The following is a 144,179-nucleotide window of genomic DNA, read 5'->3' as shown; positions in this document are numbered from 1 at the left end:
CAAGTGACTGCGTTGTGGCATACAGACTAGTTAAATACATTTATAAAACCATGGAAGACTTCATATAAAGACCAGAAAATGTAAACTTAGACTTTGCAAAGAAGTGACATTGTATTCTCTGTAGTCTCAGAGGGCACATGGAGTTTGTAAAGATAGCCCATAGGGTGTACTGCCAAGCTTCTTTGGCCATGGAGCTATGCACAACAAAACAAGAGACACCACAAAAAAAGCTTGGATCTGGAGCAAGGGTTAATTAGTTGTTTAAACTGTTGAAATTCTGAAAGTGGAAGTGAAATGTTCCAAAACACTTGTGCATGAAGCCATATGGACTTTCTGTGTCTGAATCCTTCCTGTGCTGTCAAATGTCACTTAGGGCATGAACGTGACTCCAACCTCCATTCTATTCTGAGCTGTTCTTTGTGCATGGGCAAGGGTGGGGGGCAGCCCAAGGACTTCAGCCCCAGGCAGGGATCCTGTAACCTGAGCCCCACCAAGTGCTTTCATTTGTGTGTGTGTGTGTGGGGGGGGAAATCACATAAATAAAAGAAGTTCAGACATTTGGGCTTTGCATGTGTTCCCTAAACATGCCTGTACTAATGACGAACTATTACCTACTGAATCATCAGCATGACACAATATCAGTAATGATCTGCCGAGCAAATGATACAGATATGATAAGATGTCAGACCTATGGTGGGCGCGGTGGGATACTATTCCTTATTTGCCCCTTATATTTCTGCCCTGGATTTGCTATGGTAGAATGGATTCAGCAAGCAGCAATGAAATGTTGTACTGCCCAGAGGATATAAAAATCCTAAAAAGTCACAACCACACTGTAGATAGTTTTTCTTTTTATAGACACTGCCCCGGGGTAAATTGGAATGAATACAAAACATGAGGAAACATATTGTAACCTGAGCTATTCCCTGAGGATTTACCTCTGCCTTCCACTAACAGCACTTGTCCCAGTTTTATCACGCTTTTTGACAATAGATCACTGTGGTGTACAACTTGCAAGGTGTCAAATACATTCTATCTAATGCTATGCATGGTATCCATTAGCTTTTGCCATGTTGTTGTTGATGTGCTGTACATAACTTAAATTATACACAGCAGTTCGAAAATTCTTCAACAAAAGTGCAGGTAGTTTGTAATAACATAATTATTCAACTCCAAAGATTCCAGAGAGCAGAGACATGAGCCTAAATTCATTGCAGGCCACTTCATGAGCAGTGGAAGTGACCCCTTATATCAAAGGCAGGAAACACACATTTGTCACCAGTAAACTTGTCCTTCATGTGGTTAAATAACTTTGTTCCTCACCTTGAACCATGCTGGACTATCTTATTCTTTTGGAGTGAAGTTCACCACCATGCACAGGGCCACCACAAAGCCAGTGTACCACTTACATCTCGTCCTTAAAAATCTAAAAAATAATCTAAATCCTTAAAATAGGGATTAAGTGGGACTGAAATTGTGAGTCGAGGGTGAAGTGGAACTGAAGTGTGCTGCTGCTGCTGACCCTCTGCAGAGGGGTGGATTTCACTTTTGAAGTATAATGTACAGGCCAATTAGGCTTGATTATTACCCAAATAGCAAGTTTTAACATTGCTTGTCATATTGTTATGAAAAGCAGAAAACACAAGTGTCTAACCTCCCTAACCATTCACAAAACATATTCATGGCTGCTAGCCATAGCAAGTGTTGAAATGCTCTCATTGATTTCTGAACACGAGCTGCACGATTTTTCCTTTCACTTCTACTGCGAGAAAGGTGCTACTTCTGATGACTCAGATGCCAGGCTTTGCGGTGGTGGTGATGAATGGTGTTGATGATGATGATGCCTGGAGGGGAACACCTGAAAAACTTGCTAATCAAGTCAGTGTTCCTCTTTGTGGTTTAAATGTTCTCACATTTGCTTAACATAGGCTCCAGGATCAAAACAGATTTGGGTTTATAATTGTTTTAAAGCTCAACCAAATGAGGAAAATGAAACAACAGGGATTAAGCTGGGAAATTAAAACAAAATTTTTACTTGAAATTTGCATTGCAATAAATGAGTTTGCACTAATTTGCATTAGTTATTGCAGAGCTCCTTTATAGTGGTATTTGTTTTAGATACATTAGTCCAAAATTTAGATATAAATATGAGACACCTGCAACATCCACTCCAGACTTATTATTTAACTATTGAAGTCTTTAGAATATACGTATCTTCCTCCAGGGAGATCCCAATGGACAGAATACACTTTTGAATAGCATCTGTCACACAAGTTGAATCCAAAAACTCTTTACAGAGTTAAATCAGACATTTACAGTAGATAGAAAAAGACATTGAAACATATAGAAAAGAGAGGAGGGATGTCTTGGGCTAAAACTTCAGCTGGTGCAAGCCAGCTTGGCGCCATTGTCAGCAATGTGCCCATTATTTTTAAGATTTGTAAAGAGTTGGAGAGCTGATATGATAGTGAGATCCAGGAAAGCGATTCCAGATCACAGAAAAAGCGAGGCAAAGGAGAAGGCTGTCACACTAACAATGGCCAGCCTGTAAGCAATGGGAAGAGAGGTAGATGGGGTTTAATGGGGACTTATTTGTGGGACAAAGGGAAGCTGTGTGTTCTGCTAGCTGTTTATTTTTTCCCATGGTCTTGTAATTTCTGACAGAGGCATTAGAACACTGGATAGGCCCCTTTTTATTTTTGAATACACAGCTATAGAAATAAAATAATATACCAAAAAAATGAAGACAGAGGGGAAGGTACTAGAAGGAGACACAGTTCTTGAAGCAGGCTGGGGAAAGTCCATAGATGTTTAAAAAAAATGAGGGCAAATTTGACCTGGATCTTGGAATGAATGGTGTACCAATATAGCTGTGTGAGGATGGGAGTATGCTTCAGTGTGGATATGAGATAGTAAGCATCAGCATTCTGTATGTGCTGGAGTTCGGACAGTTGAGCCTGTGGGAATCCATACAGAAGGAAGTTTTTATAGTCAAGGTGAGAAAAGATCAAATGCAGAAATGAGCATTTCAGATGAGTTAAAAAATGAGGCAGTGGTATACATGGGCAATGTCGTGTAAGTAGTTATAAGTAAAGCTGGGAAAATAAGTGATTTTTCTGTTTGCTGGCAGTTCCAAAACAAATGGAAAAAGAAATTTGGTTTGGGTCTAATAAAATGCATTTTTAAAAAATATTCAGTGAATTGAAAAACAACAACTTAATTTCGGGTCAAACAAAATATTTTGTCTGACCTGAAATATTTTGTTTGTGCACATTTTCTGGGCATTCACTACATGACCAGAGGTGGTAGTGCTACCATCACCCTTATATATGGCAAACCCAAGTTCAAATTCCTGTTCTGGAGCAGAGATTTGAATCCAGCACTCTCCCCGTTCAGGTGACTGCTTTAACCATCAGCTTATAAACCGTTTTGGAGTGGGTCTTTCTCAGTCTGTCCTGTTGAAGTCATTCCATTTTGTATAAATAATTATGTATTCATTGGAACAGGGACTGGAAACTGGGTCTTTCCCCATCTCAGGTGAGTTGCTCTTATCACTGAGCTGAAGCTTATAAGAGGGGTGGCACCTCTGCCACCTTCTCATCCGGCCATGTTTTGAATGGTATCTAAGTCATACAAAAAAATAGACCAAACTATTTGGCAAATTTGTCAAATCCATGAATAGTTCCAAATCGACCGTAATACCTTTTTCAGCAAATAAACTATTTGTCTGAAAATTTTTGCCCAGTTCTAGTTAGAAGCAGATTAAGGCCTGGTCTACACTAGGACTTTAATTCGAATTTAGCAGCGTTAATTCGAACTAACCGCTCAACCGTCCACACCAGGAAGCCATTTAATTCGAACTAGAGGGCTCTTTAGTTCGAATTTGGTACTCCACCCCGGCAGGTGGAGTAACGCTAAATTCGACATGGCTAGTTCGAATTAGGCTAGGTGTGGATGGAAATCGAACTTAGTAGCTCCGGGAGCTATCCCACACTGCACCACTCTGTTGACGCTCTGGACAGCAGCCCGAGCTTGGATTCTCTGCCCAGCCACACAGGAAATGACCCGCGAAAATTTGAATTCATTTTCCTGTCTGGGCGGTTTGAATCTGACGTTCTGGTTGCACATCGGGGCGAGCTCCGCAGCACCGGCAGCAATGCAGAGCTCTCCAGCAGAGGAGTTCATGTAATCTCTGAATAGAAAGAGGGACCCGGCATAGACTGACCGGGAACTCTTGGATCTGATCGGTGTGTGGGGCGAGGAGTCTGTGCTTTCGGAGCTGCGCTCCAACGAACGGAATGCAAAGACCTATGAGAAGGTCTCCAAAGCCATGATACAGACAGAGGATACAGCCGTCATGCAACGCATCGCCGCGTGTAAACCAAGGACCCCAGACAAGGCTACCAAAAAATCAAAGCGGCCAACGGACGCTACGGAGCCTGCCACCACTGCCCCACCAGTGACCATGGACTCTGATGATGGGACAGTGTCGACGGACAGTTCCTCGACGATGTTCACGGACGGGGAAGATGAGGAAGGGTTTGTGGAGGACGAGGCAGGCGAGAGCGCTTACAACGCTGGTTTCCCCGACAGCCAGGATCTATTCATCACCGTCACGGAGATCCCCTACCAACCCTCCCCGGCCAGGAACCCGGATCCTGAATCAGGGGTAGGAGCAGTCGGTAAGTGCTTTAACCATGTTAACTTTTATTCTTAATATAACAGGAATCTGAAGTGTGTGAAAAGGAGGTCTCTGTATATATGGTGATAGAACAGAAATCCTCCTGGGAGAACGCCATGAAGCTCTCCTGCCGTTAATCGATAAGCATCAGCAGGAGGTTCCTGGGGAGAGCTGCCTTATTGGGTGCTCCGTGATAGCACACTTTTCCGCGCGAGGCTTTCATGCGGTATTCAGGGAGCACTGCCTCCCAGAGCACGGCTGCATAGGTCCATGGTTCGTGCTAGATTTCACGCAGCATGCGCTCTCTATCTCCTTCAGTGCCCGTCCTCACGGTGATCTCGCTCGGAGACTCCTGCATCTAAGTAGGGGAAGAAATGTTACGTTACGCCTGGTCCAAAGTATTTTTAATAAATAAACGGACAGACGGCATAGCACAGACTCAGCACGCAGCTGCGTGACGAGCGTAACGGAAAGCCAAAGAATCAAATGGACGCTCATGGAGGGAGGGGGGAACGAGGACGCAAGGTATCCCACAGTTCCTGCTGTCTCCGAAAAGCATTTGCATTCTTGGCTGATCTCCAAATGCTTCTAGGGTCAAACACAGTGTCCGCGGTGGGTCGGGGCATAGCTCGGCAATTTACGCACCCCCCGACCCCCAGAAGTTAAAGGGAAAACAATCCTCTGTTGACTCTTTTACATGTCACTGTATCTGTACTGAATGCTGCAGATAGACGCGATGGTGCAGCACTCAACACCAACATCCTTGCTCCCCCCACGCTATGGATGGCTGATGATGAGGATGCATTTCCATCTTTTTGTACCATCAGCCTATTGGCACATGGGGCAGTGCAAAAGGGCTGGTAACCATGACAACCGTACCAACTTGCTTGGGACCGGTCGGTCAAGGCCGCCTGTTGCTAATTTTTCATGGTAGATGGTGCAGTATGGCTGGTAACCGTCCTCATCATTGTGTGGAAGCCAGTAAATAATTAACAAGGTTTTAAAGAGATCTTAATGAATGTTAGTTAGCATGAGTTAGGTTAACTGTGATCCTGGTGACGTGAGGAAGCAAGATAATGTAAGACAGAGGGAATTGTGTGAAAGTTATTACGACCTTGCAATATGCAGTCTTGCAGTCTTGTTTTTCTAGTGAGATAGCAGAGAAGCTTATGTATAAACAAAATGTATTTGTTGCTTTTTACTGTCTGTATTATTGTTAGAAATTGTCTGTAAAAGGTATAAAGGCTTGCTGTGATTGTTTACCAGTTGAGAGACCTGTCCAGGACTGGGGTGACCCTGTATCCTATGGCACTCTCTCCCTCCATGGTAATTACTGGAGAAATAATAAGTATTTGGTTTTGCTGCACCCAAACAAAAAGCAAGAACTGAGTTTTTCTTCGACAATTTGGGGGCTCGTCCGGGATGGCAACGCCCACGGACCCACAGACAACTACTACGGATCATTCCCCTTCGAACCCCATGGCGCCACATGAGAGGTATGAGACCTTTTGAAATCTCTATTGGGGTATCGGAGGAGGACTTTCCGTGAGGACGTCTGTCTCTGTTGGGCTCACGCCATCTGAACTTATTGACTGTGCAGCAGGATCAGATGCAAAGTGGTATTGGGGAGAGGCCCCAATAAGGTTAGTTTATAGCAGTACTGGGAACTGCTGAGTTGGCCAAGGTAAATGCATAAGGTAAATGCATAGGTAAATGCATTAGAATGCACCGGTGCTGAGGGGTTTTTACCGCCTCAAGAGGGGTTGTCATACCGCCTCATGGTATTGGTCCGGACCAGGTAAAGATGCATCATGGTTAAAATAAAAAAAAGAGATAAAAAGGTTAAAAAAAAAAAAAAAAAAGAAGGGGTTAAAAAAAAAAAGAAAAAGGAAGAAAAAGAGGCCTTGGTGTGTGTGTGTGTACACCAGTGTGAGTGGCTGTTACCGGGCTAGCCCAGTAACTAGTGGATCTTTAGGAGATCCGACCCACGGTGGGCTGACTCAGCCTGGCATAGTCCGGCGAGGAAGCTGCCTGGGTCTAGGGGTGTGTGAACCCATCTTCCCTCCCCTTTCCCTTCCGTGTGGGCTACTGACAGTCTAAATATTCCACCTTACCCCCTAAGGGTGCCCCAGCATATTACATGTACGTACATTATGGTCCTAAAACCTTCAGGTATTTAAATGATTGGAATCTGTACACGCGTGAAAATTCATTTAAACAATGCCCATTAGAAGGTTGAAGGTACCTTCTATCTAGATAAGATCATATATCTCAGAGGAGCTTTTAATCACCAAAGAAAAGCCTCTGACACGGTGTGAGCAATTTGTCTAGGAACGGGTTAATTTGAAATTCGGCTTCACCCAGAGATAGGAGAAGTTGTTTTGTGTTCAAGGTCGAAAATCAGTGCGGACTATGCTAAGTGCAAAGGAAAACTGCTTTGCACTTGTGGAACATAGAGACGGGCAAACCGAAGGCAGTACAGATTGCGGAATTGGAATTATATTTGCAAAGCTTAACTTCCCAGTGAGACATGTGTGAGTATTAAAGTGGTTTCAGGCTTGGGGCGTTCATGTTTTTCCTGTGTGAGGTGGGAGCATTTCCAATACTCTCCATTGTTGTTTTATTATTTTTAATGAAGCTTTAAAATTTGATTGTATGCTCTGTCAGTCTGATCACCTGACATGAGGGATAAATTAGTAACAGGAATTTTTCACAGTTTGGTGTGCAATTAATAATGGGGGGGCCCTGCAGAATTTACACCATCTCTCTGTTTACCCTTGTTATTTTGTGTTTGCTTTGTTTGGTATTGTTGGTTGCATGATTAAAGGTGAGCTCTAATAGAATAAGGAAACACTATTTAGCTTTGGCTCTGTTTTGTTTAACCGGTTACTGATGTTTTTCTGCTCTGTTCATTTGGGCGTTAGGTGTGTGAGCGGAACTGAACTTCTCGTTCGTAATTCCTCAGGGTGGAAGCCATGTGTGCGATGAAGCTCTGAGGTTGTCCTGAGATTTTTACAGTCCCGCCCCCCCGTAGCGGACAATATAATAGAAGTAGAAAAATTTGGCTTAGACTGTAATTTTTTGCTTTTTGTGTAATTTTCTTTTCTGTTTAAGTGTCAGCAGACAAATGGGTGGGTCTCTGGGTAGACCCCCAAAGGGGTTTGGATTATGTGTTAAGTGAATGGCCATGTATTTTTGCCCAGGTGGCAAGCCTTACTAGGGAGGACTCAGGTAGTCTTGTGAGTAGAAATGTTTTGGGGAAAAGACCAGTAGGGTGGGGCTAGTTGAGAAGCTCACCATCCTAGCTAAACTGGTTGTGGAACAAGCTAGTGTCCATGGAAGGGACGGCTCAGCAAGAAAAAGGATCGGGCCCAGGCGAGCAGGCAACAGACGGAGTGATTGGACAACAGGTTGGAAACTTTTGAGGGTGTAGTGGAATAAAGGAGTAAGTGAATATAAGCATGAGAATTTCAAATACTCAGAAGTATATTTGGAATGGTGATTTGAATTGGTAAAGTGGCTGTTGGAAGGGAAAAGCAAGTGAGGACAGTTTTTTGGTGTCTTTGAAATGTTTGTAAATAAATTCAGGCAAATAAATTTATTGGATTGTAATAATTTGGCTGTGACCAATTTTGTTAAATCAGTTGAAGACTGTATACAGTACTATGTAATGATAATTTTATTAGGCTCTACAGGCACTATAAGTGGTGATGTTTTCTTTCAGTGTTTAAAAGCAGGAGTTAACAATAGGAAAGCAAGCCGGAAAGCATCTGTGTTAATACAAATTAACTAACTGATAAGGTGGAGGCCGCTGAAACCAAGGCTGTCTAAGAAACACATACGAGAAACTATGGGGTAATTCCTCTGTTTTGCCTAGAATCAACAAGAGTATTTGTATATTTTAAGTATTTAATTGCCCAGACAGGGTGGACCTCTGTTTTTGTCTTTCAGATAATCAAAGAAAACTAATGCCAGCTGCACAGCATTCAACGTACCTTGATTTACTGGCACAGTAAAAAAATTATGTTGTGTGAGATGCAGATACTTGTTTTGTTCAATTTGGAATACAAAGTGTTTGGTTACATCAGAAAATGTGATATACTAAAGTCTAATACATTTTCTTCAGTAAGAGAAAGAAACTACATTGGCCAAATCTTTTAATTGAGAATTGTTGTTAAAATTTGCATACTGACAGTCTTTGGAAGCGAGGACATGAAAAGTTAACCCACTCCCCATATTGTACAAGGGATCCTTCTGGCTACCTCAGACTTTTAGCCAGAGGGCTGGGGATGGTGGATAGCTATTGGACTAGAAGTTATATTAAGTGAACTTCTCAAAGTGGGTGTGCTTGTCCTGGCTTGTTCTTCCAAAGTTCTGTAATAAGGTTATTTTAGTGAAAGGGTATATGTGGCATACATTGAATGATAATACTTCTGTACTGTATAACAGTACTGTTTATGTGTTCCTGGTATGAAAAAGGTGTATAATTGAAGAGTAAAAGTTTCCTTTGTAGGTTAAATGAAAAAAAAAAAAGCCAAGAAGAGAATGGCTAACATGCGCTGGCCCCAGTCAAGGACACCGCTTGGCTGCCTACCAAGAGAAGGGGGGGGGGGAATGCTTGCTGCAGTTACACGAGATTGGTGTGCACCGGCCAGCCCACTCTCCTCCTTGGGACCTTTTGTAAATATTCAGATTGATTTTATTTAAATGTCTAAATGTTGTGGTTATGAATATGTATTAGTTTTAATTGATGTATTTACCACTTGGGTTGAAGCTTTTCCCTGCAGGACAGTAGATGTCTTTGCTTACAGATTTTGTACCACGTTTTGGCATCCCTGTGACTATCAACAGTGGTCGTGGAACTCACTTTACTGGACAGATTGTAAAGGAGTTATGTGCAACTCACTGCCCTCACCACCCACAGTCTGCTGGGACAGTGGAACGCCGGAACGGGACTTACAAAAAAATAAACTGGCCAAGATTTGTGCTGAGACACACTTAAAGTGGCCAGATGCCCTTCCTTTGGCACTGATGTGTATGAGAGCCATTCCCAATCGAACGACTGGACTCAGCCCTCATGAAATTTGACAGGACACCCAATGCTGACTACCAACTGCACCCCCACTAACCCCAGCTCAGATGGACATTCATTTGCTGGATAACATAATGCTTAAATATTGTCAGGCACTAATGAAATGTGTTAAGTCTTTTTATACACAGGTGATGGAAGCACTACCAAAGGATCCTGTGCAACCTTGCCACTCGTTGGAACCAGGAGCCTGGGTCTACATAAAGATCCATCAGCGAAAGACTGCCTTGGCTCCATGCTGGAAAGACCCTTTCCAAGTCCTGCTGACTACCGACACCGCTGTGAAGTGCCACAGACTGACTGCTTGGACCCAGGATTCTCGCTGCAAAAAGACCCCTCCACATCAGAAGAATTTTCCTATTGATGATTAGCCTATTCTTTCTTCTAGTTCTACTGTGCTTCTGGACAGCTTCTGGACAACCTCTCCCTTGTCCACTGACAGACCAACTGTGCCTTTAGACTTTTCTAGAAAAAGCACAGCTATTACAGGGTGATATGTGCTGGAAACCTCTCCCCTGTAGGATGCTAAACCTTGATTGTTTTGGGAAGGCAGAAGAAGCACTCACTCCACTGACATTGCCAAAGTCCAGGAATTCCTGACTAAAAGGACATTGAGAACTGACCCTGGTGAAGAAACACAGAATTACATACTGGCAGGAAGAAATTTGTGGGACCCATGCTTGGGACTGTGGTATTAATTGGATTTTGGGGTTTATTCTACAGGCTGCGCCCTGTGTTCTGGATAAATCCTTCAGTATGTATTGCCCTCCCTAATTGGATTTTAACTGACATTGCCCTTATCCAGTTTTCTACATACCCAGATTGCTCACAAGGGGCTGCCATTAGATTAGCACAACAAAAGGCATGGGTTATTTCCTCTGGACAAAAGGGGAATTGACCAGATCCCTGTGGGCTGGAGCCAATAGTGTGGTAGCCATTTGGACTATTCTTAAAGGCCAAGAACATGATAAGGAATTGGGGCAACTAGAAAAGGCCGCTAGTCTTATTTTTGAAGCTCAGCTATCTTGAGTACAGGCTGAAGTTGGTGAGTTACATGTCGTTTCCACCCTTAGTTCTATGACCCAGAAGGAGACTGACAGAGATGGTATTGAATATCACTGAGGCTGGGAAGGCATTGCAGTGGGATCTGGACCAGACTTGGCCCACTGCCCTTACAGACACGTCAGGAGTACCATCTGATCTGTGGTCATGAAGACATACTTGGACACTTTCTGGATGGAAGTGTGGACATTCACAGTGCTCCTTCCAAGCATATGGACCAGTTAGGGGGTGTGGGCTCCCACATACCGAATCCTGCTGGGTCCATGGGGAGGATGCATGTGGAACTGAATTATTTACCGAGGCATCTGGGAAATTAGACCACCTGGTATACCTACCTGATTTATAGACAGTACCCCTAGAATAACGCCTGATGGGATATACATATTGATTTTACCACTGCTGCAGGCAATTATATCATTTACTGGCCTGCAGATAGAATGCAGATAGAATGTAGATAGAATGCAGATAAAATATTGCAAGTAGCTCTTAGATTTTAGGTATATTTTGATTGGACTAGAATAATGCCTGATCGGTTTCAAAATTTGCTTTCATTGTTACCAAAGGTTCTAAGAATCTCTGAATTGCAAGGGCAAATTCCCATGCTTTAGAATATATATCATGCTGGAAGGAATGCCTTTCATACAGCTTATAGAGTGTTTACTTTATGTACTAGGTATGATGTTTTGTGCTTTGTGTTCGCAATTGTACAACAGCCCCATTATATTATTCCTATGGGATTGTTATTGTTTGTAATGTTGTTAGTTAATTTAGGATTATATTATTGTTGTTGTAAATAACGTAAGAATAGCAATACCTTTCATGTTCATTCTAATCATGCATTGTCATTACGTCCCATGACGGTTGACATGTTTGCTGTAGAATCTGAAGTCCATGGTTTCATGCGAATTGAGAGTTGAAATTGTTTGTTGTACTAGAAGTACAAAAGGGGGGAGTGTGGAAGCCAGTAAATAATTAACAAGGTTTTAAAGAGATCTTAATGAATGTTAGTTAGCATGAGTTAGGTTAACTGTGATCCTGGTGACGTGAGGAAGCAAGATAATGTAAGACAGAGGGAATTGTGTGAAAGTTATTACGACCTTGCAATATGCAGTCTTGCAGTCTTGTTTTTCTAGTGAGATAGCAGAGAAGCTTATGTATAAACAAAATGTATTTGTTGCTTTTTACTGTCTGTATTATTGTTAGAAATTGTCTGTAAAAGGTATAAAGGCTTGCTGTGATTGTTTACCAGTTGAGAGACCTGTCCAGGACTGGGGTGACCCTGTATCCTATGGCACTCTCTCCCTCCATGGTAATTACTGGAGAAATAATAAGTATTTGGTTTTGCTGCACCCAAACAAAAAGCAAGAACTGAGTTTTTCTTCGACAATTGCAACAGGGGGCTGAGCTCCATCAGCCCCCACCCTTCATTGTAAAGAAAAGATTCAATTGCCCCTGGACTAGCAGAGGGATGAGTGGCTCCCTCCTCCACACCCCTTAATGTCATCTCTGGACTATCATTGCAGCTGGAGGCTTCCTTCCACTCATTTCTCACAAACGACTACCTGTGTCTTATTCATGCATTCTATATTACTTCATCACACAAGTGGGGGGACAATGGTATTGGAACCCAGGAAGGCTGGGGGAAGAACGGAATGAACAGCTGGGGTTGTTTCAGGAGCACACCCTGTGAATAGCGTTCAGCTCAAAATTTATGCAGGATTGGACAGAGAGCAGCTGTGGTCTCTGGTTGTATGATACAGTGGTTCTCTAGTACACTTGCCCATAATCTAGGCAGGACTGATTCTATTTTTAGATATCCAAAAAGGAGGGATTGACTCGGGGAGTCATTCCCAAATTTTGCTTTTGCGCCCCTGGCTGATCGACCAGGGGCACTTATGACAGCACCAAATGGCGCAGTGCAAAAGGACAGGTAACCATGACCATCTTATTACCGTCTTCTTACCAGTTCATGGTATGGTAGACGGTGCAGTATGCCTGGTAACCATCGCTGCTGTCATGCAAAAGCATAAGCATGCTGCTGTGTAGCGCTGCTGGTCCGCCTCTGTCAGCGGCATCCAGTACACATACGGTGACATACACAAAAGGCAAAATAGGGTCCATTGTTGCCACGCTATGGCTTGTGCCAGGGCATTTCATGGAAAACGTGCTCGAAATGATTGTCTGCCGTTGCTTTCCCGGAGGAAGGAATGACTGGCGACATTTACCCAGAATCCACCGCGCAAATGATTTGTGCAACAGCAGGCACAGAGGTCTCAACAAAAAATTCACAGAGACAGCCTAGACTCAGTTAATTGTTCGCAAAAAAGTATCATTGCAAGGAATTAACTAACTGTTTCCCATCTCACAGCTTCCACTGTCTCCAGACCTGCCACAGCATCCACCTCGCAGAGGCTGGCGAAGATTAGGCGGCGAAAGAAAAAGACAAGGGACACGATTTTCGATGAATGTGTGGGCTGCTACCTAGCCGAGGCGGACCAGCAGAGGCAGTGGAGGGAGAAAGTCTCTCTGTACCAGCGCTCACACAGCGAATGGGAGGAGAGGTGGCGTGAGGAACACAAGCAGGCGACTCAAGCAATGCTTGTACTACTGAGGGAGCAAACGGACACGCTCCGGCGACTTGTGTATGTTCTGCAGGACCGCTGCAGGACAGAGCCCCCGGCAGTATCTCTGCAACTGCCCTCCCCCGCCACAAAGTCACATACCCCCCTCACCCCAAATAACCAGGAGGATGCCCGCCCTGGGCCGTGAATACTGTCACTGCACCCCAGCAGAGTGCTCAAGTAACCAAAAGCTCTCATACCCTACGTTTGCATAAGTCCTTCCCTTCCGGACTCAAACAAGTCCCAATCCCAGTCCCATCCCATAACTGTGTACTTAAGTAATAAAAATACTTTGCTGTTAAGTACTGTTTCCATCATGTTTCTTCACTGAAGACTGTGTTTGAATGGGGTGCGTGGGGAAGTGCGTTGCTAATTGCATAGGACAGGCACCTTTCGCAGGGTACAGACACGGGGGCCGGATCAGCAGCGGGTAACACACACAGTGCAGTCAGCAGGCACCGTGGTCGGTATGGGAGGTGGTTTCCAGGTTCTGTGTGGGCGGTGGGGATGTGACTTTTTAGCGGGGGAGGGCGGGTACAGATCTTATACAGCGGTCCTTGTCGTGGACCGCTGAGTCACGCAGCAGAGGAATCTGTATCCGTCCTCCTCCGCCACAAGGCCACATAGCCCCCCGCACACAGAATCCCAAAAAGGAGGGATGGCAGGCTCCGTTGAAACAAGCAGTCCGGCAATGCGGACCGCTGTAGGAGCAGGAGCCTGTCATTCCTTGAGTTTAGAGGCGGTCTTTACATCAGCGCACACCCTACCCACCGCAGTCTGCGTTCCAGTTTCGACCCTTTAACGAAAAGTCATGAATAAAGAAACCTCTCCTCAGTAACAGTGTGACATGTATTTTATTTTTACACGTGTCTTGGAAGTGGAGGAAACGGGGAGAACGGGGTATTTAACCGAAGAGGAGAGTCAACAGTAACTGGGTAAAGAAACAGGGGCAGGTTCAGCTTCTCTGTAAAGAAACTGAACAGTCACAGGTCACGCTGCTCGCTGCTCGCTGGTATTTAAAGAGTTCCTTGTCGCTGTCCCAGGCGCCTGTATAGGGCTTCATGAGCAAGTGCATTCGCGGGCAGGCTGGGTCACCGAGGATCACTATAGGCAAATGCACATCCACAACAGTTATTTCGTGGTACGGGAAGAAACTACCTTCCAGCAGGCGTCTGAGCAGCCCACAGTTCCTGAGAACACACGCATCAGGAACCTTGCCCGGCCATACGACGTTCATGTTGGTAAAACGTCCCCTATGGTCCCCCAGTGCTTGCAGAACCATTGAAAAGTAGCCCAATTTCTCAGCAGCTGAATGTGGAAGAGGTGGACGATAAAGTGCGAGGAGGAGAAAACGGCGAGGATCGCAGCGGGCTCCATGCTTGCAGTGCTGTGGCATCCACGCTGTCACTGACCAGAAAAGTGCACGAACAGATTGCCCGCAGGCGCTTTCAGGGAGGGAGGGAGTGAGGGCGTGATTGACGGTTCAATGACGACAGTTACCCAAAACCACCCTCGACACATTTTTTCCCCCAGCAGGCATTGGGGGCTCTACCCAGCATTCCAATGGGCAGCGGGGACTGCGGGAACTGTGGGATAGCTTCCCACAGTGCACCGCTTCGAAAGTCGACGCCGGCCCCGTTAATGTGGACTCAGAAGTTCGAATTAGTGTATTTAGTATGGATACACAAATTCGACTTCATAAGGTCGAATCCACAAATTCGAATTAAGTAGATTCGAAATAGTCCTGTAGTGTAGGCCTTAGTTTCATCTTCAGAAGTCACTTTTGGGATTTACATTTCTTTTAATATTAACAATGCTACCTGAAGATGCACCGCACTAGTCAAGTAGTGTTTGATGAATGACTGAATGTCACTCATGACCACCACCACCAAAGATTTGTGTGTCAGACACAACTCCCACTTGACAGAGACTAATACTGAAGGTTTAGCATGCATATTGATCCCAGGAAAAGAATAAAAAATAACAACACATTGGGAAAACTGGTTAATTCATTCCATTCCATTAAGAATTAGAATTCATTAAAGAAGACAAATGTAACAGATGTTATTTTCCCTTCCAACTCAATTCAGAAAGTGAAATGGAAATTAAGAAAAAAGGAAGATGATGATGCAACAGTGTCTGAATGAATAATTGTGGGACGAAAGAAATCCAGACAAAAAAACCCATGACTTTAGATTTCTCAATTCATCCTTCATTTTCACACATATATCCTTAGTTGCTGTCAATCAGCCAGAATTGGAATCTGCCTCTCCATTTGGTCATGTAACACCTGAAAACAATCCTTTTTTCTCTGGAATTATAGAAATCCCTAGAGTTGGGCTGAAAGCTCGTTACTCTCCTTGCAAACAAAGCATCAGAGAAGACTGAAAGAACAACTAGAAGGCATTCTTCTGGTCATTGCTCAACAAGCAGTAAAGGACAGTGAGACAGCAGGGCTGAGGTTTCCCTCACTCCAATCCTTTTAAGAAATAGCTCAAAGCACTTGCTGCTGCTTGTCCTGCTTCCTTTATTTTGATCCTTGTATCATCCTCAATTTCATGTTGGAACTTTCTGCTGTTGCCACCAAAAATGAAATGTAATCACAAACATGCATTAGGAGGGGAAAAGAGGATAACTGGGCTTGTGTTTAAAGCACTGGATTTCTCAGTGTGGAGAACTGGGAAATATTTGGATTATTCTTTATAAATATCATATGCCTCTCATTGTATCTGTGTGATATGAGCCTGCCTGAACACACAATTATATCAAAAAGGGTTGTTAAAAGAAACCTGGCAGGGAAGGTAAAATTATGCCCTAGATAAGGACCATCTCCCTCAAACAATAACCAGGATTACAGTTCTGAAGAGGGACTCCTCAGCCTCAACCCTAGCAACATGGCTGCTTGGCCAAGCTGAGAAGAGAGAGATCAAAAGCTAGAGATATGTTAAAAGGTGCTGCTGGCAGAACAAGGAGTGAGCTCATCTGGAAGCTGACATGACAACATGATGCAGGCTGACCTAAGGACTGACTGGGGGTCATGGATCTGCAGTAAACAAACTACAACTTGGTGCCCAGTGAGAATGGGGGGCAGGGCACCAATGCTAAGTCATGTCTATCTATGGATCAAGGGAAATGCCAAGTTTGAGTAGGACAATAAGTGTGGGGGACCCTTTGTCATTTTAAATCTACTTCTCTAAACACTGTGAATCTTTTGGGGCAGAATAAATCAGACTTTGTTTTGGAGAAGTTGTTTCCATCTCACTGCATACTATTACTGACTACAGGTTCCCTGAAAGTCTTTCAGGTACCAAGTCCATTGGCCTTCTAAGTAACACGGTTGGTAACTAGGGAGGTTTAACCCAGAGACTCAGCTGGAGAGTGGTTGGCTTGTGGGATCCCACCCCAAATTGAAGTGGAAGTGTGGGCTTGTCACTTGGAAGGGGTGCACTCATGGGACTGGAAAAGGGTCTCAGGAGGGGCAGCCTACTCAGGGACTATGAAACTCAGGGTATCAGGATTCAAATTCCTGGCTCAGCCACATATGTCATGTGTGACCTTGGGAAGCATCTTAATATTTCTGTATCTCTGTTCCCCATTTGCACTATGAGATATATCTTTTAAGAGTTTTCATATGTTTATACACACACGTACTGTATTTTACATTACCCATAGCCATAGTATGATTTCCAACTTCATAACCCTTTCCTGAAATTTTCTTTTTCATTATAATTTTTATCATTAGGCCCTGATCTGTCACCAAGCTCCATACTAGTAGATCCCTATGTAAGCATGGACTTTATGTTGCAGGATTGGATCCTTGTTTCTATTTGATTTATAAAACTCCATCTTCTTTATCAACTATCTCACTATTGAAGCACTCATAAATTTAGTTTCTTCATCATGAGAAAAGGTGTGTATATATACACAAACATACAGTAAAACAAAACTGAACTGACTCCACACACCTCGTCATTTCTGCATTCATATTCAACAGCTGTGCCTACAGCATATCATAAAGCTAATGGCCTCCAGATGAATGGGACTGTCACTGGGGATACTTACTTTTCTGTAATATTAAAATAGATTTATTATGCTACTGTACCTTTCCAAAGAAAAGAAAAGAGGGTGAACTTTATTAACCATGACAAATTTGAGATTATAAACACGACACTACTACTTGCATGTCACACTGCATGCTTCCCATGTTATGTGTGAAAAATACCAGTGTTTTATTTGTATTCAAAAAGATACAAAACATAATTATTAGTGCTGTCAATTAATCGCAGTTAACTCACACGATTAACTCAAAAACATTAATCACAATTAAAAAAATTAATTGAGATTAATCGCACTGTTAAACAATAGAATACCAAATGAAATTTATTAAATAATTTTAGATGTTTTTCTACATTTTCAAATATATTGATTTCTATTACAACACAGAATACAGTATACAGTAGTCACTTTATATTATCTTTATTACAAATATTTTCACTGTAAAATGATAAAAGAAATAATATTTTCCAGTCACCTCATACTAGTACTGTAGTGCAATATCTTTCTTGTGAAAGTGAAACTTTAAAATGTAGATTTTTTTTGTTACGTAACTGCACTCAAAAACAAAACAATTTAAAACTTTAGAGCCTACAAGTCCACTCAGTCCTACTTCTTGTTCAGCCAATCACTCAGACAAACAAGTTTGTTTACATTTATGGGAGATAATGCTGCCTGCATCTTATTTACAATGTCACCTGAAAGTGAGAACAGGCGTTCACATGGCACGTTTGTAGCCGACGTTGCAAGGTATTTACGTTCCAGATATGCTAAACATTTTTATGCCCCTTCATGCTCCAGCCACCATTCCAGAGCTGATGATGCTTGTTAAAAAAAGAATTTGTTAATTAAATTTGTGACTGAACTCCTTAGGAGAGAATTGTATGTCTCCTGTTCTGTTTTACCCACATTCTGCCATATATTTCATATTTTAGCAGTCTTGGATGATGACCCAGCACATGTTCATTTTAAGAACACTTTCACAACAGATTTGACAAAATGTAAAGAAGGGACCAATGTGAGATTTCTAAAGATAACTACAGTACTCAACCCAAGGTTTAAGAATCTGAAGTGCCATCCAAACTCTGAGAAGGATGAGGTGTGGAGCATTCTTTCAGAAGTCTTAAAAGAGCAACACTCCGATGCAGAAACTACAGAACCTGAAACACCAAAAAAGGAAAATCAACCTTCTGCTGGTGGCATCTGACTCAGATGCTGAAAATGAACATGCATTGATTCGCACTGCTTTAGATCGTTATTGAGCAGAACCCATCATCAGCATGGACATATGTACTCTGGAATGGTGTTGAAGCATGAAGGGACATATGAATCTTCAGCGCATCTGGCATGTAAATATCTTGTGATGCCAGCTACAACAGTGCCATGTGAATGTCTGTTCTCACTTCCAGGTGACATTGCAAACAAGAAGCGGGCAGCATTATCTCCTGCAAATTGTAACCAAACTTTTTTGTTTGAGTGATGTGCTGAAGTAGGACTGAGTGGACTTGTAGTCTCTAAAGTTTTATATTGTTTTATTTTTGAATGCAGTTATTTTTTTGTACATAATTCTACATTTGTACATTCAACTTTCATGATAAAGAGATTGCACTACAGTACTTCTAATGGAGGAATTGAAAAATACTATTTCTTTTCGTTTTTACAGTGCAAGTATTTGTAATAATAAATAAATATAAAGTGAGCACTGTACACTTTGTATTCTGTGTTGTAATTGAAATCAATATATTTGAAAATGTAGAAAACATCCAAAAATATTTAAATAAATGGTTTTCTATTATTGTTTAACAGTGCGATTAATCGCAATTAATTTTTTTACTCACTTGACAGCCCTAATAATTATGTGAAATATATTTTAAAAACAACAGCTTCTTTCCTCATATTCTATTTTGTTGTTGACAATTTTAGAAAGCTCATAAAATGTTTTCCAGCCATGAAACTCTCATGAAATTAAAGAGGTGAAGAAAAGGGAGAACTAACTTTAATAAACAGGGGCCCTGTGGGGGTAAAATGTGATCATGTAATTAAAGACTGTATCATAATGGATATACATGAGGGGGCTGAATAGAGCTGGTCAGAATATTTGCGATTACATGAAATTTCTTCTAAGCCAAAACATTTTGTGGATATGTTTCAGTTTCAGTGAAGTTTTTGCCAGGAAGGTTTTTTGGATCCAGGGATCACTGATCAGAAGTGACCAGAGACAGATAAGCTTTCACACTCTCTAACTTGGTGGCTAGACACTGGTCTGGGCTATGGGAGACCCAAGTCAAAGTTCCCATTCTGTCTGATTCAGAGTGATCCAGTTGAAAAATTCTGGTGATTCAGTCAGAGCAGAGACTTTGGCCTGGATGTCTCCCATTCCAGGCCAATGCTCTAATTTCCAGGCTATACAGAGTGAGAGTCTCTCTCTCTCTCTCTAACTAGAGAGATTGAGCTCTGGGCTCAAAAAACCTTCCTGAACCGAATAGCTTAGGTTTCAATCCGAAAAAGGATTTTCATACAAATGTTTGAAAGGTTTTGTTTTCATTCCAATATGGAAGGAGAATAAATTGTGAAACCTTGAAAGCTGTCATAAAGTGGAATTGTTGTCATCCGTGCAGCTCTAAGGTTTACTTCAGGTTGTCTGGGCAACCTTAATGCTAGCAAATCATATCTTTTTAGTGTCTAATTTTGCAACCTGAATGTTCTTTTAATACAATGTTTTTTAATGTTATATTAATATCCATATCTGGATCTTCATTCCACATCATTTATAGGATAGGATCTGTGCTATTCTGGCCCTTGAGCTCATATTGTTGTCTTTCCTCGGACTGGTATCACTATATTCACTATACTAATGCACAGTAACACTGTATTGGATGCTCTGATAACATACTTCAAATATGTTCTGCAAAACAGAACCAAATGTGAGCAGGACTTATAGATTCCCTTATAAAACATGCTCTAGCATCTTATGGGCTAAATGCATTCTTGTAAGATATAGGGCAAAATTCTCATCTGGTGTAACTCTATTGAAGTCAGCAAAGTTACATCAGCAGATGGTTTGGCCCACATTGTTTTAGAGTATTAATGCAGAATACTGAAGTACATTTCTATAAAGCCTCCATAAGTTTAATGCAGGTTGATGCCCTCTTTGATAAGGTACAAATTAGCAGCAGCAGCAGAAACAGCTCAGCACTCCCGAGAGAAATTTTGTTGGAAACAAAACAAACTTTGGCTCCACCAGGCAAATGCATTACAATGGGAACCCTCAAGCATCTCAGCAATCACAGGGTTGGAAACCTTCTGGGCTTCTAGAGGCAATTAAAGAACTCATTGCTGGTAATCTTCAGAAAGCAACCATAAGATCATAGCACATGGCAAAAGGAGCTGTCCTAAACCTGTGAGCGACCTCAGCCACCCAGGGCAGAAGGAATGACCCACAGAACTGAAAATGTGTCACAGGCAGAACAGCCCACGGTTGCAAGAACTTCCTAAGTTCAGATACCAATCAAATGCTCTTGCATGAAGAGCATCTAAAGCTCTAAAATCCAAGGATTGGGCTGATGTGATTGTTAAAGTCCCCCAGCATAAAACAAAGTATGAAACAACCTATACTTGTCCTAACCAATGAGGAGTAGAGGTCAGTGAATGGGGAAAAAGTGCAATATCTCAAAAAGTGAAGACCTCAGATAAATTTCCTTAGAAAACAGTCCTGGAGAAAGTATCCCACACTTGAATGGTGGGAATTTATACAGTAAGCCTACTGGTCCCCAGAGAATATAGGTACCTCCCCCTGGGTATGATGTAGTGCTTGGAATAGAGCAGTATGACAAAATAAAAGGCTGTCCCACCTAGTGGAAAGGTAGCACAGGACTTACTTTTCCTGACTCATCAGAAAGTTCCCATTTTCCCCAGCAACTCCTTAATGAAGACAGACACCTGTACTTGTGGAAACAAATGTAGTCAAGTAAGGACGATCTGGCCACCCAATGCGCTGAGCATTTTGAGTGTTTTCTGCACTGTTTAAAGCCAGTATTTTCATCTTGGTCTATCTAATTAGCTAGCTAGCTTGTTAGGATCTTACACTGCATTTTACTGTGGTATCTGAATGTGTATGATGCCTCTCAAAAGGTGACATCATTGCAGCCCACAAGGAAGGAAAACAAAGAAGTCCAAGTGAGGTCCCATGTGTAACAGACAGTTGTTATAGAGCCCAACATGGCATGGATCACTTCCAAGGCACCAGGGACCCTGCACCAGAACTTAGACAGTCTTGCTGGAAGGACCTGGCACAGGCTATGCAACCCAGAACGTCCCAGTACCAGATATATAAAAGAGATACAGGCCTCAGGGCAGGTGTGCAACCTGGAAAGCAAGCCACAATAGTGGACTGGCCATTGATGCTCTGTCAAAGGGTCAGAAGGAGATGGAAAGCCCTGAGCACCAACAGGAATGGCACTTGCCCCAGAGATCATGAAGGCCAAATCCTATTTGATCTGATATTGATCTTGGGAAGGTGACCGTGTTGGCAGAAAGCCACCTGCGGAAATTAAAGGAATTGCTTTGCAGGGTAATTTGACAACTGGCCCAGTTCCTAGGGTTAAATATCAGATTATTATTTGTAACAGGGAGATCTGGTATTTTGGGATCTGTTAGGGGTGGTTTCTGTAGCTTATAAGACCTTTATGTTGCATGTGGTATGATTAAGTGGACACTGGACACCTCAGGCAGCCAGCCTGGCCCTCAGTGCTGGGGAAGCTAAAGAGCATGTGCGTGGAGGACTTCAGGCTGAAGATCCAAGCTGGGAAATCTGAATTTTGACTTTGGGGTTTACATTTGGACTGTTTTGTGCCTCCCAAAAGGGCTGTGATGGCTGGGGTGGGGTTGGAGATGGGAGATTATTAGAGTTTATTATTGAGAGAGGCATTTGCAAATTGGTGGACATTGAACTGTGTTCTGAAAATGGCCAGATTTGAGCTCAATGAGCTCTACTCTAGTCAGGAGTTCCATACCAGGGGACCCTCCACCAAGAAAGCTCACTCCCCGGCACCAGAGCTCCATGTCCCAGGAATCTCTCCTGGGTTCTGTCAGACACAGTGTCCCTGTGGAGGCGAATTTCTTGTTGGGTTGCAAATAGAGAGGCCATTTCTATTTTAAGGGATTTTTAGACTAGGACTGAGATGTTTAAGTGGATCGACAAATGAATGGTGTGTGCAGAGCTAATGGCATCTTCTCAAGCAACTCTGTTGCTTAATAGGCAGACAGATCCATGATGGAGTTTCTATGTGGCTTTCACTTTTCTTCCCCATGTAGAATAGGAGTGGCCTTCCCTTGCTTGTATATAATTAGGCTTGGAAGGATTAGATTTTTTTCGGTAAATGTCGGTAAATGTCAATTTTGCCTCACACGCACAAACTGACGAAAATATATTTCTATTGACAATAACAGAAATTTACAGCTAGGCAAAGTAAGAAAAATGTTGCTTGTGAATTTATTAGAGTTTGACTTAAAGATATTTACTTTGTATATTTTGTCATGTGATATTGACAATTTGTGTTTGGGTATAAACCTCTGCTGTCATTAAATAATTATTGGCTGACTGCCCTCCCAATAATTTCCCACAACTGTGAAAATTTAAATCAATAAAAATTCAAAAAATTCTTAAAACCCATAATTTTATGCAACTGGGAAAACTTAAAGCAGATTTTGCTTGGTTTTGATGGTTCACAGATTCTGCTGTGGCAGACCTACCTGATTTTTTTTTATTGATATATTTGAAAAAACAACAACCCTAGTCTGTTGTTCATTGTTGTAAAACAACTGCAGCTGAGTATGTACTAAACCTACAATATGTATTTAAAAATCCTTAAAACTAGGCTTTGAATGTAAATTTGCAAATACTATAATGTAAAAAAAATGGAAACAATTTCTTTTCAACCTGACATCTTACAGCTTGCCTACACTGGCACTTTACAGCGCTGCAACTTTCTCACTCAGGGGTGTGAAAAAACACACACACACTCCTAAGCGCTGCAAGTTTCAGTGCTGTAACGTGCCAGGGTAGACAGTACACTGGCGCTGGGAGCCATGCTCCCAGCATTGGTAGCCATGATCCCAGCACTGATAGCTACACCCCTCGTGGAGGTGGGTTTTTTGAGAGCGCTCCCAGCGCCGGTGCCGCGACTACACAAGCCACGTTAAAGCGCTGCCATGCCCTAAGACCCTATTTCTATGTTATATAGATTAATCTGCACACTGGGAGCATTACTCCAGGGTTCTGTTTGCAATGTTCTGTTATTAGACTGTACTGAGTATCCAGCAATAATAGCATATCATTTCTGTCTGAAAGCTTTGGGAATGTGCTGCTACATATTTAAGCAAGTAAAAGACAGAGATTGTACCTGGTTTTGCATGGGTGTGAAAGGGACAAGAATAGGGTGTGCACAGGCTAGTCACCGTCCCAGTGAACCAAAATAGGAAGGGAGGAGAGTGGCCATGATGGGGGTCACAACCCCTTTGCACCAAGACGGTAGGACAGGTCTACTGCATCCTACCATAGGATATAATACCATCTACACTCCCCCTGCACTCCTGGAGTTATTGTGTCTACCCCCACAATGTCCCCGACATGACCAATTGCTATATAACCACAACCTGATCCTAAATGCTGATAAAAATCAAAGGATAAAATTTAACCATGGAATATGTATGTGCAACTCCCATTAAGTCTTCCTGTTGGGGTTGTATATACTTTTAAATTATACCATTAAAACTTTGTGTTAGAACTGGTCAATTTTTTCCAAACTAAAACTTTTTTCATCAAAAACTGGCCACTTTTTAAAAAGGTACTTTTTTTTTTGCCAATGATTATTCACATTTCAAAAATGTTCATGCTTTGAAAATAAAAAGGTGCTTTTTCAATATATTTCGATTTTTAAAATCAAAGTATCATCGAAACATTTATTAGAAATTTCTGTTTACTGAAAAGTAACTCTTCTCTAATGTTTTGATTAAAATGGATTTTTTTTAAAAAATGTGAAAGGTTTTGAAAAAATGAAAAATGGGTACATTTTGAATATTGGGTTGTTGGGTTTAGTGTCGGGGGTGCGGAGGGGTGCTGGTGGCCAGGGATATACAGGAGGTCAGACTGGATGATCTGGTAGTCCCTTCTGCCCTTAAACTCTATGACTAGGAAATGTAAACACCCTCACATTTTAAATTTCTTAAAAAAATAGGATTTAATCTTTTGATCAGCTCTACTTCATGTTATCAGCATGTAGTCAATCACCATTGCTTTGATTATTGTTTTCCTTTTCTCTAGCCCTCTGCCTGTTATGTGTTTTAAGCGTGCAAAGTCTTCAAGGCAAGGACCATGCCTTATCTGTGTACTCTCTTTCCCCTGCTTCCTCCAGTACTGTGTTTGGCTCACTGAATCTAAAATTCTGATTTCCACTTTTCATACTGTATGTGGATAAAATATCATTGGTTGTGGAAAGATAGTCCTGTGTTCTGAAGCTCGCAACAACTCTTTAGTTCACAAAAAACAAGAAATTAACTATATCAAACTCTTCCTCTGGGTCTGCCTCTATATCCTGTCTTATCCACTTCAGTACTCAAACTGATCAAGACTTTTCAAATAAAAAAAAATTAAAATTAAAAAATTAAAGAACTGTTGACTTTTGCAAAAGTTTTCATTTTATGTGATTTTTTGGAACATTTTTAATTGAAATGCTGGCTTTTAGTAAACAAAAAACATCAATAACCATTTTGATAACATTTTCTATAAAAAGTGTGACTAAAAATGTCACCAAAAACTCATGAAAAATGGGTCTATTTTTAACCCCGCAACCAGGGCTCCTGGGATCTCTGGCTTTTGGGCTGCAACCAATGTGACTGCCCCGGAGCCCGAGGTTAAAGGAGAGCTAGGTGGAGAACAGTAATTCCATTTCATTGAAAAATTCAGTTTTTGTAGATTAAGTTCTGAATCTCAAGTAAACCAGATTTGAAAATCTTGAAATCCTGTGGGAAACGAAATTATTGTTCTCTACCCAGCTCTATTGTTAGTCTGTCTTTTAGATCTATATTCATGTGTCTGTTGTACAAACTTGTGTCTATTGTACTATCAATGCTTTACTTAATAGTAAATAAAATAAATAATACAATTCAGATGTCTGGTAACTAGTACATGCTGCACTACAAATATTTTAGCAAGCAGGCGATTGTAACTACAGTGATTTCCTGATGGGAGAAAAACATTTTGGGAAAAAGTAGTTTAATTTTGAGAGACTGATTTTTTTTTTGCAATCCTTTTTAGTTGCTTATTTCAGTCCTTCTGGTATCACTGCTTTTTTAATTTGTTGTTTTAAAAAAAAAAATCTTTTATGAATGTGGTTTCTTAATGAAAGAAAGTGTTTGCTGCAAGATTTTGCTGCACATTATCTAAGCTCCACAGCTAATTAAAAGCTGGTAGTTTCTAGATTAACTTGTGAGTACCTACAGTGATGGAAATTGCCTCCTTAACAATATTATTGACTGACAAAGCAGGCGATGACCTGCTTGTATCTCCGGAACAAGTTCATTAGTTTGTCCTAATGGCTATTGCAGGTAAACACTGATATTTCATTATCAGGCTGCCTACAGAAGAGCAAGCTAATAAAAAATCCCTTCAGCTAGCTGGGGACTCTAGCATGGCCAATCTGACTCATTCTTAGTCAATAGATGTATATCTGACAGCTGCCATTAATAACTATTAGAGCCCTATTTGAGCTCCAGGATCAGACATCTATATCCTTCATGTTCTAAAAATAAGATCTTATCCGTCTACAAGATTAACAGTTTTGGTAGTGATAATTTAAACCCTTTTGGTCTGCATCTGCCAATGGACATCACTTAATGTAAATGTTCTATCCTGACACCTCACTTTTTTGTATTCAATATGATGAAAGACTCTTGGAGTCTTAATACTAATGTTTCCATAGAGTGTTTTGGTCAGGTATACTTGGAAATGACTGTCTCATATAATACTGTCTGGTAGATCAAGCATAAATCTTAGGCAAGCAAGCGCATCAACACTTCTCATGTTAACAGAGGACAGGATGACTAATAACTCACTGAAAAGGGATTCAAATTCCATCACCAAATTGAAGGGAGTATTGCGATTATTTCCAAGCAGGAGATGGAATTTACCCCTCTCTGGATGCTGCTTCATCATGTGATAGACAGAGATTACTTTATACTGGGAGCTCATAAAAATATTTTTGAGGAGCATTTCTTTTAATTGGAATTCACAAATTTGGACTACATCTTAGATATTACATCATGCACCCTGCCCCCATTTCAAATTAACCTTTGCAATATATTTTCCAGTGATATGACTTTTTCTCTTTTGGTTATACTGGCTACAGCTCCATTGACCTCAATAAAGCTTTGTCTGCAGCCAAAGAGAATTTGGCTGTAAACATTTCCTTCTTACAAGTTTGTTTGACAAGTAGCATGGCCTATTTGCTTGGTTTTTGTTTATATTATTTTTATTAAATGGGAAAACAAATGAATAGATGCCCCACTTTCTCTCCCTTCCTTACTGCAAGCAAAGCATCCTTCCCAATCTCCTGGCATACAGATAGGTCAGGGGAAAACTTATGTGTGAGCCTCCATACTAAAATATTAACAGTTTACTAGTAGATGGCTTGGCAATGGGCAAATGAACTGTTTTGCACCTAGGTCAGAAGTTCAAATCCAGCACGTCAGTAGTGATCAAATGCTATTCAGTGATCTATATTGAATGAGCTCCTGGTTTCAGGCCAGTATCTAATGAACAGACAAATCACAAAACAGTTTGCACTTACTGGCAATTTTGCTGGCAATCCCATTAGCAAGGTCCTGGATAGAATAGGTTGTGGTGGGTATTTTCCAATCTGCTTAAATCCTAAACACTCCCATCTGGCATTGGAAACACACATAATCAACTTGACTTCTGCTTTTCTGCTAAACAATGTTTGTTTTATTGTTAACTCATCCTCCCAACTCTCTCTCACCTGTTAGTCTGTTTCATTTAGCTTGGGCCTGTCTGACATTTACCTCTCTGGGATGGGCCTGTCTTCTTAGTTACACTTGTGTGTACAGTGTCTCTCTGATCCTTCTTTGGGGCCTCTGGGTCTTGCTGTAATAAATAACAACAACAATAGTAATTCTGAAGAGAATTTGAAAGGCAGACTGTCAGGGGGCACCTCCTCTTCCAACACTCAATCCCCGCCCCCCACTCCTGAATGAAAAAAATAGTCCGTTCCGTGACCTCTGGAGGTTTTAGGACTATACTTTGAGAATCACTGGACCATGGAGATTGAACTATCCCTCTTACCTCTAGAGATGGTTCCTCCAATTAAAGGTGGAAGAATACTGGTAGAGCAGTGTGAGCAGCTAATGCTGTTTGTGCTGTAACTGTTCTTCACTCTGCAGTTTTCACTGGTGCCAATCTGCCATATTTCATAAACTCACTTTAAACATTTTAGCTGCCCTCTGTAAAAGTGTTAACATTTTCATTTAGTCCCCCACATTTTTTTGCAGTTGGAATACGTGCAACTTCCTTCCAAGTATAATTATTTGGAACTGATATTTAAAGACCATTGCTTCACAATATGGGGTGGATCTTCAGCTGGAGTAAATCAGTTGGGAGTAAAATCCACCCTTTAGCAATGAAGGACCTAGCCCTACCAGTGAATCTCACCATATTTCTTAGATAGCTCTTATCCTAGCATTTGAAAACTACAATCCCCAGAATCTCTCACTATACAGGACAGCTCATGAGGGAATTATGTAAGTTATAGTTTTATTATTTTTTGTGGTAATGTACAACATGAGACAAAAGGTGGACTGGTATGCTTTTCCCACTTGGAGGGGATGATATTGCGTTCTTTATTACTTTGGAACTTTGGGGATTATAACTATTTAGAATATATGGAGAAACAACAAGTGACTTTAATTAATCCCTGGTTAATACAATAGCTGATTGAAATTGAAAGAACATAATGTTCCTGTATAGGAACACAAAACAAAACAAAACTTCTTTTAATGTGATCATTCTTTTTTACCTTTGAGAAAAAATGCATATAAAAGTTAAAAAAAAATTACAAAGTGATGGTAGTGAAAGAATCAAACTTTCAAATGGTAAATTAAAAATCTTGGAGGCTTTGACACTATAAGAGGTACAAGATTGCAATTAAAACTTAAATTAACACTGAAAAATGCAAGTTAATATTTAATTAATTTAAAGACAGAGTGTTTTCTATATTTTTCTTAAACTGCTGCTGATCTCTTTGAAAACACTTTATAAAAACCTCACAACCTGCAAACTAGACAATGTGTCATCTGCACCCATCAGGGAGACAGAAACATAAGGTTCATCCACTTGCAGAAAAAAACAACAACATGATATAATGCTTCTGCAATGAGCTCTGTCAGGCAGAGCCTCATCAGTTTGACAGGGGCACAGGGGCTTGCCTGCATGGATTTCATTGCAGGATCAGAGCCATTAGAGAATTGAGCCCAGACCACAAGTCTGAATCCAGGTATGGATTTAAACTGCCTCATGACTTGGCCAGTTGTGACTGTACAATTGCAGGGTTCCACTTTAGGACCATCTCTGCTTTGAACAAACGCTGACTTAATCCAAATGGCTCAGCCAATAAAAAGACTTAATCCCATGGGGGGAAATAAATCAACAGCTGGTAAAACTATTTTTTCCCTTTGTATAGAGATTCTCCTCTATTTCAGAAATAATAATTTGAAACTAGCATATATATTACACAAAACGGCCAAGATTTCCTTGTCAGCAAGGGTCAAACAATATGACAATGACAGAGTACAAAAAGGCTTGCAGGGAGCCAGAAGGAGAAGAGAAATTCAATTTATTTGTATGGCGAGTATTCTAGAATAGGGCAGTCAGATGGACAGAAACATTCTGAAGCTTTCTCGACTTTAACAAGCTCAATTTTCAGCTATGTCTGGGGTGAGAAATTTGAACATTTTACTTTTAACTAAAATCCAAAGACAGCATCCTGGAGACATCATTAACAAGCTGGAAAACAAAAACAAAAACAAAATGAAACAGACACAACGCTACTCAGGAGCAATGCTGGGATGATATATTTAGCTTCTGCTGGAATGTGGAATCTGTTTTTAGTTCTGGTCTCACATAATTTAGCATTAAAAATAAAACTAATCAGAAATGTAGATTATCCTTTTGATCAGCACTGCTCAATAAAATAAATAAATAAATAAATAAGGCAGCCAGACAACAACATTTCCTAAGGCTCATTGATGTCAACTTTAACACACTTAATTTTAATGACAAAAACCGTGCCAAGATTTATAAGGTCCCCATATTCCAAGCTGAATTTGGCAAGATGAGCACAAAAGATGGGGTAATGAGGTAAAGACCTCAGAAAGAAAACTTTTCATCTCCAGTACTGAATGATTAAAAATGAGAAATGCACAGCTCATCATGTGAAAATAATGTCAATGGTATATAACAAGCACAAGCAAAAGAGAAGACAATTCACCCACTGAAAAATATTGATTTTTAAATGAGTGATAAACAAACATTGAATGAGCTCTATTGTTAATGACAGGTAGTTTACTTGGCTACTTCTTCTAGAATAATAAAATGTCCAACTCCATCAGAAAATTCAGTGCACTGTGACTCAGTGGTACTTTTAATATGTAAAAGTGTGCAATCCAAATTTGCTTATTTTTAATAGTCTGTCTTTTACCAGCTAGTTATGGTTCCTACGTATTCAAACAGGGCAAATTCTTGAGACACATTCTTTTCCCAGCCCCATATTCTCCCCATGCTGTTTTTTTAACATGGCAACTTTTCCTCCTTACCAAAAATGGAATGAATGATTTTTAACATCACTTATTTAATCAATGACTCAACAGGGGAACAAAAGAGCCATTCACCATCATATCCAGCAGAGACCAACGGTGTCAAATGATGCTGGAGCGTATGAGATGTCTTCTGAGTACATTAACTTCTAATCACCTCAGGGTAGTCAATGAAAATTCAGGGCATTCATCACCTTGCAGGATCCCTATTTATGGGCTTCCTAAGTATGAACACCTTGTGTAACTCATGCAGAAGGGCTGTGTCCACTATTAGAACCAGTGGCTGGAACAGCAGTCCGGGGGGTAGCATCACACTCTGGCCCTAACTTCCTCACCGACTCTGCACTCTGTCTGAATATACTCCAGACTAAATGCAGGTAGAATTAAATTCACCAAAATGGAACTGAAGATGCTCAGCACCTCATAGGATTAGCCAAACCGGAGAAGCAATAGGTTTGGCTTTCTGTTTGTTTTTTAACTGCTTGTAGATTACTCATAGAAATCTTTGTTGTTGCTGTTGTGTTTAAGACTCACACATCAATTTCAACACCACAATGTTATCCTTGGACTTTCTAAATTGGGTAGAACTCTTCACATTGATATGCAGCTCAATCATACTGGCAGCAACCAGGAATCAACAGGAGGCTAACCCTTAAGAAATTGTTGCAAAATATCAGTTCAAACATACAGTTGTGGCCAGATAGTGAAGTTTAAATGTTTTATTCACAATGCTATTTTACAGCAATTTTAAAAAACAGACATATGGGTTAAACAGGAGGTTACTAGCATGAAGAAATTTCAACTACTGATGTTTGCAAAATCTGTTGCCTCTTGACTGCTCTTGATTCTGCTCTTAGAAGTGATGAAAAAAATTCTAAAGATAAATTAATACTTACTTTTGTGTTTACATCTGACAGGGATTGGATTTTTAAAATAGTTACAGTAGGCACCACATGGATGAAATGATTCATTAGTAGAAATCGTTGGGTTTTTCCAGACCTAACGCAGATTTCAAAGTTTCAGAAACTGAAGAATCAGATTCTTAGCTGGTGTAAACTGGTGTAGTTCCTTTTATATTAATTAAAGTACATCTATGTACATCAGCTGAATATCTAGCTGATATATACTTAATACAAGTCTTGGCGGGTAGGGGCTGCATCTTCTGTATTTTGAAAGTTCCTAGCACATATTGGGAGTTACCATGAACTAAATCATAAGTTCTTTGGGACAGAGACCATCGTTTTGTTCTTTGTACAGCACTTTATACAATGGGGCCCTTATCCCTGATTGAGGCTCCCATGTTTCACCACTATAAAGATGATGCATAATTTTTAAAAAATAAGCAGTGAACAAAAAAATTTATTAGCAAATAGTTTAAGTTGAAAGTGTCGTCATGTCTATAGACAATTTCTCTACCTCAAAACTAAACAAGCAAACCAACCAACCTCAAAAGCATGAGAGTCTGGAAATGAACAATTAAGGGACAGAGCCACTTCACTCATACCATTCAGTCCTTTCTCCATTACAAACAAATTACAATGAGAGTATTGTAAGTGGATACCTTGAATAAGAAATGGATTTTATAATCTCCCTGAAATTTGTTATCTTGACCTTTCCATATTTTATTAGATGGCGATGTTAAGGCTGGGTGGGTTGTGTAAATCAAGCTGGGGGATAATGAGGCATGAAGGATTATATGTCAGCAAGGAGCAAGCTAGTCAGCTCCAGACTGTCTAACAGCTGGAACTGAGAAAAGGTGCAGCGGGACTTTTGTAAAGCTTCATACTGGTTTTGTGATGCAAGCTGGATTTCACTGAAACGCCCGAAGGCCTGGTCTACACTGGAGGAGGGGAATTAATCTAAGATATGCAACTTCAGCTATGAGAACAGCGTAGCTGAAGTTGACGTATCTTAGGTCGACTTACCTCGCATCCTCACGGTGCAGGGTCAACTGCTGCCTCTCCCCTGTCGACTCTGCTTCTGCCTCTGGCCACAGTAGAGTACAAGAGTTGCCAGCAGAGCGATCTGGGATCAAGTTTACACTAGACGTGATAAATCAATCCCTGATAGATCGATCGGCAGGTAGTGTAGGCGTACCCTTAGTCTTTTCATAGCAACGTGTTGGTTTCACAAATGTTCTTATTAAGAAACATACATGTAAGGGCCATATGCTGTGCTAGTGTAAATTGGTACAGCTCAATTGACTTTAGAAGCAAAGAAGTGATTCCCTTCACCCTCCTCCCTCCATACATCATGAATCTCCTGTGTTGCTCCTCCATTTATCACCTACCAGGGCCCACTGCCCATTCCAGGATCCATGTCACTCCTTTCGTGTGTCCCCAGCCCCTACCACCTACCTACATTCCCTCATCTCCATGTCCCCTTGCATCCATACTCCTTCCTGACTTCTGATCCATCATATGACCCTAGCTTCCTATTCTTCTCTTTTCTCACTGCTTCTCTCCCCAACCAACACACCATCTCTGCCTCAAACAGCAGGGCGAATCTGAAGAAAATCAGTTTATAATTATAAGTATTTACACTGTACAGGTCTTGGATCAGATCCTCCACTGAAGTTGGTGGAGCTATGATGATCTCCCCCTACTGAGGAGCAGACCTTTTGCCTGATTTGTCTAAATTTTCCAGAAAATCTTTACCCTGGGATGAAACAGGGGCATACAAGATTTCAGGAAAATTCATTTCTTTCAGGACTGAAAAAAAAATCAGGCATATAATGGAGAGCTAGTTGCATCCTTAGCTGTAAAATGACAGCTGCCACTCCATCATGAAATCAAAAATTCAGTTAATTAATGATGAAATGTAAGAGGTTTTGTCCATGTCAGTATCAAATTAACTATCAAAGTGATGGTTTTCATTTCTGTGACCCAGAGCAATTAGTGATGTTTTTGTTGGGTAAAAGAAATAAGTGCTATGGAGACTCTTCTTCTGGTGACTCAACATCAATGTTCAGTTTAACCAACCACCTAAAGTCTGAGGGAAAGAATTGTAATGATTCTGATGGTTCTATACAAATTTAGATTTGTATGTTAGATACAGGAACAACATTTTGCTTTGTTTCTTGCTAAGCACTATTTGCAATGAGGTTATTCGGGTTAGTGCTGAGGTTAATTGGGTTATGATGCTGAGGTTAATGCTGGCATGGTTTAATATTACTACTTATACTGAAGTTTGACTTTATAGTTCTTGTATTAATATTTGGAAAAATTGCCTTCTATTAATTTCCCCCTTCCTCTTTGTCTAAAAATAAACAACACCCTACATGCATAGCATGCATATTATCTAATGTAATAGCTGTCTTATGTAAGCACCTATGGGACCAGCAAAAATCATTTGCCTAGTAGAGATGATCTTTAACAAAATTGTGACAGACACTGAGCTAGCGAAAGTTACTTAACAGTTTAAGCAACCTTTCAGAACATATTAGAGAAATACTGAAATGGCTATCGGGGCCATTTCTTGTAGATAGTTATCAAAGCCGTGTTAGCTAGACCAGCGTGTTTGAAATGCAAGTTTGTATTGTCAGATAAATAGAAGTAAATAATAATTGTATTTGCCTGTGTTTACCTATATCTTGTTAGATGTTAACAATGTGATCTAATCAGCTTGTACACGCTAAATTTCTGTTCCTGTCTGTTATTATGTTCTATTGATTTAGAGATAAAAAGGGAATATTAGCAATTAGATGAAATGCATGGTGTAATAATATAATTGTCTTTAATTCTGTTCGAAGTTTTTAGTACACTTCCTGTGAACCTTTAAATAGCTAATGACCTTATGCTAATCAATGCAATTAATTACCTGTGTATACATAGGAAATAGGAATTGACTTCAAAACAACACTGTATATTACCTATTCTTCACCCAAGGAATGCCCGCTGTTTTATCTGTGTCAAGAGGCTATTGTAGCCTGCTGGAGATCTATAAAAGAACTCTAGGGCCATGATCGTGTCATCTCAAGTCTGCTTGAACTTTACCAGTGGAAATTTGAATGACAAGAGGTCTCCAACTCCACTATTACCCTGGATTACCCTGCTATTTTTCATGGAAGAACTTAAACAGACTCTGCACATGGACTGCCTACATGGACTATTACCTAATGAACTGATTCTGGAAGGATTTGTTACAACTCAGCAGCTCACCATCTCCACTTTGAAACTGACCTAAAAACTTTATTTGTATCTGTATGTATAATGATCTTTTAATCACAATACTCTCTTTTCTTTTTTTAATAAATCTTAGTTTAGTTTATAAGAATCAGCTGTAAATGTGTATTTTGGTAAAATCTGAAATATTCATTGACCTGGTGGGTAATGTGTACGATCTCTTGGGATTGGTAGAACTTTATATATAGTGAATAAAATTTTAAGTAATCCTCACCATATTTGACTTGACTGTCTTGGTGGAAGCCCAGGAAGCTTATGGGGAGTTGTTTGTTTAGCTTCTGGGTAATCAGTAAGCTATTGTAGAAGCTGTTTTGTTGCTGGCTTGGTGAATCTAAGTATTAGTATAACAACCAGTTTTCGGGATTGTCTGTCCCATTCTTTGCAGTTTGCCCTGATTGAGCAATCTCAGTATGCCCCTCCATCTCCCCAGTGACCACAGTCACAATTTAAAAAAAAATGTATTGGAAGCCTTGGGGTAGCTTGGAAGTGGCTGCTTAAGTCACTGAGTTCTCGTAACGCAGGTTTCACTTTCCACGAGAATCAAATTTTAAATTTACCAGGCTTCAGATTGGTTTAAGAAACTTGCCTTCTTTTAAAAGAGTTGTTGAACCTATACTTTAAAAGTCATTGGAATGAACCCTTTGATTACAGAGCAGTGAGTCTTATTTTACCAGGTAAATTAGTTGATATATATATAAAATAAGCATGTTATAAAAGGGGCAAACCAGCTTTAATATTATAAAGGAAAATCATGTCTCTCTAAACTATTAGGATTCTTTGAGGGAGTTGACAAAAGAGGATAAAGGAAAACTAGTGGATAACACTTATCTAGATTTTCCAAAGGCCTTTGATAAAGTGCAACACAAGAGGCTATCAAGGAAACTAAAATAATCATGTCTTGAGAGGTAAAGCTCTGTCATGGATAAGAAATTAATGAAGTGGAGGAAAGATGCAGGAATGACTGTGGACAGCTCAGTGAAATCATCTGCAACAAATTGAAGGATCTCTTGGCCTCTCTCAAAGCCAGATGTAGGATTGCATGAGCTCTTTATGCAACAATCACCTTGCATATTGGATCATTTGTGTTCTAATCTATAGGGCAGATGTGGAGGGAGGGCATGTTTAAGTGTCTAGTTCAGCAGTTGCTATGGATCAGAGGCATTCATAGTGTTTTATCAGCCCATCAGTACATTGTTCCCTTATGCTATGGTAACATTAAAAAGTTGATGGCCATACTGTTGTGTTTTTATTTCAGGAATTCATGTGTCATATCTGTATAAGCTCAAAAGTTTGTCTCTCTCCCCAACAGAAGTTGGTCCAATAAAAGATATTACCTTACCCACCTTGTCTCTCTAATATCTAGTGCATGTCATGCATCCAAGGAAAAAGAATCTGCTTTGTAGAAACTTTGCACAAGCTCAGGGGAAAGATCTGATAGGGGTGCAGTCACAGCTCCCCAGTTCTTCTCTGCCCAGCCCCAGTGCAAGTTAAAGCCACAGTGTGGTGACTCTAAGTTATGCTGAGAATCAGGCCTAGTGTGTCAGTCAACTGGGAGGAGGGTAACCTAGTCTAGTGGTCAGAGCAGGCATCAGGCACCAAGAACTAGGGTCAGAGCTGGAGTCAGTAGTTAGAAACCAGAGCCAAGTGTCAAACCAGAGTCAGTAGTCAGAAGCCAGAGGTCAAAAACTGGAGCAAGCAGGATAGCAGGCCAGGAGGGGGCCAAGGCAGAGGCAGGAGAGAGGCAAGGCTGGAGTAGCAGGAGCAAGGTAGCACAGGAGAAGACACAGTAGCAGGCATGAGCATTATGTACCCAACAAGCAGCTGCTGCCGGCTGCCTTAAGGCACAGCCTGCTGACCCCTCCAGCCAATCAGGTGGCATGGCGAGTCAGGCAGCCTGCTGCAGGTCAGCTCTACTGATGAGATTGCCTAGAGACAGGCTGTGCTGCAGACCCTGATTTCTGACATAGTGGAGCCTTCCTCTACCACGCACAATCCTGACCCTGACCCTGCTTACATTCATCCTGACCCCCCCTCCCCGCCCCTCAAACATGGGCCACTGCAGCTACACAGGAGGCAGTGGCACAAAGGACACAGTGTAAAGCCACCTCCACCAGCTTGACTTTGATCAGAAGGGCGAATTGGCTAGGGGGGTTCTCTGGCCAGTTCAGTTGGGTCTGCATTTCCATTCAAAGTTTTTTAGGTGTCCACAAATGAAAAAAGGTTGAAAACCACTGGACTAGAGGGGCTGGCTCCATATCTTTCACTCAGTGAAAAGGAGAGCACAATGTTCAATTGACAGCCATCTTTCTGGCCAATCTTTCAATATTTGTCAATTACGGACTAGAGATAGTTGTAACATTTTGGATCATTAAAAGCTAAAAAATGTATAATTAAATGTTCTTTTACTTTTGACATACTTCATACATAAGACATAAGGGGACTGATAGTGTGATTGAGATATAATCACAGCTAATGAAAACTAAATTCTGTGATACCATGCTCTAGATGAATCCAGCTATCAAATTAAGTGTAAGGAAGTTGTTACTGTACAGTTTAAATAATCTGAAATATTGGAATCAAATCTGAGTCATACTGTACAAATTCTTTATTGCAACTTTTAGGATTTTTTTTAAAACAGTTCCTAAAAATGCAAGGGAAATGAAATAGTTTTGGAAGACCCTCTTGATTTACAGCAGCTAATGGCATTTAAAACTTCAGCGTTTACTTGTATATCCTTTCATAACTTTTTAAAAATTCAATTTAATTTTCACCCTCTTCAATTTAATTTTCAGTACAATCTGTGCTAGAAACAGAGGGCAGAAAAATCTGATCATATTATTCAGTGCTGTCAAAAGGTACTAGTGCTAGTTTTTTAACATGATGGCAGAGAATGAATGTAGCATCTGCATAATGTGGAAAACTTTCCATTTGTTCAAGGAACAAACGAAGAACAAAGTCACATCTTAACCCAAAACTCTTACATCACGACAGACTTACTTATATACTACTGAAAGTGTACACAGTGCTATATACCACTTAAATTGTCACAAATGAATAACAAGTCTCTGCTTCAGACAGCTTATGGTCTAAAGGCATGAGTGGGTATTATACAGAACACACAAATGCAATACAGAATAGCTTACATCAGTGACACTCAGACTGAGGCTCGAGAGCCACAAATGGCTCTTTAATGTGTCTCCTGCGGCTCTTCACAGTGATATTAAAACACTGTGTGATTTAATTATTAACCAATTTGGATGCTTTTAGTATGTTATTAACCAATTGTAGATGATAAAATAATAATACGTGGTCAGAATAATGAAGAAAAAAATTCATTGTTTCATTTACTATATATATATATATATTTTCTCTCTCTATCTCTCGATACACCTCTAGCCCAATATAACGCAGTCCTCAGGAGACAAAAAATCTCACCACTTTATAGGTGAGACCGTGTTATATCGAACTTGCTTTGGCCCCACCCCGTTCCTTGTTCCCAGACTGCCCCCTCCAGAGACCCCTGTCCCTAATCACCCCCAGGACCCCACCCCTTACCCAACCCCTCCTGCTCCTTGACTGCTCCGACTCCTATCCATTCACCTGCAGCAGGAAGCGGAGTGACGCGGCCCCAGCCTGTTCCGCTTTCCTTGCCCCGACCCTAGCCGTGTCGCTGGGGGCAGGGGTTGGGGAAAGATCCCACACTCACCTGCGGCAGGAAGTGGAGTGCTGTGGCTGAGAGCTGGCAGAGTGGAGCTGGCTGGGACTGGGCTGCTCCGCTTCCCACTGCCGATGAGTGCGGGGAGGTTGGCGAAAGGATGACCTCTGCACTCACCTGCGGCGGGAAGTGGAGTGCCATGGCTGGGAGCTGGTGGAGTGGAGCGGGCTGGGGCCGGGCTGCTCCGCTTCCCGCCGCTGGTGAGTGTGGGGAGGTTGGGGAAAGGACACCTTCCGCACTCACCGGCGCTGGGAAGCAGAGCGATGCAGCCCCAGCCCGCTCTGCTTTCCTTACCCCAGCCCCAGCCATGGCACTGGGGGGTTTGGGAGGTTGGGGAAAGGTCCCGCACTCACCTGCGGTGGGAAGCGGAGCGCTGCGGCTGGGAGCTGGCAGAGTGGAGCGGGCTGGGGCCGGGCTGCTCCGCTTCCGCTGCTGCCAGTGAGTGCGGGGGGGGGAGGGGATCCCTTCTCTCAAGCCCCCTCCCCCAGCAACACATCTGGGGCCAGGGACGGGGCGAGGGAAGTGGAGTGGGCTGCTCCTGGCACCCCACTAATCCCCCGGGCCACTCTGGGACTGCAGGTCCCCAAAATTGCTCCCCCACAGCTCCTGCCTCCTAGATCTTGGGGGGAGGGAAGCCCCTGACTGCCCCCAAGACCCTCTGCCCCTTATCCAACCCCTTGGCCCCGGCCCGGCACCCTTAACACGCTGCTTAGAGCAGCATGTCAGAGCTTTACTGTGTTGTATGTGAACCCGCGTCATATCGGGTCACCTTATATTGGGGTAGAGGTGTATATAGTAAATGAAACAATGAATTCACACTACTGTGGCTCTTTTGGGGTAATGTTGATTGGTAATTTGGCTCCTGAATGACCAGGGGCGGCTCCAAGCCCCAGCACGCCAAGTGCGTGCTTGGGGTGGCATGCCGCGGGGGGCGCTCTGCCGGTCGCCGGGAGGGCGGCAGGTGGCTCCGGTGGACCTCCCGCAGGCGTCCCTGTGGAGGGTCTGCTGGTCCCGTGGCTTTGGTGGAGCATCTGCAGGCATGCCTGCGGGAGGTCCACCGGAGCCGCGGGACCAGCGGACCCTCCGCAGGCACGTCTGTGGGAGGTCCACCGGAGCCGTGGGACAGGCAACTGGCAGAGCATCCCCCATGGCATGCTGCCATGCTTGGGGCGGTGAAATGGCTAGAGCCGCCCCTGTGAATGACTGAGGTCTGAGTATCACTGGCTTACATTATTTATAATCCTTATTGCAGGAAAGCTTCTTAGAATAGATAAGTTTGAAAGCAGCTTCTTATGCATTAATTGGGAGGCTGTTTACAATGTGGACATATCAGTAGGGAGCTTAGCCAAAAGAGGCCCTGACTCTGACTGGAATCTTTCGGCGTTATCTTAATAACAATAATAAAATATTGATACTGCTAATGATGACAAATAATGCCATGAAAGTGCACAGATAGTATAGTGATGTGCATCATATAAGAAGGTGTATGTGTATATATATGAGAGAGAGGAAGGGGCTATATCTGTATTAAGTGCAAGTTATCCCCTTCTATCTAAGGTAATTATATGGCCTACCATACCACAGTCTCTGAGCATGTCACAATCTTTAATGTATTTCATTTTACAACACTTCTATCAGATAAGGAAGAGCTGTTATCCCCATTTTACAGGTATGAACTGAGACACAGAGAGGCTAAGACTCAGATCCTCCCTTGATTTCAATGGAAGTTAGGAGTCTACATAACTTTGAGGAGCTGGTCCCAAGTGACCTGATCAAGGTTACACAGGAAGTCTGTAGCAGAGCAGGAACTGAACCCAGGACTTCCAAGTCCCTAGCTAATGTCCTAAGGCAGTATCTGAGAAGGGAGAGGGGTTTGAATGGTGGAGATTGCAACAACAGAAGAAACTATTCTCAAATGCTTGTTCCCAAAAACAAGGAGTTGATTGAGAATGCTAGAATAAAAACGAAGTTTGGAAGAAGAGATCACAAGCTTTAAACTCATCACAGAAAGGAGCAGATTCACAGGATATGGTAATACAATTTGCATTTGATTACAGGTGAGCAAATATTGACGAACTAAGAAACTGAGGAAATTCAAGTGGCAGTATTAAACATTTCCCTACTACTACGTTAATAGAAATTTGTGGGGAATATATCCCAGAAATAACTTGCATACACTTTCTAACATTAGACCAGAAGCATTTCTATTTGTGATAATCACAGTAAATCTGATGTTGGTTTCCTATACAAAATCTGTACTATTTCATATCCTGGCTCCATTTAAATCAATGATAAATTCCCGCTGACTTAAATGGGGCCAGGATTTCAGCCTTGGCTCATTAGGGCTTGATTCCATCAGAGGCTGACAGTGGAAGCTGAGGGAATCAGCACTGCCAAGTGTGCTCAGAACCTCACAGGATCAAGCCCCAAAAGAGTAACTAGAATGGGCGTGGGATATTTTCTATTATTTTTTTGAGGTGAAAGCAGTGCATTTATAAGTACTGTGATATTGGCAGACCAGATGCCAGCTCATGCCAAGGCCCTAGGTATTAACTGAACACAGTCAAATACATAGAGTTATAAAAATGCATTTAGTGTTTAGACTAAATGAAATGCTTGTATGTTGCTACATGTATTAATCTTACTTATAATACCTGTATCCCATGTTCTAAGTAATATTTAAATGTTTGCTGTGTAACTGTAAATCAGGAGACAGGAGAGAAGCATTAACAACTGTGAAATACTAGTTTCCAACAGGACCTGTTATCTCTCGCCCAACAAAAGAAGGCCCATCGACACCAGACAAAGCATTGTGGAATATCAGAAGACAAAAGGCTTTGAGGATTGCTTCCCTCCCTCCACTATGTGAAGAGGAGATGTGTAACTGAATTCCTCCCAGCAGCTGGATTTGCAACTTGAAGCTGAAGGTAGAAAGGAATAGCACCAACAAAAGGGAACTGTATCTTTTCTGCTGCTGGGATTCTGAGGGGCAAGGATTACTAAGCATAAGCAAAAGATCCCTAGTGCTTAGCCTGGATTAGTCTTACAGGACATATAAAGCTTGCTTATTATAGAAGCTACTATTACTTTTTGAAATATAGGATTGAAACTCATGTGTGTGTGTACGTTTACCTGCTTTAACCTTGTAAATAACTTTCATTTCCTTTTCCTAATTAATAAATCTTTAGATAGTTTGCTTGTAGCCAATCCTATAGTATTGTCTTTGGTGTGAGATCAAAAGTTCAGTTGACCTCGGCTAAGTGACTGGTCTTTTGGGATTGGAAGTAACCCGAATATTGTTGTTATCTATGCTGTAACCAACGATCTATCACAAAGGCAAGCTTATGTGGACTGCAAGATAGATCAGAGTACCCAAGGGGGCTGTCTGTGACTCCATGTTAAGGATATTGTAGTGCTTGAGGAGATTATACTTGATAATTGGTTGGTAAAACCTAAGTATAGAACTCACATCCAATTTCGGGTTTGTGCCCTGCTTCTTAACAGTCTGCCCTGTGGTTGTTACCCATGCTCTTGAACCACTCCAGGACAGTTTGGCAAGTGGATGAAAAGAGTTTGGTCTAAAGTCCTTATTGAGGTGCACATTCAATGATAATAAATAGTTGTTATAATAATTGAATTGTTGTGTTAAAAGACAGAGACAATGGGAAATAATCAGAAGTAGCATTTCTTCTTGAAGGTGCTGAGTGAGGCAATCCCTATAAAACTTCAGCTCCATATTTAAGAATATGTTTAAGCTACCTTTGAGATGACAAATGCATTTGGAATTCCTTATATGTGTATATCTTCCATCTACAAAATATGTACATTTCTTAACCTGATTAGCTTTACATCATCACAGTTGGAGTACTATTCCTATAAAACCATGATGGTAAACAAAGCAAAAGCAAAACAAAAAACCTTAAAGCCAACCTGTCTCCACTCCCTTGTCCTCCAAAAATAACAGCTCTTCGGGCTGCCTCTTTTATGTCCAGACAGCTTAAATAGAACAAATAAAGAAACAATTCATAGATTCTAGGACTGGAAGGGACCTCGAGAGGTCATCGAGTCCAGTCCCCTACCCTCATGGCAGGTCCAAATACTGTCCAGACCATCCCTGATAGACATTTATTTAACCTACTCTTAAATATCTCCAGAGATGGAGATTCCACAACCTCTCTAGGCAGTTTATTCCAGTGTTTAACCACCCTGACAGTTAGGAACTTTTTCCTAATGTCCAACCTAAACCTCTCTTGCTGCAGTTTAAGCCCATTGCTTCTTGTTCTATCCTTAGAGGCTAAGGTGAACAAGTTTTCTCCCTCCTCCTTATGACACCCTTTTAGATACCTGAAAACTGCTATCATGTCCCCTCTCAGTCTTCTCTTTTCCAAACTAAACAAACCCAATTCTTTCAGCCTTCCTTCATAGGTTATGTTCTCTAGACCTTTAATCATTTTTGTTGCTCTTCTCTGGACCCTCTCCAATTTCTCCACATCTTTCTTGAAATGCGGTCCCCAGAACTAGACACAATACTCCAGTTGAGGTCTAACCAGTGCAGAGTAGAGCAGAAGAATGACTTCTCGTGTCTTGCTCACAACACACCTGTTAATGCATCCCAGAATCATATTTGCTTTTTTTGCAACAGCATCACACTGTTGACTCATATTTAGCTTGTGGTCCACTATAACCGCTAGATCCCTTTCTGCTGTACTCCTTCCTAAACAGTCTCTTTCCATGTGTGAAATTGATTGTTCCTTCCTAAATGAAGCACTTTGCAGTTGTCTTTATTAAACTTCATCCTGTTTACCTCAGACCATTTCTCCAATATGTCCAGATCATTTTGAATTATGACGCTGTCCTCCAAAGCAGTTGCAATCCCTCCCAGTTTGGTATCATCTGCAAACTTAATAAGCGTACTTTCTATGCCAATATGTAAGTCGTTGATGAAGATATTGAACAGAGCCGGTCCCAAAACAGACCCTTGCAGAACCCCACTTGTTATACCTTCCAGCAGGATTGGGAGCCATTAATAACTACTCTCTGAGTACAGTTATCCAGCCAGTTATGCACCCACCTTATAGTAGCCCCATCTAAGTTGTATTTGCCTAGTTTATTGATAAGAATATCATGTGAGACCGTATCAAATGCCTTACTAACATCTAGGTATACTACATCCACCGCTTCTCCCTTATCTACAAGACTCGTTATCCTATCAAAGAAAGCTATCAGATTGGTTTGACATGATTTGTTCTTTACAAATGCATGCTGGCTATTCCCTATCACCTTACCACCTTCTAAGTGTTTGCAGATGATTTCCTTAATTACTTGCTCCATTATCTTCCCTGGCACGACGTTAAACTAACTGGTCTGTAGTTCCCTGGGTTGTTTTTATTTCCCTTTTTATAGATGGACACTATATTTGCCCTTTTCCAGTCTTCTGGAATCTCTCCTGTCTCCCATGATTTTCCAAAGATAATAGCTAGAGACGCAGATACCTCCTCTATTAGCTCCTTGAGTATTCTAGGATGCATTTCATCAGGCCCTGGTGACTTGCAGGCATCTAACTTTTCTAAGTGATTTTTAACTTATTCTTTTTTTATTTTATCTTCTAAACCTATCCCCTTCCCATTAGCATTCATTATGTTAGGCATTCCTTCAGACTTCTCGGTGAAGACCAAAACAAAGAAGTCATTGAGCATCTCTGTCATTTTCACGTTTCCTGTTACTGTTTCTCCCTCCTCACTGAGCAGTGGGCCTACCCTGTCCTTAGTCTTCCTCTTGCTTCTAATGTATTGATAAAAAAATCTTCTTGTTTCCCTTTATTCCTGTAGCTACTTTGCGCTCATTTTGTGCCTTTGCCTTTCTAATCTTGCCCCTGCATTCCTGTGTTGTTTGCCTATATTCATACTTTGTAATTTGTCCTAGTTTCCATTTTTATATCACTCCTTTTTGTTTTTTAGATCATGCAAGATCTCATGGTTAAGCCAAGGTGGTCTTTTGCCACATTTTCTATCTTTCCTACCCAGCAGAATAGCTTGCTTTTGGGGCCTTAATAGTGTCCCTTTGAAATACTGCCAACTCTCCTTAGTTGTTTTTCCCCTCGGTCTTGATTCCCATGGGACCTTACCTACCAGCTCTCTGAGCTTACCAAAATCCGCCTTCTTGAAATCCATTGTCTCTATTTGCTGTACTCCCTTCTACCCTTCCTTAGAACTGTGAACTCTATGATTTCATGATCACTTTCACCCAAGCTCCCTTCCACTTTCAAGTTCCTCCCTATTTGTTAAAATCAAATCTAGAACAGCTTCCCCCTAGTAGCTTTTTCAACCTTCTGAAATAAAAAGTTGTCTGCAATGCAGTCCAAGAACTTATTGGATAGTCTGTGCCCCGCTGTGTTATTTTCCCAACATATATCTGGATGGTTGAAGTCCCCCATCACCACCAAATCTTGGGCTTTGGATGATTTTGTTAGTTGTTTAAAAAAAGCCTCATCCACATCTTCCACCTGGTTAGGTGGCCTGTAGTAGACTCCTAGCATGACATCGCCCTTGTTTTTTACCCCTTTTAGCCTAACCCAGAGACTCTCAACACTTCCGTCTCCTATGTCCATCTCCACCTCAGTCCAAGTGTGTACATTATTAATATATAAGGCAACACCTCCTCCCTTTTCCCCCTGTCTATCCTTCCTGAGCAAGCTGTACCCATCCATACCAACATTCCAATCATGTGTATTATCCCACCAAGTTTTGGTGATGCCAACAATGTCATAAGTTGTATTTATTTATTAACACTTCCAGTTCTTCCTGCTTATTACCCATACTTCTCACATTTGTATATAGGCATCTAAGATACTGATTTGATCTTGCCTCCCAGTTTTGCCCTGACCCTCCTTTCTCTCTGCCATTATAGCCCACGCTCCCTCCTATTTCCGACCCATCTCCCAGGTCTCCATGTTCTCCACTTACCTGTGGGCTTTGCTCACCTGTCCCCGTCGAACCTAGTTTAAAGCCGTCCTCATTAGATTAGCCAGTCTGTGTCCAAATAAGGTCTTTCCCCTTCTCGAAAAGTGAACGTCATCTCTGCCTAGCAGTCCTTGCTGGAATAGCATCCCGTGGTCGAGGAAGCCAAAGCCTTCCTGGTGACACCATCTTTGCAGCCAGGCATTCACCTTCACGATGCACCTGTCTCTGCCTGGGCCCCTACCTTTGACTGGAAGGATCGAAGAGAATACCACCTGCGCTCCAAACTCCTTCACCCATACTCCCAGAGCCCTGTAGTCACTCTTGATCCACTCAGTATCATATCTCACAGTATCATTTGTGCCCACATGGATGAGTAGAATGGGCTAGTAGTCAGAGGGCTGGATAATCCTTGACAATGCTTCCGTAACGTCTCGGATACGGGCCCCCGGCAGGCAGCATACCTCCCAAGATGAAATGTCAGGGCGACAGATGCGCGCCTCTGTCCCCTTCAGCAGAGAGTCTCCGACCACCACTACCGTACATTTCCTATTCACAGTGGTGGCAGCAGACCTCCCAGACTTAGGGGTATGAGGGTTCTCCTCCTCTGCTATAGGGGGTGATTCCTTCTCTCCTGTATCAAGAAGAGCATAACAGTTTCCTGTTACCACAGCGGAAGGGTTCAGAGCAGGGGTGGAGCACTGCCCGCTGCCAGAAGTAACCAGCTGCCAGTCTCCACCCTGAGCCATCTCCTCCTCCTCCACCAGTGGTGTGTCAGCAGTCCTGTGTACTGGGACAGCTACCTCAGCCGTCTCCACATAGACACTGTCCAGGAATTGCTCGTGGATTTGGATGCTCCTCAACCTAGCCACTTCCTCCTGTAGCTCTCCCACCTGCTGCCTGAGAGATTCCACCAGCAGGCACCTTTCACATTGGATAGTCCCCCCAGCCTGAATATCAGTAAGTGGCAATTGCAAGTCACAGTCCCTACGAAACCACACCAGGATCTGGGTAGAAGCATCCATGCTCAGGCTCTCTGTCTGGCTACAGGTGCAGGTGGAGGAGACAGAAGCAGTGCTGGCACAGGTGTTATGGGTCTTCTTAACAATCGTAGGCCTCCCTCTGTGAAACTCCCTCTCAAACTCCCGTCTGCAGCCCCCTGTCGCTGCTATTATCAGATCACCAAATAGCTCACCTTAATTAATTACCCTCGTTACAGTTGGTATGGCAACACCCATTTTTTCATGTTCTCTGTGTATATATATATATTTTCCTACTGTATCTTCCACTGCATGCATCTGATGAAGTGGATTTTAGCCCATGAAAGCTTATGGTCAAATAAATTTGTTAGTCTCCAAGGTGCCACAAATACTCCTGTTCTTTTAGTTGAGAGGAGTGGGTCACAATAGCAAGGTGTCTGGGATCCTCGGAGGAGCATGATGTTGAAGGCAGTTGGGGACTGGATTTTGGGACTCACCAGGTGCTAAAGCCATAGAGCTATAGGAAGTCAGGCATCTCAGCTATGATACAGGGCCAGTGGTTTCACAGCAAAGGGGTTTTCCTGCTTCCTGGTTCAGCCAATTACAGTGAACATACATCCTAATCATAGTCATTCTTGTACAGTTACTTTCATTTTGTTCCATATCATGGGTGACGTGTGTATATTAGGAAGAAACTGTATCAAGAGATTAAGATACAGATCTTTCTGGATGTTGCTCAGATAACACGGGCCCTGAGAAAAGAAAAACTTACATGCTGTTAAACAGAGATGGTTTCACTAGAGAATGATGCTAAATTAAATTTGATTATGAGTGGGGAAAAATGTTTTTAATTACTGCACTCGTGCCAAACATTTGTATTGGAACAGTCCAAGATACAGGAAGATCAAGAAAAGAGGAACTCATGGGACGCTGCCAAAATTATATTATTGAATCTGATTCTTCCTGATTTTGATTAGTAACTAAAATTAATATTCATGCTCTATCTGCTGTGGCACCTGTCTCTGTTTTGTACATTTAAAATGTTATATGCCAGCATTACTACGAGAAACAGTTTTGTAAACAGGCAACATTCTTCAATGATTCTGATCATGCAATGTGCAGTGCACCTTCCTGGAGCTCCTGAAAAACCCTCTCCCTGCTCATTGAAATCAGTGGGAGAGGAGCATGCTCAACACCTTGGAGGAGGAGTGTCAAAAAGCAGCTGCTATTTTTAAAACTACTGTCGCATTTAAAAATCAGGATTTTTCAGATGACATAATTCAGATAGCATGAGAGCAGTAAATCGCTAATGACGTGCATTTAAAAATAAAGTACTTGAGCCCACTTGTCAGGATGCATAATGCAGGATGTGCCTAGGGAATAAATTAACCTCAAATGTGATTTGAAAACAACCCCATTATTCTACATACATGTCACTGTGACTTGCAGTTTCACTCACTGTTATCTTGGAATAATAGGTGATCTGTTTGCATAGAAGATAATACTCAGACATTTGAAGCACAGGTTTTTAATATTGTAAAATTCACTGGGGCCTAAAATAAAGTAAGAGGGCATATTGAGAGAAGCATCCTATACCTGACATTGCCCAGGTATTTTGATATCTTACTTGAATGAAGACAGCTCTGGTTTTCTTCACATAAGCGGTGTTTTGAAATCATAATAGGCAAGTGACTTGAAATGATGAATCAAGAAATCATGTGATAGCTTGTAGAATTGCTGACATTTTTCTTAGATGTGTCAGAGCATGTTCACAGTTGGAAGACTCTGCTTCTGACATCTATACTTCTTGTGAAGGAAAAGAGGGAAAATATCACAAGCTGGATAACATTTCCTTTCTATTACTATGAAGTCCATTATTTGCAAGATGAAGCATATGGGCCATATTTTAACAAATCAGTATTTGAAACCTGCCAGGGTACCTCTCACTCACTTTATCTTGCTTTTGTTTCAGAAGGCAATGTTTGTCAAGTTCAGATGCACCAGCATGACACTACTAATACGATTTCTCACTTGAGGCAAACCACATCACTCTATGTTTAGAAAATATAAATCAAAACAAATAATTTTATACCTCTTAGATCAATTGTAAAGTTAAGTCCCAATCACGACAGCACTTCAGTCAAATGGCTTTTAGGGATGATAAATACAGGGGTTCAGCTTATTCACCAGTTTCTGAGGAGTAAGTAGGAACAAACAAAGGCCTCCCCTGGGGGGGAGGGGTTTTCGAACTAAGGTACGCAAGTTCAGCTACGCAAATAGCGTAGCTGAACTCGAAGTACCTTAGTTTGAAGTACTTACCCGTCCTCATGGCGTGGGATCGAAGTCCACGGCTCCCCCGTCGACTCCGCCACCGCCGTTCGTGGTGGTGGAGTTCCAGAGTCGACGGGAGCGCGTTCGGAGTTCGATATATCGCGTCTAGATGAGATGCGATATTTTGAACTCCAAGAAGTCGATCGCTACCCGCCGACCCGGGCGGGTAGTATGGACGTACCCAAAGAAATAAAATCACTTCAAAGGAAACACCTTGTAAAGCACTTTGAGATCTTTGGATGAAAGGCACTATCTAGGTGTAGTATAAAGATGGATTAGCATAACTATGATTACTATAATACACACTAACTTGGTCTAGAAAAGATCTGTTAGATCATCTTGTCTATTTTTCTGTCTCTCTAGGATTAGATTAGAGGCATTAAGATACATCCATATGAAGAGATATTAAACAGTTAGGACACTTAATTGAAAGAGGAACTGAATGAAAGAAAACATCAGAGAGATATAGAAAATAGAAGATGGTATACAGAGAGGAAGTATGATGAAGGTGAATGAGAGGGCCATCACAGATGTACACAAAACAAAGAATAGATGCTTTTGTTGTCCCTTTCTCATACTAAAGGAACCAGGGGACATTCAATGAGGTTGAAAGGCAACAAACAAACTTATAAAACAAAATTTATTTTGTTTTACATGCTGCATAACTAGCCTGTGGAACTCACTGACACACGATATCAATGAGGCCAGGAGCTTAATCATATTTGAAAAAGAAGTAGGCCTTTATGTGGATAATGAGAACATCTGTAGTTACAACCCATAGGATCATTTAAAAAATAAGAAATAGAACACCTGGGCTCAAACCAACTATAACTAATGGGGGAGAGGGGGAGCTAGAAAGGAACTTTCCTTGACATCAGATTATCCTATTATCGCTTACTGTAATGTTTTCTGTGCTTTCTTCTGAAGCAGTTGGTATTGGCCACTATCAGAGACAGGACAGTGGTGTAGCCCAGTGGTTCTCAAACTGGGGCTGCCGCTTGTTCAGGGAAAGCCCCTGGTGGGCCGGGCTGGTTTGTTTACCTGCTGCGTCCACAGGTCCGGCCGATCGCAGCTCCCACTGACCGCAGTTTGCCGCTCCAGGCCAATGGGGGCTGCAGGAAGTGGCGCGGGCCGAGGGACGTGCTGGCCGTTCTTCCTGCAGCCCCCACTGGCCTGGAGCGGTGAACTGCGGCCAGTGCGAGCTGCGATCACCTGAACCTGCGGACGCGGCAGGTAAACAAACCAGCCCGGCCCGCCAGGGGCTTTCCCGGAACAAGCAGCGGCCCTAGTTTGAGAACCACTGCTGTAGCCAATTACTTCATTGTACATTCATTTATTGTGTAATTAACATTTCATATCATATATAATCATTGTATGCTAAATAGATTTAAATTGTAGGATTAGCGCATATAAGACTAATCAGTAGTTAGAAGGGATAAGTATGCATTAGGTATCTAAATAAGTAGGGCTGAAATGCAAGGCCTACAGGCTGAGGACTGTAAGATGTCAGCTTAGCCATAGTAGGCCTTAGAGTTAAGAAATGCTTGACATAAGTAAGTGACCAGAGAAGAATCCAATGCCATAAGATTATGGGAAAAGATGTCCCAATGGGAGGTATTGCGAAAAAATATCTGCAAGATTAATTTTGGACTCCAAGGTACCCGGTAGTCACATTTTTTTTCTAATATGTGCCCTGACCAATGTGCTTAAATGCTATTGAGAATAAAATGAACTCTAAATAACCTATGACATATGGGGTACCCCATATTCTTGGGGAACACAATACAAATAAGGACAAAGAGGGTAGACACCTTCGCACACATACTCAGAGTGTTAGGAGTTGTCAGAATCACAAGTTAAAAGAGAGCTCCCAGAATGGGTAAAATGAGCTTCCTACAGGCAAATTCCAGCAGGAAACATCCCTCTATTGATGATCCTTTGGCAAGGCATCCGTCGGACCCTAAGAATATCATTGCGTGTATGACTATTTGTAACTTTTGAACAGGTCTTTATAGGATTTCTATATGCATAGGTAATCATAACCTTAATTGTAACTATAATAAAACTTGTAAAACAGACTAGACTTTGTACTTGTAAATGTATGTGTGGTCACTACCCTAGAGGCTCTAAATCTGAAGCAAGTAGCAGAGGTGACTTTTAACTCTGTTGAGCTTGAAACTGTAGCCACGAGAGCCAAACCCACAATGGTGTAATACCACATTACCAAATTCACTTTAAATAAAATACAATGTTACAGTGGGCTAGATGGATCACTGATCTTATCCAGCTTTTAGCAGGCTGGGCAAAAATGCTCTCCCCTCCCCACCCCGCAAGTGATTTCAGCTCTCATTTAAGGCCTTAAAACAGCAATGGCTCCTAATGAAGCCTATTTAGCTCTATCTTTGAACAGTGCGGAGGAACAGGTTCAACCAAACCAGGGACCCTTAGGGAGAATCCACACCTCCTGGGCTGGAACACCTGTTCCCTCCCCTTTTATTTTCACAGGGCTCTTGCATTTGAGCCCCTGCTTAACAAGGTTCTTTCAGCTGAGGATGACCCTCTCATTTGGAACAGGTTAAGCACAGTTCTGCTCCCCTTTATTCATACAATAAAGACAACAACATTGATAAAAGCATTTCACTACCCCTGCATTCAGCACTAAAGTGATTTGTAACCCAACACCAGCCAAAGTTGATCACTTTGAGCAACACCGCTCTATCTGCTGGATATCTAAGCAGAGTAGGTGTGTTCATGTAAATCCAGTTCACTTCTGAAGTCTCTCCCCTGACAGCTGTCAGGGGAGAAGTCATTCAGACCCTCCTTACATATGTTAACAAGAAGCAGGGGTATATAGAGATCCAATAGCAGAATTCAGCTCATGGCCATCTTAAAATATTCTAAGACCATCTTCAGCTCATTTGGAAGAGTGGCAAGCAAAAAGCCATAATAAATTGGTCCTTGAAATTACAATTGGTCGTTGTACCACTGCAGGTTTAGCACATTATATTAAATTCCTATTTCACAAGCATTTATAAGCATTCACAACATTTATATATCTAAATGTAAAAGGAACAAAACTAGCAAATAGCTTTTGTAGCATCAACCTTGGCTGACAATGTCAAATCAATACTGACCCACATTCCACAGGATATTGTAAAGGACAACCAACAAGCTAGACTTCTAAGTAAGCGGTGGGCAGTGAGGCATTAGGAAAGGTATTAACTACTCTAGTTCACCTTAAAGAAAAGAAGCATAGAGATGTTGAACCAGGTATGTCTACACTACCGACTGGATTGGCAGGTAGTGATCAATCTATCGGTGATCGAAGTATTGCTTCTCGTCTAGATGCGAAACATCGATCCCCGAACGCACTCCCCGTCGACTCCGGAACTCCACCGGGCAAGAGGTGGAAGCGGAGTCGACGGGGGAGCAGTGGCCGTCGATCCCGCGCCACGAGGATGTGAAGTAAGTCAATCTAAGTCGATCTAAGATACGCAACTTCAGCTACGAGAATAGCGTAGCTGAAGTCAACGTTTCTTGTAGCTGAAGTTGCGTATCTTAGATCAATCCCCCCTGTGTAGACCAGGCTGAAGAGATCCTTGAGGGAACCCTGTTACTAACTGGGAAAAAGTGTGCTGAACATTTACTAAAAGTGATTATTTTGGCCATTAAAACTCTGTGTTTTTCCATTTATAGTTTGAGGCACTTCTGTGTGAGCAGAAAGAAATAAACCCCCAAATATGTTTGTACTTGGTGATTGTACCAAATGTTTTTTTTTTTTGGTTAGAGATTTTACCCTATCAAAGTTTGCCAAGAGTGGGAAATAAGTAATTAATTTGTTTATAAAGAGCAGGAGAAGTGAAGTGGGAGGCCAGCAATGGGCCATAACAACTAGTACCTTTGTATGCCAAAATCCTTCTTGCTGCTGAGGACAATGGTTGACATTCCAGTACTGATTTGAATGAAAAAGGAGAGGTTGCTCTAGTGGATTATCTACTTCATTGGTTCTCAGCCTTTTTACACAAGGGTCACAAAACCCAATCATGGCTCCTTGCCGCAACCCACCAAAATTGCATATGCTTCTTTCCAGCCTTTCCCTGCATCTCACGGAGCCCTTGTCACCACGGATCTCCCCACTCAGCCAGGGAGGTACACTCCTCCAGGCAACTCTACCAACCCATCTGAACATAGTGCCCCACAGTGGAGAAATACTAATGTAGTCCACCCCTGCTCACCCATACATTTTTGTAGTGCTTAATACAGTTCTACCACATTCACTAGTTGCTCTAGTTTTAAATGATGAGGCAATGAGGTTTCTACCACTTCCTTTGGAAAAACTAAGAAGATATGCAAAATATTCCATACTGCTACCACTGTTCTAAAGCAGTAAACTTCAAATTAAAGTGGAGTTGATTCCACTCAGTTACTAAAAGGTGTATCCATTGCAGCTAACGTTTTGTATGGTGAATTCTGACTTCAGCATCAACAAATTAATTGGTCCCAGAAAAATCATCATTAGTTACTACAGTAACTGAAAACATTCAATACACAATATGTATTATTAAAATATCTTTGGATAAATATGGTATGACAGCACTATATGTTCCTCAGAAAGCAAATCAAGGAGCCTAAGTAGAACAGCAACCAACAGTAAAAAAGAACTCATTTATTCTTCATTCCCTAACATTCCTACAATAAAATTATAAGTAAAGATGATCAGACTACAGCTAACTGTTAGAGGAGTTACAGCAATGAACAGATGGATTCATTATCATTTCATTAGACATTATTTTCATGATATTTTCCTTCTCATTTTATTTCTTCTGTTTCCCTTTTCTCCTGTGCTCACATACTTGGTAGAGTCTATGTAATTTGAAATCCTGGATTTGCTACACCCAAATGTACTTGTCCATGGAAGTCATGGTGGATCCTCTTTTAAGACTAGTTAAAAATTTAGAAATCAAACTTTGTTTCTCTTTCTGCTACTGTGGAACTAGAAGTTTGCAGGATAAAGCTCAAAGACTCCTTCCCATGACTAGATTTGGGGCAGGATTCACTGGTCTGCTCTGTTTACCAGGAGAGTGTTGTGAGGGGATGTGGCAGAGCAGAACTCCACTATGCCTATCCTCTGCTGATGTAAGTTAAAACAGCATCTCTAATTTCTGCCATGATTGGTGGGGTGTGCATCAGGAAGAAATAGCCACCTTTGTGTGGGCCATTCCTTCCCTTGCATCTGAGCTAGGACAGCATGAAGAATCCAGCTCTTGATGACTAGTTCACATTTTCATTCTATGGCACCCTTTACTGGTGTCTTCTATTTCAGCTTCCTTGCTTCACTGGAATGTGGTAACATTCCTTTGAAGTCCTGATGTTCCATTAGACTATACACAGGGAGAGAAATGAAGGAGAAGTTGAGGGGGATTTCCCAATATTTGCTGAAGTTCACACCAGCGAAACTTGCCCTGAATCACATAGCCAGCCCTGAGGAACAAATCCTTTTTGTACTTTTGAATATATCCACTTAAACCTATTATTAATTTATTATGGACCGCTTTATGAACTCTTGCTTATTCACAGAAGTAGACCCATTAACTTCCATGCAACCGTTCATACAAGCAACGGCTCATGACTGGGAGTGAGGGCTTTATAATCAGGCCCTATCTAATTAGTATTTGTATTTATTATCTGCCAGTGTTTTCAAGACATTTCTCCATAGGCACATATCTCTGCAACTACCTCACAGCTGTTATCCCTGCTTCTGCTTCGATGAAATGCTATGGGCTTGATCCTGTTCCCATCTATGAGCCAAACTGTGTAACACTTACTCATATTGGTGAGCACTTACACATGCCAGAGGGGACTGATCTAAAGCCCACTGAAGTCAATGTGAGTCTTGCCATTGACTCAGTGGGCTTTGGACAAGTCATTAACCCCCATCGAAGGCTCTGTGGTAGTAAGGAGGGATGCTCCACTTGAAAAACATTTAGAAAATACATGCTATGCATTTGACCAGTAATATACAATAATGCACTAAACAATGAATAGGGTGGTGTAATCTAGTATTGGGATTCAAGGAGCTAGTCTTTATAGGAACAGTATAACGTGAACAAATCTTCCGTGGCAGTTGGAATTTGAAGCAGCAACAATATTTGTAGCTTTTCTTTTTATTTCATAGGAATGGATTTCTTCAGAGACCTCTTTGTTATTAGGACTTTGGTCTGTATCATAAAGTATCTTTAAAATGGGGCACCATGGTATAATACCAACCCTGATGTCAATGGGCTACTCCCAGAGTAAGATACTACTCAGTGGGAGTGAGTGGCAGAAGCTGGCCCACTCAGAGCAGGATTGGGTTCTTTCTGTATTAGTCTAATAGTTAACTTTCTCTGCACCCTGGGAAGAATAAAAGAGTATTAAAAAAAAGAAACATAGCCTCAATAATACTTTACGACAAGGGCCAGCCAAACTGACTCCAGACATGTCCAACCTTTATTTCTTTGCAAACATTTATAGTCTACATTGTGACTTGGACTGCACGTCAAGCAGGGTAATAAAGGCAAGGATGAATACCTCTTACCTCCCATGTGGGCTACCCAGATCATGGGTCTGGGTGCACAAGGTAAGTGGATGAGCATCTGTGAGAACTCCTGCTGCCTCAGGCAACAGAAGGAATGAGGGAGATAGTTGGGGAGGGGCTGGAGCTTTGCCCCGTCTCTCATGATGCATCAACCCAATGCAGTCTACCTGGTACAAGGCAGTTGTAATTTGTCCCTGGTATAGGCCAGCAGCAAATTACTACACCCCTCTCATAAGCCAAAGAGAAAGCAAGGAGGGAAGTTTGCCTCTGAAGTTTTAGGGTGGTACATATTTTACATCACTCTTTGCTCAGGGCTATGCATATAGGCACAATCTAGCCCAAATATTCAGGGCCAGATCTCAGCCCATTCAAAGCAGTGTAACTCAATTGATTTCATCAGCTGAGGATCTCCTTCCTTAAATTAACACTTTAAATCTAATTCATTCTCTGGGTCTAATAGCATTAATTCAAGCAAAACAATAATGGGGACCAGCTTGAACAGAACAAGTGTATAGAGGCAATATTTCAGTGTAAGGGCTTTAAAACACCGGCTCTTGGTCCTGCCTCAGTGCAGGTGACTAGACTTGACTTCTCATGGTCCCTTCCAGCCCTACAATTCTATGGAAGGCAGCACACTGGCAACAGATTTACCAAACAAAACCAGAAACATAAACTGGTTTCTTTTTATTTTATTTTAAAGTTTAAAATGGCAACCCTCTTTTAACATCTGCAGAGAAGTGACATAAGTCAGATGTATCACAGTATAAATAGACAACAAGCATTTTGATTCCTGAAGAAATAATATCAATAAATGTTTACTTCGTAAATGCACTTGTATCAGGTAAGCCAAGAGGGGTTCCATTGGAAGATATCAATCACATTGCAGCATTTGCCTTTTCCTCAGCTTATCTGTGATAGCCATGAAAACATGACAGTCTCTTTCAGCAGATGTTCCCATGGCAATAAAGAGTTGGGAAGGAAACATCAGTTCAGTAGCTCTCTGTAATTTTTCTAGCAGTAAATAGCAGAAAAATATTTGCTTAATGTGCCACCGGGACAGTGCACTCAGACAGAGAACCCCAAACAAGAAACAGGATCACGCTGGACATACGTCTTTAATATTCGATTTCTGGAGCTCCAAGGAAGCAGAACTCTTGGGCCGCCACCCACCCACCACCAGATGCCTGGGCTATGGTGGCCCCAACTCCCCTCCATCTCTTCCCTTCCCTGCTCCGCCTCTTCCCCGAGGCTGCCACCACCTGCCGCTGCCTGGTGAGTCCTTCCTCTCCTCCACCCCACAACCTGCCCACCATGTCCCTCCTCTCCTCCCTCGCAAAGCTGCCTGCCGCTTACCACGTCCCTCCTCACCTCCACCCCATGAGACCCCTGCTCCTGTCACTCACTGTGTCCCTTCTCTCCTTTACCCTCCTCCCCTGTGAGACTCCCCTGCCTGCTGCTCTTTGCATCCCTCCTCACCCCCCCACCCATGTGGCAGGTGGCCTCCTGGGTGGGAGGAGAGGAGGGACACAGTGAGCGGCAGAGGAGGCGGGGCCTGGGGCAGAGCAGGAATGGAGTGTGGGTGGAGCCACAGGCAGAAGAGGCAGGACAGGGAGCTAGCCTTCTCCAAGGGAAGCTTCACCCACTGCCTATGGCTCTCTCTAACCACATAAACTGTAAAGATTAGTAATATACCATGGAGCACCACTTAAAGCATATTTTATGGTATAAAATGAACTTCTGATGATAAAGAAGTCTCTGCTGACATCCATTCCTACTTTTTAAAAGAAAGTTGTGAGTATTGACCCAGGACCAAAGCCCACTAACATCTATGGAAAGGATCCCATTGACTTCAATGGTCTTTGGATCATGTCCATCATTGCTGGCCTAATTCCAGTTGTCAGGAAAGATTTTTTCTCCATTATACTACACCTTTAACACTTGGATCCTGACTTCCTAATATTCTGTTCTCTCCTCAGAGTGTGTCTTTTTAATGTGAGGTTTTTCTAATTACATTTTCTCTGCAGTGCTGTAGATAGAAAAGGGCATCACAGCTAGACAACATAGAAAGTCCCTGTTGATTCCAGATAGCTAACTGATTGCTGCTAGGTCAAAGAGTTTGTTGTATGAATCATTTCAGCCTAACCTGAGTACAGTGTATGAGACCTGTGCCCAGATGATATGTTCACACCCAGAAGCAGAAGTAAGAGCTAGCTAGTGCTTTGACTGGAGATGGCAGATTAGTGTCTACCTGCAAAATGCAGGTATGATCCAAAGACTACTGAAGGCAATTAAAAGAATCCCATTGGTTTTATTGGGCTTTAGATCAGGCCCTATATGTGATTTTATTAGCCACTGCATAACCTGGAAAAACTTTTTCTGGATTTGGGAAGTTCAGGCATAACTTTTTAGCTGACTACTATACTGGCAGCCAGGGCTTAAATTCAGCCGGAGCTGTCCAGAGCAGAGCTCCAGTAAATATTTTCAAACCTGCGGGAGCCCCAGCACCTCTGACCCGGGCTGAAGCCCAGAGCCCTTGGACTTCAGGAAATGCTTGGGGATAATTTAAGCCCTGCTCACAGCATAGCATTACAAGACACCATTTGTCCTGGATGACTTCTCTCTTACTCGAGAGAAGACAAAATAAAGAAAGAAAAAAAAAACTAGGGAAGAGATGGGAGGAATAGGGTGGCTTGGAGATTGACACTCTAGCTCAGTGGTTCTCAAACTTTAGTACTAGTGACCCCTTTCACACAGCAAGCCTCTGAGTGTGACTCCCCCACTTATAAATTAATTTTTTTTGTATATTTAACACCATTATAAATGCTGGAGGCAAAGCAGGGTTTGGGGTGGAGGCTGACAGCTCACAACCCCCCATGTAATAACCTCGCAACCCCCTGAGAGGTCCAGACCCCCAGTTTGAGAACTCCTGCTCTAGGTAGTGTATTGTAGGAACCATAGGTCAACAACTCAGGAGATGCTCAGGACATAGATAGGGAGCTGATGATTTCACCTGGTTCCCTCTGATCCATCTAATCTGATCTGATCAGATCAGAAGATAATTCAGGATCAAGAAAACAAGGGCCCGGTAGTGACGATGGCAAATCCTTGGACCCCAGTGTGGGTGGGTAATGGTGGTTGTGAGTAAAGTCTGCAAGATTTGCTCCTTTAGTTTCTAAAACAGCTGCAGCTGCTTAAGCATATCTCAAGAGATTGTTTCCCCTTGTTTTTAGCTCAGCCATTTTGTCTCAGGGAATTACGAAGATGGCAGAAGCCCCTCCATGGCCTTAAAACATAGATATCTGATACTATCTTGCAGTACAAAGAAAAGCCAGTTGAACTCTGGCATATTCAGGGATCCCTGGGGTTGCAAAGTGATGTTCCCTGTCAAAAAATCAATAGACTTGTTTACTGCCTAGTGTAACTAACTTGTTATCTAGCTGGGATTATCTGCAATGGTTTTAACTGTTGGGGCCCGGCCAAGGTTCCCAACTGACTAATTAATGACTATTCCCTTTTGGGGATGGGACACCACCAGATGTATTAGATAGATCTCCTCACTTACAGCTTCAGGGAGCTTTAAGTCAATGGAACATCTGTGCTAGGAGAAAAAGAAATTACCTCACCCCCTCCCCATCCAAGCACGGCCATACAAAACAACTCAGAATTTTGACCTATCCCTTCCTTTTACTGACAGTTGCTCTTGTTATTTTGTAATGGCTACAAGATTTCATCAGAACCATATTACAAAACTATGATGCGGCCACTGCTGCCTGCTACTATATGTTTGTGCTGCTTTTTTAAAAAAGAAAAAAAAGAAACGAAAGCATTTTGAGTTTAGATATTGATTGCTCATATATTCTCATCATTTAGGCATAAGTCACGAGAGTAAGCAACAGTTAGAGTGGAAACATCTAATGCAGTTTAATACAAGCATTTACATTCTCGAATGACTGAAAGTGTTTTGAAATCTATCACCTATATCATGGTTTACCAGCACTATGCTCTTAAGATCGGAATTGTGAAGTGGTGATTGCTTTGTATATGTATTCATTAGTTCTATGAACAAAGGATATTGACAGCTGGTAATGAAATAATTCATGATGTAGAACTGAGATTTTCATAGGAACCTTGTAGAAAAAAAAGTATGGATAGCAGGAGTCCCAATAGAGCCCCAAACCTCCGGAGGACCTCCAGGTACTATAATAAATGATAATAATGTTACCACTTTTTGACCCAAGTAGTTAGCCAAAGTTTTGGGCCCCACATGCTCTTTCCAAGAGGAGGAGAAATTGATGATGGAGTCAAGTATCTCTGATGCAATCCTGTTTACTTACAAACAATGCAAAAAGTTCTGTTTCCCTAAACACAGAAGACTGTTTCTTTGCTCATGTCTCCAAGCATCAGCCCAAAAGCACCCTTTCACAGCTTTTTCTTTTGTTTTCAAATCCATGCTACCAGTGCTGCTGTGTCTGTGTTTGGTGCTTCTTTGCTCCTTTCTCTCTCAGCTTCACGGATATTTCTGTTGCTTTTTTCAGACACACAAACCTTCAAAAAATAATAGCCAGCAAAATCCATGGGCCCACATGTGCCTTTGTTTTGGGCAGGGACATCCTTCTGTGTTTGGGGCAGAAGCTGTTGTTGTTTCAACAAGCAGATTACATAAAGATGCTTAATGGCTTCAGTCATCTTAAATGAAAGGCAGCGGTTACACCCCTCGGTTTCAAAGAGGCTTTACTCAGTCAAAAATAACTATGGCTGATATAAAAGAGGAATGTTGCATTAGTAGCTTGGTTTTGTAAATTTCACACCCTTTCCTATTCAATGTATTGTCCTGATGGTGGGGAGATATTTTGAGCCATTTTTTCAGTTAGTATTTAATAGCTTCTAATTAATAGATCTGGAAAAGGGGTTTGGGGGGTTTATTTTTGGTGCTACAAATCTAAATTACTGGCAGAGCTCAGGTAACTGAGCTGTCCAGAACTGAAGTATACAGAAGTGTGTCCTATTAGAGGCTATCAATCTGCTTAGTCTGCAAATGATGGCAGCCTTGATTGTCCATCTGTCTGCTCCTCTCTTAAACACCTCCATGTTTTCTCCCGTCCTATCTCGCATACATGGGAGAGTTCCCTGGAAAATATATAAAGCTGCCACCTTCTTTTATCTTTCCTTAAATACTATCTCTGCCATGATGCCTACAAATCACTCCTGTCTGGCATTGCTCAGGAAAGTGGTGAGCTGGGACTTTCATTGCTAAACTCGCTTTGCTACCTCATTTTTCAAATGAAACTTTTTCCAGCTGAGGTCCAGTTTGCTGTGCCACAGAGAAAGCATTTTAATGCATGGTAAAGCTCACATGGCATTTTTCAGAAGAGAGTCTGAGTTTATCTAGATGCCCTTGCCTAATGTACTGACCTAATAAATGTGATCATGTATCCTATAGGCTGGCCAAAGAGACTATAACACTGTGCTACTTTCCCAAAGCTATGTGTGGTCTCTGTTAGCAAAAGTGGTCGAGACCTGTGGTTTTGGTGTGTATAGATTCAATCCCCGCAGACCATCTGTGATGGGGTGTTCATTCCCCCTCCCACACACGTTAGCCTGGAAAGGGTTAATGTGGCTCAGAAGGGACCAAATAACCTGATAGGCAATCACGGATTGTGGATGGAACCCAGCAGGAGCAGGCAGGTGTGACGAGACCCCTAAGGTATAACCTGAACCTGTGGGACTGCTGTGCCCCTTTAACTCTCCATCCTGGGTTGTCTCACACAATGTGATGCCAGTGACAAACAGCAAAGCCCTCCAAGCGCTGTGATAACTCATCATGGGGAGACCTACATCCAGCTAAATTGCATGAAGGCTTTCCAAGCCACTCATGAATTATACAGAGAGGCACCAGGCAATCACTCCAGCCCCTCGCCTTGCACCAAAGAAATATATAGTCTTACACTGCTCAAGACACCCTTGGAGAGTGAAAGCTCATTAATTAGTTCACCACTCCAATAAAGGGTCATGGATGTGCAACAGCCCTTGTTAACCTGAACTGAGATTTACTAAGCACTTCCACAAAAAACACACTGTTTTAGGTAAAATATAAAACAGATTTATTAACTAAAGAAAGATAGATTTTAAGTGATTATAAGTAGGAGGCATAGAGATCAGAGTCAATTACATAAGAAATAAAAAAAAGTCATACTCTAGATTCTGCAGACTAAGCAAGATTTGAATCAAACGGTTTCTCACTCTAACAGATGTTATAGGCAGCTCACAGCTCTTAATTCACAGACTGAATTTCCTTTCAGCCTGGGACCAATCTCCTCAGTTCAAAGTCTTTGTCTTCCAAATGATCTTCCAGGTGTTGAGATGGGGGAGGAAAGAAGTCCAGTAGTGATGTCACTGTCCCACTTTTATACTTTCCTCCAGTTGCTAGAAAGATCCTCACTGTGTCACAGGGGTTAGGCCACCTCCATCAGGTACATGCCCTCTGAGGAGTCTCTGGGATAGTCACTGGGAGAGCCGATTCCCCTTAATGGGCCATCAACACATGTCTGGCTGGTCCTGATGTAAATCTGTCTCATTAGATGCTCCTTTGTTGGCACTGAAAGGCTGGTTGTGGGTGTCTCTCAACCTCCCAACATATTTCAGTAACACACATACTTCATAACTTCAGCTCCAACGGTAATGCACATAATTCAACAGGATAGTAATGTTCAATGGATCATGACTTTTCAAATGATATTTCACAAGGTATACTTTGTACAAAACATATCCTACCCATACCATGGTGGTGAATATGGGGGTTCCAGGGTGTGACTTTGAGATACAGTGAAGCTGGTATAAGGCCAGGATGTGAGGGCAGAAGGAGGCTGCATTGTGGATGCCTGCGGTCACTCTCTGGGCTTACAGAGGGAAAAGGAAGAAAACCTGGGAAGGAATAGAAGCCCTGGGATGCTAGCTCTGGAGGAACGGTTTACCCTGAGGGGTGGTAGAAAATGAAGCCTGAGAGATGTGGAACAGGAAGCAGCTGAGGGAAATAGCAGCAGAGTTTCGGGATGGAACAGATCTTCACTGCTGATTGAAGGGTCCCTGAGTTGGAACCCAGGAGTAGTGGGTGGGCCCAAGTTCCCCTATCAGCCACTGGGGAAGTAGCATAGCCTTGAATAGAGGAGTGCGGGGAGTGATATCTGGACAGCCATTATAATGAGACTCTGAGACCCCGGAAGGGGAAAACTGTAGTGACCTGGCTGGAGGGCCAGGCTATGAAGAGAGAATATCCCGAGCCACAAAAGAGGAAGCACTACAACTCCTGGAGCACAATGATGTTGCAATGTGAGATTGAAGGGAGCGTCAGACCGAGTGGAGCTGTTCCCCAGACGCATCCACAAGAAAAAGTGTCCCAGCAGTGAGTAGCGAACCTGTGACACCACAGTAGTGTCTGAGACTATGGCACAACAATTACACGTGGTCAAAATTTCTCCCCCTTCTGTTCTTATTCCATGTGTTGATTTATTCCTGCTCTCTACACTCTGGGATACATTTTCAACAGGTGGCCACCACTTGTGCTCATGAAAATGGCATATGCTCACTGGTAGTTGCAAACATCTGCACGTCTGCACTTTAAATAGTGTAGCAACAACATGCAGAACAGTGCTAGCATTTGCATCCACCACTTGTACTGTAATGAGTTTTGTGGGTACAAATGCTAATATTTACATGTGCTATTGAGAAAGAGTGCACCAATGTTTGAATTTTCAGCAGTCATTTGCACCCAGGAAATGCAGGCAGATGTGTGAACAGTTTTTAGTGCACACAACCAGAGACCTGCTAGAAGTCTTGCTGAAAATTTGCTCTGTATGCATGAAACTTGCTCCTGTGCAGAGGCCTACATACCACATAAGTTGAATAGGGCCTAAGTGATATTTAAGTTGTATATAGGCCTTGTGTAGAGCCGCTGCACAGGATAAATTTTGCCATGTGTGTGTGTGTGTATTATATCTAGCATCAAGCCTGTTTTCTATTTTAGTTTCTAAGTAAAGTTAAGTTACATTTTATTTTTGCTTTGCTATAGCTAGATTTTTAGTCAAAAATACAATACTACACATGACAAAGCAGGAGTTTTCATAACAACACGTGCTGGTAAGATACATCACTTTTAAAAAACATCAGTCATGATTTCTCTTCAGTCAGGTTTCCCATCCAGGTATGGTTTACATGAAGGAACACTAATTAATTGTTTTTTCTTTTTGTAAGGGTATTTTCCTTTTGATAACACATGTTCAAAATCCACCTTTCACCTCACTACAAAGATAGACAACTGTCTTATCTCTGGGAAAACACAAAGAAAAATATCTGGGTGGTAGGGGGAAACGCAGATGCTGCCAGCTTGATTTGGTATTCCACACAGAACCTTCATGTTATAATTATAGATGGAACAAAATAGCCATCTATAACCACTCCTTCTAGGGAGTTTTTATATTTTAAAATAAAGAAATACAGCCAAATTGATATGTATACAGTACATTTGCAGCTAGTAGATCAAACTATGAAAGCCATGATATGACAGTTTAGAGTGAAAGGAAATAGCACAGAACAGTGCATTTATTTATATACAGATGGTCTTACTCTAGTTGGCTGAAACCATGGTGACTTGGTAACAGAAGTGGAACTCTGAAAGCCTGAAGCCACCCCAGATGGCATAGCAAACATACCAGATAATATAATTTAATAATAATTTCTACAGTAAGTGTAACACTTGTGAAATTTGTCATTCAGCACCATCGCTGCGCCCCATTCCCTGGTGAGTAATTTAAGGACATACACTGTATCAGAGCTTTGAATTGGAATGGAGATAATTAGATTCTCTTTTTAAATCAGGTATATGCGGGGGAAAGTTAATCAACTCAAAAAGATAATCTAGTAGATTTGGATTCTCCAATGACACTCCTAATAAGAATTAGGACACAATTTGGGACACATAAAGAGTGGCTAATTATTATGAAAATATTTTCAAACACGCTACAGTGTAAAAGGTGAAGAAAGTTTATGCAAACCTGATGTAGAGAAGATCCATACTTGAACATGTATATCCACTGTACGCAGCTATGGACTTTGTCAGCCTTTCTGATCAGCAAAGTTTTAATTTGGACGTTCGGCTCCTAAACCAGATTGCAAATAGTCCATAGAACTGTGTGGAGCTGTCTGGCAGTGCATCCTGTTTCAATCCACTTATACACTTCCCTACTGATGTGCATAGTTTGCTAATGTGTAGACTCCACAGCACTTTGCTTCTCAATAAAAGTTTGTGCTGCTGTCTTAGAACAGCCAAAAATGTCCCTGACCCCCAATTCTGTGTAATGTGCTGTATACCAGTTGTCTAATTAGTTGCTGTCCTCCTACTCTATAGAAAGTGTCTGCATAACATTTCAGTGATCCCACTCTGAGAACCTTCCAGAGGAAGGACATAAATATAAGATAACTTATTTTTACTGCTCTTAAAGATCTGAATATTCACAAGCTGAAATACCACAGAATGCAGGCTGGGTTGGATAAAAGCATAGGCACTATCACCCACATCTAGAATCCCAACCCTTAAAGTCACAGGATGAGATTTAAATCTTAGCTTTCATGCTCAAAAATAATGTGTTTAGCTCTCATGGAGCAAAGAAAAGCTTAAAAACAATGAATCAAATCTACCAGATGGCCTGGCTGAGTCTGCAGACAGCCTGAAACAGTATTTCCAAGACAGCCCCATTCATATCAACTCTGAAATATGCTGCCACCTCAAAGAGGGGTGGAGCCACAGCACAGATGTGGAGTCTCATTAGGGAGAGACTATAGAGGTCCCCAATCAGATTTGTCTGGGGGCCCCAGATTACATTTTGCTAATAGCAGGGATGAATTAAGGCAAAGAGACTGATTGAGAGTAACTGGGAAAGAACTATTTTTGCTGGTATAAAGGGGCCTTTGTAGAAATGAGAATCAGGTCCCCAGTACACACAGTGACAGACCTTCATGTGTGTGTCACTCTCATACTTGCTTGTATGTTTTTGCACGTATCACCTGCTGGAAATACTTATCAGATTTGCTCAAATGTTTCTCTGTTCCTTTCAATCTATGACTCTGTGATTTACCGCATCTGTGGACCTGTCCTTTATTCTCTGCCATAATGAAAATTGATCATTATTTCATCCTACCCTTTTCCCTCCCCTAATCTCTTAGACAGTTTATAAACCATGCAAGACACTTACATCTCCCCCCAAAACTACTTAGTTTCCTTTTTAGCATCTTGTGGGGGATTTTGTCAGAATAAGTGTGAATAATCAGACGAGTGAAAGTAGATATGAAGTACTCCCTCCTGATACTTTTGGAGTTATAATTCTTACAATGCATTATATTGTACATCGGTGTTACATATAATTAGCATCACAGTCATTTCTGCTCAAACATTTTGAACAATGGAATTTATTTTTCACTAGTTCAGCAGAATCATCATTCAGACAATGTCTCAGAGTATGTAGATATTTACACATAACAAATTAGAGGTTTCTAATTGCATATGCAAGGTCACATACAGGCATCATGACTAACCTAACCTTTTTTTTATTATTATTTGGTTAGCTTCACTGAAGCAGAAGTCTCCTGGAAAGGTGGCTAATGCATGTACATAAATTGCCTTTGAAACAGCAAGACAGGTGCTTTTACTCTAGTTTATAGTGTTTGCAACACAAACAGGACTCTAGGTGGAATTTGCCCACGGCATACATGAACAACAGGTGGGCTTGACCTGCATGTATGGGGTTTGATTCTCCAGAGCATTTGGGCTGCTTTGCATCATGCCACTCCTGCAAAGCTGCTCTAAGTCCAGTGGATTTAGGCCCTGGAGGATTTCTTCTCAACAGGGAGATTTTCATACAGTGTAAGGTTGCCATACAGGTTAGTCTTTAACAATCTTTCCTTTCCTTTATGCACAGCCCATTAGAGACCCTGGTCTCCATGTACAGGTGTAATGGGAGGGAGGAAAGGAGGTTTTCTGCTTCTCATCCTCTCAACAGCCTTAGACCTGGGCTACTTGTGGCTTCCCCCCCACCACAGAAGGGCCTGACCAGCAGAAGCCATGTGCCATGCTGGTGAATCTCTTGGCTGGAATGGTATCACCAGCTCCCAAGGCTGATGCATCCACATATACCTGGTGCATTGAGCCAGCCAGCAAAGTGAGGGGCGGGGACAGGGTAGTGTTGGCCATTGCACTCTCATTTCTGGAGGATTTCTAGGCACCAGGTTCACAGCTAGGGTGACCAGATGTCCCGATTTTGTAGGGACAGTCCCGATTTTTGGGTCTTTTTCTTATATAAGCTCCTATTACCCCCGACCCCTGTCCTGATTTTCCACACTTGCTGTCTGGTCACCCTATTCACAGCTTTGGTTTGCCACAAGAATTTGAGGAGTGAGTCAGGCCCTGAAGTTTTATGGAAATGTGTGTTTCATACATATATAAAATAACATTTGATAAACATCACTGGTGAGATGACATAAGAGGACAATTTTGGAGACTGCATTTTAGGGTATTTTACATTCAGCATTTATAGATCAAAGCCCTTTGACAGTACTTAGGGCCTGCTCCTGCTCAAGTGAATAGCACACTTCTATGGACTTCAGCATGAGCAGGAGCAGTCCCGTAGAGTGCACGTTAATATATGAAAATAAAGCATGAGCACTTCAAATAGTTTCATATCTGACAAATAGAAAAAGTATACGTGCCTAGAACTCACCTCATGATTAGCCTTCCATTGTGCACTAGAAAGATATTTATTTAAACAAGAAGCTAAGCTGTTCAATGAAACCCTGCCTTTGCCTAATGCACAGCAGAAAGTATTTAAGGATAATTCTTGTTAATGTAAACCTTGTATACATCAATGATGTGCTGGTGGCAGAGGTTAATGGCCTCTTTTCCAATAAGTTATGTTTATGAATAAGTGTTCAGTTTATGGGTCAATAAGGTCTCCTCATACTCTATCCTCTTTTGGACTGGTACATTACTAACATGCACCAGAAGGGTGTCCCATTGTACAGCAAGTGAACTACAGTGAGAAAACAGGATTTCTTTCTTCTGCACTATAATTACACACACAAACTTTGTTGAAGTAAAGTTTTCAGGCACACAGCAGTAGGTTGATTACTGAAAAATATTCAATGACAGACTTAAAAAGAAATCCACATCCACACCTCCAGTGCTGGGAACCCATTTAGTGCAGCGTAAAAGTTGCACTTCTCAAACAAAGCACCCACATTAACTGAGTGGTGACTGGGTAGAGATGCCACCCTGCCATTCTCCCTTTTCTGCACGTAGCGTATCAAATGTGCAACACAGTTCAGTGGTTTTAGAATTTTTTTCCCCATCCATACACAGCTCCTCCAATATTAAGCATGCTCCTTTGCAAGCATGGATTCTTTTCTGTGTCACAGCCCTGCTTCCCCCCCCCCCCCAACGCCTCAATTCCTGGGGTTAGCACCAACCTGAAAATACATAGCTGGTTTGGGGAAGCTCCAAGACCCATCACTGGGTCCTTTAAGGGACCTATGCCTATGGAAGGTTGTAGTGATGGAGTGGGACCAAACTCAGCCATGCTTTCCCACCACAACCCTAACACACCTCCTCTGCCAAGAAAAGGGGATGGAGGGCATAATACCTGGAACTAACACACTTGTCCACCAGCAGGCAGAATTCCTCCTATACCAGCTGAAATTTTGTGTGGCTAATTTCATCCCCATTTGCACCCTCTGAGTAGAGTTGACTGAATAATGGATGTTGCAATTTGCTGGAAACTAAAAGAAAATAAAGAAACCCACACATTTTGGGTCAAACCAAAAAAATTTTTTGAAGTTTTTGTTAAAATGAAAAGTAAAAAAAAGTTGGTGGTCAACCAAAAAGTTTTATTTAGACAATCAAAATATTTAATTTTGACCATTTTCAAATATTTTTTAAAATAAAAGGAAAATTTGAAAAGTTCTTTCAAACTGAAAAAATCAATTTGACAATTTAAAAAAATTACTTTTAAAAAATTGGAAAAAATTGAAACAGCTTGAATTCCACATACATTTGCAAAAGGTTCTGGTCATCAAATCTGCATTTTTCACCAAAAAACAGATGAGAAAAAATTTCCCCCAGGTCTTCCGAAGCAGCATTGAGAGAACAAAGTTGGAGAGAATCCAGACCTATTTTTTTTTAAATTTTTCATGCAAGTGCTAGAATTTAATTTGAGCACATGAAATTTGTACATGAAGATATACTAGCTTGTGTTAAATACGCTCACAGAACTGGTTGCCACTTGGAATCAAATAGACCAATTTTTGTGCAGTGCTGTTGATAGAATCGTGCAGTACTGAGCTCTCAAAGAGTGGGTAATGATTGACTTTATTATACTATTTGTTTAATTTGGAATTGGTAAAGATACAATAAATAGAAGTATATCACTGTGAAACAGTACAGATACTATGCCATTAAGGTAAAGATTTTCAAAGCCTTGATTGTCTGCTCGAGTTCAGTTCTGCTTTTTGTATTTGAATGCTACAAATAATGGATGTTTGTCTGAGTGATGAAAGTTACACAGATAATTATTTAAGAGTTGAAAATAATCAAAATAAAATCAAAGTATTTTTTTTAATTTTAGAGGCTTAACAGCTATTCACTTCTGCTAATTCATCATTAAAGTGAGATTAGAATAGGAATATTGGAATAATTCGCTCTTATCACATCTTTTTGTCTTGTTCATCTCTCAATGTAGAAAACAAATTTCATCTCAAGGCTTCTGTTCCTAATTAAATAAACCGGATAGATGATAGTCAATTAACTATGCAACATCATAAAATTTCAGACATCTCCATGGTTATTTACAGGAAAACTACAGAAAATTGACTTACAGCTGGTTTCAAATATCCATTTTGTAAATCAAACTGTAAAGTACAAATTTTGGAGACACAAAAAAGTAATTAATACATTTTCTTATTAAATCGAATTACTATTAAATCCCCCCAGACAGCATGCCAATGTTTCCTTGAGACCTTAAGGCTCTTATGAAAAGTAATTTGTTACTATAGTTATATTTGTGTCTGAAAACACTGAAAAAACAACCCTGTTTTTCAGACAATGTATATTTTGGGGACACAAATGGTACTAAAGAATGTGAAGTTTAAAAACCCCTTAGCTCTATACTTAAATGATGCAAGTCAGGGAACAACTCATTTTCATCCATTGGAGCAAGTGTTAATTTAACCATTCCTATAGAACTTGATTGCTGGGTACTGGATTTATTTCTGGATACTATTCAGTTAAATCATATAGGAGTCCTTTCCCCCTTTTCTATATTGGAAGATTAGTTTGTTCTAAGGAACAAGTTGGTTCCTATCACTGCCAAGTTTTCCTTTTTGTAATATGTTAGAATGTTGTTCTTCACTGACTTTTTTTTTGCACTCAATCTATGACCTATCAGTATAATTGGCCTCTTTAATTGCTGCCTTGATCAATGACAGTTATGCGTCGTTACTGTTTAGCAATGGACAGTTACAAGTTGTGGTTGGACGTTTCATGCTTGGGATGTTGCTGCAGGCAGCTGAAGAATGAAACTAGTATTAAAATACACTCATCTTGGGCACAGAAAGAAGCCTGATGTCACTGACTTATGCTAGGTGTTGCTAAAGAAATGTATAGTACCATTGACTGAATAAATTGACCAAGATAATGTTTAGAAACCTCATGGCCATCTCTGCAGAGTGATCTGCTCTAGGAACACAAAATTGACACACAAACCAACAACAATGCCAGGGAATGAGAATGGGGAGTTAGAGGGATTTATTTATAATCTTTAAAGAGGTTAGAAAGACCAGGTGGGTGAGGTAACATCTTTGATTGGACCAACTTCCGTTGGTGAGAGACAAGCTTTGGAGCTACACAGAGCTCTTTGTCAGATCTGGGAAAGGTATTTAGCTGTAACACACTTAGTACAAGATCAAACAGATAGTTTAGCATAGCTCACCAACAGAATTTGGTCCAATCAAAGATATTACCTCACCCATCTTTTCTCTCTAATATCCTGGGACTAACACAGTTACAACAACAACGCTGCATACTTTAAAGAGGTTCTCAGTTACAGCTGTTGAAAGCTATGACATATTCACATCCAGATGCCTCTTCTCTTCCACTCATGGGGAAAAGAAGGAGATGCCTGAGTGGGAAGTAGTTCAGGGAACTATCTTCTGATTACAATGTTCTTGATGAGCTAGGGCATCCTGGGGTATCTATTTAATTAGGTACATTACCAGAACGGGGGGGTGGGAGGATGCACTGCCTCAATAAGCAGAGATTTATAGACACACTTAAGTAATAGCACAGTTTTCCTGACATATTTCTCACTTATGCACTGAGACAAATTCTCTAGCCCTAACTTAGGCAAAACTGTCATTGAAATAATTGGGAGTAAGGGGAATTACCAGCTACTCAGGGCTTGGAGCATATCTACTACACTCTCGGTAGAGCCCCTAGCATAATGCCCCCCGTCACAATTGTGATCCAGGCCTCTAGGCATTCACTGCCCTTCCTCTTGCTAGCTCTGGTCTCTTAGGTTCTGTTGATCACCTTTGACACTGAAGCATATTACAACCTTATTTATATTATGGTGCTAACATATTCTAGTGATAGAAGCCATATAAATAGACAGATTTTGGGATGAATTAATCCCAATCCCATAATATATCTGATTGAGGCATGTTTGCATCATATTTATTTGGAAAGTAGGAGGCTCCCAAACTCAAAGTTCACTTTGAAGAACTTTGCTCATTTGAATATGGGGAGGGAGAAATTCCTACCACAGTGCTATTAAATATTTATGTACACCATCAAAGCCTCACAATTTTTACTTGAGGTGTTCACATGACTCATCCTCTTGAGTTAATTCTTCCTTTTCTTTATGCTCGCTTGCATAAAGATATAGAAATTGAAGTTACCAGTTAGTACAAAATTTCATTGACAACTATTACGAACATAGGAATTAATACATTATGGACAGATGTGTCATCATATGGCAACATTTATTTGTTGTTACTCCTTTATGGGAGTTTATTTGAGCTTCTTTTTAGATCATTAGGACACTACTTACATTTTTGGAACCAAATGGCTGCAAGGTCCCTTTCTTCATGCATCTTCCTGGGTGCAATTGGCTGATGGCTAGTGTATGTCACCAAGAACCATCACAAAACTTAACAACAAATGGCCCACTGGAATTTTAAGTGCTCTTTATTTTAGTTTCTTTAAAAGCATAGATTTTCAATGCAGAAAATAATCCACACAAAATGTCATAATACACTCAATACTTCCAACTCTATACAACCTTATTTTTATGTCTCTTATGATGAGCTTGTCTTGTTTCCCCAGTGTGGTCAAGCCAATTCTAGTCACTAGTTTTGTAGGGTGTGATAGCGTTACTTTATAAATGACTCATTTCTCCTCTTTAGAGAGGACAATTAAAAAAAAATCGATCAATTTAGGACTAGTTTGCCTATGGCAGTTTTGCCAGTTTCTGATTAATAAATTCATTAAATTATCACCATTTTGGGTTGCATAATTTATTGTTCCCTTTTTCAGTCTGGAGTGTGAATGGCTCAAGGCACAACTCCCTCTTCCCCCGCCCGACCTCCAACACACACCACTCCCTTTCTTTTTTCCAAAATAGACCAATAGCCAATAAGAGTAGAACTATTACAATTTTCACTGACGACCTATAAACATTAAAATATACACTTAATTTTCTTACATGCACACTTATAAGCCCATATAGGGCCAGATCCTCAGGTCCTGCACATCTGTCTTCAGAATTGCTCTGAGTTGTACCAGCAGCCTCTGCATGGCTATTATAATTATTGGATATAGTTATTGGTTTCCCAGATGAGAAGATCAGGATGCTAAACGAAATCACCCAACTACTCTGACTTGCTCAGTCCACTGGAACACTTCTTAGCATGGCAGAATCAGGCGCATAATATCTTTAATGATTTTAAACTATTAAAAAAACTCCTTAAAGAAGGAATTTTTAAGACAGCATTAGTACATTTACTCACTTTTTGGACGTCAGACTCCTTTTATTCAGGTTGAACACACCTCTGAGTCACTTAGCTTCTCAAGCACTTGCACAGCTGTACGTGTTTCGAGTACTATTAAAACAACAAACTGCTTTGTGCATCAGAACATAAGCGCTTTACTTTCCTCAGGTCTCTCTGTAGTTAGGCTATATTTGGGAAAGCCACTATGTTTGGTTGCCCTCAAGAGCATGCTTCCCTCCAGATGGTGTGATGGTACCAAGTATAGTAGCAAGGCTATAAAATGCAACACTTATAAGCAGAATAGTTACCTTGATGCCTCCTAAAGATCAGTTTTGTGCATCTCAGTGCTATATGTTCCCAGCTGGGTGGCTCTCTTTTTTCCCCCATTTGTATTTAACACATTAAAAGAGAGGTTTTATCTGTAAGTGGGAAGGCAGGATAGCTAAGCACTCTGGAGTCATTAAAGGAGTGAGAATTCATAAAAACCGTCATCATGAAGGAGGAAAGTTACATAGAACATGACTCTCTACAGCGATTGCATTTATATAGGCAATCAAGTCAAGCGTGTTAGTATCATAACCATTCATAGCTGAGGGAAGGGCATTATGCAAGAGCATGAGGGAACTTTTTAGATGGGTGTCCTATAAGTAAGTGTCCTATATTTAACTGGCCACAGATGCAAAGTGTGGAGTCAGGAAGGCCCCACTTAAAGTCATTAGCAGCACACTCCCCAGCTGATTTGAGCTTTACTCATAGATGGCATGAAAGGTCAAAACCAGGCACCTGGATTGTTGGACCTGCCATGAAATAGGTATTGGCTATGTTTGAAGCTTGTTTTTGCCACCCAGTAGTTACTGGAGGTGACATCGGGTTCCTTAGGGGAATTGTTCAAACAGGGCACTTCCAGCAGAGATGGTGGCTTGGTGGAATTAACACATCCTTTAAACAGGAGTAGACATGGCATGTCTTGTGCCTTAAGGAGCAAATTCTGCAAGTTGACTTGCAGATGTCAGGAGGGGCAATTCCAGTCTTCTCATGGTACCTCTTACTACACACATAGTTTCATTCAGCTGAGCATCCACTACTCCTGTGTGAAAAGAGCTGAGCCACATCAGGGAGCTCTACTGCAGACTAGCACAAGACAAACCCAGTGTTTCTCAGCGTCTGCTCATTGGCTCCCAAGGTAGATCCGGCTCCTTTATTGATCAGGTTATTTCTTGTCTTTATGTTCAGTATAATACAGCTATGATCTCATGATATGCCCCCTAGGTTTCCTGCTTCAGCAAGGAGAGACAAAGGTGCAACTAGCAGGCCAAAACGGTCAGATCCTGGCCAGCATGGATTTTCAAGAGATCTTCCACACCATAACCAGCTATGCTACCTACTTGTGAACTAAAGTGCCAATCATCATAAAGCTGGGGCATCAGGTCCCTAATTATCTACCACAATTGTGAAGAGCTAAGTTGTACCTATTGGGCATAGCCAGTGATAATGAGGGGCGTGGAATTACACTGCCCAAAGGGAAGCAATAAGAGGCATTCTCCTCCATAGGTCTTGTCCTGATGGGCAAAGAGGGTTTATTTTTCAGTTGTGTGAGTAGCATAACACTATTGAAGAGCCCTGTTAAGAAGCAGTCTAACTCATCTGAAGGCATAATAGCTGGCTGCATAGTAACTTCTGGGAGAGTCTAGGCTGCAGCACAGCCAACCTAAATGGCTCCAAAATATGCATTTTAAGGAGGCTTTTCACTCATGATTAGCTAACTCAGTGGAGTTAACCTGATTGGGGAAAAAAAAACAACCTCACCCTTTTTGCTGTTCAAGTCAGCGCCAGAGACCATTCTGGCTGCACTGTGGATGGCGTCCTTTGCAACACCCCATTAATGCTGGTTGCATGTTCTGACATAGGCAACTGGCTAACTCCACTGTCCAGTGTGTTAGTGGAGCCAACTCCTGCTTCTCCCTGCCACCTTTCCAGCAAGTAGCTCCCTGGGGGAGCATTTGGTAGCAGCTCCTTAATTCACCCAAGTGAAGTGGCTGTGATTCCAGGCAGCCCTTACACAGACCGGACAAAGGTGGAAGGGATTCCTTAGTCCCTCCCTGAAAGTCACAACAGTTTAAGGGAGAGGGGGATTTGAAACTGGATTAAAGTTAGAATGCTTATTCAGAGTACTGCATCTGAAGCACTTGGGCCAGATCCTCAGTCCTGCATAACTTGTCTTTATTATATTCACTGCCTTGTCTTCATTATATTCTGCCTTTATTATATTCAGCAGTAATGCAAGGAATTTACAGGCTTCTATCCTGTCAGACATTTGCTTCAGTGGTTAGCATAAGGCTTGAGGCAGGAAATATATCAAACGCAAGCTAGCCCTATGGACTACACCTGCTGCATCTACTTTGAGCTACACCAGCTTAAACTGGTTTAACAGACTTCCTGAGGACTCCCTGGCTGTAGTACATCCTCTCCTAGCCTGTCAGCTTGTGGGGCATGGTGAAGGAAAAAGGGGCAGACGCAGTGATGGAACACTAGCTATGCATGCCATCTAACCCGTTAGCCCCAAATGTAAGTGATTTGCTTTACCTGGCACCAGTTGCACACACTCAGGGTATGTCTACACTATGGGATTATTCCGATTTTACAGAAACCGGTTTTTTAAAACAGATTGTATAATGTCGAGTGCACGCGACCACACTAAGCACATTAATTCGGCGGTGTGCGTCCATATACCGAGGCTAGCGTCGATTTCCGGAGCGTTGCACTGTGGGTAGCTATCCCATAGTTCCCGCAGTCTCCCCCGCCCATTGGAATTCTGGGTTCAGATCCCAATGCATGATGGGGCAAAAACAGTGTTGCGGGTGATTCTGGGTAAATGTCGTCACTCAATCCTTCCTCCGTGAAAGCAACGGCAGACAATCATTTCTCACCCTTTTTCCCTGGATTGCCCTGGCAGACGCTATAGCATGGCAACCATGAAGCCTGTTTTGCCTTTTGTCACTGTCACCGTATGTATACTGGATGCTGCTGACAGACACAGTACTGCAGTGCTACACAGCAGCATTCATTTGCTTTTGCAAGGTAGCAGAGAGCGTTACTATTCCTATTGCACCGTCTGCTATTGTAAATTGGCGATGAGATGATGGTTATCACTCATTTTGCACCGTTTGCAATTGGAAATTGGCGATGACGGTTATCAATCCTTTTGTACCGTCTGCTGCTGTCATGGGTGCTCCTGGCTGGCCTCGCTGAGGTGGGCTGAGGACACATGGACAAAAATGGGAATGACTCCCTGGGTCATTCCCTTCTTTATGTTTTGTCTAAAAATAGAGTCAGTCCTGCCTAGAATATGGGGCAAGTGTACTAGAGAACCAGAAAGTACAGCTGCTCTGGGTCAGAGCCCCAGAGATCCCGCAGAAATGATGAGCTGCATGCCATCCTAGGGGGTGCCCCTGCAACAACCCCACCCGTTGCTTCCCTCCTCCCCCAACCGTCCTGGGCTACCGTGGCAGTGTCCCCCCATTTGTGTGATGAAGTAAAAGAATGCAGGAATAAGAAACACTGAGTTTTTAGTGAGCTAAAATGATGGGGAGGCAGCCTCCAGCTGCTATAATAGTCCAGGCAGGACATTAAAGGGTGGGGAGGAGAGGAACGCAGCCTCCTGCTGCTATGATAGTCCAGGAAGTACAGAATCTTCTTTAGACATGAAAGGGGCGGGGGGCTGATGGAGCTCAGCCTCCAGCTGCTATGATGAGGATGGTTACCAGCCATTCTGTACCATCTGCCGGGAATGACCGGGAGTCATTCCCATTTTTACCCAAGCGCCCCCTGCCGACCTCACCGAGGCCAGTCAGGAGCACTCACGGGCTGATGATGATGATGATGGCTACCAGTCATTTTGCACCATCTGCCACCGGGAAGGGGATGCTGGTGTTCAGTGCTGCAGCACCCCGTCTACAAGCAGCATGCAGTAGACATAGGGTGACAATGAAAAAAGGCGAGAAACGATTTTTTCCCTTTTCTTTTGGGGGGGGGGAAAGAAGGGTGTAAATTGACGACATACACCCTGAAACACCCGGAAAAATGTTTTTGACCCTTCAGGCATTGGGAGCTCAGCCAAGAATGCAAATGCTTTTCGAAGACTGCGGGGACTGTGGGATAGCTGGAGTCCTCAGTACCCCCTCCCTCCCTCCATGAGCGTCCATTTGATTCTTTGGCTTTCCGTTACGCTTGTCACGCAGCACTGTGCTGAGTCCCTGCTGTGGCCTCTGTCTATCATAGCCTGGAGATTTTTTCAAATGCTTTGTCATTTCATCTTCTGTAATGGAGCTCTGATACAACAGATTTGTCTCCCCATACAGTGATCAGATCCAGTATCTCCCGTACGGTCCATGCTGGAGCTCTTTTTGGATTTAGGACTGCATCGCCATCTGTGCTGATCAGAGCTCCACGCTGGGCAAACAGGAAATGAAATTCAAAAGTTCACAGGGCTTTTCCTGTCTACCTGGCCAGTGCATCCGAGTTCAGATTGCTTTCCAGAGCGGTCACAATGGTGCACTGTGAGATACTGCCCGGAGGCCAATACCGTCGAATTGCGGCCACACTAACCCTAATCCGACATGGCAATACCGATTTCAGCGCTACTCCCCTTGTCAGGGAGGAGTACAGAAATTGATTTAAAGAGCCCTTTATATCAATATAAAGGGCTTCGTTGTGTGGATGGGTGCAGGGTTAATTCAGTTTAACGCTGCTAAATTCAGTTTAAATGCATAGCGTAGACCAGGCCTCAGGGTTAGTGAATCACGTTTCTCTTTTGCCTGCTTAGATTACCGGAAAGAGGTTTGAGAGGTTAGGAGGGGGGAAGCACTGTGAAAGAAATTGCATTAGAAGAATTTCGTCTGTATCCATGTTGAAACTATTCCAATACAGCAGACAATACTTCTAGTTTCTAGTGCCACAGTTACAAAGTAATTGAATAAACTGCAATATTAAAGAAATTCCAACTGACAATTGTCTTATTCAGATGCAACCAGGTCACTTCTGGGTTCAGGACAAACCACCACCAAGTTCACAGTTTGGTGTAAGGAAACAATTTTATTTAGCTGTTGCCTCTTTCAGGCAGGGCACCACCTGCAGCAGACCCACTCAGCACCAGCAGACAAGTAACTGGTCACAAATCAAACAGTAGTCCTACATCAGGCCTACCTTCCCTCAGGGAGTCCCTGGCACACAACAGCCTCTCAAGCAAATCCAGGCCACAGCCAAGCCTGGCTCACAGAGTGTAAGCTCTCCTTTCCCCACCTGAGCTGTGCCTGACCCTTTTAACTTTCTTCAGGCCTGACACTGCTGGTTTAGTAGGATAGGGCTGATTGAGCCCACTGCAAATTGTTAAGCCTTTCCTGGCTAGTGTGGGGTTTGTATGCACCATCCTTGCAGGTTATCATAATCATTGTGGTGTAGCTTGTTCAAAAGCAGAGAAATGAATTTCCTCTGTGGCACAGAAAGGGGAAAAGAATTTGGATTAGAGAGGAGGAAATTGTGTATATATGAAATGTTTTGCTTACTGTATTTACCACTTTTATAACCAACATATTTAACTCCAGTTAAATCTATTTACCGGTTTAATCTTTGTCAATTGGTCTAATTGTAAGTTCCAATTTAAATTGAGCCCCCATTTTCATACCTGGGCTATTCAGATCAATGCTGCCAAAGAACAGTAGCATTTTGCACCACTTTGCACTGGTATAGGGGACTACACAATGTGCAAAGCAACAAAGAATCTGCTCCATAGAGCTAGTAAATCTGTAGTTTAAAAAACTTGTGTTTGGCTCGTAGTGTTCATGTTTTAATTGCTCAGATTTCATCAGCACTTCCATTATTAATTTAACAAGGTTATATAATTAATCCAGTGAGGAGTGAAATTTGGTTCTAGCCAGGAAATAGTATCTTTTCTTAATCAAGTTTTTTTTTTAAAATCACTTATGTATTTAAGTGATATAAAAGGTAGAATCTTTTACTATAATTTATGAGGTTTGGACATTTTTTCAGACTTCTAATGCCTTTAATCTAAAAAAATATTATGTGACAAGTGATTACTCAATTATTATATTGAAAATTAAAATAGTCAAGACAATGAAGCTAAAAAATTAATTACTTAACATGAATACATTTATATGCAATATTCATAGTCTTTAAAATTCTGGATAGCAATGTAATCACACAGAATCTGGGCTCCAAAGGAGCCATTTCTGTCTGATGAATAAATTGCCTTTTAAAAAGAATTGAGGAGTTCTGTGCATAAGCCAGAATGGCCTGGCTAGGCTGATAAAATATTTCTGGAAAAAGTGACCTTAAAAAAAATGTACTAATCAGAGTACAAATCCAGTGATCCTCTCTTTCCAGCCAACTGAAGGTTGGCCACATCGCCAGATAGCAGTGCATAGGGTAACATGCATTGCTTCCCCACCTAGTAAGACCCATTTACTAAGAAATTCAGTAAAATAATTGGGACATGAAGTGTTAGTTTTTTATAACAGTAGAAATCCAGGAACTGGCACTTGAACAACTTATTGAAATTTCAAAGTGGATGAATAAAATAAAAATTACATTTTGTATTTTAAAATTGAAAACCGCAAATTCCTGTCTGAGTGAGACCTGACAATGAATTGAGTCCTTCCTTTCCTATTCATTCACCTATGTCAGTAAAGTAGACGTACTCCTTAGCTCTTCTGTCAGTCATTTGGCAGGATAGTGCTAATAGCCAAAGCCAGGTGACCCCCCCCCCAAATACTCCTTTTGTCTTATTGTATGGATATTTCCTAAATAAATAAAATGGTGCAAATCTCCATGTGGAGACAATTACCCAAAAGCGTTGGGCTCTGGGAAAAGAAAATAAGGAGACAAGTTTACCAATGTGAAGTCTCCCTCCTGTCAGTAAGCAATTAATCCTGAGTCAACAGTGGTTTGGAATTAAGTCAGAAGATGGCACCACTGTGTGTTGGAAAAACCCAAAGAAACAGGTGACCCTGCATACAAGTGCACACGCACACACACACACACACACACACACACACACACACACACACACACGCACTTTAAAATGGCAACAAAGTAAAGAATATATTAAGCAGAAACTCTGCAGCCTTCCACCAGTCACATGTTAAAACTGTATGGATCAATCATTTGTGGCAGTTCCAGGCACAGTTGAAGACAGTATGTCACACACAGCAGTCCATATGCCTTTAGACTGATCATTATCAGTAAGGTTGAAAGTCTTTGTCCAGCTGGAATGGAGTTGCAAGCTACAAATTGCTGAAAACACTCAAGATACACCACCTGTGATTCACGATTGTCATCAACATTACCCACAAAAGTTGCCATTTCTTTGCTCGCCTATTGGACTTCATGACTCCTGGATATCTTCTTTTCCATAGGGAAACTGTCGTTTGTCTTTGTTCACTATCCGATTGCCCTCTGCTGGCTGTGTGTCTACACTGAAGAGAGCAGAATTTTTCCTTTCAGCTTCCTCTGCTGGTTGAAGACCCTCAGTGAAGGCTAAAGAGCTCTCTCTGCTTGCTTGCACAGGGTTAGCCAAGATAGCCGCTTGCTTCCCCCTCACTGCTTTGTTTGAATAGGTCTGGCAGTAATTGAAGACCCTTCTCCTCTGTTCTCCCTTTATTTGCCCACTTCCTCCTCTCTAGCTAGCTGGCTCACTCTGTGCCAGCAGCAATCTGTCACCTTGTGCCTCTAGGTGAACTTTCCCCCCTTTTGTTTTTATCCGCTTGCTTTTTCTTGTTCAGGCAGTGGGAGCACTGGACACTTGTGCAATAGAGGGATGCAGTAGAGAAGGAAATAGAAACACAACTATCTAATGTGGAGACTTTATTGTTCTGGCAGCAAAACTGAAACCAATACAAAATTGAGGCACTTTGCACTGGGGCGGAGGGTGGGATGGGGAGGAGGGGAGTATTCAAACATTTAAAGGCAAAGGACATCACAAGATTAGCCGTACTAGATAAGAGCAATGGTCCATCTAGCCCAGTATCCTGTCTTCTGAGAGAAGCCAAAGCCAGATTCTTCAGAGGGAGTGAACAGAACAGGGCAATTATCGAGTGATCCATCCCTTGTCAGCCAGTCCTGGCTTCTGGCATATGGAGGTTTAGAGACACCCAGAGCATGCATGGGGTTGCATCCCTGATCATCTTGGCTAATAGTCATTGATGGACATACACTCCATGAACTTATCTAAGTCTTTTATTTAACCCAGTTGTACTTTGCACAGTTGACATGGTGTTTGCTGTCAGACAAATACAAGAGAAGTGCATTGAACAGAACATGCACCTGTATGCTGTTTTCATAGATCTGACAAAGGTGTTTGATACCATCAACAGGGAAGCCCTTTGGACCATTCTAACACAACTTGGCTGCCCAAGAAAATTTGTCCAGATTATACGCCTTTTTCATGACAGCATGACAGGCGAAGTATTGTCTGATGTAGCCACATCAGCCCCCTTCAACATCACCAATGGCGTGAAACAAGGATGTGTTCTCGCTCCTGTCCTATTTAACCTGTTCTTTGCATGTGTCCTTAACCATGCAATGAAAGATCTGGACCAAGGTATATATTTGAAATACCGGCATGATAGTTCACTTTTTGACCTCCGTCGCCTGAATGCAAAGACTAGGACAGTGCAGAAACTCCTTTTTGAGGCACTCTTTGCTGACGACTGTGCCCTCATGGCTCACACTGAAAATGATCTTCAGCACATTGTCAACAAGTTTGCTGAGGCCTCGCAACTTTTCGGACTAACTATCAGCCTCGGAAAAACAGAAGTTCTCCATCAACGTGCACCTGGATCAAATGCTTCTGTCCCGAGTATCTCCATTGACGGCACTCAGCTGAAAGTAGTGGAGAACTTTAAATACCTGGATAGTGTCATATCCAGTGATAGCAGCAAAGAATCCTGTGGCACCTTATAGACTAACAGACGTTTTGGAGCATGAGCTTTCGTGGGTGAATACCCACTTCGTCGGATGCAAGTAGTGGAAATTTCCAGGGGCAGGTATATATGCAAGCAAGAAGCAAGCTAGAGATAACGAGGTTAGTTCAATCAGGGAGGATGAGGCCCTGTTCTAGCAGTTGAGGTGTGAAAACCAAGGGAGGAGAAACTGGTTTTGTAGTTGGCAAGCCATTCTCAGTCTTTGTTTAATCCTGAGCTGATGGTGTCAAATTTGCAGATGAACTGAAGCTCAGCAGTTTCTCTTTGAAGTCTGGTCCTGAAGTTTTTTTGCTGCAGCATGGCCACCTTAAGATCTGCTATGGTGTGGCCAGGGAGGTTGAAGTGTTCTCCTACACGTTTTTGTATATTGCCATTCCTAATATCTGATTTGTGTCCATTTATCCTTTTCCTTAGAGACTGTCCAGTTTGGCCGATGTACATAGCAGAGGGGCATTGCTGGCATATGATGGTGTATATTACATTGGTGGACGTGCAGGTGAATGAACCGGTGATGGTGTGGCTGATCTGGTTAGGTCCTGTGATGGTGTCGCTGGTGTAGATATGTGGGCAGAGTTGGCATCGAGGTTTATTGCATGGATTGGTTCCTGAGCTAGAGTTACTATGGTGCGGTGTGCAGTTACTGGTGAGAATATGCTTCAGGTTGGCAGGTTGTCTGTGGGCGAAGACTGGCCTGCCACCCAAGGCTTGTGAAAGTGTGGGATCATTGGCCAGAATGGGTTGTAGATCCCTGATGATGTGTTGGAGGGGTTTTAGCTGGGGACTGTATGTGATGGCCAGTGGAGTCCTGTTGGTTTCTTTCTTGGGTTTGTCTTGCAGTAGGAGGCTTCTGGGTACACGTCTGGCTCTGTTGATCTGTTTCCTTATTTCTTCGTGCAGGTACTGTAGTTTTGAGAATGCTTGGTGGAGATTTTGTAGGTGTTGGTCTCTGTCTGAGGGGTTAGAGCAGATGCGGTTGTACCTCAGTGCTTGGCTGTAGACAATGGATCGTGTGGTATGCCCGGGATGGAAGCTGGAGGCATGAAGGTAGGCATAGCGGTTGGTAGGTTTTCGGTATAGGGTGGTGGTAATGTGACCATCACTTATTTGCACCGTGGTGTCTAGGAAGTGGACCTCCCGTGTAGATTGGTCCAGGCTGAGGTTGATGGTGGGCTGGAAGCTGTTGAAATCATGGTGGAATTTTTCCAGAGTCTCCTTCCCATGGGTCCAGATGATGAAGATGTCATCAATGTAGTGTAGGTAGAGAAGGGGCGTGAATGGACGAGAGCTGAGGAAACGTTGTTCCAGGTCGGCCATAAAAATATTGGCATATTGTGAGGCCATGCGGGTGCCCATAGCGGTGCCACTGATCTGGAGATATATATTGTCATCAAATTTGAAATAGTTGTGTGTGAGGATAAAGGCACAGAGCTCAGCAACTAGTTGTGCTGTGGCATCATCAGGGATACTGTTCTTGACAGCTTGTATTCCATCTGTGTGTGGGATGTTTGTGTAGAGAGCCTCTACATCCATGGTGGCTAGGATGGTGTTTTCTGGAAGGCCACCAATGCTGTAGTAAGAGGAGGCCCTAAGATATAAACCTTGGTATCAGAAGCCTGGTATGAGGCCTGAGGCCTAAACTAAAGTAATGGTCAAGACTTTGCTAACATAAAGCAAAGTTAAGCTGTGAGCCAGAGGCAGGCCCTGCTCACAGAAGCTGGCAAGGAAAGGGCTGATGCTGCAAGAAGATACGTTCCTAAAAGATACTTAACACTAGATATCAGAACATTCACATACTTGCACATTCCACACAGATAACAAAGAACAGGCTGGCCCATCCCAATGACAGGGGCAAAAGGGTAATATGATGGATAGAGTTGTTTTGATCGAACCAACATGTACAAGGTGAGAGGCGGCACCTTACTACGTAGAGGGGTTGTACCTTGCTGTGTAGAGGGGTTGCACCTCATACATCAGGTGTGATGTGTAACTTGTTTGTACCTGTGTATAAGAATGCATCCCTGGGGCGGTGTCTTTGTCCAGCCGAGGGGGCAGTGGAAACTCCCGCCACTGACTGAGCTGAGTCCATTGCCAAGAGGCACTTTCTCGTAGTATGCCCTGAGTTAGGCTAAGAAACCTACAGGGAACTGCCATTGTGTCCGAGGTCGCAATAAACCTAGTCAACGTGACTTTGCATCTTACTAGACTCGGGGGTTCTCGTCGGGTCTCCTGTGTCAGCTATCTGCGCAGAGCTGGGACAGCACACAGAGGGAACACACGCACGCAGCCGAGTGATATATCAACATTGGAGAAAGCAGAGCACCACACCGGTAGCACTCTGACAACACTTCTGACAACAAATGCGTTGTAGTTTCCTCAGGAAATCAGTGGTGTCACGGAGATAGCTGGGAGTGCTGGTGGCATAGGGTCTGAGTTACACATACATAAATGGTGTTACTCCACATTTATGTATGTGTAACTCAGTGGGGACTTAGGCTGTCTATCTCTGTCCTCCTGATCTGAGGATCCCACTCGGGGTTTGGCATGAGATAAGTACCAGTTATCAGAATTGAGGCCTTGTGCACATGTGCAGGTGCAAAAACCTAGGTACTTTGGGAGCTTTAATCATGGACATTTAGGCATTAAGAGATTTTAGGCTCTAGTTAAAGATCTCAGTGGCCCCTAGATTTTGGACTTAAGGCCTAAAGTGGAAGTTAGGTATCTAAGTCCTCTTGTGGATCTGGGCCAAAGACTGTGTCACTCAGAGGTGACTGGGCTGCTTACAGTCTAGGCTGGGTAGAAAAGATGTTTTGCTCTGGTCCTGTAGCTAAGCTGAATAGCTTTCCTGGCTGTGGGTGGCCTTACTGCAACTTAAAATGTGATCTGGGCTCAAGGGGCAAAGAGCATGATTGATTTAGGCCCTCTCATGTGTGTTATAGAAATGATGCCATATTTCTCCTGTATTTCTAAAGTAGGGTATGAAAATTTAGCCATACATCTCAAATTAAACTGAATAGATTCATGACTATCATCCCAACCTGATCACCTGTCCCTCTGAGTCATTCAAACAACCTTACAAAGCATTCTGTATTGGGATCCACCTTTTAAAACTCCCCTGGTATAATGGAGTTTAATTTATCACTCTACTACTTATATACTTATCACTGGCTCATTCAAGTATGTACTTGTGTTTTATATCATATATTATCATTGATAAATATTTATAGACATTTGGAAAAAAGTGTATGCTTAAGCTGCCATATTTCTCAGCATATTAAAAATACAAATCTCACTGTCTTACAAATACATTACCATATGTTTCATTTCCATAAGTATCCAGATGCTCCCTTCCTGGAGACTAGCAAGTAGATTCATTATAAAACTCTTCCCCTTAAGAACGCCTTTCCTTTCAGTTATCTAATTCTTTACACCTGCCATCCTTCACTCTTCCTGACTGACTTGATGTGGTAATTAAAGCTTTCAAAAGGCCTAACCTGTGTAGGAAGTATATGCAGCATTTTCCTGAATATAAAATCCTAGAACCTACATGTCTGACACCAACCAATATGTGTAGACAACTGTAAACCTGGGTCATTATTATGATAGTGGTTGTGCCTGTAATGACTTATATTGCAAATCAGTTTCCATTATAACTCCTATGTCTTCATTCTCCCAAAACCTAAAACTTTTTTCTCTTGGTTCACATTTTCCATGTAAATTTTTCCAGTAAATTTTTCTGTGACACTTAGTCCAAGAATTTACATATTAATAGAACTTAGTTGTCAAGACTCCAAATATATTTTAGATGGGTCCAAGCCTCCTATGCCCCCGTTAATTGGCATTCTGAATTCACCCATAATGGAAGATCCCGGTCTCATTGATAGGTGTTACTAAATTATAGACTATTTGGCAATTAGCAAAAATGTATGCAGGTTTGATCTTTAGCATGTAATTGCTCCACTGAAGCTTAAGATTGATGGTACTAGTATATGAAGTAAGTAAGCTTGTCAGAAACAATGAGGAGTCCAGCAGCACCTTAAAGACTAACAGATTTATTTGGGCATAAGCTTTCGTGGGTAAAAAATCTACTTATTCAGATACCCATGAAATCTTATGCCCAAATAAATCTGCTAGTCTTTAAGATGCCACCGGACTCCTCATTGTTTTTGTGGATACAGACTAACACAGCTACCCCCGATACTAAGTTAGGCAGCTGGAGCAAGTAATCAAGATATAAAACTATAATTTGTGCCACCCGCAAGACTGAGATTTAGCAGATCCCAGCATGTGAGATGGCAAGGTTTGCTCTGGATAAGTAAACTAAGATTTCCCTAGATCATATTTTGCAGATCAGAGTTCAGTTTATTCCATAGTAATTCATTTTTTTTTCAGTTTAAGTTCCAGGTGCTGAATAATGTTGGGCCAATCATTTGGACTAATGTAACCTTTATTCTTGGGATCTGACTTGAAACATCATCAAGTATCCTGACATTCTGAAACTGAGCAGGAGATGCAGGAGAATGACAACATGAACTCATGAATGAAGACACAGCAGTGGAAAATTATATATATATAAAGATATTTCCAATGGATAGAGATATACAGCCTGAGTCCCCACTGAGTTATACCCACATAAAAGCAGAGTAACACTACGGTGATTCAGGCCCTGTTAGGCTAGTGTGACCTGAGACCTCTTTCTTGCTGAAACTCTTCATTTTGTTACCTCAGCTTCTTACTTTCCCCCTCCTTGTTTGTCTTTCTCTCCCCCTCCCCGGACTCATTCTGTCTGACACCTATATTGTAAACCCTCTGGGGCAGAGACTCTTTTCTGTTATGTGTTTGCCCAACACAATGGGACCTTGGTCTTGGGATGGGGTTCCTGGGCCTTACCATGATAAGTAATAATAGTAGTAATATTGCTCTATCCATGGTGTGATGCAGCAGTGGCTCATTTTAAAATAATAATTCTCTGGCACATATTCACCAGGACATTGACCACTCTGTAGTGCTTTATAGCTTTTCCATCCTGTAATGTTTTGCAAGACTATTTGTATTTTCTTCTTATCATTTTAGTACCTTAATATTAGAGACGGATAATTCCAGCATACTTTCACTAAACTAAGAGTTAGATTTGTGCACTTCCATATAAAAGACTCCAAAGGTTTCATTTACTGAGCTGGGAGTAAAGCTAAGCACTTGAATACTTGTTTCTGAATTTTGTGCCTTCTTTAACTTCCATGCTAGGACTTTGAAATTCTTGTTGCCATCTACATACAAATTTTGCTTTGTTCAAAATAAGGCATACTCTTTCTTCTTACATATTTTATTACAATCATATTTCTCCTTTCAAAGTTTGCTCAGCCCCTCTTTTGTGACAATCCTCTTCAAGTTGTTTTATAATCTCCAAGTTTTCAGTTTTTAATGATATTTTTTAAATCCAAGTTTCTCAGGTTACCACAGTTATCTATGTGTTCAGTTGAGCTTCCCACTGCTTATGCTTATCGTAAAAATGACACTGGCTCATTATCTGTTGCATGTGGAAATATTTGATCTTTAAGCAAAGAAGAATTTGTTCTTCATCTACTTCATTTCATGTGATTGATACTCAGATCTACAGATGCAGGATCTCTTACTGCTTTATGCATGATCTCTTACTGCTCTATTTCCTATCAGGCATGAAACTGATCCATGAAATAATGAACCTGATGTTAGGAAGAAATCTGTTCTTGGGATAACATTGCATGGAACCAGGCTGAAAGTAAAGTCTCTAATGGAATTACGTCTTCTCTAAACATCACTGAGTAAATTATCTAAGCAAAGTTGTTTAAATATCTTTAAATATCTTTAAATGATGCTTTGCATAGTGATGGTTTTAGTCAACCTTTCTTTTCTTTCTTTCTTTAGCCCAGTGCCTATTTAAGTATTTATCCATAGAGGAACAATTACTGGGCCAGAGAAAGAAAGAACGACTCTGTAGTTCAGTGTTTAGGGCACCCACTTGGGAGATGGGAGACCCAGGTCCTGTCACCCTGCTCGAATATCTCTTTCATTATTTATACACAGTGGACAGGGGCGGCTCCAGGCCCCAGCACGCCAAGCGCGTGCTTGGGGCGGCATGCCGCGGGGGGCGCTCTGCCGGTCGCCGGGAGGGTGGCAGGCGGTCCAGTGGACCTCCCGCAGGCGTGCCTGCGGAGGGTCCGCTGGTCCTGCGGCTTCGGTGGAGCATCCGCAGGCACGCCTGCGGGAGGTCCACCGGAGCCGCAGGACCAGCAACCAGCAGAGTGCCCCCCGCGGCGTGCCGCCGTGCTTGGGGTGGCAAAATGGCTAGAGCCGCCCCTGACAGTGGAACTGCTTCAACATCACCATAGCTCGTAGTTCAGTGGTTGAAGCCCTCTCCTGAGAAGTAGGAGACCTCTGTTAAAATCCTTTGTCCAATTCTGCTAAAGCGGTGGGAATTGAACCTAGGTCTCCCACATCCTGGGTGAGTGCTGCAGCCACTGGGACAAAAGGTATAAAAAGGTGGCCACCACTATCATCTCCGGCTGGTTTTTGTGTGGAGCAAGGCAGGCACCTAACTCAATCCTGCAAGAAATGCCTTAGGCACCTAAGCCACCATGTCATAAACAGATAGTTAAGGGTTAAGGTCTGTTTTACCTGTAAAGGGTTAACATGTAGTACCTGGTGACCACCTGACCAGAGGACCAATCAGAGATAAGATTTTTTCAAATCTCTGTGGAGGGAAGCCTTTGTCTGTGAGAGAACTGTTTTTGGATCTAACAGAGGACAGTCATGTCTCCAAGTTCTCCTGGAGTAGTTTCTACTAATTAATAGTGAGTATTAATTAGAAAGGCGAATTAGTCTTATGATTTGATTTCTATATTTGCAATTGTGTGTTTGCTAAAGGAAATGCTTTATTCCTGTTTGCTGATATTGCTTTTACTGAGAAAAGGGGGAGAGGGGATTCTCTCCAGAGATTGATAAGGTTATACCCTATGAGTATCCAGCTTGGGCTCATAGATATTCTGTATTTTCTTTTTATTCTTTAATAAATTCTTTTCTATTAAGGACTTGTTGGTCTTTCCTTGGGTGGATTCTCAGGGAAAGGGGAGGGGGAGGTATCCCTCTGTAGTTGGATCCCGGTTTCTCTCCTAGGAAAAGGGAGGGGGGGAGGAAGCAGGGGGAATGGTTTGTTTCTCCTGGGTGTGAGAACTCCATGGATTTGGGGCTCTTGGAATCCCCTAGGATTTTGGGGAAGGACTGTGTCTCAATCCACATTTCATGATTGAGTGGTGGCAGCGACAAGGAGACCTACCCTAGGATTTTAGGGTGGGGGAATACATGCTGGTCCTCACTTTGAAACCCCCCAGTTTCAAGTGAGGGTGCAGACCAGGACATGGTAGTTTAAAGGGAAACCAAGTCAGGTCCCCACATTGGAGCCCAACAGTTCCAAGTGGGGGTGAGACCTTTGACATGGTGGCAGAATACCTGCGGGTCCCCATCTTTGAACCCACAAGCTCAAAGTGGGGGTGAGATCCCATGACACACCATCTGTGTGGCATTCCCGTTTCTGGATTGCTAAGCAGAGATAGGTGCCTATCTCTGAGAGAGAGGTGGGGCTTAGCACACACCTCTTTCATTGCCATCTTCCATTAACTATCTTAGGTGTCTCTTTGCCTACCATGCAGACATTTGTGGATTGAATTCTAAGGCTCCCATCTCTCACTATTCAAGGAATAGGGACTGTAGGCATCTAACTCAGGCTTTGTGGATTGCAGTGGTGTTCCTTTGGTTTCCAGGCTCCCTTTTTGGATCCTCCTCCTATTACTTTAGACAGCAATAAAGAGTTTATAAAGCAGGACAACAATAAAGAAGTCTATATATAAAAAAGGCAGAATTCCTCACCAGGTTCAATATTTCTATGAAGTGAGGAGGAGGAGGATTGGTTGTATTTGAGGCCATCCCTTGTGATGTTTGGGGAAATCAGTAGGTCACTATAATACAGATGTTGTTTGAACCAATACGTGATGTTCCAGTTTATCACAGCTTCTGGTCTTTGGGGATGCCATTTAGGAGTTGTTCTCTTGGTTACGAGGAGGAATAAAAATGTAAAAGATCTTGGAGCCAATGTGCTTTAAAAACTTGCAGATGTTCAGAATGTTTGCATATTGTTCCTAGCCAACAAGAGAAATAACTAGAGCCAAAGGATTACAATGATGAATTAGAATAAACTAAAACAGGGAAACCAATCTGCCATCAGTATTAGTGTTCTAGCTTACTTTTGTTCATGTATTTGCTTACACAGATTGGCAGTATAATATTGTTGGCCAGTCTTTATGGTGTTTAATAGTCCCTTAGTATATTTTTAGAAAATCGTTGATATTCCTGATGACTTTGTAATTTCCAAAACACCAGTAACTTGGTTTAAGTAAGAAGTTCTACATTCTTGGCTCCTGGAACTAGGTGCTATTAGAAGGAACTACAGCAAGTGCTATGGCTTGACAAAATAATAGTTTCTAATATTGTACATCTAAGCTCAGCTGATGTAAATCTAAATGACAATTGCTAAATAACCAGACCACTCCTACATATGTTCTGGAAATAGACTTCTCATATACTAATTAAGAAGCATAAGTATCCTTTAACGTGTATTAGAAACTTTTAAAAAGTGTGGCTCACTTGCTGTATTCTGCTATGGAACTTTAAGCCCTTCATATTCACCTTGCCAATAAATCATCCCTAAAAGCATTCTATTTAGATTTTAAAAAGCAGTTTTTATATTCAATACCAACCAATCATTAGCACATTTAGGGCCAGATTCTGACACCTTTATTCTGACTGCATAATAACTTAATTGAATCAGAAGCCCCACTGAAATAATTGTAACTGTAGGTGAAATATGACACTGCTTAATATAAACAAGGGTGTCAGAATCTAGTCTGTATTAAATAAGGTTCATAGGGTGATAATTCCCTCTATAGTTGTTTCTCCATGAATAAGTTCTAAAAATCAACTTGTAGCTCCCAGACATATGATATGAGCTGCAGCTTGAAGAGTCTCATTATAGATTTAGTTTTAGAAACAATAGGTCATATTTTGATCCGTTATGCTAGTGTAAATCTGAAATGCTTTGATAGAATTATTCTAGTTTTGCAGCAGTGCGGAATAAAATCTACCCAGCATGTTCTGATTATATGTATTAAGGCTTCAAATGGGAATTATACATATTAAGGTCCTCAGTTGGGGATGGTGCAGCACTTCCATTGTGAAGGGGGTGTGTGCACACTCTACTGCCACCAAGGATGACATACTGTGACTCTGGTGTGACAAAGTGTCCACCCCACACAAGGCCTGAAGGGATCACGGTGGCCAGGTAGGCCAATTAATGACCCGGACTGCACCTGGAGGAGGAGCCAGGGAGCAAGAACTAATTAGAGATGAAGATCAGCTGGAGAAGAACAGGAGGGGCCTGTATAAAGCCCAGTAGATGAGAGCAACTGGGGGTGAGGGTGCAGAGAGACAAAGGCTGCTGTCAGACGTTCAGGACTGTGGAGACCTTGACTGCTTGTTGTACGGTCCTTGGGCTGCAACCCAGTGTTAAAGTCAGGCCTGTGTTCCCCTCCCAGCCACTGGGGAAATGGTACTGTTAAGGGGCAGTGGGTCCTGAGAGACCTACCGTGACCTGACAGGAGGACCAAGCTATGAAGTGAAAGCAGTTGAGTCCCAAGAGACTGAGACACAGACAGAGTGACAGAGTGCAACCACAGGAAAAGATGTTGGCTTGGCAGAGTTAATCCCCAGCTGTGGCTAGAAGGAGGTGCTCCAGCGGTGAACGCAGCACCCTATGACACCTAGGCACCCTTCTATTCATAGCCTATACACTATTGCAATAATATTTGTTCAAAATATGCCTTGTGATGTATCAGATGAAAGCTAATTACATGCTGGTTATTAACTGCACTGTAAAATGCATGTGTTAACATTATATGTGAAGTTATGAATTCCCTTTGTGAGATGTTACTAGACTTCAAAACTGAGCTCACTGTGATCAACACTCCATGTAAACTTAAAATAGAAGCTTTTGATTATGTTGATTATACGAAGAGGGATTCCATATGCCTGCAGAATGCGCCATAGGCTGGTCCTGTGAATGCCATCAAAAGCCTTCTATTTCAACATGCAGTGTTGATCACAGTAAGCTCAGTTTTGAAGTCAAAACAGGAGTACGTCAGGGGTGTGTCATGTCTGCAATCCTCTTAAACATTGCCCTCAACTGCGTAATGTGACGTATAACAGAAGACATGCCAAGAGGCATTAAATGGACACCCTTCTCATCCCTTGAAGACCTGGACTTTGCAGATGATCTCGCTCTCCTATCACATACCCAACACCATATACAAGAAAAAACAACTCAACACATTCAGCTAGCAAATTTGACTGAAAATCAACCACAATAAGACAGATATCATGCCCTTTAATATTGCCTTACCATCAGCAGTATGGATAGAGGATTATCATCTCACCAATGTAGAAACATTCATATACTTGGGCAGCACCATCAGCCAGGACAGTGGAACAAGCCAGGACATCCGGAACAAAATCAATAAAGCCAGGAACACCTTCAAGAGCTTAAATACAGTCTGGAAATCATCAAAATACAACACCAAAACCAAACTCAAGATTGATCAGAGCTGTGTACTTTCAACATTGTTTTATAGTGCAAAATGCTGGGGAATGAGAAAGTCTGATGTGTCCAAACTGTCTTCATTCCATACAATGTCTTCATTCCTGCCTCAGAAAAATCCTCCATATCTTTTGGCCCAGAAAAATCTCAAACCAAGGTCTATTGACACAGTGCAGCCAGGAGGTGTTGGAGATGGATTGGCCATGTGCTTTGGATGGAAAATGATTCCATCACCAGAGTAGCAATAAGATGGACACCTGAAGGCAAGTGAAAATGAGGCCGCCCTAAACCAACATGTCGAAGAGGTGTGGAAGCTGAGCTGAAAAACCTGGGGCACAACTGGGGAAACCATTGAAAGGCTTGCCAGAAACAGACAGGAGTGGAGGAGCTTCATCACTATCCTAAATGCCAGAGGCATAATGGGAACATGATGATGATGTTACTAGAACATGTATGAGACCGGACGGCCTAGACTAGGTAAAGGTGATAAATAGGTGTGACCTGGACAAAGCCATGAGACACCCAGAGTTACCGGGCAGACAGTGATGGAACCCCCTGTCACGGGGTCCCCGGGCGATGCTCTGGAACTGCTCCCCACAAAGCCAGTCAGGACTTTGGGGAGCCTCCTCTTCCATGGAGCAGACTGTCTTCAGGGCAAGAAGCTCACACGGCTTCACCTCCTGGGTCTGACCTTGGAGCATTCAGCATATGCCCCTCCATGGGCTTCCCACAGTGAGTCCGCCCAGGCAGAGTCCTGGGGAAGCCAGAGGGTCCTGCACGCACCCCCAACTTCGCAGTCAGACGTGACTCTCAGCCAGCCAGTAAAACAGAGGTTTATTAGATGACAGGAACACGGTCTAAAACAGAGCTTGTAGGTACAGAGAACGGGATCCCTCAGCCAGGTCCATTCTGGGGCCCAGAGAGCCAGACAACCCTGTCTGCCCTCACTTACCGTCCCCAGCCAGCTCCAAACTGAAACCCCCTCCAGCCCCTCCTTTCTGGCCTTTGTCTCTTTCCCGGGCCAGGAGGTCACCTGATTTCTTTGTTCACCTTTAGCCATCCCCTTGCAAGGGGGAAGGGCCCCAGCCATTTGTTGTTAGGAGACAGATTGTCAGCCATTTATGCACACTGGAGACTTTTAATGCATAGGGGAAATTGAGGCACCCATACAGTATTCAGAGGAAACATTAAGAACAGTCCCACTTCGTCACACCCCCATTGGCCTGAGTAAGCCCCAAGACATCACACATGCTCTTCTCTTTACTTTTGGTAAGTTCTATTGGTCAGTCTGGAGGGAGCTCCACCTCCTACTCACTTCTCCCTATCTTCTATAGGTAGCTACACCCCACTGAATAGATGGAGGCCACTGTTATATCCTTGGGGGGAGCCGGTTTAGTTAGAAATCAGTTGAGGCCAGAGAGCTGACAGCTGACAAAACCACCATTTTATTTACAGAGACAGAGAGCTCACTCAGCCGGCTGAAGCTGGCAGAGCTAACCCATAATAATCTAACTCAGTTGCCATAGCAACAAAGCCATGACAACCAAATACACAACATATTCCTCCCCCCCTAATAAGAACATCCCCTAAATAAGACACACACTAGACTAGAGAAGGAGGGTAGACTGCCTCCATTCCCGGCTAACCCCTGGGGATTATTTTGCCCCATAACCGTGGGTTCGCCCTAGCTAAAGATCCAGCCGATGAGGAGGCCTTCTGTCTCTAGGTGGATTACGGCGAACTTCTGGTGTTATTGCAGGGTCCGCAGCACGAACGGGTGAGGAGGTGGTATCAGCTCGTGCTGGGCAAAGGGGTATCTCAGCCGCCGGCAGTAATGGAGAACAGTCAGGAACAGTTGACTCGTGATTCGGTGCCTCACCAGAAGAGGTGAAGTCAGACCCCTCAACTGCAGATGGGTCCTGAGGACTGGCATGACCTGGCAACAGCTGATCTACATGTCGCCGCCAGGTAAGATTCTCTGCAGTCCGGACTGTGTAGGAAACAGGTCCTGTTTGAGTGATGACTGTGGCCGGGACCCATTTAGCTCTGGAAGTATAATTCCGAGCCAAAACTGGCTGTCCCGGGCTAAAGGTTCGGTCTTTTGCTCTGGGTGCCCGTCTGATGACTTGATATTGCTGCTGATGTTGCACAATTTGTCGGGGTTCAGAAGGTTTCAGCAGATCAAAGCAAGTGCGCAGCTGTCGTCCCATCATTAGAAAGGCCGGAGATGCGTGGGTCGTAGCATGAGGTGTGTTTCTGTAGGAAAGTAAAAAGGTATCCAGACGCTTTTGAATGGAGTGTTGTCCCCTTGCTGATTTCAAAGCATTTTTCATTGTCTGCACAAATCTTTCAGCTAATCCATTGGTGGACAGATGATATGGTGCTGACGTGATGTGGTGTATCCCATTTGCCTTCATAAAATTTTGAAACTCCTGAGAAATGAACTGCGGTCCGTTGTCGCTCACAAGTTGTTCTGGCAGACCAAAACGACTAAAGAGTCCTCGTAGTTTTTAGATAGTACTCTCTGCAGAAGTGGACTGCATTATAGAGACTTCTGGCCATTTAGAATGGGCATCTATTGCCACCAAGAACATGCTTCCTTCAAGGGGGCCAGCAAAGTCAACGTGAATACGTTGCCACGGGTTTTCAGGCCAGTCCCATGGGTGTAGGGGTGCCCACTGGGGTGCATTCCTCACACCCTGACATGACATACAAGCTTTTGCCTTCTCTTCAATAGCGCTGTCCAATCCAGGCCACCAAAAATAGCTTCGTGCGATTTCCTTCATGCGCACTATTCCACAGTGACCGGAATGTAGCTGTTCTAACATCTGTGATCTCAGTGGTGGTGGAATAATGACACGTCTCCCCCACAACAAACAACCAGATTGGACCGATAACTCCGTCCGCTTGGACATGTAGGGAACAAGGTCGGATGAGACCGGAGAGGTTTGTCGAGATTTTCCATGCATCACCAGGTCCATAACTTGGGACAATACTGGGTCAACGTGAGTTGCCTTCTTTATCTGAGTAGCAGTGATGGGTTTCTCTACCTGTTCAGTGATTCTCTACCTGTTCAAAGTAGAAGATTTCCTTTTGGGCACTATCTTGGTGTTTGACCGGCAAAGGCAACCTTGAGAAGCCATCTGCATTGCCGTGCAGAGTGGATTTCCGATATTTGATTTCATATGTGTGTGCTGAAAGGTACAATGCCCAACGTTGCATACGACTAGCAGCTAATGGGGGAATGCCTGTGTAGGGTCCAAAAATTGATGTCAGAGGTCGATAGTCTGTGAGAAGAGTAAACTTTCGCCCAAACAGGTACTGATGAAATTTCCGAATACCAAAAACAATTCCTAATGCCTCACGTTCGATTTGGGCGTAGTTAGTTTCTGCTTTGCTTAGAGTGCGTGAAGCAAAAGCAATAGGTCTCTCTTCTCCTGAAGGCATAATATGTGACACGACTGCTCCCACTCCATAAGGGGAAGCGTCGCAGGCCAATTGCAGTGGTAAGGATGGATCAAAGTGTGTTAGAACTTCAGAATTTAGCAATGCATCCTTAGCTTTGTTAAATGCAACATCACAGGCTTCAGTCCACTTCCAGGCCTTTTTCTGCCCAAGGAGCTCATGAAGTGGTTTTAGCAGTGTGGCTAACTGTGAGATGAACTTTCCATAATAGTTCAGGAGTCCTAGAAACGAGCGCAGCTGGCTTACATTTTGAGGTGGGGGAGCCTCCACAATAGCTTTAACTTTTGCAGGGGCCTTATGAAGACCTGCAGAATCAATGATGTGTCCCAAATATTCAACAGAGGGCTTGAAGAATTCACACTTGTCTTTGCGAACTCGTAGGCCATACTCTTCCAGTCTTTGTAGGTAGCCTCTAAATTCTTTAAGTGATCCTCTTCATTTCTTCCAGTGACCAGGATATCATCCAGATAGCACTGAACTCCTGACAAGCCACACAAGATCTGGTCCATAGCCCTCTGGAACAGGGCGGGAGCAGATGTTATTCCGAAGGGTAGGCGACAGTATCGATAAAGCCCCTTATGAGTCGCAATAGTCAACAGCTCTTGGGACTTTTCATCGACGTGCATCTGTAAATATGCTTGACTCAGATCAATCTTACTGAACTTTTGTCCCCCAGCCAGGCCTGCGAAGAGGTCATCGATGCGGGGAAGCGGGTATTGCTCTGCACACAACACTGGGTTGACAGTGACTTTAAAATCACCGCAAATCCGGAGAGAGCCATCTTTCTTCACGATTGGAATAGGAGTGGCCCATGAGCTATGGGTAACTGGTATTAGGACTCCATTGGTGACCAGGCGCTCCAGGTCTGCTTCAACTTTTGGCCTGATGGCATATGGCACAGTTCGGGCTTTCAGATATTTTGGTGGACTGTCAGGTTTAATGTTCAATGTCACAGTGATTCCCTTCATACTTCCCAAATCATCTCCAAAAACAGCAGCATGTTTCCTTAGTATAGGGGTTAGACTGGTTTCTTCTTTAGTCATCCGGTGCACTTCTGCCCAGTTCAGTTGAATCTTCCCAAGCCAAGACCTACCCATTAGGGCTGGGTAGTCACCTCTCACCACAAACAGTGGCAATTTAGCAGCCTGTCCATTGAGCTCCACCTTAACGTCAATAGTGCCCAACATGGGCACAGCTTCTCCCGTATACGTCTTCAGAACAGTTTTTGTTGCCTTAAGCGGAAGATGCTGTAGCTTTTCTTTATACACAGTCTCTGAGACCAGCGAGACGGCTGCACCAGTGTCCAGTTCCATGCGTATAGGTTTGCCATCCAATAACGGGGTTACCCAGTATTCATGTGAGCCCATTGCCAAAGACAAAACATGCAGTAGCACTTCCTCTTGCGATGAGGTGTCACCTTGATCATCCTGGGTCTGCTCTAGGGTATGCAGGGTTCCTCTTTTTGTCGACCAGACCACAGGCCTCTTTTTCTTTTGTTTACAGGCACACTCAATGTGTCCCTTTTTGCCAGAGTGTCGACACACCAGGTCCTTACACCAGCATTCTGATGTCTGGTGACCCGGCTTGCCACAGCGGTAACATTCTTGACTCTGCACAGTTTTGTGGGTCGGTTCTTGTGACACTTTTTGCACCCTAGGGGATGCACCAATGTATTGCGCCTCCCTTGTAGCCAGTTCCATGGAGACAGCAATATCAACAGCCTTCTGTAAGGTAAGCTGAGCCTCTGTCAGTAGGCGCTTCCGTATAGCTTCACTGTAGAGGCCACACACTAACCTGTCACGCAGGGCATCATTTAACATTTCTTTAAATTCACAGTGTTCTGCTAGCTTTTTTAAAATGGCTACAAATTGTACAACTGTTTCATCTTCCTTTTGGTCTCTTTTGTGGAAGCTATATCTTTCAGCAATTACCAGTGGTTTAGGGGAAAAATGGGACCCCAGGATTTCCACTATGTCATTATAAGATTTAGTTGCTGGCTTAACAGGGTAAGTAAGCTGCATAGCAGGGAGTAGGTTTTAGCCCCTACAACACTTAAGAATATTGGCACCTTCTTCGCTTCTGTAATGTCATTTGCAATAAAAAAAAGCTCAAAACGCTCAGTATACACATGCCACTGCTCTATATTCTCATCAAAAGGTTCCAGTGGCCTGGTCAGAGTAGCCATGATTTTAGTTTCACTTTCACAGTCAGTGCAAACAAGCAGCTTTTTTGTTTGTTTGTTCTTTACCTTGACTTCTACTTCCTTCTGTTACTGGAGCAGCACCGGAATCTCACCCTCGTTGCCACTTGTTATATCCTTGGGGGGAGCCGGTTTAGTTAGAAATCAGTTGAGGCCAGAGAGCTGACAGCTAACAAAACCACCATTTTATTTACAGAGACAGAGAGCTCACTCAGCCGGCTGAAGCTGGCTGAGCTAACCCATAATAATCTAACTCAGTTGCCATAGCAACATAAACCATGACAACCAAATACACAACAGCCACTAGAGCAACACAACACTGTTTCCAGTAGCTGAAAGGATATGGGTCCATTGGTGATGGTGCTGAAATACCACAAAGCCCCTCAACCTCTGAGAGTTGGTCCAACACACCTAGATTTTAAAACACATTATTTCTGTGCTTTCACATTGTCTGTCTGTTACATACTATTTTTTAAAAAGAAAAATACATATGGGGCAGATCATCAGCTGGTGTAAATTGATATGGTTTCGTTGATTTCAGTGGAGCTATAATGATTTACATCAGCTCAGAACTAGCTGAATAGCAAACAAGTGCCTCACATGTCTCAAATGTCAGACACGTCCTCATGAAGGAGCATTGTGCCTGGTTTTCCAGAAAGTTAGTCAGGGATGAGGTCTCATGAACATGGATGGTGTAACCTCTGAGGGAATCAAGAGGTTTGACACAAGAAAAAGCTGGTTCAGATCCTTATGCGAGGCCACTTAATATTTTCTCATATTCACAGTGTGGCAGCGTACAAAGGCACTGAATTGTCCTGCTCGTAAATACTTGTACAATCAATTTATGAGTAATATCCTAGATGTTACAGGAAAACATAACACTGACACTTGTTCTTTAGTATCTGACAGCTAGCCAGCTCAAGTTACAACCTCAAGGAAGTGTTAAGTGTACCAATTCACTTGTTAGAACAGAGCAAAATGGGATGTTATAACATTACATATACATGGCATGTGCCCAGTAATTACATTTGCTTTAAATGCATGAAAGCTAGTGTAATCATAATGTTATTGTCTTCACCTGTGTGCTTCCTGTGACTGCTAGCTTTTGTACTTAACCTTATATTAAAGATGTGTTAGGATAAGAGTTTGCTTGATGTTGCATTGTTCATGAAAACTAATGAAATTGTCTGGATCTAAATGTATTATGTATGTCTCTGTAATTGAATGGCCCATCAACTGGGACTGATGCCTTAGAACTTTAAATGAGAAGGTTATTAACTTAAAAGCATTGGTCATTATGTAAGACAATGGAAGATCCACACAATTTTTTCTGTATTTAGTCAACAAAGCAAGATCCATGTGGTGATGGAAACACGTGCCAGACTGTTTTCAACTATAAAAAGGGACCCTGGGAACGATTCTGCATCTCTGATCTATTTGGATGCTGTCAGGGCCATTCCAGATACAAGACAGAGGTCCCCAAAACCATTTTGGGCAGCCCTGAGAGACTTATGGAGAATTAAATAGATTACACCATCTCTGTTCTCATTTGGACTTAAAAAGTTTAACTTACCGGTCATATATTTCATGACCTGTTTTAACATCTCAACAACTCCTTTCTTTTCTTAGTGAATAAATCTTTAGTTTTCCAAAGAATTGGCTATCAGCTTTGGTTTTGGTGTGAGATCCAGAGTATCCAAATGACTGGCCCTTTGGGGCTGGGAGTAACCTGATGTGTGGTGAATTTTAATAACCTTTCATCATAAAGTCCAGTCTGTCTGGGTGGTAAAAAGAGGGGCTGGAGAACCTACGGGTGACTGTCTGTGGCTCCATGGTAAGGCTAATGTAGAAATCCAGGAGTGCACACTTGTTACTGGTGTGGTGAAACCTGATTATAGAATATACCACCAGTCTGGGGTGCCTGTTTTCTGACAGTCTGACCAGAGACTGGCACTCACAGCTGTGAGCACTCCAGAGAGCGTGACAAGTATGATCATGAATATTTCAAGACTAAGCATATTAAATGCTGCTTTAAGTAATTACATTGAGCTGATTACTACTAATACCTCTGCTGAGTCAAATCTTTGTTCTCCATAGAGCTTTGGTACAATGTATACTAATCCTTTTTTAATAAAAACAAATCAATAGACATATGGCATGCATTCAGTTGAACTAAATTTGATACCTTTGGGAAAATGATTAATAAAGTATTGTTTTATTTGTGGCTTATCATTAATGATTATTATAGCAGCTACACAGCTTGTCAGAGACTCATTCTTTAGCAAACAACATACCATAGACTGGCACTGAAAACATAACCTTAAACCTTAATAAAAGTTAACTTAACAAAAGCCCATACCCACAATCTTACCCTCATCTCACCTACTGCTGTCCTATTCAATTTGCCTTGCTTCCTCATATGGTGTTTATCTTACTGTTTCAACCAGGTGAGACAGGTGAAATGGAGAAGGGGGAAGAGAGATGTCTGTGCTGAATATTTTGGCCTGATCCCATTCTGAAGCAGTCAGACAAACTGATATGAAAGGGCATCCGTCACTAGGAACAGACACAAGGAAAGCTGGGATTTTTCTATGAGCTGAAAATGAGAATCAGGGAAGGAAATATGTAGGAGAGTGAAAGCAAAGATTATTCTTATTTAAATAGTGCATGGTCCTGATTCAGCAATGGGCTTAAAGTTTTGTATGTGTTTGAAGTTATGCCTGTTTTTAAGAACCTTGCTGAATCAACACCTATACATATGCTACTGCATATGCCATTAACATTGCCTTTAATAAATCATTAATTAAGTCCTTAGCCAATAGTTGCAACCTACAAACATGATTTTGCTTCTCCACCTTCCCTCATCCACTCATCTAAAATCCTAAATGCTTAATTTTAAACTTTCAAAAGTGGCCTTTGTATGTGATGTAGTCAGAACAGAGTGTGTGTTGTGTGTGTGTGTGACTGTGTGTGTATGTGCGCGCATGCGCAAGTGATGTCTGGAGTTTGTGAGGACTGTAGTTGTTTAGCTAGAGGAACATGAAGAAGTGGGCCAAAAATTAGGGTCACGTATCAAAAGGAAAGTATATTTAAACATTTCGTTTGTAAAAGTTAGTAAATGGTTCACTTGTGTAACAGGATAGATAAGGCCTGTGAAAGGCAAAAAAGGTTTGTGAATTATTGAAGGAAGCCCCTTGAAGGGGGAAGCTGAGGCAGGGGGCTGCTGACAGGACCACCGGGAAGTGGCATAGGGGGCATCCACTCATTGACAACTGAATATATTGCACAGAAAATATTGGTTGTCCTATGAACATTTGTTGTGTCAAAGGTGGATATTAAACAAAGGGATGTTTTTCCTGCTTTTAAGTTGAAGTTTCATTCAACCTTGACTGTGGAATCTGTATAACACCTCCATGATGCGCGCGCACACACACACACACACACACACACACACACACACAGAGTAGGATTGGGGTGAGAATCTGCCACATGCAGGGGAGAGGAACAAAAGACCTTTTAATTATTTTTTTTTGAGATTTATTGTATTTTTCTGGATTGAACTATAACTTTGGTGAGCTAGAATTTTGACAAGTCAATTTTTTCTTTCCCTAACTTCCACCAATCTCCTGCTAGTTTAATTCCTAGAAATATAAACCAAAAGAACAATTCAAGCACTGGGAGTGGTGCTGTTTCAGTGTCAAATTTGTATTCTATCTTTTATATTTTTCTCGCTTCTGCAGGCTACTCATACTAAGTGATTCCATTAAATAAATGACGACAAATACCCTGCTGTGAGCTTTGCAAAGGGCAGCAGCAAGATAAACTATTCACGGCTTCTTTATTTTTCACCTGTTGGGAAACAAACTGAATTTTTTAGAGCAAACTGAATTCAGAACTCAATCAAGGAGGCTGGTATTGGGCAGAGGTCTGCTGATTTTATTCCGTTTTTCACAGGACTGAATTCATCTGCTGCCTCCTGAGCAGCTCAGGATAACAGACACTGGTTCCTCGGCAAGCTGCCTTGTTCACCAGAAACAAGGTGAACTTTCTGCACGACCTATTTAAAAACACTTCTGTTGGCTGAGATCAGCTATAGAGCTCATCAGGAAGTGGACAGCTCATGAGGTAAATGCACATGGATGCCTATCTTCAAGACCACATGGCTGAATATGACATAATTAAAACAAAAAACAGATGTGGATGCCCCTAAAGTGTCAACTCATCAAAAGATATAGTTCATTAATATTAGGATGAAATCGTTTCTCTTTAACTATGGCCAGGATATATGGTTGGTCACCCAGTTTTAGTTATTATTTTCAGGTACCTGACAGGAATTAGAAGATAGTTCATCCTGCCATTTGCGGTCTTCATGTACTTAATGTACATTTTGGGGTCACCCCTTCCTTCCCCCCATGGTTTGGCTTCTTTCACAGTCTTTAAGATTAAGTGATTTTTCCTGAAATCAGCCACAGAAAACTTCATGGGCTTGATTTTCAGAAGTGCTGAGCATCACAACTCTAAATAAAGGTGCCCAGCTCCTTTGAAAACCAAGTCCCAAGTGTCCATTATTTGACCTCAACAGCCGCTCCGGTACAAGAAGAGCTAGCAGCAATATTTGGCATCTGCTATGAGTATCCTTGACTTCGGGTGTGGAGTTGTCAGCCACTGAAGAAACCACCCCCAAACTTCAAGCCATTTCTGCCTCAAGGATGAATTTCTCTTTTACTTCAGCTGACAAATTTCCATGCCTCATGTCAGACAGAGACTATGCTGAGGAGACTTCCTGAGCAATGAGAGTCTAATTAGCAAGTCATTTGGACGGACTCTGGGGTTGTGCTTGTTAGACTGGAAAAAAATAAATATATACCATGATATTTCACAGCTGTCTACCTGTGGTGACATTTATCATTCTTTCATTAAGATTTGTTTTCATAGCTACAGAGCCCAGGAGACTCTCTGAACTACCAATGGTCAACAGCAATATAAAGTATCTAGTAAGGAATCAAATTCTCACTAAGAAGTGTTATTGCCATTGCATGTTACAGTATATACCATAGAACATAATTACAGCACTTTATAGCCTTTACCATTTTATTAATACAGGCAGGGAAATCTCTGACAGCATGTCCTCAAAGGGCAACTTTCCTTCTCATTGATGGATTACACCCAATATTTATCATAATTCATATAGTTATAAGATTAAAAATGCCCCAAGAAGCTTGAAAATTACTGGCACTCATTGCCACACATATACTGTATGAATGTGGAATGTTTTCTATATACATTTATTTGGATTCACATTTGTTCTCATATACTCAGGGTATCCATTCTACAATCTGTACCTGCAGAATAAAACAGACATTACTCCTTATGTCTCAGAGCATTTCCAAAAATTAATTTTGGATTGCCAATGTTACTGAAAACCCTTTAGTCTCTAAAGCAATCTATGGTGATTTCTCCCTCATTTTTGACATTAAAAATGGCTATAATTTATCTTATGACAATCATGCCTCTGACATGTTGTTGTTGTTGTTTCTAGAATTCATCAGCTGGCTACAAAATACATTTGATCTTAGAAACGTCAGTATTTTTGTTGCTGTCAAGGGGATTTATGTATGAACATTATGATGGATATATGACTTTAAATCAGGAGCACTCAGTGCAGAGCTTGTTTATGTGGAGACTTGCATGATGAAAGCAAATAACATTTTTTATGTACTGACTGCTGAATTCTGTAGAGACCCTTCGCAAGCATGCCCCCTCCCCCCACGCAAGAGAGGTAAATCAGAAATTTCAGAGTTCAAGTTCAACTTACAAGAAATCCAAATATTTGAAAGGATGGAAATTCACAATTAAGGTAGCAAAATACCTTCATTCTGCCTTTGGAGAGATGACAGCATACCATTTCCTTCCTTTGACTATAGACTTTCAAAATATGCACCATAGAACACTGGCTTTGCAATTGCCTTTGTAACAACGGTCTCTGATACTAAGTTTGATGCTTTGTCACTACACTGTTTTTTCCATATTAGTGCTATACTTTCATGATCTTGACCCTTGCAGTTGTAGGGGGGAAGTGGGTCACCAAGCATCCTTAGGCTTACAGAGATTGAGGGTAGGACACTGTTCTGCTGCTTTCCCATGTTGTCCTTTTCCTCGTTCCATTTCCTCCTTGCCTGGCTGGCACCTTCCATGCCCTCTTCTCCATGACCCACTGTATTGTTGAATGTTAGAATTCAGTAAGACCCTGTCCAATTTATTTCAGATTTGACAGATTAGATTCTGTCTTTGCTCAATGCTTAACATACACATTTAAGGACAATATTTGTTTTTTGCAGATTTTTTTTAATTGGGCAAGAGGCACAATAATCAAGCTTATAAAAGAAACTCAGTTGCAACCTTAACTATGTGATGTCTAATGCCACTGTGTGATAATGTGTTACCTGTACTGCCTGTGCAGTGTCAGATATCCCCAATTCAGTTACACTAACACTTTAAAGGATCATATATGGAAAACATAACATTTTCCAGCTTGAAAACTCATTTTTCAACAGTCCCTTCAAAATGAAAAGTTGTTGAGACCCTAATTATTGGATATGTATCACAATATAATTTCTTATAATATTTTCATATTAAAAAGATATTTAATACCATTACAAGAATGAAACAAAGGTGTTTTTTAAAAAAAAATAATTACTGTAATTTTAGTTTTATTGTTTTGCAACACAATGTCAAAATGCAGGAGTTTTCTTTTATTACATATGAACAGATGGTATCTTTATAATCCAAGAATGAGGAATAGAACATATTAGTTTTTCATAAAGTCAGCCAGTTAAAAGACTTTTGCTTAATAGGATTTCAGAAAGTGCATGCCTATACATATTTAGGTGCAACATCTAACCTTTCACCAGCTGTGCTGGAACAATTTGTATAGTGAGGATGCTGAGAGCCATTGAACCAAACTGTAAACCCTGTATGTGATGGAAACCACTTCAAGCCAGAGGGTGCTGCGGCACCCCTAGTTCCAGCAGCTATGTCTTTCACCACTGCAGAACTCAGTGAACTTCCAGTTTAGATTGCATATTTGGTAAGCAATAGCTGTCTCCTTGAACATTAACAGAGAATAGCCCACCTCATAAAATAAGATGAGTTTATCAGAAGGGGCAGCTTGATGAAGGGATGATAACAGAACTCAAATTTGAATGTGAAAAGAATTAATTAGTGAAAAATAGGTTTAATTTTCTACCTTGTACCCAGACACCAGCAACACTATGGCAGAATAAATCAGGCCAAGGGGCAGCTTTTATGTAATATAAAGTAGAAAAGAAGGAATTAGAAGAAAAGTTTTTCTTCACATAGGTATGTGTCATGCGGAAAGCATAACTGGAGTCTGAATAGCTCGAGAAAGGATTTAGACCCTGACTCAGCAAGATACTTAATCATATGCCTGAATGTAAGCATACAAGTACCTGTATTGAAATCAATTATTTAAACTGCTAACAGTCAATTAATAGAACTGACCACAGAACATTTTAGGAGAGAGCTCCATTTAGGTCACCGACTACACACATGGTCATGTTAGGCACATACTTAAGTATCTTGCTTAAAGATGACCGTAAACAATTGTTTAATGAGAATTTTTGCGAGTTGGCTGCTAAAGCCAAAGGATTCAAGGACCTAAATTGATCTCTGCCCTAAAATGTTCCATGTTTGCTATTAACATCTTAACTGTCAGAAAAATAAAAGGTGTATTTTGCGGGTGGGAGGAAAGCAGACTTGCATCCTTTCTTTCTCCATAAACAATGCAAATATTTTCTCTAGGAGAAATTGTTTCTTTTAGAATCAAGGTTATTCAAAGCATATATATAGGAGACAGTTGAACACAGACTAAATTTCTAACAGCCCTTAATTGCATTCTTGTGATGTACTTCCATTCATGATCAGAACATGAGCTGTAAGAAAAGGCAAAGTGTCATAGACAAGGCTCTATTTAAGTTCACAGCTCTGAAATGATTTCATATTAATATTTGAAGTTTATTATTTATCACGCATATTGAAAGAGAAATATAATGCCAAATAGCCAGACAGAATGTGTGATAAATGTTAATCTATTTGGCTAGAAGGAAAGAATGCATACTTGTAAGACTTAAATGTCCCTCTTAAAGATACTCTTCTCAGAAGAAATAAACCTTGAGAAATTGAACTTGGTGTCACATACATCTGTAGAGCACAGTAGTAAAACCAGAAAATATTACTTGAATGAAAATAAAGCTGTAAACTAGCCTTCAACATTGATTGATAGTACAATAAATTTGGAATAGCTGTTGCTATGGATACAAACATATTATAGTGACCAACAACATAAAGGTGGCCCAGAGGTATTTACTACCTATGTTTTACATGGTCTTCAGTTTTTGGAATAGTTTACTGCATTTGCTTACTGCTCCTAGTAGAAACATACAACATCATGTCAGACTCAATTCTGCATTCCTAGAACCCCCAAAATGCCCATTCAAATCAATGGGATTTAGGGGCACACAAGGCATACAGGATTAGGGCAGCAATGCTTTAAATATTGTCTGAAATGGTGTATTTATGGGCTATGCTTAACAGGATGTTAGCAAGTTTAAATTTTACCAACTCAGTGTTGGAATTTTTTTTCACATAAACTAAGATCAATGGGAATGTTTTCATTACTGTTTTTCTTTTGTTTCAGTGGGGAATTATTGTTAAACAACCAACCAAACAAAATCCCCTTTTTCTGAACTAATTGGAAGCCACAATACATGAAAAACTAGTGCAGGAGACCCATAAAGTGGAATTGACTAGAAAATAACTATGAATAAAAGTGAAACTGACTTGGCTTTTTCCATTGGCCAAACTGAGAGCAATGAAAAAGTAAACAAACAGCACAATTACCACGGGAAAAAAAAGAGATTTTTACCAACTCCTTCTGTTGTAATAATTAAAGCACTCTTTGTAACCTAAGAAAAACTTTAACCTGACACAGTCCTGGTGATTATATTACAATATTAACTATGTAGTATGTTGGTCTTTGCACAAGAATATGGTCAGATCATCATCCTCACTCCAGGTACAATGTTTCATCTTAATTGGCTCCTTGAGGATTTCCCCTGCATAGCAACATCCCTGGAAGTTTCAGAGGTGCTGTAGCAGCTCCTATGTCAAATCACCTCTCCTTCAGGTGGCATGTCCAGTGGAAAGGACGTATGGTCAGGCATCCCCCTCCCAAGATACTGGAACAGCCTTTGCAGTTTGTGAGCAACTGGAATTGAGTCAGAGTGGCCATCAAACAGTGTACTTAATGGATGGAGCAAATTGCACACAATATACGCACGTGAAGATGGGCAGGGAGAAACTGTTGCGCCTGAGGCACAGTCTGCTCACTGTTTCTGCTGAGACAAAGGAGCTCCACACACCACACTGCACCTTACACAGAGCTCTGGTATAAAACATATTCTGAAGAATTGATTTTTCACTGTACATTGTCATTTTCCAAGCAGACAGCCCCTAGTGGAGCAGGTTCTCTTGATTCACAAGCCTATGTTAGTGTCCAGTGCTCAGCCTACTTCTTTGTTCATTTCTCAATACCAGCAGTCGATCATAAGTCCACTTGGGGAAACAGTGTATTTTCTTATGGTTAACTTCTACTCCCTCCACAGGATCTGCAGAGGCAGAGTGTTAAATATTATTATATGTTCTGAAGTGCATAGACTAGCCTGTAACTTATTTTTTCTTTAGTTGTAAGAGGCAGAGCAATGCAGGATTTTTAAGAGGCAAAACATGGTCCTCACTAGCTTATTAAAGCAATAATGTTAAGCCTAAATAACTTGATGGGGTCCCTTTGAGGTCCTTGTACACTTATTCTAGCAATAAGTTTGAATTTCCAGGATATTGCTTCTACAGCATTTAGTCCTATTTGTTAATACTAGTCATGCTCATGTTTTCATTTCTGTGAGTCATGGCTCACAGTGGAAAGGAATGCTGAGTGGTCACATTGCAGCAGGAGCCACCAGAGAAATTCAGGATGAGTCAGCAGAAATTGGACAGCTGTGTTGTCCAGTTGAGTGGGAAGCATAGGGGTGGGGCTAAGATCCTGTCCCGCTGGAGAAAGCAAGGCATTTTCAGTAGTATTAGCATGGAACAGTGGCTCCACTTCCCAGTACACTGTAAGGGATACAACAGAGGAGAAGGCTGCTTGCACTCTTCCTCTTCCTTTTATACCTGCTCAGGGTCAGACACAGCTGGATCTAGAGCTATTTCATAGCATCTTTGTCACTGGTTTGGAGTGTCTTTGAATTTTCAGTATTGTCTCCTTTGGAGCTCCTTTTCTAAGATTCCAATGTTTTCTCTTTGGTCATGATGGTCTCTAGTTCTCTGGGTCTTAGTGCAGACTTCTTCTTCCATCATCAGCCCTATCAACACTCTTTTTTACTGGTTAGGTACTCAAAGAATTGTGTTCTTATTGTAAGAGTTGAGTCATTTTGGCTCCAGTAATTCTAAGAGGGCCTGTGTCACAGTTCTTTATTGCCCTCTTGTGGACATCTCACTTGTGCCCACTTGCCAGAACCATGAACAAATGCCAAGTGATTATAATTACCCTATAGTGAATTAGCCTTAATATTGCCCAACAAGGGTCCACCAATTTATATGTTTGGCCCATTTCATTTGCTCGGTTGCACTGCCAGCATTCAACAGAAACGAGGCTTGGTCATACCTATTCTTTTCCTATGGCACAAAATAGTTTAGTGTTCTGTGGGCTGTAATGCTTTGGTCTCCCTTTGGTTGTTGATTTGAGTGTGCAGTTGCTGGGTGGCATTGGTGGCTTGTGATATACAGGAGGTCAGACTAGAAGATCTGGTGATCTCTTCTGGTCTTAAACTATATGAATATGACTCTGACAATTCCTAGGTACAAAAAGCCTACTCAAAGGGAAGGGTGCATTATTACACAAGAACATAAGAACAGCCATAATGGGTCAAACCAAAGGTCCATCTAGCCCAGTATCCTGTCTTCCGACAATGGCCAATGCCAGGTGCCCCAGAGGGAATGAACAGAACAGGTAATCATCAAGTGATCCATTCCCTGTCACCCATTCCCAGCTTATAAACTGCTTTCAACTCCAGTTCTGCCAGGGTATCTAGAATGGGCCATGTGAATCACACTCGGAGGCATGCTGGAGCTGGCAGGGCTTCTATGAAGCCCAGGCTGGAATGTAAAGCTACATTTTAAGGCAAGGACAATGGTAGTACTGCGGCTTTCCCTTCCCATGGGGTGAATTTCACTTCAGGCACAGATAGAGCCAAGCATGCAAATTGCCCTATAACATTTTTTTAGTTCTAACTGCCCTTTCCACATCTCCATTATTTCATGTGTATGTCATTGTGGCACAGAGGCCCCTTGGAAAAGGGTGTCCTGCTCTTTGCAAACATCACTCACCCTCAGATCTGACAAACTTGCTATACTAAATTCCTTACGGGCAACTTATCCATACGGAGTAACATGTAAGGTATCTACAGAAAGCTCATAATGTGTCAAAATTCATAATCCTTATGAGATGTATGTATGGGTAATACTGTGTATTTATACTGACAGCATGCTTTATGGACTTGGAGCAGAAATTAGACCCTAGGAGATAACATCTCAGTGATGGCCCATTCAGGCAAGGAGGAGTTGACACCCCATACTGGTTGGCCATTGAGGGTTTGTCTACACTGCAATGTAAGACCAGGATCAGTGGGACTTGAGTCAGCTGACTTGTGCTAGGGAACCCTGGGCTTGAGCATCTACATTGCATATTAACTCTTTGTTAAGACTTTTCTAACCTGTGCTCAAACCTAGGGCAGGTCTACACTAAGGGCGGGGGTCGAACTAGGGTACGCAAGTTCAGCTACGTGAATAGCATAGCTGAACTCGAAGTACCCTAGTTCGAACTACTTACCCGTCCAGACGCCGCGGGATCAAAGTCCGCGGCTCCAAGGTCGACTCCGCCACCGCCGTTTGCAGTGGTGGAGTACTGGAGTCGACCGGAGCGCGCGGGGAGTTCGAACTATCGCGTCTAGATTAGACGCGATAGTTCTAACTCCGAGAAGTCGAACTCACCGCGTCGACCCGGCACGTAAATGTAGACTCTGGCATCCACACTCCAGTGCGCAGAACTGAGCCAAATAACCATATCCCAGTGTCCCTTGCCTATCACCCTGGAAATGTGGCTACTCTAGTCCTTGAACCATGGAAAAACTTTACTGCCTGCCCTACACATTACCAGGAAGCAGCTCGCTTTGCAAAAGGCTTGATCAGTTTGCTCTCTATTGCAAACCCAGGAGTCTGTCTGACAGGGTGCTTGCAGCTTGGAGCTCAAAAGAGAATGGGCTAATGCTGACCTGAGCTGATGCCACTGAGAATGGGAGGGTGGCTTTTGTTTTCAATAGAGTGGATTGCAGATTGTTGGGATGGAGAGCACTAAGGAAATTGTCCTCTGTAATTATGGGATACTTCCAGCTGACTCCTGGCACCAGAGTCAAGCGGGATTGCATCTACACAGCAAAGCAATTGGGCTTGGATGCTGGGTCCTGGCCTAAATCAGCGTTGGACCCTGGGTCTGAGCCCTATGTTAGTGCAATTGCAATGTCGATTCAAGAGGGGTTAGGCTTGGGCCTGGGCTCAAGCATGGACTTGCTCTGCATTGCATTGCATGTCTATATTGCAACGTAAGGTTCAAATTGTTTGGCCTTTCACTAAGACTTTGAATGGCATCAGAGGCAATGGCAAACAATTAAAACCACCCAAGGTAAAAAAGAAACTCTACAAGAAGATTGGGGTTTGCCCTGTCTGTGAATAGAAACAAGGGCTGTTTTCAGTATAAGGTCAGAGGAGGGAGAAGCACTCTGTATTCCATTCACTGAGGGGAACCCCCGGTGGAGCAAGGAGGCTCTCATGAATGTTTGGTTCCTGGCTCTGATGAAACCAGCCAGCTCTGGAAACAAACTTTTAGATAGGAAAGGTAACTACTGATAAGTGTAGACCCAGGTCTGCGTTTTATGACTTTGTTTTGTGTTGTAACCATTTGCTTCCATCACTTTCATTTCTAGTTAAATCTTTATTCTTTCTTAAACAAACTGACTTTTGTTTTATTATAAGAGCTCCCAAGCACAGTGTGATTTTGCAGGAGTGGTGATGCAAGGTGAAACTGGGGTACACTGCACTTTGGGGTGAAGTGGATCTGGAATTTCTGTAAGTAGCCAGTGTCAGTGGCTGGAAATCACAGGGGAATGATTCAAAGGGACTCAAGAATTGGGGTGTGCTTATTATTAACCTAAAAGGAGAAATGAGAGCTGGCATAGTCCAGAGATGAGTGCTTGAGTGGCTAAAAGGTTGGTGGTGTCAGGGCGCTTTCACCCATTTAAAAGAATGACTCCCTCATACTGGAGGCAGGGGCTAACAAGGATACTCAGTCCTAGGTTCCCAAAGAACCAGAATCATACAGCTGACTACATTGCTAAATCCATATTCTTGTGCAAAGTGAAAATCTCACATATAAAATGTTTCTCATACATGATAAAAAATGTCTAGGATACTGTGCCTTACAAAAGCTTAATCTTTTTGTGCCACTTGGTCTTTGGAAGTGGTTTTAAAAAATTGCCAGGACTTTCAGAAGTGAGTGCCTCAATTTTGGCAGGGGCCAAATTTTGCAGAGAGTGGATACTCAGAACTGTGTAAAAATAAGGCCCCTTTCTTGTGTCTCAAGGTGAAAACCCATAATCATCAGTCATTTTTGAAAATCTTGGTCATTGTGCCTTTTGTTATGTATATAAAAAAGTAGTGTGTGGTAATACTGGAAAGGATTGTGTATTTTCTAGTTTTAACCAATCTCTTCCTACCTGGCAAGATAATGTAGGTAACTAGTGTGCAATCCCCTTTTCATGTTCCAGGGGACTTGGCCTGATTCTAGTTCAATTGTTTTTATCCAAAAATGAGATTCACAAAAAGTGGGTCTCCCAGTTGGCCACCCACTGAGATTCTATTTAGTTCAGACTACTAGATTTCTTAATCATAGAGGATCCTGCATAAAGCAGAACATCTCTTTTCAGAGGAAAAGATTTCCCTGCTGCATTGTCAATTTAGTGTATGCTGGCTAAGACTGTTATCTCCTGCTAGCTATGTAGTTAACGCATGCCACTGGTGAGGATGATGACCTTTAAAATATTAGAGAAATTGAAATCCAGTCTTTTGCAACAGAGTACATTTCACAAATATACAATTAATTGAGGCTGGTGTGGCCAACCTCTTATTGCTTCTGACTTAACAAAACATTTCAGAAAAATGTGAGTGACCTTTTTTAACCATATCTTCTTCTTGTGCTGATTAGCACAGTGGCAGAAAAAAACATCTCTCATTGTGCAGGGAAACTGGGAGGGGAAAGGTAGAGCCCTGGGAGCAGCAGAAATTGAATAATAATACTTGGTAACACAAATCATGCAAAGATTCACAGTTGTAGTGAGGTCGAGGATCCTCAAAGAATCCAACAGCTTACAAGAGTTCAGTACAGATTTTTGTTTGGGGGAAGGGAGATAACATTTCTGTATATTTCAAGGGCTGGGGAAAAAGAAAAGGTTTAAGTGAAGGGAAGCTGAGAGACAGTGCCAGAAACAATGAACACGATGAAGCTATTCTTGTCTGATTTTGTGCAACCAGAAAGTCATCTTATCTTAACAACATTTCACTTCTAATCAATCTCAAATATTAAATGAACAGATAGGGAATATTAATACAATAATTTGCTATTCATCATGAATAATAAACAGAATAATTTACTATCCACACATCTCAAGTTTGTAAATTAGCTCTCACGCTGAGTCAGAAAGCAGTGACCAGAGCAAATTTATCAAATGAACTGATGCAAGGATTATGTGGTAAATCCCTTACGTTGCTCATAAATCACCAGGCTTATTGGGTGAACTCAGTTCTCTGAACTTTTGTTCTTTCAAGCCGTTTGATTCATCTCCACCCTCTATTCATTCCCCTTTCCTCCCGCTGCTATTTCACAAGAAAAAAGTACCTGAACCTGCAGGGTTTCTCCTTTGTAGCTGTGCGTGAGAGACATACACAGACAGAGAGACTCATTACATCACATATTCCCTTTGTGGATGATTTGGTCACTCAATACTTCCTAAATCTACAGTGTTAGGACACTGAAGCACCAAATCAGCAATCAACAAGCTGAGAAACTTGTTTCACAGTGCCACCAGGCACTTTGCATTTTGAGGTGGTGGGTATGTGAAAAAGAATGTTCAGCTTCCCTCTTCCCACGCACTCTTAACACCAGGAGGCACAGTGCCAGCTCAAGAGAAAGCTCTTTGAGAGGATTCTTCTCATCCCAACCTTTCTTCAGATTGCCTCCAGCTTCATTTGGTGCAGGGGAAGAGGAATTCAGTGTAAAGGGGCCAGCTTTGGACTTAATATTTATAGTCTACAAATTAGAATGGGGACCAGCCATCAGCTCTGCAGGCTTGCTCTGTACAGTATATAAGACCTAGAGTCAGTATCGGGCTTTACATATCTTTTGTCCTGTTCTCCTCTCTGACACGAGGGCAGAAAGCTATAACTCAACCTAGTTGAAATTTTTCCCTGGAAACTTTTTCTCAACAACAAAAAAAAGCCATTTCATGAAGATGATTATTTGTGTGAAAATTTCATTTTAATTTTTTTCTCCAATATTTTGAAGGAAAAATATTGATTTTTTTTTTATAGACCAAAACTGTTTTGGTTTTTAGTGATTATGTTCTGTCCCTTTTTTTATTTCTTCTCCTTCCCTTTTTAAGTGAAAAACAGAAAAAAGAAAAATAGGCGAGAAAGGGAAAAAATAATAGTAAAGAGGAAAAAAAAGCAAAGCCTCTAAAAAATTCAGGATTTTTCCTTTTTGGGTGCGTTGTTTTTAAAAAAAATGGTCACACTCAACTTCTTTAACTAATTGAGAAATTATTTTTGTGCCGCAGAGTTACTATTTTTGATCAGTTGTCTATATAACTTTTCCTGCCTGCATAGGTTTATTATTGTAGAATTTACCATTGTGAATATCTGAAAGCAAGTTGAAAATGAGAAATGTTTTAGTTTAAATGTCACATTTGTTTTCAGATTTAAAAGTTTTATTAAAGCTAATGTTAAAAAATTATATAATACACAGGTTAAGAAAAGAGAGTGTCTATACATCTTGGTATAGTGCTTAGATTATCCACAAACACAAAGTTTGTTTTAAAAGTCATAAGATACATGTAGTACATCAGCAGCAATAACCCACATTTAGGTGAATATATTTAACAATACAGTTTAGATATTGGCATCCAAGTATTTGGGTACATCATTCATGAAAAGTTGTACAGAGAGAGTTGGTTGTGGAAATTAAAATATGTCGATGAGTGAAGATTGTCCCTCAGTAATTGAGAATTTAGGGTAGGTTGTCCATTTAGAAAATACAATCTATCAGAGAAGTATTTCAGTTACTTTCCCGACTGTGCTTCTCATCTGCACTCCAGCTCATCTCTCCTGGTATTGCCAATGTCCAGTAATGTGTTCTAGATAGATGTCCCTCAACCACCTGATGGCATCTGACACCATGAGTTGCCGAATCAGCTGGGCATAGCGTTGACCGATTCCGCAGTCCCACAACACTCGCTTGTTACTGGGGTCCCATCTGAAGATCAGCACGTTTGTCTGAACCTGGTAACCCTTAGCTCTCAGGGTTTTGGCCAGAGGGGCATATTTCTCCACCTTTTGAGCTTTGGCATCACGGAAGGCCAGAGTCCTGTTCTCAAAGGGCACTGTGACATCCACTATCATGATCTTCTTCTGGTCCTTGTTGGTGATGAGGATGTCCGGTCGCAGTTGGCTGTTGGTTCAGGAGATGGCAGAGTTCGCTATTTACCCATGGCCTGATCCAAAGTACAATGAAGTCACTGGAACTTTTCCAGAGACATCAGTGGACTTGGGCTCAGGACCTCATTCTTTGTTAGACATTTATATGTTGTACAGTAAGCTATATAAAGAAAATTGTACCCATGTCTTAAACTACATGAATAATACAGATTAGAAAATGCAAAACCAGTTTATCAATTTTAGAGATCCTTTGGTTATCATTAGTAGAACTCCTTTGGATTTGATCTGACAGGGAGCAGAACTATACATTGATTTCTTACAATATGTGCTGTTAGCCTAAGAAAGAAGCCCTAAGCCTCTGGGGAAATCCTGATTAATATAACAATCTTGCCAGCCCCCAAACCAACCTTTTTTATACTAATTTCTGAAACACTCTCGAGAACTTCATTTGTTAAGTCTCAAAAAAAATCAATCCCAAAGTCTTTATTAAAAATGCATCTGCATTAATTAGTTATATAATGTCTTCATTATGCCACGGCACAGCAGATCAACAAGAAAGAAATGGGTGCTTTACTCTTATGTGAGGAATATTAAGAAGAGTTGGGATTGCAATACACTTTCTGATAATTTGGCAGATATCATTGCACTGTAATGATACACAATAGGAACAGACATTATCTAGCCAGCTGCAGTAATATAGCAAGTTATTTTATATAGCTACATATCCAAACAGTAAAAACACAGTTGGTCTTTTTAAAACCAGAGGTCTTTGGAGGAGAAAAAAATATTCTGGATTTAAACAGATAAACAACTTTGTATTTTGCCAACAGTTACATTCTGCCAGGCAAATGTCAATGTAAAACTTGATTTCTCTTTAAATTGACTAACTTTAAAATATTTCTGTTTTGGCTACACTGTTTAAAGAATGCTCTGTTTTTAATGATCTAGTCCTTTGTTATTGAAGGGTTCTTCTGATTCCCTTTGGATTTTTATAAGGCTTTTTTTCAGCAGAAGAGAAACTAACTGAGGTGGACAATGGTCTTGTGTTTAAGGTAGTGCACTGGGACATCAGGGATAAGTCCTTGCCTCTTCAACAGATTTCCTGTGTGACCTTGGGCAAGTTACTTAGGCTCAGATTTTCACAGGTATTAAAATTGTAATTCATATTGTTTTCAGAGGAAATTAGTCACCCAAATATCTTGAAAAATCTCCGCTCCCTGTGGGCATAACAACAATTCCTTTATTTATTTTGTGGTTTTTTTTTCAGTTGTCAGCTCTACTGGAGTAGGGGCTGTATCACTCTGTGGCCAGATCTAGATTAGGACAATAGCTAACAAGTTTTGAAATAGAAACAATTTTCTTAGTCTAGGAATGTCCTGTATGTTTGTACATCATCTAGTATAAAGTGGCATAGATCTGAATTGAGGCCTATAAACGCTACCATGATGCTAATGTAAGCCCCATAATTAGAAGGCATAAAGGGATAGAACACTCTACTCCTTCTGTAGGAGTTACTTTAGTTGGGATACTTCTATGTTCTGATTGTTACTGTGACTGTACTCATGAAAGGACATAGGAATTGTGCAGGATATGCCCTGGCGTAAGTGGGTCAGTGTCACTTCACAAGCAGTGGACTCAGATGGGGTGGAGGGTGCTGTTCTAGAGACCAGGAGCTTTGTCCCTGGGAATGGGCACTCAGTCCAAGGGTCCTGTGGGGCTCAGGTATCTCCATTTTCTCAGCCCTGTGTGGGACAGCACAAAACTGACTTCATAGGTAGGCTCAGCCAGGTCAGCAACCGTGGTGCAGAGCTGATTTTTGCAGCAAGATCTGACCAGTAGTGGCAGCAGTTCAGAGCAACTTTGCTTGCCCCAACAGGTGCCTGCAGTGCAGGAGGCAGCAGTGCAGAACTGAACCAGGTAGCTGAACATCCAGGGCCGGCCCACAACTTTTTGGCACCTGAGGCGGGGAGCTCAAATGATGCCCCTATGCCCCCTCTCTTTGGCCAAAACTTTGAAAGGTCTCAATTCTGCTTTCTTCCTGTTCTACTCCTTTCATGGTACTGCTCTGCTACTTACCCCAGTAAAGGAGAACTAACAACTTAAAATGCCTTGTTCAAAATTTTTAAGTAACACTTAACTTTCAAATGCCTGAACAGCAAATGTAACTTTTCTTGTCTGCATAGTAAACACTGTTTGAATAATCAAAGTGGTGCTTTCCGTGCCTTCTTGGTTGCAAAGATTTGAAATGCTTCCTGTAGGTCCACAGTCTGGGCCAGTGGCTGCTCTCTTGAGATGGTTGCAAGGCCAACCAGCCTCTCCTGTGTCATTGTGGAGCATAGATGGGTTTTTATTAACTTCAGCTTCAACTTCTCCATTGGCAACTGTTACAGGAAGTGTTAGAAGTATGCACAGAGCAACAAAAGCATGTCATAGCATTATCCTCCATAATGGCAACTATGGCATCATCTATCTTCCCAATTTGGTGTTTGATAGGCTTTATAGCCTCCACTTGACTTTCCCATCGTGTGGCACTCAGTGGTTTCAGTGGCAGAGAGGATGGTTCCAGATGTTGCTTCAAAATTTGCCATCTATGAATTGATGCAGAGAAAAATACATAGATGCTTTGAATTACATTAAAAAATTCAGCAGCCTCACTAGAAGCTGACCACCAGGTTCAGTGAGTGAGAACTGAATGGGACAAAAAAACTCAAAGGTTTAACTCTCGGATCGTGTCTGCACTCCTCTGTTCTTTCCTCTCATGTTGGCACCATTATTGTAGCCCTGACCTCTCGTGTCTGCTATTGCAATTGCCATCTCTTCTAGCTTTTTAAGAAGCACATTTGTCATACCAGCTCCTGTAGTATCATCAATGTCAATAAATTCTAGAAAAGCTCTCTGACAGTCACTATTGCAGGGACATTTTCACTGGGTTCTGTTATTGTTACAAAATGCACCATTAAAGTCATTTGTTCCGTATGGCTGATGTCAGGTGTGCAGTCCAGAATAACAGAGTAATATCTTGCTGACTTCAGCTCTGCCACAATCTTCTGTTTGACTTTTGTTGCCAGTAACTGTATGATCACATTTTGAATTGTTTTTCCAAGGTAGTGGTGTGTGGACATTTCTTGGGTGGTGACTCTTCTTAGATGCTCCTGGAGTACAGCATCAAACTCAGCCATCAGCTCCACAATTTTAAAGAAGTTTCCATTGTTTGGCACATACAGCTGATCTGAAGTGCCACGCAGTGCTAGGTTTTGGGTAGCAAGCATTCTCACAATGGCAATGAGCTTTTTCAGAACATTTTGCCAGTAAAGAGTCTCATGCAATCTTCTCTTGATGCTATGGTGGCCTTTAACCTTAGTCTCATCTCAAACTCTTTCCAGCTATGGAATGCTCTCTGGTGATTTGCTGCCTTCTCATGGCATGTCAGTTTTCTAGCCAGATTTTTCCAGTCCTTTGTTCCTGTAGAACCCAATGTGTCTGGAACATTAGATTGGAAGAGTTTGCAACAATAACAGTATGCAGCATTCTAGGTTTTTGAGTACATAAGCCATGGGCTCTCCACTTTGTCATCATTGGGGATTTCACACCAGTAATGTGTTGGATGGAAAATTCTATTTTCATTGTCTTTGGGGTACATGACATTTTTCACTTGCTGTGGCCCATGAAATACAAGGAAGTCCCTCAGGCTACTGCTCAAGTGGGTCCACAGTCCTGGATCATCTAGACTTACGGAACTAAACTCAGTAGCAGCTGTTTCTTGTGCCTCCACCACACTCTTCTCTGATCTACACTTTTCTTCAGGAATGTGTGTGGTTACATCCATTTTAGATGGAGATATGGATGCTGCAGTAGCTGCCAGGTCACCTGCACTCTGACTAACTGGAAGATCAGGCATCTCCTCACCACTCACATTCTCACTGGGGCCGGAAGGCTCACCGTGAACATTTGTGTCTATGTATCTCAGGAGAGCTCCTTCCTGCTTAGATAGAAAAGCTTCCTTTGCTTTCTTTCTTTTTCTGAATGCTGCCTCAGAGGGGTGTTTTCTTCTTGCACTCATGACTGTTGTTCTGTGCCAGCTATAGTGGCTCTCACTCAATTGAAGGGGACAAAATAAGCAGGCTGGTAGCAGGGCCTGAGTGAGGGAAGATATCAGCGTCTTAAGGGCCTAACTTGCTCCTACTAGTTCAGTTGACAGCCTGTTCTCCTCAAGTGGGTTCAGGGAAGCAGCAGGAAACAAGAAGCTCCCTGAGAAGCTGGTGTGAATCAATCCAGGCTCCTGGGGGTGCTAGAGAGGGACATAAGAGGGTCCTCCTCTGCTCTCTCCCTGCAGTTCCTGCTGCTTTCTCTTATTCCCTCACCTTTTCCCCTGCCTGCCTGTTATGACTCTTGTGCCCTCCTTCCTCCAGCCCAGCACTCCACCATCTCTGTGCATCTCGAGTAGAGAGAATACATATGCACCAGCAGCAGACAATTTTCTACACTCTGGGTCCTAGTGGTGCCCCCGCCGCAACATTCTGGCACCTAAGGTGGCCGCCTCAGTTTGCCTCATGGTAAGGCCAGCCCTGTGAACATCAGAGCAGGAAAGTGAGGTGTGGACTTCACTAGACTGGAGTAGTCCCGTGAAGAAGAGCTCTTCCACTGCACCAGATTAATACTGAGTCTAATTGTACCTGTGAGTGGAGTTTTAGTTGGGTGGGGATTCTTGTGTGGCTAAGTTCTGAACCTCAGTAAGCTGGACAATACATTCCTCATACTGACTTTTGCTCCTTTTAGTGCACACATGTGTGTGTGTGTATGTATGTATGTGTGTATGAGAGAGAGAGGAAAAAAATTGGTTAGTGTGTTGCTTTTGTTTAGTTTTTTTCTCCAAATAAAACATTTGTGATTCCATGTTCCCAAGGCCTGTGAGTGGAGCAGAACCACCTGTAAAGGGACCAAAGAGGTTCTACTTTAATTTCCCAGAGCCAGAAAGAGGAACACAGATCTGGATGGGGGCTCAAATCATAGTCTTATTGACTGTATTTAAAAAAAAAAGACTTTTAGAAACACTGAACCTGGCCCATGTTGCTGTCAGAAGGGTTACACAAATAACTACTACGAATAATAACTATATTGGGAAAATTGTGAAACTGGCTATACACAAAGTGCTCTGCCAAGTGAGCAATCTGAAAAAAGAACTCTTCTCTTTTCTCTCATTTATTGTAACCATATGTGCTATTTTAAATATTGCTGCTAGAAAATGTTGAGACAGAAATGTTACTTACAAGTTGGTGCCCCTTTAATGTTATGACTATCATGCAGAGGCTGCAATTGCCAATAAACTCACCCAATAAAAACATGCTATTGAAAACATTTTCACAAAACAAGCATGCAGAGCTAAGCACGAAACCCCCATCATAGTCTGAATAAGGCAGTGAAATAGTAGACAACATTTTTCATTGTAGATGGATCATTGTAATGTTTACAGGATGCAACAATTACTTAAAGTTCCTGCTGGAAATGAGGTTATATTTTCCCTTCAGAAAATTTCAGTGACACTATCATTTTTCTTAAATGTTCCAAGCCTCTTGGAATGACTGTCTTTCTTTCTCAAAAAATAAATAACCCTCCCTGGTTATAGTTATTCTTCAGATTTCTGACAAATTACAATCTGACGTGGCAATTAGTTTGGCTTAAAGATAGACATGTCAAACACATCACTTGATCAATGGCAAGTTAAAGTGTCAGAATGTAAAATAGAATTAATTCAGTCTAGGCTATGGCTGCAGATTTTCCCCATGAATACTGTAACTATGACTAAACAAGGACATATGAGCCTAAAAAAGCCCCAGCAGTATTGAAATGGTCCATTCCTCAAGTTTATTCTGTGCTGTTCTCTAACACGAGGCTTTTCAGAGTGCTCCAAGTATCTTCAAATGAGCAGCTGCCTGAAATTCTCCTAACCCCACAAAAATATCCACCTCATGGTCAGTCTGCCCTTGCTGATGCTGTAATTGCTCTAAGTCAGGAAAGACAGACAGTGGTGGGGCCAGATCAGGGGACTAACAGAAACTGCCCAGGAGCTAACAAGAGTCACCTGTAAGCATGAGTCAGTAGCAATTATTCTTTATCTTTGTGTGGGGCTTGAACACCCAATATTAGGGTGACTCAACAGAGTCCTGTATTCTTGTGCAGGAGGCTCAGATCTGCCACCATCCTCTTACCCTATCTTTATAGGCACTCTCAGATGAGAGGCCACGTATTGATAGGGCATGGAGATTTAATCACTCTCTCCAATTCCAGAGATGGTCCCTGTAGACAACCATTCACTACCACTGCTTCTGCTGTACAAGTTCACTGGATAAATAGAGGACACAGTCAAAAGGGCTGTCAATCTGACATCTTTCACAGGACCTGAATTCTGAGACAATTAAATTATTAAATAACTAAATATATATTTTTGAAAAAGACTTGGTTGAATAAATACGTTTGTGATGCTTCACGTGCCCAGATTTGGATAGTTAAAGCATTAACAGTAAATGTTTGTTTTAGAAGCAGACTTGATCTAAGTCACATTAATAATAATAATATTGGGTATAAGGAAGGAGGAATACTGCTGTGTGTTTGACAAGGGAGGATGAAAGGAAGGAAATGCAACGTGTCTGATATTTAAAAGGATTTTTATTAGATTATAGAGACAATAAGAGCTCTTGTTAGTAAAATATCAACTTTTTAACTCCAGACCACTACTCTATTGTAAATTAACTATGAAGTTGGTTTCATATTAGATCCACCATTCTGCAAACACTTGTTGCACACTGTGATGGGGTTCCCAGAATACAACCTGAGCTGTGGGACTGCTGAGCCCTCTGTCCCACCAACCTGGAGTATCCCTCTCATGCTGTGATGCTGTGACAAGTTATAAACCTCTGGCAGGCACTGCACTTACACAGACATCCACAGGCAGGGACACACGCAGCTGAATTACATGAATGCTTCTCCCAGCCACTCATGAACCAACAATAGAGAGGCTCCAGCCAATTCCCCCCAGCTCCCCAGCCTTACACTACTGGAATAAACTGTCTTGCCCTAGTCAGAAGCCTGACCAGTGTGTTTATTACTCAGTCTGCCCCTTCCTCAATGTGGAAAGGACACACATTAGCCTTTGTAACCTGAGCTGAAATTTCCTAAGCACTTCAACCAAAACACACTGTTTTAGGTAAAATAAACACACTGTTTTAGCTACAGAAAGACAGATTTAAAGTGATTATAAGAGATCAAAGTTGGTTACCTAAGAAATAAAATAAATTAGCTGTCTAAGTTCTATAAACTAAACAGTATTTGACTGAAGCAGTGTCTTACCCTGATAGATAATACGAACAGGTCACAGAACTTCAGTACATAGACTGGAACTCTCCTCCAGCCTGGGACCATCCTCCCCAATTCAAAGTCTGCGTCCTCCTGATGTGTTGAGACTTCCCGACTTCATAATTTCTTCCAGCTTCCTGGAAAGATCTATGCTTGTTACATGGAGGTTCATCCCCATTGGTCAAGCATCCACCATTGTCTACGTGCTCTGACTGAGAAGCCTTCTGGGATGGTCATTGGGAGTGTGGATTCCCTTTAATGGGCCATCAGTACGTCTGACTACTTCACTGTAGTACCTGAAAGGCTGGTTGTGAGTGTTCCCAACCTCACAACATATTTCAGTAACACACACAGCAAAACCTCATAACTTCACATACAATGATAGCACATACAATCCAACAGGATATTATTGTTTAAAATGATACCTCACAAGACATACATTGTACAAAACACGTCATAAATTGTATGACAGTGGTGAATATGGGGGTTCCAGGTGCTGCATTGTGGAACAGGGTGCCAGATAAAAGTTCATTTGTTTAAAGTGAAATGTGTAAGTTCAATGAATGTATTTACACATGTACAAATCTTTTCAGAATTGGTTTCTTAGTCCCTAGTAACCACATTGCCCTCATCAAGCATAATAAAAGAATAGCTCAAATTGCTCTGTTAGGACTCAGAGCTAGAACTGGGAGTCTCCATATACATGTAACTCCTCTGCATGTTATGCACATGAAGTCTAGAAGTCTTTCTACGTATCAGAGTTGAGCGTATAGGAATGATATGTTAAATGGGTGAAAGATTAAGGGATTCATTTTCATTAGCCCATTTGAACTCTGACATTCTGCTTTCATGATATATATTGAATTCTCAGAGGAAAATGTTCCTTTATAACTCTTTAGACTCACTTTGGCAAACACAGAAAAAGCCTCTTGCATAAAGACTAACTTTTGGATAAAAATGATCCATGTAGTAAAACCCACAAATTTACTTCAACATTGTTCATGACCTTTTATTCGCTTTCTGTGAACATCTGTAAGAACACATTTTGGTTTGCAATAAGTTACACAAGAGAAAGTGTCATTAAAATGTCGCTGATACTTTTGTGAATATTCATTTGTGCCCTAAGTCTTTGTGTGGTTGTCTTGGAAATTCTTTAGGTAGATGGGAATGATCCAGTCCAAGGGTGCTGAAACTAGGGGTGCTGGGGGTGTGGTAGCACCCCTTGGCTTGGAGTAATTTCCATCGTATACAAGGTTTATAGTTTTGTTCAATGGCTTTCAGCACCCCCACAATACAAATTGCTCCAATGCCACTGATCCAGTTGGGGAGCAGAAATTCCATGTGACTTTGGTGACCAATAATGCAGCATAAGAAGCTAGTTATGATTACAAATACTCAATAGTTGTGGGAAAGAGTTTGTGAGCTAGCCATAGGATGAAACATGTTCACATAAACTAGTCATTGAATAATTTCTAATGACAAAAGCTGAAGTCTGATCACAGAGAACTAGTGATGATAAAGAGGGGATGAACTTATTGAATAAATTGTTAACAGCCAAATTAAAGAAAAAATATTTTGGCTCTTTTTTAGAGCTAATACTAACTTTGTACTCTTTCTGACCTTATATTGCAGGAAAAGAATAGTTGCTTCATAAAGTCTTCATGAAATCATCCTACATTTTCCCCCATGGGATTCTCCATCACTATTTAGAGTTTACCACATTTCACAGTGGAAAACTGCTTTGTAAATCTCTTCTTAGTTTTTCGAATAATGTTAGCATTTGATGTATAATGTTTGTCTAAGATATAAGTAAATCTGGAGAAGGCAATTAAAATAAAGTTCTCTCAAGTTTACAAAGGTTTTGAGCTTAGGGAAAGCTTAATTAAAGTCAATCATGGAAAACAAAGCACTTAGCACTGCAGTCCTCCACATTTGTCAGACTTGGGAAGAGTTAATTAGAATCAAACAAGGAAAAAGTAAACATTAAGAGTTCTTTCTGGGGTTCATTAAATTTGAATAAGTCAAAATATGTACCGGTAATACTCAACTTTGTAGCTATGACCCATATTTCTCTGTCTTCTCTCCTCCTCTGACAATCTCTGTACTACTGGATTAAAATACACGTAGGGCCTGATTCTCTTTTACAGAGAAGAGGATCCTGGAATGAGTTGTAAAACATGAACTGCAGTCTACAGGCCTAATTCTACAGGCCACTTTCCACCATTATGGCAGTAAAGGGGAAGTAAATTATATATACTCTTAGCTTAAGACCACTTTACACTTCCATAATGTGTAAAGCAGCCTTAATGAAAAAGAAATCTCCTGTTTTCTTGTCTCAGCATGTCAAGTCCGAACAATGCCCTGTTTTCCAAGAGCATGGCAATGCATGAATGAAGGTTCTGGAAGTATGGCTAATAGTCACCTGGTATACTGCACTGGCATGCTAGCATTGTGTTTACTAAATATTATAGAGACATGAAGTCCTTTATGTCAGGGTTTCTCAACTGAAGGGTCGGGACCCAAAACTGGGTCTCCAGAATGTTTGAAATGGTCACATGGAAACTCCTGTGGCTCCTGTGGCTGGCTGGGCTCACCTCCCTGCTCCAGGCACTGCAATCTCTGGGGTCCCAGTGCCACTCAGGTTTGCCCCAGCCGTCATGAAGACGGGAGGCCAAATTTGAGTGAGTGGCACTGCAACCCCATGAGCCAGGTCACAACTCCACTCACACAAATTTGGTCCAGTCAGGGGGTGGGACCATACCTGAGCAGCATTGAAACACCGGAGGTTACAATGCCCAGAGCCAAGAGCCAAACCCAGCTGTGCCTATGGTACAGGAGCTGCAGGAGCTGCCACCGTAGGGCGAGTGCGAGGCAAGCTCCAGCCAACACTATGACCCCAGGGCCTCCACACCCAGACTATTTACTAGGTTGCAACAGGCCATAACATTTTCAAATGGGTCCTGAGCCCAAAAAGGCTGAGAATCACTGCTTTATGTGCTATCTCAGAAATTGTAATTTATTATGTATGCTGCTACGTTACAGTGCAATGCTTAAAAAAGGAAAGAAAAGAAATGAAATCTCTATTAAACTTGTTCTGCCAGTCAAATGCCATTGGGAGAGTTTATATAAAGTCTTCAGCAGGGAGAAAAGGGCAGCTCATTACCTATTGTACATTAGCATTTAAAGAGCTATGGCAAGATATTAATCTTGAAGGGAGGGAACAGGAAGAAAAGCAGAGCAAGATCCTATATCAGAAGACAGCTTTAGCAATGACAATTCAGAACAGCGCTGGTGCTTAACAAGGAAAAAGGAGATGCTGTTTTGTTTAAATTACCCCAGCAAAGGCAGCTGGCCTGATGAGAAACACATGTGTGATGTAAGAAGGAGCATTCATAATGATGTTAAAGTAATGCTAAGAAAGCATGACAATTTGTGGAGTTAAAAGTGAATGTCTACTCTGAATTCAGCCAATGTATTGTGTGAGTGGGATTCAGACTTGCTGTGGTTATGCAATGGTTCTACAATGGAAAACCTGTGGAAGCAGCCCAAATTAAAAGGCGACTTTTACTGGATGATTATTTTCATAGCTAGACCTACAGGACAGAAGTCTGAAAATTAACATTAGAGCAACTCTGATCATTCCTGAAGGTAAACAGAAGGAGAATACAACAACAGAATTCAACTGGAGGGAAAGCTAATTTCCTGAAAGAAAATATGCTATGTTGTCCCAAGAGTCTGAAATTTTTCATAAATCATGTCCTTGTAAGCAGCCCAATTACTGCACCATCTCTTTAATTCTCTAACAGAGAAGTTGTTTTCTGTATTTTTGAATGGAACATTATTGTACTCAGACAAATTTTTCATTCCTAAGAGTGATGCCTCTAGACGTTGGCAATGTCAGAAAGAATGCAAATGGTCTATGAAGCCTTCATGAGTCTGTACGAGGTATAATACAGCACAGGTACAGAAATATGTCAGTCAAATGGATACTTCCAGGTCCTACAAAAAGTACGCAGTTATGCCTGGAGGTTGAGATACATTCTGAAAGCACTAAGCTTTTCTAGAAGCTTGCACAAAATTAAAAATCAACCAACCTTTGGAACATTCATAGACTCCAAGACCAGAAGGGACCACTGGGATCATGTAAACTGACCTCCTGTACACCACAGGCCATAGAACTGACCCAAAATACTTCCTAGAGCAGATCTTTCAGAAAAACATCCTATCTGGATTTTTAATTGCCCCAGATGGAGAACCCACCATCACATTATAAACAAACAATATGAAGCTCTATTGTGGTGAGATGAGATGAGAGATGAGCATGATCTCTAGTCAACCAGAGTCTGGAATCCAGGAACTTCTGAATTTACCATTTGCTTCATGTAGCATTGGGTAAGACACATTAACCTCTCTGGATCAGATCTTTGAAGGTACTTTGGTGCCTATCTGCCTCTTTAAGAGCCTAATTCCAGCAATTAGACACCAGTGACATTTTAAAAGCAGCTACTCAGTTGCCTTCTAACCCCTTAAGTACCTATGTCTCCATGGTACCTATATTTCCCTCTGTCAGCATTTGCAAAGCTGACTAAGACCGGACACTCAACAACTAAGAAGCTGCTCAGTGCCCTCACTCAAGCCCAAGTGAGAGTCTCAAACTAAGCAGGGGAATGCCCTTCTTGCCAGTGGTGCCTGATCCCATAGGCATGCTCAGAACACACCTCGTACCTATTACCTGAAAGCCCCAAGATCGGGAGGGCTGGATGCAGGCCACCGTTAGGTGCAGGGACAGCAGAGCGCCCCCACAAAAGACAACCAGGGACACAAGGCAATGTAAGGTGAGTATGAGAGAGGCATCACGTGTGAGCAGGAGACAGAGACAAGCATGGGCTCCTAAGTGACCTGATGTAGAGGCCTAATTCCAGGAGAGAATTTGCAGCTGAGTGGAGTACAGTGCCTAGCAACCTATCAGGTCCATCAGCCAGCTGCTGAGGTGCATACGCCTCTCTACTCTACTTCTTCTCAGTGTTTCATTTCTGGCTAGCTTAAGCAGCTCCTCGCTCAGCTGGCCAACTTCTAAAAGTCCCTTTCTTAAGCACCTATCTTTCCCCATACAGTGTATGGGATCCTGGCCTCTGTTTCTCATCTGTAAAATAGGAATAATAATACTTTCTTAGGGCCAGATTGAGTCCTTACACACATTGGTGAGCACTTACTCCTGTGAGCAGTACCATCCAAGTCAAATTAGAGCTGTGTGAAATTTTTTTTTTTTGCGCGTTGGTGGCTGAACTGAAAAATAACAATCATAATAATAAATTCCTTTCACGTTGAACCAAAAATGAGAATTCGTCAGCAACGTAAAATGTGAAAAGGAGTTTCCTTTCATGCTGACCAAAACAATGTTTTGTTTCAATTTCAACATTTTAAAAAACGTTGTTATAACATTTTAAATAAAAGTGAGGGAAATTCCCAAACAAAATGTCTTTCCAAAATGAAAAGTCAAAACGTTTTGGCATTTCTGAAATGTTTCTCTTTTCTTTGATTGAAACAATTTGCTGAAATGGACCCAAAATTGTGAAGAGTTTCAGTCAACCTGAATCTGCATTTTTCAGAGGAAAAGGTTTTGCATGAAAAATTTCATCCAGGTCTGTTCATGATACCTAGCACACAGGATTGTCCTCTGTACTTCAATGCTATAGTGAAGTGATTTCTAGTCAGAGTGGAACACAGAAGCCTGTGCTATATTGTTGATTACCGATAGCTCAGATGAGGGACAGATGGGGAAAATTTGCACTGACTTTATATCTGCTAATGTCAGGTACTGAAATCAGTAGGGAGCCTGTTTTGTGATTGCAAACCAGAACAAGGCTCTTTGAACTATCTACAGCAGTACTGACTCCTGAGATCGAAGCAAGACCATGCCCTGTGGCAGTTTGGGTCTTGGGGCCAATACAAGGCCAAATAAACTCGTAAGAAGTACATACTTGTGTGTCAATGTTTCAGACCTATCATCATGGTACCTGAGCATCTGTGTGTATGAGTGTATTTGAAATAGTTTAAGGTCTCCAAAATACATGTATAGATCCACCTCCCAAAGAGACTTACGCATGCAGTTCTCTCTTTCTAAATGATTTTTTCCACATTATGGTAGACAGCTAACATATTTATTAACATATTCAACACTCTTCAGACTATTTAACTATAACTAAATATATTCTATCTGCATGTATTTCATCATCACCCATAGTATCTGAGCACTTTCCAGTATAATCTGATCATAATGGTTCCTTCCGGCCTTAAAATCTATGTATAAGAACAAACAAAGAAAACTCTCACTTCACTTGCAAGAGTAGCTTAAAAGATGGGTTTGCAGGGGATGTCTCTTCCTGCCCCTTTTTACCTGCTGATCCCCAATGGATGTGTAAAGCTGTCTGAAGAGTTTATTATGAGAAATCTAAGTCAAAGAAATGGTCTTTGCAATTTGATCCAAAGGCTGTTAATAAATGTGGATTAGCATTTTAATAGCTGCTGATATTAAACAACTAGCACCTTCATGCTTGCACTTCTTGTAACTACCAACATCATGCCACTGTAATGGCTTTTCAGAATTAAAGGCTAGATTACTATAAATTGTTATAAATGAGCCATTAATTATCTTGATTGTTTACTAAAAATAATAACTCCTTGTCTTTCCAGTAAATTATACATAACAGAAACAACAAGCGGCTGTTTATTATAGGACAATAGTGATTCTTGTGACATACAAATCATAAGAACAGAGTTTGAAAGTTCCTTTCCAACTAGATTACATTCTATTAACTAAGAATTATTAAGAACCTATAACATGATCCAAAAAGCTGACCACATGGCTTCATGGAGAAGTCACTTGTTCAGAACTTGAGACACATATTTTTAAATGAAAAAGCCTAACAGAGTTTGAATACCCATAGAACTGAATGCTGGTAAATGAACTGCATACAGATAAAATGTGGTGCAACAGCAGTTCTCAAACAATGATCTACGGCAGTGGCTCTCAACCTGTCCAGACTACTGTACCCCTTTCAGGAGTCTGATCTGTCTTGCGTATCCCAAGTTTCACCTCACTTAAAAAACAACAGTACTTGTTTACAAAATCAGACATAAAAATACAAGTGGCACAGCACACTATTACTGAAAAATTACTTACTTTGTAATTTTTACCATATAATTATAAAATAAATCAATTGGAATATAAATTATTTTACTTACATTTCAGTGCATAATATATAGAGCAGTATAAACAAGTCATTGTCTGTATGAAATTTTAGTATGTACTGACTTCTCTAATGCTTTCAGTGTAGCCTGTTGTAAAACTAGGCAAATATCTAGATGAGTTAAGGTACCCTGTGGAAGACCTCTGTATAGCCGCATGGGTACATATACCTCTGGTTGAGAATCACTGATCTATGGAACACTTGCCTGGGGTCTGTAGTGAGCTGGTTGATTACATAAGGCTGCCTCTCCTCCTTGCCTCTACCTTCTAAATCACATTACAGACAACTCTATATCCAAGACCAGGCCACGAAGTTATGCTGGTTAACACCAGCTGCAAAACTGTCCCACACTAAACAATTTCCCAGTCTTGCTTTTACATGTGAGCAACTATTGCAGTAGCCAAAGGAATGTCATGCAACCGCAAAAGGGAAGGAAGATGCTCACAAAACACTTTTAAAATGTGGTACTCACTATGAAAAGTCTGAGATGCCCTGTGGGCCAGCTTTACTGCTCATGCTAGTGTAGTGGAAGCAAAACCAGGCTGTAAGGGCCAGATTTTTAAAAGGAGGCACCTAAAGATGCAGAGATGCAAGTACTACCCACAAAGTAAGTGGAGATGAATGCAGTGTGGGGGTCAACCCCTCATTTGCATCTCAACCCCACTGAAGTCAGTGACATCACAGAGTTATAACTTGGAATATAGTTTAGGTCTAATATGGGTCTGCATGTATATTTTTTAGAATTACTTTGTGAGATCATTTAATGTTCAGTAGTAGAGAATGCCAATTTAAATGGTATATTAGGCTCCTATTTGACATGTATTTCTATTTATGTTACAAGTATCATATTGTAGCCTGTTCCATATGGACTGCTATAAACACCAGCCCAGCTCCAGGAGTAATCCTGAAAAGTATCAATGCATATAGAGCTTGTTTATTTTGCCATACTGTGATGTAATTCCCATAAACACCAGCTCCAGCTGTCAGATGATATGATGTCATAGGGAATGATGGTACAATACATTCCTGATACTGTGGTATATGTCCTAGGTGTACCAACAGTGTAGCTGTTACTTCTAGGACTAATCTGAAAAATAGATGGCACCTGCTGCAGAATGTAAGAAAACATCTGCTTTAGGTGTGAATTGTCAGGCCCAGAATCAAATGGATTCAGACATCACCCAGTTGTAGAACTTGTGCAGGCTTTAAGAATAATTAAGTCTTCCATCACCTGGCCACTTTTTCCAGAGGTATTTGAAATATCATGCAAGCTATAAACAGTGCTATCTCCCCATACTGGGGTTGTACTTTTAAGATCTGCAAGTCACCTGTCAGGATGTTTCATTGTACAATTCTATGAACAGATTTTGAAAAGAAAACATTCAGTCATCCTACAAGGACATGGGGAGAAGACTATCTTGCTGGTGTTGATTTCCTGATTACTATTACAGCAAAGCTTCAAACCATGCTCAGCAGCATATGTAAATAGCAAAAGGAGGCTTATCAGAATCTTCTGTTCTCCAGAACAGCTGCTGTTCTTGACAGATGTGCCAATGCCAACACAACATTAAGTTTAAGTAATTTCCATAGAGATTACAAACTTTATCAGCATTTCTTTTACTTACGTGCCAATAACGAGGTGCTGAACTGTTTAGTATGAATGTAACATGACACAAAAGGCTTGTTTACAGTCAGTGTTCCACCGATATAGATAAATTAAGTAAAACTGCATTTGTTGCACACCTTGGCTCTTAATCTTACTAGAAAAAATATTTCCTTTTATCTATTTTCAGAGATACATGATACTGGCATTTATATGTTTAAGGCTTTCTTGATCAGTGGCTTTTGATTATGCAGAATTTGTAATGAGACCCATCATTTGTAAACAGTGAGAAATAAGGTGACAGCAGGGTTAGATGGCATGGCCAGAAACTAAACTAAACTAAAAAAAAAGAGGGGGGGGGATGGGAACCAAAATCTGTAGGTCAGTAAGTGGTCATGAGCAAATGAATCATATTACAGTGCACACTTGCAAGGTTAGTGCACTTCTAATTAGCACACATTACTCAGTCAGACTTACTAGCTGGTACCTGTGAAATATTTATGGGTTGTGGCTCTACCTCTGCTCTGTCCCTCCTCTAGTTCCTTTCTCCAAGCCTCTGTTCTCCTCTTCCTTATCCGCCTCCTCAAAAATTCATTTGGATACTGTACTTGGATGTGTTGCAATGAACCATAACAAATGAGCAGCACACAAACCAGGTTATCAGAGCTGAGTGAACAATCCATAATGAATAACTTGGTTTGGCGCACCAAGCACAATGGGATGCTAACTCATGACTGAGGCTGGTAGGAGTTACTGCAATACAAATAATGATGATGATAATAATTAATAACAATAGAGATTGTTCACCAGCAGTTCACAGCAAGTATTCATGATCTGAAATTCAAAATTAATGCTGTGTTGCTTAATTCTAATTGGATAATATAGATCCACAAGGCCTTTTTTTCTATACCTTGATGGGCTGAGCATAATACTTAGAATCAGCTTCCTGGTGTGAATACTTGTGTTTATGAGTTCCAACTTTGTTTACTGCAAGTATTCTCCAGTGTTTGCTTCAAATTTATAGTCTCCACAAATATTTCTGCTAGTACTTTGTTGCTGGAACATAAACAGAAAATGACCACAAACATGGGTAATTTATAAAGGGGGCAGGATGACAAAAAACACCCAAACCTGCCAGTTTAAAAGAAAAATCCATTACAACACACCTTCATGCTTCTTTCTCCACTCTACACAGCTGGCAGGAAGTGACTATACTGTTATCTCATAAAATAAACAAGGCCTACTTTGGTAGCCCTTGATCATGGGATTAGTCCCACTGAAGTTAATGGATTACTCAAATAAGCAAGGACTTCAGGATTTGACTAGGGTTGTGACCTGTCCAGGTTTTCCTAGGATTGTCCCCTTTTCGAGGTAGCTGTCCCGGGAAATCTGTAAGGGTGTTCAATAGAAGCCCCAGTCACAGACAAGCATCCTATTGCTCTAAGCTATACAACACAACAAAAGACAATCACTTCTGGAAAGAGCTTACAATCTCCCCAATGTCCTCCATAGTGAAGATTTATGCAAAGGAACCATTTAGTTTCTCAGTGGTGTCCCTACCCGCTCTGTATAAAGTCACTGTAGCTGGTAGATGACTTCCTTATGTACCATTTAAAGAATAATAGTACTCCAAGACTTTAACTCCCCTGAATGTTTATTACTTTGGCTGATGTCAATGGTGCTGCTGAAGATAAACTCATTAGCAGATGTGCTTTTATCAGTCCTTCATGCATTAACTCATTAAATTTCATTAAAGATTTACAAAGGGTTACTTTTTGGAACCGCAGTTTAAGAGGGTGAGGGAATTATTTACACAGCCATTTACCAATTTTCCAGCTTTCTATTGTTGAAAGCAGGAGGGGCACAGAAAACATATGATTTTGGAACAGCTTGCAAGTCAGCTGGGAAGTCATGATACCTTCAATAGAGGGGCCTAAAGTTAGAGTCCTGTGCTGAGGTGGCATTGGCCAGGTCCTTCAGAATAGCGGCACCTGGAGTTAACACCCCATTTTGATGCTTGGGGAAGTTCATGCCTCTCAAAGCTATTGTTTCAGGCTCTCTGCAGATTCAGGAAGATGCTTTGGTTACACATGGTCACACTTTTAAAGCTTTTCTTCATATCCAGGAGGGCTAGAGACTTACTTTTATTTTTATTTTAAATGATAGCTGGGATTCTTATGGCACATGACTCAAGGAGTAGGTACTACAATTCCTATACCTTAATCTGGGCCTGCCTCCAAGGATAATCCAGATGATTCAGGACATTGTGCTGGTGATTTCATAGGTAGTACTCTTCCCTATGAGTCAGGACTCAGCTAATGTTCCAGCATAGTATTCGAGGTACAGAAATGAATCTTAACTGCAAAAGCCAGTCAGAAGAGATATTGTAGTATGCCACTTTTCATAAGATGATGGTGTTTGTTCTACTATCCTGGTCAGTTCTAATTGAGGCAGTTCATCCTATTTTCTACCCATCTAATTAGTTTCAATTGGCTAAATTATTTTTCTCTTCTGGTCATCAATTATTGTATCATGCCCTTTTTATGACTGCTTATGCATCTCATTCCAGAAGTGGTTATATTTCAGTGGTGGTTAATGTGAAGAAATTCCTAATACGTGTCCTGTTTGCAATTTTGTTAAGCTTCCTCAAACTTGCAAAAGGTGTTACATAAATCAATATAAACAGCCACTTTGCCCTCCATTTAACAGACCCTGCTTCTTTTGCACAGATCAAGAATTGAGCACATTGAAAAACTTGCCACAATCGCAGGAAAAAGTGACTCTATAGAACTTTTAAATCAAAATAGGCAGCTATGAGATCTGAAGAGGTGCCATTTTTCCAGTGCAGGAGCTCCAGCTTCTTTGATGTGCCAATTCACAAGAAGTTCTGAATGGTAAATTGGATTTGGCTGCATCAAGCCAATCATATATCATGCAGTAGAAGGAAGCTAGGGTTCAAAAATCTCCACATTAAACATATTTTGAAAAAGAGTTTGATATCTAAGCACCATTTAGTTTGCACACATAGGGAAAAACAAAACCAAAAACTCCTGCATACAGATATCTAATAGCACGTATTAAACTACAAAAAGATATGGTCTATATCAAAGTCAGAAAAACTTGAACAAGTAAATGAGTCAGTAATGTAGGACTGTTTGGACTATTTGAATGTGTATAACAGGAGACAACTGGAAAGCTTGTATGGAGTTTAGGGGTTAAAGATCTTGACATGTACATTGCTGGGGTTGTTTATATAGAATAGTTCCCTACTCCTTTACTCCTCCCCTCCCCCCCATACCCAAAACAAACAAGCAAAAATATTTTTCAAAGATTCGATAGGAAGACAAAGACTTCTTTATATTAAACAAATGGAGCTAAATTTTCAGCCCCTGGAAACTAGATTGTGTGCACAAAACTCATGCTGTAATTAACCTTAACCAGGCAGTTTACAGTTTCAGCTTTTAGCCAAAAGGCTGCAAGAAAAGCTGGTTAATGCTGCAAGAAATATTTCATTAAAGTGTGTTTGAATTTTAAAATGAATCTGCTTCCAGTCTGTTGTGAACATTTGTCTTTTAATTCCTTCAGTATTTTGTTACACAAGTTTAGTGGCAGTTATGCCTGCCAACACAAGCAAATACTAAGCAACTATTGAATATTTTCAGAAATGAGATTTCAAATTCCTAACTGTGACTCTGGAGACCAGAAACTTGATTCGAATAATGCAACTCATCCTAGCAAAATACAGAAGCATGCTATGTTGTTCAAAAAAATGCCTAACATTGTGAATGTTGTATCTTCAGTACGAGTGTTGTAGTGAAGTGATCATACGCTGAAATAGATTTCCATAAAAATGGCCACTGAATGAACAAATGAATGGAAATTGTGATCCATCCCTGTACAATCTGCCAACAGAAAAGACGGATAACTTTCATGAGTAACTCGGCTACTGTAAATAGTTTGCTCTGCATACCAATCTTAACTTTGTCTATTGAAAATTCCTTTTGTCATATTTTTGTAAACAGGTTCAGTGTCATTTTTCTTCACCTAGCTGCTGCTACATGATTCCAGATGGAATTGCAATTCCCCTTGTGATCTCCTATTAAAAAGCATTAGTGAATGGCTTTTCAGGAGAATTTCTCTGATAAAAACACAGAAGAATAAAACACCATTTTTTCTTAAAATGAATGTAATGTATGTATTACTACATAATCCTTTCTTATAAGAGCAAAGGGTTTTCATATCAAACTCCATGTTACAGTCATTAGCTACCTTTTCAGATGTAAATGAATACATGATCCTGAATTTTGAGCAAGCTTTGCAGCCCTTTACTAATGTCCACAGACTAAAAATGTGAGATGATGGCCTTATAAACTGAGTTATTCTGATGCCTTATGTACCTTAGGTGACTTTTACCTGTGCTCAAACAGAGTCAATATAGCCTGTTTAGGGTGAAATCTCATCTTCTCTTGGTGCATGATTTGATCAACAGGTGAACAATAAGGCTTGGGCTGGACTTTGCATTGTTTTAACTACAGCCCTGGCTGCTCCAAGGGATCATAGTACAGGGCTAATGAGACCAACCTTGTATTTTCTTTGCTTCAGACTCCAGATCCCTCTGTCAGGACAGCTTGATCCATTTTTATCTTTTTGTATTCTTGAGATTGCTGGCCGAGTTTGCAAGACTGGTGGCTTCAGCCTCCTTGTCCAGGACTTCCCTTCCTGCATTGCACCAGTGCCACATTTATTCACCACCTCACAGAATGCAATACAAATCTGTCTCCCTGATGCTATTTTTTTTCTTGGATAAGCTTGGTTGAAGTCACAGGATTTGTTTTGATTTTAACTTTTTTTTCTCTGTATGAGGGTCAGGCAGTTAATTGAGTTTGGCGAAGAGCTGTCCATGTTCAAAAGAAAAAATAAAGGCCAGATCACACCACCTTTACTGCCATTTCTAAATGGCTTATTCTTCAAGTAGTTCTGCTGAGCTCACTGGGACTACTCAAGGAGTAAGTCACTTGACATCACAAGTAAGGGTGGCAGAAACTGGCACTATACTAATAGAATGTTAAGGTTTAAAGAACAGCCTTAACTCTATCTCCTTTTGCAAATGAATTACAAAACAGTATTTAATTACACCTAATCCCCAACTGTTGCAATACAATAACATTTTATACGGCTCTAGGTACAGGTATAGAAAGGGGCCTGTAGGTCCCCAAAAAAAGCAAAATAGGAATAGTGGCCAGCTTTCTGCCTCCTGAAGATGGGGAGTGGGAGTACAACGCTATTGTTCCACTGGATGACAGGGAACAAGTGATACCCTTTGAAGTTGTTTGCTCCCTGCAGATGCTAGATTAAGGGAAACAGATTGCAGGCTACTGGGCCCTTACCACAAGAAGACATCATCAGCTAATGAAGACCTAGAATGTAGTGGATTAAAGGGGTTTTAATGAGGACAGATAGCACCATGTAACTTATTGGGGGGGAAAAAGCAGGCATAGATACCATTCAAAAGGTTCTGATAATTTGAATAAGCCTTTGATGTTTATTAGAGATAAACCCAAACTCCAGAATTTAGAAAGCTCTTCCTTAACCAATACACACACTAAAGGGAGCAAAATATCCCACTTAGCAAAACTAAATCTGTGTTCTATGGATGTGGGCTTTTTCTGGTAATTTAACTCTCCCCCAAACTCTACATTTTCCTTTAAAATTAATTGTAATACTTGTCATTAACAAGAAGTGTTGTCTTGGTAAGTTTTCAGCTAGACACATAAAAGCAGTAACTGTGAACTCTTGCCGTACAGATGCTAACACTGGTAATCATTCCACTGTTGAATGTCAGACCAGCAATCTCCAGCTATTGTGCTGTCCTTTTCTACTGATGTGTAATACAGTGCCATAACCTTACATAGTCTACATTTCAGCCTTTTATATGGAAGTTTAGTAAGAACAAGGCTGCAAACATTGTGAAATATGCCATCAACTCTTCTTTGAATTGTTCTATTCATTGAGACTTCTGTTGGTGTCTTGGAAAACTATGGGTAAAACTTAAATGTTTACAATGTCAGAAGCTAAAAAGTGTTGGACTCTTGAAATATGGTTTGGAAAATGCTATGAGGTGTTTATGGCATAGTCTATAAAACTTTACATATGTCTAGTCTGTTACTGAGCAGATTGCGGGGAAGAAGGAAGGAGTAATTACATTATTTAAAAGCAAGTCTTCTGGACAGTTAAAGGGTGATGCAGAAAAGTGGGTTTTAATCTATCTCAGAAGAAAGCACAGAAATTGTGACAAGGGTCACAAAAGAGATAGGAAGGCACAAGCAGGAGGAAAAATGAATGATCTTTAGGACTTTGGAAAAAATGTTGGGTATACTCATCTCCAACCCACTGCATCCTGGATGTGGGGACAATCTTACTCAAGGCTTTGCAGAACACCCGAGTTCGGATTCCCTATTGCCTAGCACTATGTGCAATCATTGCCACCTGTGCAAAGTATAGCATTTTATACCCACCTTGTGCAGGTGTATCAGAAAGTGACACTACAACATGCAAAGTAGTGGAAAATCAGGCCCTTTGTGGAGAGGTCTGCATTTTATTCCAGTTTGCTATGCTTTTCAAATGACAGAAGCTTCTGTCATAATATACATGTTCAGCAGGAGCAAAGATGGCTCAGTTTATTAGGCTGTTGTTGAATGGTCCTCCTTGCATCTTTCTTTTAAATGGCTTTTGCTGCCTGTGATAACTGGCAGACCACTATTTCCCAAAGAACAGCTTTGGACGAGGCAAGTTTCCCCATATTACCTTGACAATATGGCTTGAAGCTGACCTAGGAGGACCATCTTGGGGGAATTAGAACACATTTCAGAATTCATGGCCCATTTACTCTTTGGCCTCTTTGCTGAGGTGTCAAGGATGCCATTTAGTACCAGTTTCATGGTGTTTATAACATGGACACTTTTCCACTGGGAAATAGACTGAGACCATTAAGTCATTTCTCATAAATCCCTTTATTTTACCAACATCTGGTTTTAAAATATCTGAGCAGAACTAAGCAGAATGAACAACATCCTAACAAAAATTCTGCCAACGTGGGTGAGTGAAGGAAACCTTCACAGATGCTGATTACTAATTATTTCACATTTAGTCTGTGATAATGCCTGAAGGCCATTGTGGCCTACAGGCTAAGAGCCATTGTGCTAGGCACTGTACAGACACACAATGTATGGTCCCTGTCTCAAAGAGCTTACAGATGTTGCCAAAATTCCCTATGGATATCTATTGGCCACTCCCATATTGCAGACTTATGCAGAATATACAGAAAAATAACCCCAGCATTTGGGAATAAACTGAATGAATTTTTTTTAATCATACTATATCAGGGGTAGGCAACCTATGGCATGGGTGCCAAAGGTGGCACGCGAACTGATTTTCAGTGGCACTCACACTGCCTGGGTCCTGGCCACCGGTCCGGGGAGCTCTGCATTTTAATTTTGTTTTAAATGAAGCTTCTTAAACATTTTGTAAACCTTATTTACTTTACATACAACAATAGTTTAGTTATATATTATAAACTTATAGAAAGAGACCTTCTAAAAACGTTGAAATGTATTACTGGCACGCGAAACCTTAAATTAGAGTGAATAAATGAAGACTCGGCACATCACTTCCGAAAGGTTGCTGACACCTGTACTATATGCTATAAATACCAACTTAACCTCCAGTGTGGGAGGGTTCTAGAGGCCATGATAAACCACTCAATTTATACACTCATGGTTTCTGATTTCACTTGCAGTGGATTAGAGCTTTATTACGTACTATTGTGTGTATGTTATTCCATATACAGCCATTTTATAGATGAGATCACTAGTGATGCACACAGTTTATTATACTTCCACCTGAAGTTCTTTATAAACCTTGGTGCTTGAAAGATTAATTGAGTCAGACCAGCCTGGAAATTTAAATCATTTTGTACACCTCCCTGAGGCCTCTTTTGAAATCAACTCTTTCTTTCCATTATTTTCAAACCACTTACGCTTGATTCTCCCCCTTAAAATTCTAACCTAGAAAATATTATGTATTTCTCTACTGTTGTAATCCATTCAACTACATGATAGGTGGAGTTAGGGACTTATAGTCATTATGCTTCCATTTACTTGGTGAAGGTTTTCAATGAAAAGCTCTAGATTCAGACTGGGTCGGGGAAGGGAGAAGCAATGTCCCGTACTATCAAGATTTAGTTTGGAACATTCTGAGCTTCCTTAATACACCATTATGGGGCCATTATCCTGGCAGCCATTTTCATCATGTCCTTTTAAAGTCTCCATATTTCTTTGTCTCTTGTTTTCTGGAGTCTCCTACACTGAGGCCCACCCTAGAGAAGGGAGATATTAAAATCATTATTTTGTTTTCTTGCCTTCAAGTAAGCCCTCTTATTTGCCTCTCTTTTCATTATTATCCCCCAAAGAGGAGACAGAAGGGAAAACGACGATGTTTTGGATTCATTTCTCATCACTGAATACATCATGACGTGACCTCAACTGAGGCTATCGGTTTAGCAGTAAACCGGTTCTTTTTTCTCAGTCCCATTTCCCCCCCTATCCCCAGTCATCGTTTGAGAAGCAGTCAAAAAAACAACAACCCAGAACAAAAAAATGGATTCTGATTTTCCATCACATGCAACTTCTAAAGTTGAATTGGAGACTATTTTTGTTGCAATAAAATAACTCAAATGAAATTTGATGCAAGTCTGTAAGAAACAACTTCAAATAAAGTTATAACTTTCTAACCATGGGCTAAACCAAAGAAGAAGAAAATCGGAGATGAATCAGACTAAGGATTTCTATATATACATACAACGACTGACAGGATTTGGGAGAACTGGGTTCAAGTCCCTGTTCGGCCGGAGACTTCCTGTGTGACTTGGGCAAGGTACTATGGCCCTGATCCACAAAGATATTTAGGTGCCTAACTCCCATTGAAATCACTGGGAGTTAGGCACCTAAATACTTTTGAGGATCTGGGCCTTAGTCTGTAAAAATGAGGATAATATCACTTCCCAACCTCACAGGGGATGTTTTGAGGTTAAAGCCATTGAAAGATTGAAAGGCACTCAGGTATTATGGTAATGGAGGCCATATATGAAAAATTACAGCGCTAAAGAGATAACTAGAGCACATATAAAAGATAATCTACTTGTTCGCGATGGAACTTTATATACATATATGATATTCCATTTTTAAGTCTATTGCTATTGAGGCACTATCAGTTAAAATTTTAATTGTTTTAACTTTGTTGATTGCTCATCTTTCAATATATTAAATGTCTATTGTATAAAGCCTCTAGTCATTAAACCAGATTTATGGATAGAGCAGCACAAAATAGGACTATACTAGTAAATTAACTCATTTTCATTTTCACAAGGTCATCTGACAGGGATTGGTTAATAGGGGAGAAATAATTTTTACTAACCCACAGATTACAGCTCTCTATTGTGCTCATTTTTATGGGCTTTTCTTATAGGATTTGATATTCTATTTTTTAAAAACATTTTCTTATCTATGTTATTTATCATTTGATTCCTGAAAACTCATAATTATTTCAAAAGTTTCATAAAATAAATAGGAAAGCAATCACTAAATTTCTCATGATATACCTCTACCACAAAAAATGAGTCAGACAGACTGTAGGAAATAGACTGGTATTATTAATAGTTGGATTTATCCTGGTACTAAAGGTTTTGGGCTAATTATGTCAACATAAATTATTAGCTGCACTTACTAAAATGTCCATTTGTTGTTTGTTGATGATCCAGTTTAATATCGTATTAAAATGTAAGCCCTACATGCATAGCCATACATTTATATTTCACATGAGATAAAATATGTGGAGATAAATTTCAAGTAAATATTTAAAAGCATAGGCTCTCATCATGCAAGCAATTCTGCACAGGGGCCAGAGGGCCTGCAAACAGGATTGGGGCTAAACTGGAAACATTACCCCAAGGTGACACTAATATTTCAGAGAAATATGCAGATTTATAATCTCAAACTTTAAAAAAAAATACAAAGCAAAATCAAATCAGCCTCCCAGAGGACTCAAAGATGCACTAGATGTACAGATTAGCCTCAGTGCAAAGTTCCATAGGGAGCTATTCATCAAGAGACTTTAACTTTGGCAAACAAACTACTCCAAGCTCACAAGATCTCCTCCACCTGCAAGTTAACCTGTACCAATGACAGGCTTTTAGTGCAAGAGAAGTAGGGCTCCTAGGCTGCTAAGTCACTGGAGAACTTAAGATTGGTGTTCAATTTACTTATTAATGATGTAGAAAAAGGAGTGAACTGTGAAGCACCAACATTTTCAGATGACATGAAATTATTTAGGATAATCAAGACCAGAGAAGACTTGAGGAACATCAGAGGGACTTAAAGCTAGGTGAGTGGGCAACGTGATGGCCAATAAAATTCACTGTTGACAAATGCAAGGCAATGCATGCTGGAAGAATAATTTCAACTGCTCGGGCATATTTGCTGGGTTCTATGTTAATTATATCACTTAAAAAAAAAGACTTGGGAGTTAACACACAGTTTACCCTCCACCATTGGGGCCTTGAGTTTCAGCCACCATGACAACAAGATGGAACTCTTTGTAGCTGATTGACAGTGCACAGTCAGCTGGCGAGGTCACTGTCCTAGAGCATTCAGGGCAATAAGTTAGCAAATTTCACAGAAAGAAACTTGGGTTTCAAGATTCAGAAACTGTAAAATGTTTGTGTGTGTTCCCTTTTTTAAATATTTGGGCACTGAACATTTTTTCGTATAAAATTCCAAGAAAATATTAATTAACCATAAACATGTATAGTAGATCCATCCTGCCATATTTTGGAAGTCTCCCTTGTTTCTTTTTTTACTGGCACAAATCTTGTTTTGAGGAACATTTCTTAGAGAAAGTTTCAGATTTTAAAAAAGATTGGTATAAGTAGTGACAACTTGGATTAATTGTGTTTTATAACTTGAGAGGGTACAAGCCAGCAGTAAAATGTTTTCCTTGTCTATGCTTTGGGGGGAGGTCTCTTTTTAAATAGATATTCCATAAATCTTTGTGTTACAAATGCTTGACTATTGGGCTCAGTGGATATGTCATTTAAAGAGAAACATTGCATTAAAAACCCTATTATGCAACTCATGAAATAATAAAAAACAGTTCATTACCTTCAGTATTATAAAGAGGTGTCTGCAGTAAACAACAATAAATTGATGTGGTAATATATAATTACCCAGCATGTTTATTCTATCTTGAGCAAAACAACATTAAATATAATTTGCCTAAGACTTAAACTCTTTTAGTAAAAAGTTTTATATGTACTGCAAGCTAACCATTTGTATCCTATCAAGGTTCTCTTTTTGTCATCTAATAGCATAACGCCAATGTTAATGAAGAGTAGTTGTGTTAAATAGCTCAGACATTTCAGCTTCATTAAAATATTTGATCAACATGAATACTTAATCTGCTGCTTTGTTTACTCTAGCATCATGCATATTCTTCCTTAATTATCTTAGGCAATTGGCATGCATGGCAAGAAAAATGTGAAAATGAAGGAAGAGGAAAGGTATGTGTACTTTGAAACCTATCAAACTTTAATATAACTTCATTCACTTTCATATTTTTCTTGCTGTGTATACCAATTGCCTAAGATAGTGAAGGAAGAATAGTAAGGATGTGAAGTCTCCTTTTTAGGTCCAGTGATCAAACTGGACTTATGAAATTAACAAAGTGAATTCCATCAGTGTTAAGGAGATCCTGTTTATAGGTCCAAATTCCCCACTCAGCACTTCACTGCCAGTATCTAAAATATGAAATAAGATGTTTCAAATGTTCAGTGCCATCTGTGTGCTTAAGTGTCGCTCCACTGGTATGCTGCTGAACTCCAGAAAGAGAAGGTCTTCACATACTGTAAATATATTTTCTATATTTGTGATGATGAAATGCTCAATTGAATCTATTTCCCCCATGTTAAGTATCCTCACACCTTCTTGTCAACTGTCTAAAATGGGCCATATTGATTACCACTACAAAAGTTTTTTTTTCTCCTGCTGATAATAGCTCATCTTAATTAGCCTTTTACAGTTGGTATGGCTACTTCCACTTTTTCATGTTCCCTGTATGCATATATATATATATGCATACAGGACACACACACACATATATATATATATATATATATATATATATATATATATATATATCTTCTTACTATGTTCCATTCTATGCATCTGATGAATTGGGCTGTAGCCCATGAAAGCTTATGCTCAAATAAATTTGTTAGTCTCTAAGGTGCCACAAGTACTCCTGTTCTTCTCAAAGGTAAGGGGACTTAACAAAATGCATACATTTTTCATGCCATCATCTGAAAGAGGCATATTTGGGTATCCCTGGCCTCTGAAAGATAGGAGTGGACAACAAGGGATGGATCACTCAATAATTGCCCTGTTCTATTCATTCCCCCTGAAGCACCTGGCATTGGCACCTGTTGGAAGACAGGGTATTAGGCTAGATGGACCATTGGTCTGACCATTCTTATTGAGTCAATTCACTAAGCATATTTAACATGGTAGTAAAAACAGTGGCTAGTAATGCCTTGATTAATACTGTGACTCTCAGTACACATCATATTTCTGGCCACTGAAATCCTTTTATTGGTTTATGAACCCAAGTCCTGCAGGGAGCAACACAAATCCACATGATGTCCCACAGTGCTTGATTTTGCATTTGGATTTCTGAGTTAACTAAAAGATGGACAAAAATTCAATTGTGCAGACAGCTCAAGAGCATACTGTCAGACGTATGACTTGTGTAAAAATGAAGCTGTCAGGCTAAATGAGGTTTTCTACATCTTCCAGTTAATTCCAAAAACCAAATGCAAATTCCAGCACTCAGGGACTCCATGTGGTTTGGTGATGCTCCCTGAAGGGCCATAAACCAATGAATAGATTATAACATTGAGAGCTAGTATAGTTAGTTGGGCCCTTAGAAAAAGAGCATTTTGTTATTATTCACAGAGGGAAAAATCTTGGCTTCTGATCCTGCTGCCAATAAAATCACTGGCAAAACTCAGTGATTTGTAGCCTAATTGTCTAGTCTCCTGTAGGCTGTAATACTTTGGTCTAATTGTGGTTGCCAGGTTTAGTGTGCAGGTGCTGGGTGGTGCTGGTAGTGTCAGAGAGAAGGCTTTGGATTCTTCGACCATGGGATGGTGTTCCAAGAAGGAGGAGTGTGTGCAGAGATGGGCTCCACCTAACGAAGAGAGGGAAGAACATCTTTGCAAGCAGGCTGGCTAACCTAGTGAGGAGGGCTTTAAACTAGGTTCACAGGGGGAAGGAGACCAAAAGCTTGAGGTAAGTGGGGAAATAGGATACCAGGAGGAGGAAGCATGAGCAGGAGAGTGCAAGAGGTGAGGACTCCTGTCTCAGACTGAGAAAGCGGGACAATCAGCGAGATATCTTAAGTGCCTATACACAAATGCAAG

Source organism: Mauremys mutica, chromosome 2 (assembly GCF_020497125.1).
Source record: "Mauremys mutica isolate MM-2020 ecotype Southern chromosome 2, ASM2049712v1, whole genome shotgun sequence".
NCBI classification, from domain to species: domain Eukaryota; kingdom Metazoa; phylum Chordata; order Testudines; family Geoemydidae; genus Mauremys; species Mauremys mutica.
Note: the sequence above shows the minus strand (reverse complement) of the source record.